A 144,179-nucleotide genomic window follows, 5' to 3' on the forward strand; every position below is an offset into this window, starting at 1 on the left:
GTGTCATCTTAGTATGGTGGACACATTGAGAGTAGAAAAAGATCAAAAGTCTTGCATAAGAAATCATTTTATTTGTACATTGGGAGTAGCATGACCAAAAGTGTAGCACACGTTTGGTAATCATTAGCCCCAAAAAAATTAGTTTGGTTATTGAAAAATAGTTTGGTTTCATGTTTATCTTGGCACGTGGTTATTGGTGATGTGGAATGCTTCTAATGCTTACACTTTTGTTTTTGACATTTACAGTAAGATAAAATTCAAAACTTATTATTTTTAATAATTTCAACAATATTACTGTGTTTTAATTTTTGAATTGTTGTAGAGATGTGTTCATAGTAAAGGCGATAATGGTGGTAGTGAAGATAAAAGAATAGAAGATGTGGTGATAATGATGGTGTTGTTGGTGGTCACTAGTGGTAATGGAAGTAAAGTGGTAGTGGTGGTGGTGGGGTAGCGATTGTGGTGGTAACGATAGTGTTGATGGTGGAATGGTGGTGTAGTGGAAGTAGATTGGTGGTGGTGGGGGTCGAAGTGAAGGGATAGCGGTTGTGGTGGTAACAATAGTGTTGATGGTGGAAGGGTGGTGTAGTGGAGAGGTAGAGTGGTGGGGTGGGGATGAAGGTGAAGTGATAGTGGTTGTAGTGGAAAGGATAGTGTTGTTGGTGGAAGGGTGGTGTAGTGGAGGTAGAGTAGTGGTAGTGGGGGTAGAGGTGGAGGGATAACAATTATAGTGGTAACGATAGTGTTGTTGGTGGAAGGGTAGTGTAGTGGACGTAAAGTGGTGGTGGTAGGGGGTGGAAGCGGAGGGATAGCGGTTGTAGTGGTAACGATAGTGTTGTTGGTGGAAAGGTGAGAGGTAGAGTAGTGGTGGTTGTGGCGGAAGGATAGTGGTTGTGGTCGTGATGATAGTGTTGGTGGTGGTAGAGTAGTGGTGCTGGCGGTGGTAAGACAGCGATTTTGATTTTTTATTTGTCTTTTTTGGACTTTTTTCAATTAAATATATTTTTTCAAATTTGTCTAGCCGAATGGAATATAAAAGTGTTGATTTTTTGAAAAAAAAAATTTAAAAAAATCATTTGCATATGAAAAAATTACTCCCAAAAATCCACTAAATTTGGATTGCTTAGGTGCAATTGTTTGGTTATCTAATGTTTTTCAGAAAAATGCGATATAATTCATTAGTGGGCATGAATAATTATTTGACCCCAGCAACTTTGACGCTATATATGATAATTTATGTACAAATGATAAAAATAATTTAACTTGATTTTTTATTTCATTAAAAAAAATGTATCATATGTGATGATATTTTAATGTAGTATAACAAAATAGTACTATAATTATAATTAAAACATATTCATATATAAATCATATAAAAAACACTACAATTTTTTTTGTGAATATAAATTATATTTTGAGAGTTTTATTTTAAAATGAATAGTAATCTTTCATCTTTTCTTTTCATCAAATTTGAGTAAAAAATTAGTTAAAAACTTGATTTGATATAAAATACTTCAATAATTAGAGACTACGCTCGTTTTTAATATAAATAAAAAAAATATATTGAAAAAACAAACACTCCATAATTATTTATTTAGATTTTAAAAAACACTCTTTTTTTATTTAGATTAAACATAATTATTCAATCACTCTCTCACTAAACATAATTATTTAATCTATCTCTCCCTCTTTCTCTCTCTTTTTCTACTGACTCTCTTTCTCTCTTGTCTCCTACTCATTCTCTCTCCATCTACCCCCACTCATTCTCTTTCTACCTAATATCTCTTCCCCATTTGTTGACTCTCTATATCTACATCTTCCCCACACACACTCTCTCTCTCTCTCTAACGTCTCTCTTTCTCATTTCCTTTTCTCATTCTCTCTCATCTCTGAACAAACACTACATCTCCTCTCAGAGCTCAAATAATAAACCCTTTATTTCCTTTGTTCGATCTTCCTCTTCAATGGTGGTGGATAGTCACGGAGCGAAGGCGGTGATGAGTCCCTTCTTTCTCATTCATGCTTTCTCTTATTTTTTTCACTCTATTTTCTTTGAAATTTGTGATTTGATTTTGATAAATCATAAGAAATCAACACCCATTTCAAAACTATAAAAAATCAACACTCATTTCCCATTAAGGAATTAAATCCATTTCAAAACCCATGTTATTTAGATATATATATATATATATATGTATATGTTATAAATAAAATGAAATATGAAAGAGCAGTAAAGAAGAGAGAGAAGAGAGAGAAAACGAGAGAGAGAGAGAGAGGCGAAGACCAAGAGACAAAGATCGAGAGATAGAGGAAACGAGAGAAAGATCGAGAGAGAGATGAAGAAGATCGATCGACAAAGAGAAGAAGATTGACAGATCGATAGAGACAAGAAGACAAATCAAGAGATTGATAGAGAAAAGAAGATAGATCGAGATGTCGATAACGATCATTTCCTTCTCCACCAGATTCACTTCCTTCTCTACTGTAAGTTTCTCATTCTGTATTTTTTGCTTTTCTTTTTGTATTTGTGATTAAGATCCATACCCAAAATCTGCTTCAGATCCATATTTTGAGTTTTATTTATTGCTTCTGAGTTGTTTTATTTCCAACAACGATCCCATCGTGGACAAGATTGCATTTCTCTCTCTACAAAAACGCAATTCTTACACGTTTCCTTCTAAGAAACACGGAATCACGTTTCTTACGAAGATTCATCACTTTGTTGCACGATTCCTACAACTAAGCTCAAAACCCTTCAGGTTGGGACAAATATATTTCTTCCTCCAAGCCACTATGTAAGATGGTCGTCTTTACATCGAGTTGAGCTAACTCGAGTTCTAACTGTGCAACCAATGCCAACAAGATACGAATTGAAAAATGCTTGACCACTGGTGAAAATGCTTTATTGTAGTTAATGCCCCATTTTTGAGCATATCCTTTAGCTACTCATCTTGCTTTGAATAGCTCTATATCCTTTGACATTAGATCATCCTTCTTGGTGAATACCCACTTGCAGCTGATTTCCTTCTTTCCTCTCAGAAACGGAACCAAGTCCCAAGTTTGATTTTTGTGAAGAGTCTAAATCTCTTCACCCATAGCTATCTTCCAATTTTTCCATTAAAGAGATTGCATGGTTGCCTTGTAGGTAGATAGGATATCATCCCCAATTATTGGAAGAGCATAAGTCACCATATCTGTTAATCTTGCCCCTTTTTAGTCTCTTTTTACTTTGCTTGTAGCAATAGACTCTGATTGCTGCGATTTTGCCAAGACTGGTGAGTCAACCTATACTCTATTGTCTTCTTCTCAATCAATATCAACTGAGTCTTCTTTCCAAATTGGTACATCAATCTCCACCTACTACGAATCACCAACGACTTTGCTATCATCATTAGAGTCTTTTTGCTTGAGTTGCTTAAGCATCTCAAACTCATTAAACATGACATCTTAACTAACTATGACCTTCTATGATTCTGAGCACCAAAGTCTATACCCTTTCATACCAAAACTAAAACCCAAGAAAACTGCTTTTATGGCTGTAGGATCAAGCTTAGTTTGTTGCACATGATAGCAAGTAGGACAACTAAATATATGCAATTGATCATAGTCTTTAGCATGAGTACTAGAGCATACCTCTATGAGTGTTTTACCATCATTCGCAATAGTCGACAAATGGTTGATAAGGTGGCTTGAATATATCACAAATTTAACCCAAAATTGTTTGCCCAAACCAGATTGAGCAAGCATACAACGCACATTTTCTAACAAAGTTTGATTCATCCGTTCTGCCACTCCATTCTGCTGTAGAATATAACTAATTGTGAAATGCCGCACTATACCCTTTTTTTGGCAGATTTCTTTGAATGAATCAACTCTGTGCTCTCCACCATTGTCTGATCTAAGCCTTCTAATTGTTCTGTCAATCTGAGTCTCAATCATCTTCTTCCAAAATTGAGAAGATGCTCAACACTTCACCCTTTTGTCTCGTAATGTACACCGAAACACAACGAGAATAATCATTAACAAAAGTAACAAACCAGTGCTTACCTCCTAAAGATGCACCTCTTGTAGTCCCTCACACATTGATATGCACATAATCAAGTGTTCCTCTCGTACGATGAATTGCTATCTCGAACTTGACTCTAGTTTGCTTTCCAAAGACACAATGCTCACAAAATAATAACTTACAAATTTTAGCCTCTTCTAGTAGACCTTGTTTTTTCAAGCCTTCCATAGCCTTCTAACCGGCATGTCCCAAGCTCATGTGCCAAAGCCTAGTGCAATTTATGTCAACCTCTTCAAGTTTTCCAGAACTAGTAGCTTCTCCACCTATAACTATACTTCCTTACAAAAAGTACAAATTATTCTTCTTGTTGCCTATTGTAGACACCCCATTTTTGACAGCCCATAAGACTTGGGCGTTACTGATGGTTTACTTGGTGATAAAAGGTGTGCAGGGCAAAGATCCAGTTTCTTCCGCAAGGAGAGAGACAAGTCTCAAATCCACACCCCGTTTTGGACCAAAGCTATTTTGGATGGTTTTTAGACCTTAAAACCCTCTCTTTCAAAACTTTTTTTGAAATAAAGTTTCTGCGTTGTTCCGAGGCTCGCATTTTGTCAAACGTTGCGCTTTTCGGTAAACCGAGTAGGGACGAAGTGGAAATGAATGAAAGAGAGATGAAATCTTTGAAAATATTTCAAAACACCTTGCTTAGGGGTTTGAAGTTGAAGAAAGGAGGGGAAGAGAGAAGAAACCAAGTTGGAGGAGAAGACAGGCATGAATCTGGGTAGAAGGGAGTCGAGCAGTCCTCGCTGAATCGGGCTTATTAATCTGCATACTTGGATTTTAGCTATGGGGCCACCACCATCGGAAATCTCACTTCCAGGGCTTCATTTTTCACTCAAGAATCTCTTAAAGCCAAGTCCGGGTGGGGGAGATATGATCAGTTGAAGTTGGGCATCATCCCGGTTGGATCGAATCTGCGCGGCTTCACCAAAAAGGGCATAACTTTTTTCACAGGAGGAATTTTAATGCAAGGTTTGCGCCATTGGAAAGCTAACTTCCGGGGCTTCAATCTAGACATCCACCGGCCACTTTTTGACCTTGGAAGCATCTGTCGACAATCTATTTATCCGACCGGAAATTTATTGTGCCGACCGGCCATTTATTTTAGCCGACCGACCATTTTTGCTGGCCGACGACCTTCCAGAGTATTCTACAGATTGAGTGGATGCCAGTTGTGCCAGCTGGAGGGCACAGACTGGATCCTCCATACACGTGTGTGGAGGATCTTTGATCTTGGTTTGAAGCTTCTAAGAGAAGCTTTAGTCTCTTGGCTCTTAAAAGGAAGCTCTCCTCTTCCTTAGACCAGGTTAGAAAACCAGCTGGAGCATTACATACAATCCTCTATATATCTATCTCATCAAAGCCTCCAAACCCTAAAATCCTTGCTCCATTTGCACTACACCCTATAGCACCACACTACCACTCCATTCCAGAAGCTTGGAGGGCCTTCTCAGAGCTTTGGAGGCACCTTTTCTCAAGCCAAAAGGCTGCTAAAGTTTGGTCTTCAAGGGTGAGCAACATTTCCTCTCTTTTAAGCTTATTTTTGTATCATTTCTAAGCCATACATTCTTGCATATTTGAGCTCCGACCCTAACTAAAACTAGGCTTATTTTGAGCTATTTTTCATGTTTGTTTAAGGGCCTCTCATTGTTTGAGGCCTCCTTGTTGCACTTGCTTCATTGCCTCTCTTGTATGCCATTTTCTTGTGTAGTATTTTTGGCCTATGTATAAATTGTTTTGAGGCATATCATAAACTCTAAAGTTTCTCATTTTAAGCCCTTCTTCAACATTGTTGAAGGGCTAATCACTGTTTGAGGCTTCCATTTGCCACTTGCCTTTATATCTCTCTTTTGGCTCCATTTTTGCATGATTTGTTAGCCTCTTATGCTTCTGTTTTTGAGCTTTGGTCCAAAATATAAATGGCCTTATTTTGACCCCCTATTCATGTTTCATTAAGGGTCTTTTACTATTTGAGGCATCCTTTTTGTACTTTGTGTTATAGCTCTCTTTTTGGCCTTGTTTTGCATAGTATTTTGAGCATACTTGTGCACTGTTTTGGGTTTGATAATAAACTGAAAAATGCCATGTTTTGGGTCCCTCTTGAACATTGTTGAAGGGCCCTCTCTTGTTTGGGGCCAGCAGCTGTGACTTGCTTCTTTATCTCACATTTAGGGCCATTTTTGCATATTGGTTTAGCCCTATTTGTGTTCGTTGTTTGGTCTTGCTTAAACTGAAAACATGCTTGTTTTGGGGCTTCCTTGAATCTGTCTTCATTCTTCATGTTCAAATAATGGATGCTTTGTATAGCTGTAGGCCATTGCGTGTGCCTAGTTTTGCATTTCGGGTCTCATTCCATGCATCGGGTGCCATGTTTCCGTGATTCGGGGCTGTTTTATATCACATTTCAGTGCTGAAATTACATGCTTGTATGCCATATTTCATGCCTCGCCATGCCTTGTTAGAGTTTCATACTATGCCTTAGGTTTGGTCCTCGGTTTGCGTGCACGCGTGCACGCGTTTCGAGAGTCTCATTTTCATCTAATGGCCACCGATTTTGGTATGCTTGCGAGCTATCCATGTTAGTTTAAGTCCATCATCGCATGTTGTTGCATGCCATGTTTACTTACATGTTTAGGTTGCGCGCCTAGTATACATTGCTCATTTGCATGTCCATGTTGCATACTTAGCCTCCATGCCTAGGTTGCATTTCATTGAGCATGCATCCCTTGCCTCTTAATCAATCATGATAGGGGTTGGGGCCCTTTGATGTGTTTTGTGCTTGCATTTCATTTGATATCAAAGTTGCAAAACTTGGCCTCTTAGGCCATCATGCGTAATTGATGGCCCGAGGGTCGAGGGGCATACTCCCTTGAGTCCATTACATGATTGGGAGAGTGGCCACGCATACACTTGCTTGAAATTCCATGCCATACACTGTCTGTTCTTGTTACTGTAAAAAACCAGATTCTGCAGGAACTTTCTGCCGACCGGCAGTATTCAGTGCCGACCGGCAATCCTTCCTGGGCCGGTAGCTTCACCAGCAGCCGATGGATATTTTCAATGGCCGGTGGACATTTCCTTCAGCCAATGGTGTTCCACAGTGTTCAGGGGACCTATCCCAGAACTTTGGCAATTTTCAGAGAAGCAGGGCAGTGTAAACCGAGGCGGCAGTGGTATGGTACGGACTTTCCGAGCGAGACGGGTTCGAGCATGCATCATTCGCGCATCCCGAGGCAGGGGCTGTGGCCACCTTTCCTTTTGCATTCATTCTGTTAATTAATTAGAAATTCTGTAATAATTAATGTGTTTATTATTCGGATTGTAATATTTATTTGGACCCTCCGAGTGAGGGCAATTATGTAATAAGTGTGGGTGAGTGTGTGTATGTCTTCCAACCCCACGTCTTTCTTCCATTTTATTTACCTGCTTATGATGGTAGACTAGGGCATATTTAAAATCAGCATATCTTATGCTATGCATGCGTGCATCCATACATTTGTCTTGCATGCACCGGGCTCGGTACATCATGCTAACTGCATTTGTACTTCAATTCCAAATTAAATACATGCTACTTGTGCATTTTCACATGTCATTCATAGGTTAGCCGAGCCTGTTCCAATTGCATTCTGTATGTGTTGCATTAGTCAATTTGACATGAACTAGGACCATGCATGTTGGCTAACTAGTTTATTGTTTTGGCACGGAGTACTCTATAAGTTCTTTTGCTTTAGCATCCTTGCATGCGTGTGAGTGTTGCCATGACAGCATGATTACCATGAGGCTAGCTGCTTATGTGATATAACTGCTTGAATGCCTGTGGATGGAGGTTGAGTTACCTAAATTGGAAAAAACGCATTAAAGCTGTGAATTTTAAGCCCACTAGATAGTAGCAAAATCACCTTTTCTAAAAGCCCACTTGAGGGTGGCAAAACCTGCATTTTAGCCTACTTGCGAGTAGCAAACCATTTTCAAAACAAACATGAAATTGTTTTTTTCCAATTTAGGCGATTTGGTTTATACTTGTTTGATGTGCGCATAACATAGTAATGCTAGGCTAATAATTGGTTTAAGAACATATGACGTTTTCAAAAATGGATATCATGGTTAGTAGAGGCCGATCTTCGGATCGGGCGAGAAGGGGTGCTCATAGCTGACCTTCCCCAATCGTACCCAAGTTCCCGAGCCGAGGCAACTTTGGTGATGACGGACACGTGGCCTTTGGCACCGAGTCAGGGTTTCCTAAATTCCCCAAAATAAAATATTTAGGTGGCGACTCTGTATCTGGCAAAGCAGTCCATGTTTGGCACTTCTTTTTCTAAAAATCTGTCTTCTCAAAACGATTTGCCAGATTTGGACTCTTTGGTTCAGATTAAGAACCGTGACATCAAATCGAGTCCGAACTGTAGCGGGGTCCCTCGCGGACGTGTTACACCTATCATCACGACCCATGCCCCTAATACCACTTTGAGAGCTCCACCTTCCATGGTAATTTTTAAACCCTTGTAATCTAAAGTGCCCAACAAGATAAGATTCTTTTTCAATTCTGGTACGTATCATACCTCTGTCAAGACTTGAACTATTTCATCATGCAACCTCAATCGAATGCTTCTGATCCTCATTGTCTTATAAGTGTTATCGTTGCCCATAAGAATTGCTCCACCTTCTAATTTTGCAAAGTTAGAAAACCAATCCCGATTAGAATACATATGAAGGTACACCCCGAATCTAAAATCCACTCGTCAGAATGGCAAACAAACGATGAACCAGTCTGTTAGGTTTTTGTTCTTGGCAATCCCATTTGACAAAACTCCTCTCAATTGTAATTTATTCGATCTTTTATTTAAGTGAGGCTATGAGTTTTTAGATGCTAATCCAACCTGAATTGTGTCTTGTAGAGATATTTCAAAAGATACTTCTTTCATGTTTGCCACTTTGCTAACTACGGTGTGGTTGAGGGGCAACGCCCGCAAAGAAAAATAAGAAAATGCATTCGAAGTTGCTTGTCTGCTCAAGCGGTCGTTTGTGCGTTCGAGCGGAGAATGTTTGGTTCCAGAAGTTTGACCTGTCTACAAAAGTACTGGAAGTTGGGATTTTATGCTTGAGCAAACTTTCCTACGCTCAAGCGAAGTTTGCTCGAACGTCCATTCCTTCCAGATCTTCTTCTTGGATATTAGGGTTTATATCTAGGGCTATTTTGCTTGGTTTCTTTGATGTTTAATTGAGTATTCAACTCATGGTTTAAGAAGTATACATCAAAGGATTGTTTGTTTATTCAATATAAAAAAGAGTGTTGTTCCTCGATGGATTCCGTAGAATTCGGGCCTAAAGCTTTGGTGGATTTTGGAGTGGCTCATCGTCGTGATTTGACATCGGCGTTGTGGATTCAACATTGGGAAAGACAATTCTGAGGTGAAGACAGGGCTGGAAGAGGCACATAGGGGTCAGTTCGATTCGAACATGGATTCGCTAGGTAATTGAAAGTTCATTTGTGTAATTCCTTTATGTCTTCTTAGTGGATTGTTTTATGGCTTTTGCCCATGGTTTTTTTTATCACAATTGGAGGCGCTCCAATTGTGATTTTTTCACATAAAATCCTTGTGTCGATTTGTCTTGATTGTTTGATTGGGATTGTTATTTACTACTTAAAATTGATACATAATCACAAATCAATATCTAGGGGATTTCTAAATTTTTCACATTCAAAGCAATATATGAATCATCATCATCTTAAGCAACATTGGCTTTAGAAGTCTTATTGTCCTTTTCCTTCTCTTGCAATTTTGGACAATCAATCTTCCAATGCCCTTTTTCATAACAAAAGGCACACTCATCTTTAGCAAGTCTTCCTTTGGTTGACGCTCCTCTTGACTTAGAGCGGGATTTGCCACATTCTTTCCCGGATTGCTTCTTTCCAATCTCCCCCTAATATGTAAGGCTTCACTAGATATGTCTTAATAGGTTTGTTTGTCATTCTTTCGATACTCATTGTTGATTAAAGTATTAGACATATCATCAAATTTAATCTCTTCCTTCCTATACAGCAGTGTAGTAATCAAGTGTTCATATGTATTGGCAACGAATTTAACAAAAGTAAAGCCTTATCCTCATCATCAATTTCGACATTCAAATTGAGTAGATCGACAAGAATTTTATTAAAATCATTCAAGTTTTTGGTCATTGAAATACATTCTCTATACTAGAATCGGAAGAGCTTCTTCTTCAAGTACAATCGATTTTCAATGCTTTTCATCATGTGCTTATCCTCCAACTTCTTCCATAGATCTTTAGCATTCGTATCCTTTATGTCAAAGTACTTCTAATCCTTTGCAAGACATAACTGGATAGTACCACATGCTTGCTAATTAATCTTGACCCAATCTTTGTCGGACATATCTTCAAGTTTATTCTCCAAAACAATATCCAAGTCTTGTTGGAAGAGCACATCTAAGACTTCTCACTACCACTTGCCAAAGTTGTTAGTCCCATTGAACTTCTCAACTTCGAACTTCGCGTTGGAGACCATGTTTAGTTGCGTCAATTTACCTGAAGAAACTTTATCTTTTGCCATCTTTCCTCCAATTTTCATAGACCACCAACCAAACGATTTTTACAGAAGCAAACAAATGCCTTAGGTTAAAACCTGGAGCTCTGGTATTAATTTTTTGTGCAGAGAGCGACTAGAACCCTCAACCACCTCAAAGGTTGATGATGACTATGAATATTGAGAACAAGAACAAATGTAGAGAATAAATATATATATATATATATATAGAGAGAGAGAGAGAGAGAATTAAGCATACAAGGCATCAAGAATTTACGTGACTCGTAAAAGCCTGCCTCCATGGACATTAGACAATCCCACAAATACTAGTTTTTTTAACAAACTAGAACAAATGCTCAAAGAGCTACAATGGCGTTTCTTTTAATCTCTCACCAAAGCTCATAATGTATTTCAATTATGAGAGAACCCACTTATATTTATAGTAGAGAAATTCTACCCAAAACCCAAATCCATAAAGATTAGGATTCTAGTTCCCAAATTAATTTGGTTTTCCTAATCTATAGAAAATAAAATTTTCAAGTCCAAACCAATTTGGAAATGGACAATGAGCCATAAACTAACAATAACTACCAACCAAATATTACAGGCTAAATTAAATTGGTGACAAGAACTAAGTTCTCAGAGGCTTAGCTGGACTGATTGAGGCAAACTCCATTTTGGATATTATTTGATGCATTGATGAATGCTAAGATCGACCTTGCCATATGCTCGAAGTTTGATGACGTCTTCATACACATGTTGGAAACTTACAAGCCCACCAAAAAACTATTATTGATGTGAATATTATAGTTTTCTCTGATACAAAATCCATGATTTTCGTACAAAATCAATGCATCCACTACTAATAGATGTGAACTTCACATCCTTTGCAATTTTGTAAAAAATATTCGAATACATATTGATTGAACAAAAGAACCATAATTAGTTATTTTGGTTGTGCCTAAGGTTCATTGGTATGTTGTCATAATGTTTGTTATTAAAAAGTCAATGTTAATATTCACATTGGTTTCTGTTGCTTTATAACTGTGTACACAACCATTAGTTTAATGTGATTAAACTAATTTATTTGATGTTTTATTCGTGATGTTAACACTCACATCAATAATTTGATTATGCGTAAACGTATACTTCATGTTTGTGTACACATCAAAAAAAAAAAAAAATTATGATTTCTGATTAATACAATGTTGATGTTATTATATTTTTAGAAATTATAAAATCATTGTGAGCATTCACATATTGTTGTCGATTGGTTTACAATTGTGAATACATAAGCATTTGCTTAATGTGGTTTGTGGGTGTGAAACCCTATATTTTTATATAATAAAAATAATATATTTTCTAAAATTTTTGTATAATTATTCGCATTATTTTGAATTTCATAGTCTATATATTTTTATACTAAAAATTATTTTTAAAAAATATTATTAACTTTATATTATTACTCGATATTAATTTCTAATCATTATAGTATTTTTATTATACTTTTCTCTACATTTTTCTTGGACTGAATTACACTAAAACATAATCTTTTTTGTATCAAAACCAACCCAACTTCTTTTCCACGTATGCTTGCTCTCCGCAATTTCTTACTTGGAATCCCCAACTTTGTCCCACTTCCGTATTCCCCCTCACCTATCTGCTCCCTAACTGTTTAGCTATCCATCTAGCTATATATATATACATATATATACATCTCTATATATGTACATCAACCATATGTCTCTCTCTCTCGATTCTCTTTCCTTCTGTCTGTCTCTCTCTTTCTCTCTCTCTCTCTCTCTATATATATATATCTATATAGATGCATATCATCTTTTCATCACCTTCATTAAGTTCATCAACACCACCGAACCACCAACTTCACCGCCACCATGTGCATCACTAGCACCATCACCACCCCTTTTCAACACCAAATACACCTCCTTCACTACCAAGTTCCATCACCACTACTATCAAATTTAACGACCACCATCACCGCAAGCTCCACTGCCATTGGTGGACCGTTGCCACCACTATTGCCAGCTCCATTACCATCTATAACCACGTTCCATAATGTATTATAAGTGAAAAAGAAGAAAAATGAGAAAGATGGAGGAGAAAAAAACAAAAGATAAAAGGTTTGGAATTTTAGAATTTGGTTTTTGGACCTTAGTTGCAGGAATCGTGCAACTAGTTGACGAATCTTCGTAAGAAACGCGATTTCGCATTTCTTAGAAAGAAACGTATGAGAATCGCGTTTCTATAAAGAGAGAAATGCGATCCTGTCCAAGATGGGATCGTTGGTGGAAATAAAACAACTCAGAAGTAATAAATAAAACTCAAAATATGAATCTAAAACAGATTTTGGGTATGGATCTTAAGCACAAATACAAAAAGAAAAGCAAAAATACAGAATAAGAAACTTATAGTAGAGAAGGAAACGATCGTGATCGCCATCTCGATCTATTTTCTTCTCTCTGTCAATATCTTGATCTGTCTTCTTCTCTCTGTCGATCTCTCAATCTTCTTCTCCCTGTCGATCGATCTTCTTCCTCTCTCTCTCTCTCTCTCTCGATCTTCCTCTCATTTCCTCTGTCTCTCAGTCTCTGTCTCTTGATCTTTGCCTCTCTCTTTCTTTCTCTCGTTTTCTCTCTCTTCTCTTCCTTATTTATTGTTTTCTGATATTTTATTTCATTTATAAAATATACACACACACACATACACACACATATATATATAATATGGGTTTTGAAATGGATTTAATTCTGTAATGGGAAATGAGGGTTGATTTTTTATAGTTTTGTAAAGCTTTTAAAATAGGTGTTGATTTCTTATGATTTACCAAAATCAAATCACAAATTTCAGAGAAAATTGAGTGAAAAAAAGTAAGAGAAAGCACGAACGAGAAAGAAGGGACTTATTGTTGCCTCTGCTTCGCGACTGTCCACCACTATTGAAGAGGAGATCAAACAAAGGAAATAAAGGGTTTGTCATTTGAACTCTAAGAGGAGATATAGTGTTTGTTTAGAGATGAGTGTCACGACCCAAACTCGCCCCCTATGGGTTTAGCACTGTAATCGGCCAGTAATCCGTGATTACTAAAGGCCTGCTTAACAGTAAAGACAGTAATACAGAGTACAGGGGTTGGCGGAAGCCAAAACAGTAATAAAAGGTGTCCAATGAGCTGTGATAGTCTGCATGCAAAAAGACTTTTTCGAACATATTCACATTCATAAGCAAAACATATATACATACAACATATACAGACATTCAGGTTATGGACCAAATCCCTACCATGACAGTACAGTACAAGTCTTAACATTCTATACAAAATAGAAGCAGAAAGGGGGAATCTAAAATACCCCAAAGCAGCCTTAGCTTGAGCACACTTGGAACCTCGTAGTGAGGCACATTGGTTGGCTAGACAAAAAGGGAGTTTAACCCAATGCCCCTAGCTCCGATCCGGTGCCTGAACACCTACATATAAATATAAACAGTAAGCTAAAGCCCAGTGAATAACAAATGCGTAAAGGAGTTAAGAATGAATGTCCTTTCAGTCATTAAGCAGTCATATCAATCACTTAGAAACCATAGCAGGTATATATGGTGTATCCAATAGCAAACAGTACAGTAGGTCTTAACAGACCGAACAGTTAGTTGATGGCCATCATAATAGTAAGCAGTAGTGGTTCCAAACATGGGAACCGACAGAGATCTCTGTGACAGTAGCAGTAACAGTACAGTAACAGTAAATTGCTATGGATACCACGAATACAGTTTACAAATAGGACAAACATTCATTTATTAAACAATAACGTTTTAGTAAACAGAACAGTTGATCATTCGGAAAATATTCATAATTGAACATATCTTTACAACATTGTTACTCACAGAGCACTGGGCTACAAAGAGGCTAGTGAGCGTCCTCGGATGCCAACCCTACACAGTTACAAAATGAACACACACTAGGTTACACACTTGGGAATCAATGACTTAGTCCCTATCTTGACTCGGTATGGTTCTACATCCATATCCTCATTAAGATGCCTTAAACATGGCCTAGGAATGCCTAGGATGGAATGAGAATGAAAAGATGCACTTTAAAACACTTTTCAAAATTTTCAGAAAACAGAGGTCTCGCTCAAGCGTGGCTTTCTACGCTCGAGCGGACATGCAGACAAAGGAGTTCCACTCGAGCGTGACTTCCTTCGCTCGAGTGGACTGTAAACTCATGAAAAGTACTGGATGCATGCAATTCACGCTCGATGGGCGCTCGACCTCCGCTTCAGCGTGAGACACAAGTCCTCACTCGAGCGTGCATTCCCTTGCTCGAGCCGATTATAAACATATGAAAAGTACTAGATACACGCATTTTATGCTCGAGCGTTACTTTTCCCGCTCGAGCGGGATGCATGTACTCAGAGTGTACGCTCGAGCGTAAAGTCTTACGCTCGAGCGTGGGTCCAAAATTTGAAATTTCCAGATTGAACCTCCAAGCTCAAATTCAACATTTAAAGCATCAAATTCGATTCTTTTGGGCCAATTTTCTGGAAAGCACTTTAAAACTCATAATATGACATGTTTCAAAGATCAATTTGCAAAATCAAAGCCCAAAGGTAGTTCAATTAAACACAAATCCAAACAAAACTTCATGAACATAATGTATATGTAACCTGCAAGTGTTCAATTGAAATCAAAGCTTCAAATACTTGATCAAATGAGTCAATTCACTCAAAAACATGATGAGTTCATGGACCATAGCTAGAATATAGACATGCATGTGAGGATTTCCATGAAATCAACCTCAAACTCAACAATGTGTACATGCATGCATGATTCAAGCTTCAATTCAACAATTTAAAACCAATTCTGGACTTAGATCACTAATGGTTCATGGACCATGCAAGATACAACTAGAATTCAAGTTCAAGAAGATGATTCTCCTACCTTAGGTCTTCAATTTCAAGTCTTAGAGCTCAAATATGCAATGAATTCCTCAAATCTTCTAAGTCTCCAAGCCAAGTTCTTGATGAGCTAAGTTTTCTCCTACTCTCTCACTCTCTCTCCCACGGCTATGGCCAAGAAGATGGAGAATGATGCAACAAAATGATACAAATTCAAGTCTCAAGAGGTCTAATGAAGTGGCCCACTAATGTGGCAAAAAGGTAAATAATGCAACTAATGTAATTCAACAATATCAATCATTCCTAATCAACTTTTAATTAAATTTACCATAAAATTGCATAAATCCTAATCAGCACATAACACTAATCAATTTCTGATTCGGCCGCCGATAAGGCCTTCAATTTGCAGTTTAAAACATAAAACATGAACAGATCATTTAGCAATCAAACAGATAGACTTGCATTTAAACTAATACACTTAATTAATCAGTTCCGAATTTCAGTCAGATCAGTTACTTAACATGCTTAACCATAGTTTAGCACTAATCAGTAGTATATCAGTAAACAGTGGCGAGGGTTGTCACAATGAGAGAGGATAAGAGAAGGAAATGAGAAAGAGAGACGTTAGAGGGAGAGAGAGAGAAAGAGAGAGAGAGAATGAGTGGGGAAGATGTAGAGATAGAGAGTCAGCAAGTGGAGAAGAGATAATAGGTAGAAAGAGAATGAGTGAGGGTAGATGGAGAGAGAATGAGTGTGAGACAAGAGAGAAAGAGAATCAGTAGAAAAAGAGAGAAAGAGAGAGAGATGGATTAAATAGTTATGTTTAGTGGGAGAGAGATCGAATAATTATGTTTAATCTAAATAAAAAAAAAGAGTGTTTTTTTTAATCTAAATAAATAATTATAGAGTGTTTGTTTTTTCAACATATTTTTTTATATCTATTAAAAATACGCATAGTCTTTAATTATTGAAGTATTTTATATCAAATCAAGTTTTTAACTAATTTTTTACACAAATTTGATGAAAAGAAAAGATGAAAGATTACTATTCATTTTAAAACAAAACTCGCAAAATATAATTTATATTTACAAAAAATTTGTAGTGTTTTTTATATGATATATATATGAATAATGTTTTAATTATAATTATAGTACTATTTTGTTATACTACATTAAAATATCATCGCATATGATACAATTTTTGTTAATAAAATAAAAACAAGTTAAATTATTTTTATCATTTGTACATAAATTATCATATATAGCGTCAAAGTTGTTGGGGTCAAATGATTATTCCAGGCCAGTAGTGAATAATATGGCATTTTTCTAAAAAAGATTAGATAACCAAACAATTGCACTTAAGCAATCCAAATTTAGTGGATATATGGGAGTAATTTTTTTATATGCAAATGATTTTTTTTAATTTTTCAAAAAATCAACACTTTTATATTCTACTTGACTAGACAAATTAGAAAATATATATATATATATATTTGAAAAAGGTCCAAAAAAGACAAATAAAAAATCAAAACCGTTATCTTATCACCGCCAGCACCACTACTCTATCACCACCAACATTATCATTACCACCACAATCGCTATCCATCTACCGCAACCCCCACTACTCTACCTCCCACCCTTTCACGAACAACACTATCGTTACCACTACAACCGTTATCCCTCTACCTCCACCCCCACCACCACCACTCTACCTACACTACACCACCCCTTTACCTCCACTACACCACCCTTCCACCAACAACACTATCGTTACCACTACAACTGTTATCCCTCTACCCCCACCACCACCACTCTACCTCCACTACACCACCCATTGACCTCCACTACACCACCCTTCCACCAACAACACGATCGTTACCACTATAACTGTTATCCCTCCACCCCCACCACCACCACTCTACCTCCACTACACCACCTCTTGACCTCCACTACACCACCCTTCCACCAACAACACGATCGTTACCACTACAACTGTTATCCCTCCACCCCCACCACCACCACTCTACCTCCACTACACCACCCCTTTACCTCCACTACACCACCCTTCCACCAACAACACTATCGTTACCACTACAACTGTTATCCCTCCATCTCCACCCCCACCACCACCACTCTACCTTTACTACACCACCCTTCCACCACCAACACTATCCTTATCACTACAATCGTTATCATTTCACCTTCACCCCTACCCCTACCACTCTACCTCTCCACTACACCACCCTTCCACCATCAACACTGTTGTTACCACTACAATCGTTATCCTTCCACCTCCACCAATCTATTTCCACTACACCACCATTCCATCATCAACACTATCATTACCACCACAACTGCTATCCCAGCACCACCACTACCACTCTACTTCCACTACCACCAGTGACCACCCCCAACACCATCATTATCACAATAATTGCTATACCTTCATATTTACCACCACCATTGTCGCCTTTACTATGAAAACATCTTTACAACTATATAAAAATTAAAACAAAATTAAAACACCGTAATATTGTTGAAATTATTAAATATAATAAATTTTGAATTTTATCTTACTGTAAATGTCAAAAAAAAAGTGTAAGCATTAGAAGCATTCCACATCACCAATAACCACGTGCCAAGATAAACATGAAACGAAACTATTTTTCAATAACAAAATATTTTTTCAAACCAAACTAATTTTTTTGGGCTAATGATTACCAAACTTGTGCTACACTTTTGGTCATGCTACTCCCAATGTACAAATAAAATGATTTCTTCTGCAAGACTTTTGATTTTCTTCTACTCTTAATGTATCCACCATACCAAGATGACACGCATGCACTAGCATTTAATGCATGACAAGCTATCGGCTGCATAGTGAAGCGACCTTTGGTATTTTTTATTATTATTTTGGTAGATGGTGTATTTTTCTATTCTCAATAACCTGTAGGTGTATCTCAAAAAAAAATTTCTCTGATCCTTACTCCCGCCAACTCTATCTAACTATCAATATCTATCTCATTCTTCAAAGTGAAATTAAACTTGTACAGACAAATATATAACCAGAGCTTGAAGAGTTCAAGCAAGTTGATTTTAGCTTCTAAGGCACACATCGTTTCATGTACATACATAATTTTCTCTATTGGTTTCCATTTCTATTTATTTTCTCTTAGTTATTTTTTCTAATCTGTTGTATACTTGAATGATTTCACATTACATATTTTGAATGGATTTAAGCCAATGCATTAACTCTCAAGAAGTTGTGGAAGATGAGAATGTTGACGAGCCAATTGCTACTCCACTTTGGAAATATGTCCCAAAAATTTCTAATGAAATGCCCAATTCCAAAGGTGGAGGTGGCTTTGCAAAATTTATATGCAATTCTGGTTGCAAATTGGAGGCTTATACTGGTTCTTATTCCCGAGTTCATGCACACTTAATAGGCAAATTACTAGCCAACGAGCTCAAGGTATACAACTATGTCTAAAGGTGAACAAGACTGAAAGGGAGTTGCTGAAACAAGAGGAACTAGATGCACAACAGCTGTTTCTGGGAAATGCCAAGGCTAGAAAATTTCCTAGGTTCACTTTAACATCACAAGTACAATCTCAAACTATTAGGTCCTCTAATGTGCCACGCTCAGTCAAAGTTTCAATTGACAACATGTTTCATGTAAAAAACAGAGAAGAAGTATACCAAATGATTGCTAGGTGTCATTATAGCAATGGCATTGCTTTTAATGTTGTGAGGTCTCTATGGTGGGCAAATATGGTTACTGCTATTAATGATGCTCCAAAAGGGTACAAGTCTCCTAATTATGAGAAGGTGAGGACTAACTTGTTGGACAAAGAACAACACAAGGTTAAACAATCCCTCAACCCTTTAATGCAAGATTGGAGCATACATGGAGTTTCCATTGTTTCTGATGGTTGGTCAAATTTAAAGAATCAAACTTTGATTAACATCATGGCTGTTTCTGGTGGTAAGGCCATTTATTAATGGACATGATGTTTCTTCAAAGGAGAAAAATGTAACAAATATTGCTGATTTTTTGTTTAAAGTAATTGAATTTGTTGGACCCTCCAATGCGATCCAAGCAGTTACTGACAATGCCACTAATTACAAGGCAGCTGGAGCAATAATTCAGCTCAAGTATTCTCATATATTTTGGTCAGGTTGCTTAGCCCATACTTTGAATCTCTTGATGAAAGACATAGTCAAATGTGAGGATCTAACTTTGTTATTTGTTGATAAATCATATAAGAGGGGTAAAGAAGTGGTAAAATACATAAAAAAATCATAGTTCTTGTTAATACTTGTTCAAACATTTTTTGGTCAAGATCTTCTCAAAGCAAAGAAGACTATGTTTGGGCACCATTACAACGTCTTGTTAAAGTTAGACATGCTTTGTTGTCCATGGCTTTAAGCAAACGATGGGAAAATTTGAGAAAAAGTACATCATCTCCTCATTAGCATGACATGGTCCACCAAACCATTATGAATGATGATTTTTGGAGAAAAGCAAAAAGAGTCCTCACCATCACAAAACACATTTATAAGATGCCATCACAAAACACATTTATAAGATGCTTAGATTTTCAGATTCTGATAAGGCTGTCATTGGAGAGGTTTATGTGTTAATGGATACTGTGTTAGGGAACATTAAGGATACTCTTTCAAATGATCCTATTTTTTATGATTTGATATATCAATTTGTGGTGGAAAGATGGGATAAGATGAACATTCCTTTGTATTGTCTAGCCTATATTCTTGTTCATAAGTACTACACAAATTCTTGGTTGTCAAAATCTGCCCCAGGTGGTGTAAGAAGGTTAAAACCTCATTTTGATGTTGAGGTGCAAAAGGGGTATCTTGAGGCAATTGAAACAATGATTTGTGATCAAACTAAAGCTGTTGTTATAAGAAAACAAATTAGTGATTTTGTTAGTTGCAAAAGAGTTTTTTCACAACCTCAAGCAGTAAATGACAGAGCAATCGTAGATGTACTATCATGGTGGCATTTGTATGGTAGGGCAGCACCTGAATTATACTCTTTAGCATTGAAAGTGCTGTCTCAAAATGTGAATACGTCTTGTGCAGAAAGGTGTTGGAGTACCTATTCCTACATTAATAATGTGAAAAGGAATAGGTTAAATGTTGATCGAGCTGAGAAGTTGGTTTTTGTGCACTATAATCATAGACTCTTGTCAAGGTACAGAGAGGACTATAAAATTTTAAAAATTGGGATGCACATCCAGAAGATGCCAACATTGAAGAGGATATTATGGCAATAGAAGAAAGAGATAATGTATCACTTTCAGACAGTGAAGATGATACCACTCTTGCAGCTTCAAATGTTCAACCATGTCTAACTCCAACACCATTGCCTACATCTTCATCATTTCCACCTCCTACTTCTCAAGAGCATTCAATGGAACAAGTAGTAGCACGAAGAAGACTTGAAAAAGCACGTCGCAAAAGACAGAAGAAGTGAAAAAAAGGGCAGAATAAGTGAAATATTTTGTTATGTGGAATTGTAATATTTTGTTTTTTACCTTGGTTTTTGACTTTCTTTTTGGTTGCTTACTTTTTGGAAACTATGAGAATTAGTGAACTCTTTTGGTTGTCAAATCTTTTTGTTTGAATAGATGATTAAGAATTAATGATATTTGTATTAGTGATGAATTTTCTAATGAAATTCTATTATATTTTTGTGTAGCAATGTAAGTCATCAAATTTAATATATTTAAATAAAGCCACTCCAAAAAATAAATACATGCTAAATTTTTGAATTAATTTATTTATATATACATAATATACACACATATATATATATAAGCTCTCCCCAAGGCACTTCCAACCTAAGAAACTTCTATCGGCTCATGCTCTCCCACTCCCGCCTTCGCCCCTGCTTCGTGCAACTAAGTTTTGGACAACTTTCGGTATATCAAAACCATTCATTATGCAAAGAAGTGAGAAATTGAGAAAATGTATGACAAATTATGAAGCGAGGAAAAGAGATTGGCAAAAGAATGGAGCAAAATCATTAAGAATCGAGAATGTTATGGAGTCCGAAAGATGGTTTGAAGAAAAGTCAAAAAGGGGAAGAAGAATCATATTTTTGGTCAATTTTAAGAGCTTCGATGACACACAAAAGATGTAAAATGAAACGTATGAAGGGTGTTACAAAATCTCAACGAAGGAGATAAAAATGTTTGAAGTGGTGGGTTTGAATATGAAAAGTCGTAAATTTGTTGGGTCTTTATTGTGCACTGGAGTAATTTTTGCATGCGAATAGGATATATGCCATGTGATACCTTGTACTATTGCTAGGGATGTAATCGGTTTGGTACAGTCGGTATTTAGGTAAAAAAATTCACCAAACTAATAATACCAGTTTTATTATTTTGAATACAGATACAGACTGCTTCTTCCATCAAACTACACTGAACCGAACCGATTGAGACGGTTCGATTTGGTGCGATTTAATCGGTCTAGGACCTTCCAAACTTGAGCCACTTTTAAAATAATCACTAATCTATATAAAAATATTAAGTTAGTTATTTGTCCACCATTTCAAACATATCTAATCCATCCATTTAATAAATACTTTTCAATTCCTAGATTAACGCACACAAAAAAAAAATACTAAGGTATTAAAAATAATGAGTTAGAGATAAGATTCTATATAGTAAGAGTTTACAAAACTAGGTTATAAAGATGATAATGTTAATTAATTAAGTTAAATAATTTATTATACTTATTAATATTATTATATTATTAGATTATATATAGATATATATTATAAATACAACATATGTTGAAGCGGTCGATTTCGGTTTAGTTTGGTGCACAAGGTGCTTGAATCGACACTGAACCAAAAATTAAAAAAACCAATCTAAAAAATCACACAGATCGATTCTTGTTTAAAAAAAAATCAAATATAGCCAGTTCAGTCTGGTTCAATCAGTTTTTGGTCAATTTTTTCAGTTTTTCTTACATCCCTAACTATTGTGATTAGCTTTTGTAACATGCCTGGAGGGCTACTCGTACACATTAAACAATTTGGACCCTCGATTTCTTCGATCTAGTCTCACAAGTGCGATGTGAAACATAGATGAGAGTCCAAATTTAACAACTTTTATAGAAATCCATTTTATTACAAATTCTTTGCCAAAAATGGATAACATCACCAGATCTTAGAGCCCCGCCTAATATTTTGAAAAAATTAGGAAACCTATGACTCGTGCCAAGGCCACTATTCGTCGTAACCATGGATGCTTGCCTCAGAACCTTAGGTATGAGAGAGGAAGGTCATTAATTGAGCACCCCTGCTCACCTGATCAAAGATTAGCCTCTACTAAGCCATGATATAAATTTTATTTAATTTATCTGTTTATATTCTGATTTAATTAATAAATCCTAAAAATTACTATGTAAAACAAACAAATATAGACTATGTCATTCATTTTGGAACAACTTGATTTCATGTATTTTAATATTATTCCAAATTGAACAACACAACCTCCATCCACTGGTATTCATAGAGATATGTCAAATAAGCAAATAGGCACATGGTATGATACTAAACAAGGTAAGAAAAACACACAAAAGTAATATGCTAAACCATAAAAACTCACAAATTTACTGGCATCCCACAAACAACTATAAAACAAAGTTAGCAAAATATGCATAATCCCATATACAAAATCCTAATACAATTCACCCATAGAATACAACTAAAGATCCGAATTCTAATATATGACATGTGAATCATCTCAAGACATAAGGTAGCACACAAAATCACATAGGAATTGATTAAACCCACAAATGAAAATGAGTCGAATCTAGATGCATGAAATATGAATATGATGAAAAAGAAAATATGATGCTATGTATAGATATGGGAAGTAATTAAATAAATGGGATAGAAAGAAATGGGATTGGAAGACATACATAGAAAGGGGTAGAAAGAAGTTGGAGTTGGGAATTATTACAACACTGAATAATTACAAAACCAAAAAAAAATACGTAGGATTGGGAGATTATTATAACAGAACCGAAACTAGCAAATCATATGAATAAGATAAAAAAATAAAAAATAAAAAAAGTTACTATTCATTCGGTGCAACACTATTCATCTGTTGAAAATTATTCTGTCTGTTGTTGACTGCTCTGTTTCGCCCGGAAAAACTTATTTTGCAGGAGAACTATTCATCTAGCAGACTATTATTCATCGCCCGTAGTACTATTTACCGCAGCAGGTACTATTCACCCTCCTTGGTCATTACTCATCTTATTGGACATTTTTTCATCCGTGGTCACTATTCATCACCAGAGATACTATTTATCATTGGGGTTACTATTCACCGTCAAAGGATACTATTCGCCACTAGAGATTACTATTCACCACCGGTCACTATTCATTCGGTAGGGTCACATTTTTAACAAATTAGGTGGTTTTGACAAACTATTTAAAACGATAAATTACAACAGTTTATTTAGGCGGTGTGGCACCGACCATTCAAAGCGGTAAATTACAACAGTTTATGTACAATAGTAAATATTACATATTTAAAATAATAAAGAAAATACAAGAAAATAAATGAGAAGATTGCAAAAATTCACCTTTGGAGAAAATGGTGAATCTTCTGATTATCAAACTTTCTTCTTTACACCCTCACGGTTATGGTGTATGCTTCAAAATCTCAGCCAGATGTTTCAAATTTTAGTTTTAATGGAGTTGTGGATGGTGTATATTAGTGAATAGGAAGGTTGATTAAAATAAATTTGAAATTTTGGAAATCAATTCATCTCCCCTAAAATTTATTGAAAACAAATTCTCTCTCTCTTTTTTTTTCTTTTCTTTTCTTTTCTTCTTCTTCTTCTTCTTCTTCTTCTTCTTTTTTTTTTTTTTTTTTTTTGAGCTCTCCCTTTTTCTCTTGATCCTTTTTCATTCCTCTCCCTTTGATTGCCTTATATAGGCAAAAACTAGGAAGAAAGAAACAAACAAAATATAATATAATTATGATGATCGAGAATGATTATTTGCTTAATTCTCCTTAGTTCCTCATTGGGTTGTAGTGTCCGGAAGTTTAGTCCTCAAAACAAAAACTTTGTTCTTGCCTTTCGGTGATTGATTTCCACTTGTTCCAGAGAGTACGGGGTCAGGTCTGGAGTGCCTGGGAACCGAACCGGAAAATTCTGAGCTGCTGGACCAGGGCCGCACATACAAGGCCCTTGGGCCGCACATGTAGGGTGGGGCCGCACGTGTGGGGAGGGTGAGGCTTGAGGGGCTTGCACACTACCTAAAAGGCAGGTGCGGAAGGTGGTGCGGGAAGGACCACCGCACGTGCGGGAGTGAGGGCCGCACGTGCGGGGAAGGCACTCCGCACGTGCAGGGAAGGGCGCCGCACGTGTGGGATTCTGGGCAGCCGAACCTCTGTGTTTTTTTTTTTTGCTCTTTTGGCCGAATTTGTATCACATTTGGGGCTTCTCTATCTCACTCTAAACCTCATATTTTCTCCTCATTCTCTCTAGAAACCTTCATCAAAACCCTAAAACTCTTTGATTCTTGTAATCCATTAGGTCCAAATCCATCATCATCCCTCTCAAGCTTTGGAGATCTAGAGCTAGGGCTCCTCTTGGTGTTGTGGAAAGTTGAAGAATCTTCCATCAAAGCTAGGGTTTCATCTCCATTTCTTCATCAAACATTGAGGTAGGGGATTTCCTTGAGCAATATATATGTTTATGTAAGTTTGTGATTGATTTGTGAGTTCTCCCTTGGTATTTCGAAAATGGGTTTTTGTTTCAAGAAATGGATGGTTTTGTAAGAGAAATCTATCCTTGTCATTTGTAAGTTCTAAATTTTGAAATGTGGAATCGTGATGTTGAGATTAATGTGTTTAGAGGGGTTTTTGAAATGAGATAAGGAAAGGTTAAGGTTTTTGGTGAAAAACATAGAAGCTTGGGGGTTTTGGGAATAATGGGGGAAATCAAGGGATTTTTCTTGAAATGAATAAAAGGGTGAGTGAGAATTTCATAATGTTGATATTATGTGATCAATTCTAGATGTATAAAGGTTGGAAACCTCACTTAATTTTTTTTATTGGTCACCTACATATACAAATGTGATTATAAATTGTACATTGTTGTGTTCCTTGATATATGAATATTGTTGTGAAAGGAAATTATTGTTCAAACATCGCTCTAGCTTTGGAAATATTTAGAATGTGAAAGTATATGAATTGTAGGTTCATTGTCGTATAAAGATCCATGATAGCAACTTTGTACCAATTTATGAAATAACATGGAGAAGGGAAAATTAGGAATGCAATTGTTGTGGTAATGTTGTTGGAATAACTTGGAATTGGAGAAATACTACGAGGCATGGATTATCATTGCATTTCATATTCTTTCAACTAATTATTATGCATCGTGTATCTAGATTGGAAACATTTACATTCAAGAAAGGAATATATATATATACATATATGGTAATGAAAACAGCGATAATGTGTATGGGGTAAATATGTTGGTGAGTCTGGTGAGGGGGTGTAGATGAATTGATAAGTTGGCCTGAGTGTCCGGGGTGAAAAACCGAAAACACGCGCGGAGGAGGTACCACTTCCCTTTCGATTAGCAACCGGTAAAGTGGGGTTATTGGTAGTGCTTGTTGAGCCTACTTGCAGACACCAACCTAGGGACTACTTGTGTCGTATTTACCGCCCATTATGGTTAAAATTGGAAATTGGAATTGATGAGATTGCAACAAAATTGTTATCGAAAACATGGTGATTTTCAAGAAAGATATGACATGATATGAGACCATCTTGAAAAGGCATTGCATGGCATTTGCACTTGCATTAAATATTAGATATCTTACATAAATGTATATATTTTGTTAGGGATTTCTCTATTGGGTTTTATGCTCACCCTTATTGGATTTTGGTGCAGGAAAAGACGTGGTGATCCCGCCAAGTTGAGGGCGTAGATAATTGTGAAGAGTACATAGCTCTATTTTATTGTGATTTAATTGCTAGCCAAGGGTTATTTTTGTGTGGTCCGAGAGGCCACTTTTGTGTAACCGGGCTTAAGCCTTGGAAGTTGTAGCCTATATGGGCATTTATTTGTTTTGAGAACTATATGCTTCACATGCTATAGATTCACGTGTTTTTCTTACCAATGAATGTATAATCTACATGTGAAACTTTTGTATAAACTCGTTTATTAACTATGCAAAGATGGAAGGATTATTGTCATTGTTTAGTGAACGTTAGTTGATATGGTTAGTTTATGTTAAATTATTTCAGAGCGTTACAATAATAATAATAATAATAATAATAATAATATATATATATATATATATGCAATTGAATCCAGCAGGCGGGGAGAGATTGGTACCGACCTCTCTCTTTTTTATAGCCAAACCCTCCCTACAAACAAACAAACTATATGCATATTATATAATATAATAAATATCTAATATATGTATATGCATTATTTGCTTGGATTTTTTATTTTTTTATTATTTTTCTTTTATAATATATATAATATAATATCTAAAATGTATAATTTATACCAATTTATATAGAAACACCAAAACTATGAACAAATACATAAAATTATGTACAATAACAAAATACTAAACTAATAAAATATATTTTAGTATTTTAAAACAATTTGACCAAAACGGGTGAAGGTTGAGATTAAAATTAAAATTTGATTTTTTTGCTGAGAAATTCACAAAATAGCATATTTCAATTTTCATCATTCGGTGGTCAGAAGAAAGCACCCAAGTTAGGGCTGGTTAAAGTAGGATGTCTACATCTTTGACAGTAGGGTCCACTACATTTATATTGGGTGTTTGGGAAACAATAGTGAGCATATACATTTGTGATTGATGGAAAGTAGTGCCACGTGATACCCTATTGGTATACAAAAATATCTCTACGCTCTGGAATGACAAGGAGATGAATAGGGATTTAATCGGTTCGGTACGGTCGACATTTAGGTAAAATTTTTCATCAAACCGATAATGTCGGTTTTATTATTTTGAGTATTGATACAAACTGTTTTTCCCATCAAAAGAACCAATTGAAACGGTTTGATTCGATGCGTTATAATCGATTTAGGACTTTTCAAACTCGAGTCACTTTTTAATATAGTCACTAATCTATGTAAAAATATTGAATTAGTTATTTGTCCACTATTTCAAATATATCCCATCCATCCATTTAATATATACTTTCAAATTTCTAGATTAACAAAAATACAAACAAACAAAAATAATAATAATAAATACTAAGATTTCAAGAATAATGAATTAAAGTTAAGATTATATATAATAAGAGTTTGCAAACTTAGATTGTAGAGATTATAAGGTTAATTAATTGAGATTAATAATTTATTATACTTATTAATATCATTATATACATATATATATATATATATATATTATAAATACAATACATGTTGAAACGGTCGATTTCGGTTTAGTTCGGTACACAAGGTGCTTGAACTTATATCGAAATGAAAATCGAAAAAAATCAAATTAAAAAACTACACAAACCGATTTTTGTTAAGAACAAAAAGACCAAACATAGTCGTTTCGGTCCGATTCAATCGATTTGGTCAGTTTTTTTTGTTTTTCTTACATCCCTAGAGATAAGGTGGGTTTTATCCTACGCTTTTCGGTCCTTGGTGTTATGGTGCATCCAAGTTGATTGAGTGGTTCAATGACTTCGATGATGACAACCCTAAGATTTTTCGATGTGTAGAATCCATTTTTGGAGTTAGATTGTGCAAATTTTGAATTAAGATGATGATTGACAACCGACAAATCTAAGAGAATCAAATGGAAGATCAAATCGTGTCCGATTGAGGTGAAATTTCAGTAGGATGATCATGGAGCTAGGACGGACATATCCAAAGACTAGAATCATAAATCCAATCACACAATAAACTGTTAACAATCTGACCATCATAAGAACTCCTTTAAATCCTTCATTTCTTCTCTTTTTGTTCTACCTTGTTTTGTTATTTTACTATGCTATGTAGATGATGATATATGTGATATTAAATATTGGTTAGATAGTATAATTATATAATGTATGAGATTGGTGATTATAACATGATTTCTTATTTATTCGGTAAGTTATCCCTATTATTTTAGAAATTGTTAAAATAACAAATAATTATGAAATCAAATTTAGTTTAAAAAGAACATTATTTGATGTATGTATAGCATGTGTGATTTTTAATAAAGTCTAAAAAGATATTTTTAATAGTCTAAATAATTCTTCAAAGTCTTTGACAAAAATATCTGAAATTATATGTAAAGTATTCTTAATTGTGGATTATCAAATCTATGCCATATCTCTTATATGTTTTAGTCTTGTGATATCATATATGCTTTATTTTATCATGCCTTAGTTGTCTCATGTTTAGCTTTGTTTAACGCTGTTGTAATTACACGTTGTTCTAACCTAAAGCATAATGAAATTAATGAAGGAGAAACCTAATCTGATGGTAATGGGTTTATGCTCACGTGCTATATTTTGAAACAAAGATTGTAATTTTTGATTCGGTAATAAGGATTTCGATAATGAAATAATGATAGGACGTGTTCCTTTTGAGTTAAATCTTGCACAAATGGTTGTCGCATCAACCCTAGGATGGAACGAACATATTCGAACCCTATGCAATGGTTTGATTTGGTGAGATAAGGTTGGATCTAGATGGGACATTCAGGAGGATAAAACATTTTTAGATAAAGTTGGGTTCAGGATGATAAAACTTTTTCTTATAGCCATCCCTTTTGAGGTCCACCAATGGCGTTGCACGATATATAATTGATCCAGGCATCTGTGGTAAGGTCTGCAAAGTAGCAAAAATGAGAGTTCCAAATAGTCCGGTATCTAGTTCTAGCGGTTGGAGGATATGTCTGTCACGCCCCCAAACCGCCCCTAGTAGTTTGGTGCCGTGATGGCCAGTAACCCGAGGTTACCGAAGGCCGTCTTACAAAAAAAAAATCACACACAATCAGAGTATAAAATATGGGGCTTACAAGTGCGGAAGCAATATATATACATATACAAAATCTAGATAGTCCATGAGAGCCGTGCATAAGTCCAGTAGAATGTCATACATCAAACATCTTTACAAGTCTTACAACTTAAATACAAGAATGAAATGAAATACAAAACACATCTTGACCAGAAGGCTTCTCAAGCCGACATATACAAGTGCAAATGAAAAATAAGCCGAGAAGCATGATCTTCAAGATGGTGCAAAAATGCCAATCCAAAACATGTCGGCAAGCACCCAAAACACATCGGCAATCACGTCTAGGCCTCAATGCCCTCTTGTTCATCACCTACATATATATAGAGAGGGTGAGCTTGGATACTCAGTGAATGATATTAGAAATAAAGGTTTTGCATGATTGATATCCAAGGTTTCTTACAAAACAATACAATAGTACACTTTACAATCAAGGGAAAAGTCAAGTTCATTTGCCGGCTTTCAAGTTCCTTGGATGTTAATAACATCTACTTATTTCAAGGGGTGATGACATATCAAGACAAGAGTGCAGTTGCATTATAGTCCCCTGCAACTAAGGACTTTCAAGACAAGCTGTGCTGCGAAAGTTTATAGTCCTCTAGCACTAAGGACTGTCAAGACAAGCTGTGCTGCGAAAGTTTATAGTCCTCTAGCACTAAGGACTGTCAAGACAAGCTGTGCTGCGAAAGTTTAGAGTCCTCTAGCACTAAGGACTGTCAAGACAAGCTGTGCTGCGAAAGTTTAGAGTCCTCTAGCACTAAGGACTGTCAAGACAAGAGTGCAGTTGCATTATAGTCCCCTGCAACTAAGGACTTTCAAGACGAGTCATCAAAACAAGATAGCATTTGATATACAAAATAGGGATAGTCATTCATGCTAGATCAAGTACTTTTCAAAACAAGGCAAGACGGGATTTATGAAAGCAAGTGTAACATAGCTTTATTAAAAATACCACTCACATCGTTTCTTCGCACGTCGGGGTCGAGACAAGCCCAAGTCCTACAACACATGGCAAAGCCTATTGAATGCGCTTTCAAACAAGTCTCTCATGTACACAAATGTTTTCGGAAAACATGCTGGGCACCAACCAGGTCTAGGCCGAGGTTCCACACCTCCTTGCCGAGGTGTGTTCCCGAGGGCCACATGCAAGGAAAAGAGGTCGGGAAACTCTGGGTTTCCCTCTGTTGATGAACATGAAGAACATGAGTGTGAAAACATGAAAAATACGAATGTTTGATCATAATCTGCCATCACGAATCTGGGATTTTCGTGCTATGAGTTTGAAAACATGGACCTGGGTACCCGTAGTTGAAAATCATGCAAGAACAAACACAAAACTTGAGTCTAGGCGAAAAGCTTTCGGATCAAAACAAGACTTTCTTGAAGAACACATGAATGTCATTTTCTCTTTCTAGAATCGAGCTTCAAAACGATGCATGGCTTACAAATCATTTTCAATCATGCAATGCAGTAACATAAACCTAAAGAACATCATGAGCGAATCAAGAATCTAACCTTAGAACACAGATCTAACGGTCCGATCTCTAGGAATCAAGCTTGAAGATCTACTTCTCTCTCAAGAACTCTTCTCCCTCTTCTAGAGCTTCTCTCTCTCTACAAGGCAAGTTTATGATACCAAATGATAGTTTTCTATACCCGGTTCTGGGGTTAACCCTCTGCTGAGACACGTGGCGGCGACTGGTTGGGTTTATCCTGAAAAGGTGGCTGACAGGCCAGACAAAGCATGGTGGAAGGGTGTTCATCAAGCAAAGCGGTATGGGCTTTCTGACAGACTATGACATCGACTAACAACAAGGCATATCTAACAAGCTACACGGAGTGGCACTCCGGCAAGGGGTGACATCGGCTAACAAAGACTTCGGCGACTAAGGTGACAATGACCTCGGCTAGGAAGGACAACACTTGACTAAGCTGTGCCACATCTTGGCCTAGATGCGCCACACCTCGGCCTAGGTCATACCACTTCCAGGACGAGATCACTTGTGTGCAAGGTAACATCTCGGCTAATGTGGTCAAGGCAAGGACTGAGGTCGACAAGGGGTTTCAAGATACTAATGCCAGACTAAGGATGACCTCGGCATTGGAATAACGTCGGCTAGCATAACTTAGGCAAGGCGTAACCTAAGTTTCACATCAAGGAAGGAATAAGACAAGCACACTACACTTAGACAAATCTCAAGGCTTCAAAACAAGGCATGGATCACATTAACTCAAACGAAACAAATCGCAACACACACATGCAAGCTAAACAAGTCATAATTACACAGATGCTCATGAACATGATGAGAACATGAAATGTGGGTCACTACAATGTCTCTTTAGGGGACTCTAGTGGCTTTGATCTCACTGTTATTACTAACTATTACGTGTTACTAATTGACTGTGACTTATTGTTGCTATGTATAATTGTCATTTATGGTTGTGTATTGTTGTAATTGTTCGCAATTCTCTATAATTTCTATGTACACAAATTATATGTTGTACTTCAACTTGTTCGTACTGTCTACGTAATGCTCCGAAATAATAACAATAACCCATCTCATAATATTCCTTACAATTCATCAATAACATCATATTTAATATTTCATTCATAATCCTTAATCATACAAAAGATGACATATGCGTGTATACATTTGTAAATTCTAGATCCTGAATCTATAGCATATGAGATGTATACATGAATTGAAATAAAAGGAGAATAAAGTAATTTTATGCCATAATGACTACATATTTCCAAGTCAATATTTGGGTGCAATAAAATGAGTTTAACTCAATACAATTAAAGCACAAAGCTTGTACAAAAATAATTACATCAAATAAATAAAATGAAGCCCTTGGCTCAAAGTCCTCTCTAGTTATGTCTTTGGTGGAGGCATATTTTCAATGCTTGAAAGTTATTTTCCACATAGAGTGAGTTAAAACCCAGTAGAGATACTTTAACACAATATATAAATCTTAACGAAATCAAAAGGTGGATGCATATGCATGCCAATTGTCAAATGTTTTATATTTCAATCTCAAACAATGTAATGCCATATTATGTATCAATTCATGAAAATTATCTTTTATATAAGAAAACAGGGTAGTGGATACAAAACACTGAAAATCTCTAGGTACGTGTCTGCTAGTAGGCTATACAAGCACTACCAAAGCCATTTTACCGGTACTAACTAGAAGGATCGACACCTAACCATGTAAGTTTCTCGATTTTTACCAAGGACACACAGGCCAACATAATAACCACAACCACACTCCCTAACCAGATTCACCAATGTATTCACCATTTTTTCTCAAAACAATACATTTTCAATGTTTAAGTATGAAACAATGTTTAATGCAAGATATATTAGTAATTAGTTTTAATTTACCTAATCCTCATGCAATTTCTACAACAATTAAAGTTATCCGTCACCGATAGCTCAAAACAAATATTTCTATTCAACAAATAATTTTCAACAAAAGATATAATTTCATCATTTTCAAAATAAGAGTGATATTACATATCCAACTCCACCATCATCATCAAATACACGTTCATTCTATTCTTTCAAAACCCAACATCATTTCCCTTTTCTTCCACAACGATTTTAGAACAAAAACCCCTTTATTTTCCAAAATCAAATTTAAGTAAAAAAAGCCACCATTTTAATATATCTCAACCATAAACACATCCCCACAACCTTTCTTTAGAACCTATTTGAAAACCCCTATTTACATTTCAAAATCAAATCCTAGGTTTAACCCAAAATCCCTTAATCACTAGATTCTTTTAATGGACAAATAACTAAGGTAAAAATCATACCAAAGGTTAAAGAAATCTCTACCTCAAGATTTAGAAGACGAAGAAAGCAAGGTTTGAAGTTTGGCTAAGTCAGAAATGAGATTTTCTTCGATTAGAACAAAGCTTTAGACGAGCTCTACCATTTTCTCCAAAGAGTTATGGTGGAGAAATCAATGGGTGGTGGTATATTTGAGGTTTTAAGTAAGAACTGTAGAGAGAGAAATTGAAGAACTAGGGTTTTGAAATGTTTTAGAGAGAGAGAGAGAGCAAATGAAAAGTGATTCAAAAATCATTTTTCCTAAGCTGATATATGCGCAGACCGCTCGAGTGACCAAAACACCGCTCGACTCGAGCGTCAAACACAATAAGTGACATCGCTCAAGTGACCAAAAACATTGTTCGAGCACACAATGACCCCCTCCTAGAAGCTCAGACCTATAAAAGACTGCTCGAGTGCAAGAAATACCACTCGAGCGAAGATACTCTACTTCTAGACGTTTTTTAGACTGTAAAAGACTGCTTGAGCACAAGAAAAACTGCTTGAGTGAACAAGAAGAAAATTGGACTGCAACTCTTTGAAAAATTAATCCCCAACCTGTTCCAAACGCAACAAGAACTCCTAAACAACCAAACTCAACTACCAGCAAGATGAAAATGAAATGAACAATAGTAAAATATATGGATTCCCGAATTCAAAGCAATAAATGGGTTGGGTATAAACCATAATCATTATAGTCTATACTTGTTTGTATATTTCAAGAGTGTAGAAAGTTAGGGTGTGTGTGTGTTCTTATTCGACATCACAACTTATGGTTATTTTCAGTGCCCTGACATTAATGCCAGATTTTGAAAGAATTCACTAGCGAAGAAGATGTTATGGAAAAGCTCAAAAAATTGCAATAGGCGTAGACCAATGTCGGGTTTTTCATTTTGCTATTGAAATTTTATTTTACTTATAATTTGTAAAATTAGGGCAGTGTCATTTGTAATATATTTAACTTTGATGTATTATTATTTATTTTTAGACTCGTAACCTTAGAAAAATCCTATATTTATTTGTTAATATATTATTTGATGTTCCTGATTTTTGGGGCATCACAGTGGGTAATGCAATTTTGATATGAACTTTAATATCACCATTTCATAATGGTAATTAAACTTTGAAACTATAGTGTCTTTATTTATATTCTAAAATTCATGTGAACCTTCACATTCATATGTTCTAGTGTGAACATTTACATCATGTATATATCCAAAATGAAAATTGAGGCTTGTGATTGTGTGATTTGATGTAATGCTGATGTAAATCTTAATATCACATTGTCACAGTGGTAATGAATACAGTGAAAACATACTCACCATTCAATCTTATATGAGTATGTGAATATTAACACCGATTGACAACAAGATGACAATTTTCCATTTCAAATTAATGTGAATATCAACACTGATTAATGATATGAACATTCACATCATATGTATATTAGATACATTACCAATCTCAAAAAATCATTGCTAAATTGAAATCCAACACCCAAAAACCAAAATCAATGGTAGCAATAAAATCAGAAATCTAAAAAATCTGAATCCCTTAAAAAAAAAAAAAATCACCCATATTCTCCTCTTCATTATCTTCATCGTCATCATTGTCACTATTATCAACAATTCCTGCAATTCCACTATTACACCAATCCAAATCAAATTAAACCCATCTCTCCTTTGTACAAAGAATGGCCTATTACTGTACTAGAGATCTCACTCCTCACAATCCTGATATTTCTCTCAAACTTTTACAGAAAAACTATCCACACAAAGTAGAACCAAAACTAGAAATAGAAACAGAAATGGAAACAAACCTCACCCAAGCTCATCATTGTCTCTATCTCCGCCGATTGCAATTATCTTGCCACCGTCGATTTCGACTGGATGAAACCTGATTCAACATCCGATGAAGAAATGAATACGATCTCAAAATCGTATCACACTAAATCCCCAGTAAACAATGATCACGCAAAACTGCCAAAACAGAAAGAGCAAAATATGAAAAACATGTTTATCTTATTTTGTGTGTAATACATATGAATAAAATAAAATAAGGATATAATAGTCTAACAAAAAATACAAATCAATACCTACTAGAATAAAAGTCTAAACGAATGACATTAGATAGGTTTGCAAGAAAACTTTATGGACTTATTAAGTTACAAGTCCTCTAAAAGGGATTTATAAATAAATCTTCTAAATAAAAAGTACGTATCATTTTTTTTGCTTTTACCTTTTTGAATGGAAAAATTAATTTTTAAAAATTTTAAAATATATTTTTTATATTTATTTTTTGTCAAACTAATTTTTATTTTTTCAAAAAGAATTTTTTTTTCCAAAAAATGAAATCAAACAACGCCAGTGTTTTAATTTTTTTGTCAATTTATTCTTAAAATGAATTTGTATTCAAAATTAGATAAAAATATCAAATTAATAATCACATGTAAAATTCATCATTAGAGATTGTTTAGCATATGCTAAAGTAGCATATTATCTTATTTGAATTACATTACATTTTATTTAGGTTACAACACTTCAATCCCAACTTATATTTAATATACATATATATATATATATATATATATATATATATTTATAAAAAGACAAAAAAAATACTAATTTAACACTTTATAAACAACCCTGTTTAATATAAATTTAATAATATATTTTTTTATATTAGATGATAGCCAACTTTCTAGGGTGGGGGGAAAAAATTGAAATACTGCAGTATTATTTTAAAAACTATAAAATATAAAATAGGGTTATAAATTTAATAATATATTTTTTTTATATTAGATGGTAGTCAACTTTCTAGGGTGGGGAAAAAAAATTGAAGTACTGCAGTGTAATACAATACAATACAGTACGCTCACTTTTCACCAGCGTGGGTGTTACCTCATTCTCACAGATATATCTGCAGCAGCGAAGTCTGAAATTGGAGAGCCATGTCGCGAGAGAGACCCAGAAGAGGAGTACTACCTCCTGCCCAAGAGGTATCATATGATCAACCTCAATCACTCACTCATAATCTTATTATCATTCTTGTTCTTGTTCTCCAGACTACCGTTTAGTCTATTGAATTTTCCCCTCTCGTTGAAATCACATGATAATCATCAATATTTCAATATATATATATATATATATATATATTTAGTTACCGATTTCTGAATTGCCGTTGTTTTCTGGTGTTAAATAATACAGAACATTGAAAAGCTGCAGAAAGTTGTGAATGATGGCAATTACTACGGAGCTCAACAGATGTACAAGTCTGTTACTGCAAGGTATATATATATATATGTATGTATGCACTTATATATTTACATTAGTTGTTATTCAACAAGTTTAATGTTCTATGCAGTTTTTGATTGATGCGATTGCCATATGATTTGGGGTCAGGGTAATGTTGTTTCTGAATACAATTTTGTGTTCTAATGAGAAATATGATATAATGCGGAAAATATTTTGTTAAATATTTTTTTGGCAATGTTTTAAGTAGGGGTGTTCATAGACTGGTTTGGTTTGGGAACCAAGAATCAAACTGATTCCTACATTTCTAGAATATTTTTAGGAACCAAACTGAACTGTGAAATCTTTGGATTGGACCAGAACCAAACTGCAAAAAATGGTTCGGTTCCAGTTTGGTCCTACAATCCAAAGTTGAAAAAATATGTTTATATCTTGACTATCCCGTTCAATAAAAATTGATTATATTTATAGAAGCATTCCAAAAAAAATTCACAAGCATACTTCAAGTTTCAAAATATAATCCAAACTAGTTTATTAAAATGTGTAAAGACACAACAAAATTGCCTAATTATAGAAATGCAAGTGTAAAAATCATATAAATAGTGAAAAATGTACATATGTATATTTTATGTATAGAGAAAGTATCTTATGAATAAGAAGTTGGAATGGGGTTGGGGTTTGTGGGAGCCGATAGCAAAACACCCCTACATATTAAATTTTTTTTAAGAAGGAAACAATTCGGTTGATGTCCATCCAGTTCTTTTGATTCTTCTTCAGTGAACTGAACATTAGATCATGGTTCTTAGTTACTTAGAACTGGAACTGAACCATTCCCTAAAATAGGGAACCAAACCAGACAATTTGGACTGGTTCGGACTGGTTTACCGGTTCGACCAATTTTTTTGAACATCTCTATGTTTAGGTCACTGGTTTTGATTGTAAGACATATGATTTATTAAATACTAAATACAAAATATACAATCTTAAAATGGCTTTGTATACAAAATTTTATGTTTTTTCAATTGAGATATAATGTTGAAAACTGGATATAAAGAGAAGTTTCTAAAAGCAATACCAAACAGGACAGTTGTTGTGAATATACCCTTTGCACCATTCTCATTCTTTCTTTCACCCTCTTGTGTAGGTCAGGGCGCAATTAATGATTAAAAATAAAATTTTAGAAAATAATAAAAATACAAATATGCTCAAATGTCTGCAATAGTGTTTATATTATTTTTGGGAGCCGCTATTCCCACTCCACTTTGCTCCAAATACACTCCATTCTTTGTCCTTTATTATACATGGTTACATTAATACCCTTTCACACAAAATATACTCCCTAAAAAAATCAAAATTCCAAGGGTATTAATATATTTGGAGCAAAGAAAGGAGTGCATTTGGAGCAAAGTGGAGTGGGAATAGTGGCTCCCTTATTTTTTGATTTGTGAAGTGATGAAAAATGCGTCTTTATTGTAGATACATATTGGCCGAGAGGTACTCTGAGGCCCTGGATATTCTCCAGTCAGGTGCTTGCATTCAATTGGAACATGGACAGGTGATACTCTTTGTAGTCAACATTCTTATGATCATACAATTTCATTGAAGTTACTTTTCAAATAATAATAAAAAAAATCATTGAAGTTAATGTCAAAGATGTGCTAAAATTATGTAGCAAATGTACTTTAATTTGTGTGTGTGTGGACATGTTATCATGCTGAAGTTAGTATTTATAATTAGGATTGCTAATGAATTAAAGGGGCACTAGGCATGCATGCAATTGTTTTTTCATCCCAAAGTTAATAATATATTTGTTTCCATCTTTCAAGTTGGAATAATAGGTGTGGATAATGGTGGGTGAGATGGCCACATGAGATATTTTGAAAAAATGACGGACATTGAGATGCCAAGGAACCACTGGAGATCTTAGGTGAGAGAGGAAGGTAGTGGAGAGGGCTTGCTCATTAGAGAAATTACTAAGGATAGCTAGATTGTCCAAATATATGCATGGAGATCCCTTATCTAGGAGGCTCAAACCAAGGGTTGAACTTTTCTCTCAACAAGTGGCTCATCCTCTTTGGTTAATATGGAGGTATCTCAACTACCACTGCATCCAATGAATAGACTTTGGGAGTAGCATCATGGGAGTTGCCGTAGTAGGTATGCTTTACTTCGGGAATTATGCAACAACAACAACAATGATGTTAAATTAGGTATGCTATGTTTTTTAGAGAGTCTTGTGCATTGGTTAAAGCCTCTCTCTCAGGTTGGTAGAGGAGCCACCACTAGGGAATGAGTTAAGCAACCTTGACAATCCTTCAACCCTAGCCTTCAAGCCACATATGCTTTGGTGATCTCGAGCAAAGACGCCTAGGTCATTATGGTAGTGATGGGGATACATCTGATTATTAGTGTTAAAATTCACCTACTACACACCTACCACTACCACCTACTACACACTCACCTACTTCACCTACTCTCCACCTACTCTCCACCTACTCCTCACCTACTCCATACCTACTACACACTCACCTATTCTCTTCCCACATCCTCTCTTCTATATATAGAAATTATTGTAATATATCAACATACAACAATCAATAATACATCTATTTTTTACATGGTATCAGAGCAATAGGTTAAAGATCTTGGTGTTCTTCGCCTTCCGGCGGGTGGCAACCTTGCCTTGACCGCCCGCCGGGTCTCAACCAATTCAAACCTCCCTCTCCCTCTCGGCACCTCACTGAAACACACCAACATTGCCACACACACACACACACACAAATATATATATATAGAGAGAGAGAGTGAGAAGATGTATAGGTGCAGTAGTTCACATTGTAACATGGTGGGATCATGTACATGTGGTGGTGTGTTTCACAGTCAAAGCAATTCCTTCTCAATGCTATTCAACCACCACAGGCCCTTTGATGAAGCTGAAATGTATTCATTCACACCATCCTCCTCTTCTTCTTGTTCTTCTGTGGATTGCACTCTCTCACTTGGAACTCCATCCACTAGACTCACCAACAACGACGAGACTGAAAAGCGAGTCCACCATGACCGTCGCTCTGGCTCTCGCATGTCCAACTTTTGTTGGGATATTTTACAACAATCCAAGCACACAGCTTCTCCGCCGCCAACTCACAAGGCCGGCCGTGGAAGCAATACCAACAACTCCGGCGGCGGTGGCGGCGATCCCCTCCTTGCTCGCCGCTGTGCTAACTGCGACACCACTTCTACTCCCCTCTGGAGAAACGGTCCCAGAGGCCCTAAGTCGCTTTGCAACGCTTGTGGAATTCGATTCAAGAAGGAAGAGAGAAGGGCAAGTGCAGCTACCGTCAGCACCACCACTTACGGCGGAGCTGGGTCAGGAGGAGGAGGAGGAATGGAGCCTCCTCAACACATGATGAACAATCCATGGGTCATCCACCAGATTTTGGGTCCTGTCTCCTTTGAACACAAGGATTCCGAAAGCTTCGCTTTCAGATCGAGGAGGACGTCCTCATTTTCTTCGCCGGTGGAGACGGCGACTTCTTGGAGCTTGACGATGGGGGCCACTTGTGCTCCTGTGTCTTCGTCTTCGGCTGTTGTTGCATGTGTTGCTTCCTCTTCTTCTTCTCATGCTTTGACTCAGTCTCACCTTTTGCACCATCCTCCGACAGAGCATGTTCCAAGGGTATTGCCAAAGGATGAGGACCCAAGCTTAGTTAATAGAAATAAAAGAATGCTCGGACAGCTTTTGGGGACATTGAAGAGAGAAATATATTATATAACCTTTTCTATTCTAAAATATCCTCCACTCAAAACCATCATCATATTTTCCACCGCCCAAACCCTTTTTATCTTATATATATATTTTTCTTTCCACCGCCCCACTTTTTAAACATATTATTATTATTATTATTATTATTATGGTGTCAAACATATTATTATTATTTTTTTCTTTTGTTTTTTCTTTTTCTTTCACTTTATTTTTTAATTTTTTTTTTATTCTTATTTCTGCTCTGTAAAAAAAAAATAAATAAAAAAAAAAAATAAATAAATAAATAAACAAAAACAAACCACACATCGTTTTATTCATGACAGGGAATTAACCCCGATCACATTTTTACAATAATAAAAAAAAAAAAAAAAAACCAACAACAACAAAAGATTTGTTTTCTTTTCTGCAGCGGCCACACATCGACCTCACTTCTTCTCTACTCTGCTGCCGGTCTTTTCTTTTTGCCTCCGTCCTGGGCGGCCTTTGATGATGCTGCCTCCGTGTTTTCCATGCCGCCGAGCACGTTCACTCCTCCATACTCATCCACTGCAGCATATGGCGGACCTCCAAATCGGAACATAACGGTGGCCTTCCGCTTCAGCTCCTTATTTTCTGCCTTTAGCACACTTATCTCTGCTCGCGCATCCTTATACATGCGCTGGAGCAGAGCCAGTTGGGCGTTTAAATGCTGCACCTCATTTGTCCTACTCTGCAGCCGGTGCGACAAGTTTGTGACCGCAGTCATGGTTTCCACACATGACTTCAAAGTATACTGATTGGCTTCAATATCCGTTTGCACTGCCATTTTTTGCTCCACCGACCGCATCGGAAAGTTCAACGGAGCAAAACCAGAGGTGTTTGGTTGAGGTTCACGGGCCACCGCACCAGTTATCTCTCCTGTTGACTCGTTGAGGTCGGGAAAGAGAGTGAGCAGACCACGGGAAGATGAGGCCATGTTCTGGGTAGCTAAACGGGAAGAAGAGGCCATGTTTTTTGGGTTGCTGAGTGTTTCCGAGAAGGGTTGGATACAGAGTATTTACAGATTGTTTCAGAATGACAAGTTCAGAGGTTTCAGTCTGGTTTGGTTTCCACCGCCTCCGCATTGGTTTATATTGACACTGACGACGCGGCCGACACGCCGCTCTATCGCTCACGTGCCTCGCCGCGTCTCCGGCTCACCTTTTGATGGCTCGACGCTTTCTGTCGGGCACGACTTTTGATGAAGTGGGCACGCCTTTTGAGGGCGCAACTTTTAATGGCACGCATTTTGATGGCATGCCTTTTTATGGATTGGGCACGCCTTTTGATGGCACGCTTTTTGAAAAATTGGGCACACCTTTTGAGGGTGCGACTTTTTAGGGGTCCGACAAGACTCTGTAAACTGTCCTGACACTGATTCCGGTTAGCTCCTTCAGGGGTCCGACAAGACTCTGTAAACTGTCCCGACATTGATTCCGGTTAGCTCCTTCAAGGGTCCGACAAGACTCAGTAAACTGTCCCGACATTGATTCCGGTTAGTTTCTACAAGGGTCCAGCAAGACTCTGTAAACTGTCACAACAACTGTCACAACATTGTCTGCTACAACGGTCCGACATGACCCCATAAACTGTCTTCTACATCGGTATGACACCACCATACAGTGTCCTCTACAACGTTATGACACCCCCATACAGTGTCCTCTACAACGTTATGACACCACCATCCAGTGTCTTCACCAATGGTCTGACACGACCATACAGTGTCTCCTATCCTCTTTTATTTTAAATGTATTTTCTTGTTTTGTTACTCTCTCCAAACTCAAGTTGGTTAGTTCCTATCCCCCTTGAGTTTGCGGGGCTGTTAAAATTCACCTACTACACACCTACCACTACCACCTACTACACACTCACCTACTTCACCTACTCTCCACCTACTCCTCACCTACTCCATACCTACTACACACTCACCTATTCTCTTCCCACATCCTCTCTTCTATATATAGGAATTATTGTAATATATCAACATACAACAATCAATAATACATCTATTTTTTACAATTAGATAGTCCATTAACAAGTAGAATGAGGTATAGGAGGATCAAATTAGTGAAGGCAAAAGGCGCATTGAGGTGCCAAGGTTTCTTGGGTCTTAGGTGCAAGGCGACTAGTCAATGAATGAAGAGGAGCAAAAGAAGAAAGAACAAGAACACATTTAAAGGCTGGAGAATTAGGCATATGAGGATCAATATTATTAAAGGCGAAAGGTGCAAAGAGGTGGCAGGGTCTCTTGGGACCTAGGTGCAAGGTGGTTGGTCGACGACGAAGACGACGAAGAAGAAGAAGAAGAAGGAACGAACGAACGAATGAACCTTGGAGATGATTGATGATGAACGAAGGCTGCAGTTTCTTCTTGACTTGAGGGAATTTTTTGCTATTGTCAAATTGGGACTGAATACACTATATTGGCAATATATAATTAAAGTGATGTAATCCCCTGTGGATATAGCTTTTGACAGAGTAAAATGGAAAAAAGGATTCGTGTAGTAAAATCCCACTTCTTCTTTCTTTTTTTTTTCCTTCTCATAAATAAAGTGAAACCCCACTTGCATGAGACATAAGGCTTAGTTTGGTTTGTTTTGGTAGTTCCTTGAGGGCACTGTATAATTAAAGGAATGTAATGCCTTGTGGATGTTCATAAGATGAGTCCATATATTAACCAAAATCAATGGTCAAACATCAACAAAAAACAATGCAAATCAAAATTGCAACCAAGTATGCTAGCAGATTGCTTCACATTCAACTTATTCATGTTGCCTCGCCTTGGCATGGCTTAGGCGCCCTTCATGCTTCTAGCTGCGACTTGCGCCTAGGTGCACCATTTTATAATGTTGAGGAGGATCATAGTTTGGTGAAGAACTCTTGTCTGAGCCAAGGGGTAGCAAGCCATGTTATTGCCAAGCAAAGAATGTTAACTTAGGGTGAAGGAGGCGCACACCTTTTATAATTTTGAGGAGGATCATGGTTTGGTGGAGAATCTCTTGGTTGAGCCAAGTGGTGATAAGCGATGTTATTGCTGAGTGAAAAATTCTCAATGTAGAGTAAGATGCCCTAGACCACGCTTGGTGGTGTCCCATGCCCTAGCCTATCTCATAGTACCATAGTTCGAAGCTAACTAATAAGCTACCATAATTGGTGGTTTATGTGCCACTACTTTGGGTCATAACTCCAACGCCCCCATGGTGAGGAAGTGAGGCTTTCTTAACTATTCTTTTTTGTCGAGGTGAAACTAGAGCCAAGCCAAGTAGTTGCACAAATTCTAGCACATGCCCACTATCTTCAGGAGGTTTTTTCTAGACGCCTTAGGCTTAATTTTCAGCTTTTGGAAAGAATTGATCTTCAAAAGGTTACCTAAGAGGACTTCAAGAATAGACAACCTTCAAAAGGATTTGTGACGAGTTACATTGTATGTGTGGCAAGGAGTTAGCTTGCGTATCAATTAACAAAAGGTGTCCCATTATCTAAGAGGATGACTTTGGGAATGCCTCAACAAATGATGCTTTCTCAAATGAAGTTAGCAACTGTTGCTCCTACGGCTCTTTTGAGAGAAACAGCTTCCACCAATATGGTATACAATTTTGTTGATGTGTCGATCCAAATATTGGCTCCTGAGGCTAGAGAGATGGGGCCAGCAGGGTCCATGGCCCAAGTATGGAAGGGCCAAGTGGTCTAGATAGCTCTAAGATCAACTGCCATATAGTGGATGAGGTCCCTATGGACTTGGTAGGCCTTGCAATGTTTGGCCTGGGGGGGGGGGGGGGGGGGGGTTGAATTGGATTTTTCAAATATTTAAGCAATAATGAAAACTAATGCAGTTTGAACTAACTCAGAAATAAAGCAGAGATATAAAATTAATTAATCAAACTATAATTGATGAATAGGCAATGCAAACAAGCACACAGGAAAATAAAAGCAGAGATAAGAGAAAGGAGAAGAGATATTAACGCCATAATTTATAATGGTTCAACTTAACCCAAGCCTGCATCAACTCTCCAAGACTACGCGGGAATTTCTCTACTATCTTCAAATAATGTTGCAACCCTTAGCTTCACAGGTGCTGGTGAACCTTTACAACAAGTGATCAACTCTTGATCTCCAGCTGACTAGTTTTGAATTCGGTGCCTAGTCACACCTAACCCAATTGATTTTATCCCAAAAATCACTCACAAAAAATCACTCTCACAAGAGTAAGCAGAAGGGGTGCAAACTCTTAACAAAATTCTCACTCAAAAGTGTATATCCCAATGAAGATCATAGTAGAGAGCTTGATGCAGAAAAGATCGCTAGAAAATATGAATATATATATATATATATATATTACAAAAGAAGAGGGAAACCAAATTAAAAAAACTAACATTATTATATGGCAAGATTCTACCCTAGAATTAGCCTAATAATGTTGTCAAAAGACAGACATTTCATGCTGAAATTGTAGCCACCAATAAAGTCCAATTTTCAGCATGTTAATGTTAAAAATTTAGCCACCAGTCACCAATAAAGTCCACACATATCTTTATTTTGAAAATCTCATTAATATGTGTCATTTACTTTGAATTTTGTATTTGTCTTTTATTATATTGAGGTGCCTATAAATATGTAAGCTCCCAATGTATTGAGGAGAACATGAATGAAATGAGAAAGCTTTCCTATATGTAAAGATGCGCGATACATCTGTCTTTGGGTTTGTGTGATGCAACCTTAACCCCTGGGTGTGGTTGCCCAAGAACCTAGGTGTGATTGCCTAGTTTTCTTTGTTTTATCTACTATTTTTTCTACTACATTTCTCTGCCCAAAATCCAGCTTACTTGTCCTGTCTCTGAACTCAAATTTAAGCTCTCCAAACTCTACCTTAGAACACCAAAACCTAGTCCCATTCAGTCCTAAACCTCCCATAAACATTCAGTCGACCTTCTCACTTTATTTAAACCTATTTTGGTGCTGAAGTTTAAAGATCCTGCATCAGTTTGGTATCAGAGTAGGTTCAGCACCATGTCTACTTGTACGGGAAGAACTTTCCGCGGAAGACTCACTGACAATCAAAGAGATGATCTACTTCTTCAGATTTTGGAGCAGATGCAAAACCTTCAGTCTCGTGTGGGTGACCTTGAAACAAGGTTTGCTCATACCGTGGCTAACCAGGCTGCAAACAATGGAGGAGAACCATCTGGAGGCATTGTTAATGACGAAGAGTTGGAGAAGCAAGCTGCTGGTCCAGAACCAGATTTGTTTTCAGATGAGAATAAGCTACTAGTTGAGTCTAATTTAGAGTCAGGAGAGTTGTTCCTGGAACCTACAGTTATGTCTGTTGTCCAAATAGATGACTTGGAGGCCACACAAGCTGTAGGGACTGAAGAATTACAGCAACTGGCTGCTGATATTGAAGCCCTAGATTTGGATCAGTTCAAGAATGTTTCAATTCCTTCTATTGAATTTGTCATTCCTGATAGTATCATGAAGGACAAGACCAATTTCTCAACATTTTTGTTCCTATCTACAACAAAGAAAAAACGGCAGCAACTTAAGGGTTTCAACATAAAGCCGTGGATGCAATTTCAAAACTTGTGGATTTTAATACTCCAACACTTTAAAACTCAAGAACGAATTTTTTTCCAACCAAGGGAGAATGATGCAGAAAAGATGGCTAGAAAATATGAATATATATATATATATATATTACAAAAAAAGAGGGAAACCAAATTCAAAAAAACTAACATTATTTTATGGCAAGATTCTACCCTAGAATTTGCCTAATAATAATGTCAAAAGACAGCCATTTTCAGCATGATAATGCTGAAAGTTTAGCCATCAATAAAGTCCAATTTTCAGTAGGTTAATGTTGACAATTTAGCCACCAACCATCAATAAAGTCCAAGCATATCTTTACTTTGAAAATCTCATTAATTTGTATCTTTTACTTTGAATTTGTATTTGTCTTCTATTATTGAGGTGCCTATAAACATGTAAGCTCCCAATGTATTGAGGAGAACATGAATGAAATGAGAAAGCTTTGCCATATGTAAAGATGTCTGATGCATCTCTCTTTGGATTTGTGTGATGCAACCCTAACCCTTGGGTGTGATTGCCCAAGAACCTAGGTGTGATTGCCTAGTTTTCTTTGTTTTATCAACCATTTTTTTCTACTACATTTCTCTGCCTAAAATCGAGCTTACTTGTCCTGTCTCTAAACTCAAATTTAAGTTCTCCAAACTCTACCTTAGAACACCAAAACCTATTCCCATTCAGTCCTAAAACTCCCATACACATTCAGCCTACCTTCTGACTTTATTTAACCCTATTTTGGTGCTGAAGTTTAAAGATCCTGCATCAAAGCTTTCTTAGTATAATAGAGAGCTTTTCTTGAATATCACCAATGTATCTATTTTGCTTCTAACTGAGGCTAGACTACTTCTTTTATAGCTTCAAAAATATGACTGCTGGAGCTTAAAAAAACTAGCTGTTAGAATTGAATTCCTTTGAATAAGGCATTCCAAAATCAATTCCTTTTGCTGTATCTTCCAAATTAAACCTTTCTATATGAGAGCATTTAGAATTTAGAATTTTTGTATTCTTTAATTAATCCCATAATTTATTCTTTCCTTTCTCATGCATATCTTCAGCTTAAAATCGCAGACCAGAGGAATCTCAAATTCAAATTCTGGCTCTTGGCTTCCTTTCTTGGATATTAGCACATTGCAATTTGACTTGGAAAAATTCTGGACAAATCCCTTTGATTCTGCAATTTTTCATTGTAGAGCAAATTTTCCTCATGTATCAAATCCAATCAAAATCTCATTTCAAATCCTTGAATATGTTTTGAATTCAAACTCTTCGTGCCTAATTTATGTTTGAACAATCTTCTTTGTTGAATACTTTGAGCTGTTTAATGACCGGGAAAATTAAAATTTTTATTAATGGAATGGAGGTCTGCTAAATTCACTTTATTTATAATAACGCCCCTAGAAACCTCATACTTAGGTTAATTAGTTTCCGCCTAATTAATCTTTGAAAATCAGGGCGTGACAAGCTGACCCTCTGTGTTGAGCTAACTCCCAAAATTCTGGGAATTGCCTTTGCAATCCAGTAACCTCTGAGCTGGCTCGATCTAGATTGAGTTGACTCCATCTTTGGATTAATTTTTTTTTCTTCATGTGCTAACTCGAATCTAGAAACTTGAGAATATTGTTCCAATAAATTCTACAATTTAGACAAACTTTAATCAGCTTTAAATTTATCAATAACTTATCATAAGCATAATCATCTATGCTTTGTTATTATCAAAATCAACTGTATAATCTTTTGAAAACCTTGGGGCTAACAATTAATGATAGATTAACTTTGCTCCACCTTGGTGTTCATCTTCATGGGCATGCTCTAGAACCCTACATATTTCTCCCTTGTGTTGCGGCACTACAGTGTTAGGTGTAATGCATAAGTTTGAGAGTTACATGTGTTGGTCAGTTCCTTCTAAGGTTGGTCAAGGTGGAGCCACCGTGAGGGGGCATCCAGTAACCTTTACAATCCTTTGGCCTCCAAACTACACAACCTTTGGTGATCCCTAGTGGAGACTCCTAGGCCTTGCTCCTAGCCAAGGTTGTTATGGTAGTGATAGAGATGCCTTGATTGTATAGAAGATAGTCCATTGGGGATGAGAACGAGGTATAAGAGGATCATGGTTTGGCAGAGAGGAGTGCCCGTTTTCAATTGACGCTTTTGTTCAATTCATTAGAGATCTATACATGCCTCTTGATTTATAGTTTTGCTTGATTTTGTATAGGGTTCGCCCCTTTGTGGTTTTTGGTCAATAATTATTTTACTTATCAAAAGAAGGTTTGACAAAGAATCCCTTGGCCAAGCTTAGTGGGTGTTGAGCCATGTTATTGTTGAGAAGAGATGGAGTGATTGAGCAGAGAATCCTTGGCTTAGAGTTAGTGATGCCCTAGGCCACATCCTTGGGTATCCCATGCTCCGGCTTGTTTCATGATACCATGGCTCAAAGCTAAGTTGCTAAGCATGTTAGCTGGCTAGGCTACCATACTAGCTGGTTAGATAGTGTGGTGCGTGGTTGGCTTGACATTCCGAGATCCTTTCTCTAATCCAGAGATGATGTGGTACCGATGAATCTTGCCACGTTGCAATAGCTATACTGATGCGCACATCAGGATTGTGCATAGACTGCATAGTATAATAAACCACCATTTTTTCTTTTTGGATTGGATAAATGTCAATCTTGGACCATTACTGTTTGCAATATGACATAAAAAAGATTTAGTTTGTTTAATCTTTGCCATTGAGCCATTCTTAGAGGTAGATTTACTCGCTCTCTCTCTCTCTATATATATATATACTAGCGTATGCCCGTACCTGAAGGCACGGTATAAATAATATTGGTACACATATTTTACAAAAATCAATTAATATAAATTATTAATATTGGTATCACATCCTTTACAAAAAAATCAATTCAAAATGATAACAATTTCACTATTATAGAAATCAATTATAATAAATCAGTTCAAAATATCGTAGAATGGCAGTTCGTTTAAGTTAAAATATAATTTATAAAATTCATTACTAAAAGTTTAAATTAAAATATTAATTTGTATTTGAAATTTTTATTAAACTTTTTATAGAATTTCAACATCTAAAAAAGTATAGTATTTAAAATACTCTCTCTCTCTGTGTGTAACGGCTCTCTTTCTCAGTTACACCATCATGAATTTGTGCCATAGTATTTAAATTAATCCATTTCATAAATCAAACTAAAAATAAAAATATATTTCTAAAATCAAAACCCATTTTATAAAGATCAACTATTATTTCAAACCTAAAACTTTTTAAAAAATTAAATCCAAATCCATAAGCTACATAAAAATAAAAAAAAATAAAAAAACAATTTAATGGTTAAAAACACAGAACCCACACCTTGTCCATCAATTCCCCACTCATTCTCTCTCCTCCATCTTCCACCACTCATTCTCTTTCATCTATGAGATACATTTGCCCTACGAATGAACATTTCAACATTAGTAGATTTTCTTTCAATTTTTATAAACTCAAAGCTCTTCAAATTGAAAATCATTTTTTTTTTCCTCTCCAATTTTCTGCTTCGTGTGCTCCAGATCTACTCTTTCATAAGATAAGTTCAAGTTTCTTAGTATTTCTATATGTGTGTATATCAGACTATTAAAATAAGGAACCCATTAAAATTTAGTGAATAAAAAATTAATCCGGAATTGAATAAAAAATTTAGTGAATAAAATTTAGAAATGCAAACGACTGCCTCCATGTGCAAATGCAAAACTTCAGCAGTAACACTTCATACACACACATTTGATATACTATTATACTATGTTTTGGGAAAATGCATGATCTATTGTTGTTCCAGTAGATTGTATACTATTATACAACAACAACAAAAATCAAGTAGATCCAGCAACTCAAATCAATGTTTTCAAATTTTCTACAACTCTTGCCACAACAAAGCAAGCCTGAGACAGAAAATAAGATCCAGAACATAAATAAGTCAATATACACAGAGATACATATATGTACGTATATAATTGAAATTTGTAAAAAAAACCCACACCTTGTCCATCAATCCCCCACTCATTGAAATCAGAAAATACCGATAGAGATAATCAGAAAATACCAGAGTGATCTTAAAGATATGTCATAGGACCTTGATTAATTTTGTAATCAATTTTTATGCATGTGTTTTTTTAAAGTAATGATGTATAAATTAAAAACACAAAAATTATACAAAATGATATGGTGTTAAATTTGTATTCATCCATTTTAAATTAAAAAACCAATCAAAATTTCTTATTATTTCCAAAGATAATACTATATAAATAGAATTTTCATACAAAACAATTTGTTTTTTGTATGGAGCTTTCATTTTAGGACAAAACCATGATCATTGTAGTTTTAAGGTGCAAAAAATTCACATCATTTTATATTGAAAAATTGATTCTATTGCTTTAAAACAAAAACAAAATCATTATGCTGTGTAGTTTTAAAAACGCTATTATCATAATATCATATCATTCTTGTCAAAAATATCAATATGAAAATTTTGTATAAAATCAAGTTTTTACATCATCATTTTAGTGGGCTTTTTTCTCTATAAAATTTTAGTTTTCAAATCATATTTTTTCTCCATCACAATTCTCCATGACAAACACATTACACAACTTTCAGTAATTAAACTTGATAGATAAAAAAAAGCACTATCTATTGAGTCTCTTGCACCTGCTTAAGGCTCCTTCTTCACCTGATCAACATTGCCACTGCCCATAACCCAGAGCTCCCATGCTGAGATCCTGATTCTCTCCGTCGACAATTCGCTTGTTTCGTAGATTCAATCCTAGAAAATCACAGCCATTGATTGGAGGAGATAACCCAAAGTTTTCTCCATTAACGCGCTTCTTCTGCAACAAATCCCAAAAAGATTAGGAAAAAAAATATAAAAAAAAAAATGGGTTTCGATTTTGAAACATTACCTTGTGGCAGAGACCACAGTGTTGATCATCAGAGTAATAATTATAAGACCTTAAGTTTGGGATTGAAGAGAGCTCTTCCACATTGAACCCACTCTGTAAACCCAGATTCAGACCTCCAAATCCATACGAATCAGCCCAGAGAAACCTCCATTTCGAATCGTCTAGCAATACTGAAATCGAAATTGAATCTGTTATTCTCAATACCATGGGTTATGATTTACTTAGTCTCAATTCAAAATACAGTTAATCATACACATCATATTAAAATTGTGAATAACTGAATTTTCTGATCGCAAGGTAGTATTCCCGAATCTGTGGTTGAAGGACAGAATTTATTCACTGAATTTTGATTCACTGATTCGGGAAATTCACTGAATTTTGATACTTAGTCTCAATTCAAAATTCACTGAAGGCACGTATCATATTAAAATAATAGAAATTGTTGAGTTCAGTTTACAACCTTATTCTGATTCTAAAGGGTGAGAAGAACAGTTGTGATAGAGATTGCCATACCTGAGCGGTTGAAGCACAGCTAGACGAACCAAATCTGTGGTTGAAGGAGATCAATTCAAAGTAAAGTGAAGTAAAGCAGTTTCGGGAAGAATTATACACATACCTGAGCGGTTGAGAAACAGAGGATCCAAGGTGTTCTGTGGTTGAAGGAGAGCAGTTTCGGGAAGAAGAAGAACAGGGAGAGAGAGAGAGAGAGATAAAGAGGGATGGAGGGGAGATGTGATTTGGCTGGAGATCAGAGAGATAAAAGATAGAAGGGAGATAAAGATAGAAGGGTGGGGGAGACGTGCGGGAAGATAGAGGGATGGAGGAGAGACGTGATTTGGTTGGAGAGCAGAGAAGTTGGGGGGAGACGTGGGTAGGGAGGAGGCTTAATGTTTGGGCGGGAAGATGTATATTTAGGATTGATATAAAATTAAGGGGTTTATCTGAGCCATCCATGTGAATATACAAATAAATCATGACCCTTGAAATGTCCTAGTAGGACAATTGTGTCTAACATATTTTCAAAATCCGTTCTGCTTTATTATATAGATATATTATTTTGATAATTCTCCATGTGAATATAGTGTGTGTGTGTGGTAATGAATATTGGTTCAATTGAAAATAGTCATTATCAGTCAATTGTTTATATGCTACATACATGTGGCATTTAAGTGCATTTGCTGCAGTCAGAGCTAAAAGTTTTACATAACTAGTTGTTTGGTGTCAAATGAGTGGGGCTTGGACTTGGGTTGTGTCAATTTATGACATCCCTATGGAATGAAAACATAGGCAGGTGGGAAGCATGATTTTAAATCAGTTCAGGTTGATCTATTGATAAGATGAAACTGAAGCTTTAAAATCGTATTGCATTTTTGTCTTTCTCTTCAATCCATTTCATTATTCTTTGTCAGGTTACTTGTGGGGCTGAGCTTGCTGTGCTGTTTGTGGAAACACTTGTTAAAGGGAAATTTCCATATAATGAAAATACTCTTGGTCAGTTCTTCTCTCGTATGTTGCATGTATATCTTGCATGGCTTTGTAGAATGCGCTTCATATATCTTAAATTTGCCAGATTATAGTAAGTTAGCATTGAAAATGCTTTATATCAGCAATGTGATTTTGCCTTCTGTGCTGGGATTCTGGGAACTGAAATTCTATTGAAAACAGAAGAAAGGATTCTATTTTGGTACCCAATTTATGTTTTATAGCTGGTGATATTTTGCTGCATTTTATTATTGCCATTCAGCGACCTGAAATTGAAATCCTTTTAGATGATGAAGAGATTGATTATTGGTTTAGTTGTAAATGAGATCAAAATCAGCTTGAAAATTATATTGGCAACAGATTTGGAAAGGAATTTGTCATTTATGTAAAGTTACTTTATGGTACTAATCGTTTAGAAAACTAGTAACCCGTAGTTATGCAAATAAAGAATATAGTGGGCTGAGTGTGCCACAGAGATTTATTGGCTAAAGTGCTTAAAATCGAGAATTGTTTTTACTTTATCGAAGAAGATTGTTGACGAAAACTAATGAAAAGTAAGTATAAAAGTGTCACAGTAAAGAGTGATTGAGATCCGTTGAGTGGAATTTCTTAGGGTGTTCGAATCCACCAGTACTTGCATAACACGAGGCAATTGTATCTGTTCTTGGGAGATTAATAAGTTGGATAATTGCGATCTATTATGAGCAAGTGTTTTAATATAATCGTCTAGAAAATTAATACATCGATACCCTAGGCATAGACCATCTTGGGTTAATATGGACCATTTTATGCTAAAACTACTGTAGTAGGAACTGTCTGTCTTCCCTAAGCATGATCTATCTTCGGATCCCAGTATAGGCACATATAAAACTATTGCGTTATCATGCATTTGAAATTACGGAAATCAAACACAAGTTAGATAAAACAATGCATGCACAAAAACCTTTAAATGTTGCACAATTATTATCCAACAGAATACAAGCCTATAATTTATTACAAAACCTCAAGTGTTTCTTGAGTAGGGCTTCATCTAAGCTCTAAGGATGAGAAGTTTAGGTGCACTTGATTGTGGAAGAGAGTTTGGAAAAGATCTTTCTCAATTTTCTGCAACTCTCCTTTCTTCTGTTTTGATCAGCCCCAACCTCTCTTATTTATAGAGAAGACACCTGTGGTTGAAAATGGAGGATTTGGGAAGCCAAATTTTGCAGCTAGTTGTTGGGTAGATTGAGTTATGTCTGCTCTTTTAATCATATCTGACTCTATATTTTGTATTTTGACATGAGGCTAGTTTCATCTTAAAGCAGGGTACTAGGGCTTCAATTTAGACACAAATTTTGCCTTATTTGGATCTGAAATAAATGAGATATGATCTTTCAAAGTTGGTACATGCAATCTGTCATGATTGCAGACTTTCAGATTCTGTGTCCTGAATGTTTTCTCATTTTTGACCCCCAACATGGCTGAATGGAGAAATTGTTGTGAGACAATGATTTGTAGGCCTTTAAGTTAGCTTTCTAATTACTTGAATCATGTCAATCCGATATTGTATGGAGGAGATATGCTTAAAATACCAACTGTTGTGCAGAGAAATTCTAACTCAAAATTTTGTTAAATTCAAGATTTTGTTCTTAGATTTGGTTGGATTCTTTTTTCTTCCATGTAAGCTTTTGAAAATCATCCTGCTCATGCCGTTTGATTGTAAGGACTTGGGAAACCTACAATGCATAAAACAACATAAAAGCATCTAATGAAGTGTATGAACAATGTGTATGAAGTGTATGGACTCATGAAGTGTATTTTGGAGGGTCTAAATGTGTAATATTTCGGCGCTTATCAGATACTAAATATGAACAATGTTTGCTATGCTTTATTTTTAAGCAGCCATAAGACCTATCATTGGTTTAGCAAAAAAAATTGTTGCTTGATTCTCTCTGAATTGTGAAATTTAATAGTTGATGTTAATAATTTTTAGTGTTTAAATAATTAAAAACATAAAAACATATTTTTGGGGTTACCATACATGCTTTCTTGTTTTTCCCATTTGTTTTCAAAACATCTGTGTATCAAATATGTTTTTTTTTTTTGGTGAAAGAAAATGAAATCATTTTTCCTGTTTTCTGTTGTCAAGAAATTGAAAATTGGCAATGTTACTGAATGCAACTTTAACAGTCGATTTCCACATACGATTTTTGTTGTTATCCAACTTTTCAAATATTGTCTCTATTTGTGGTTATGACAAAATATCAATGTTAGACCGTGTCAGGAAAATCTACGAGAAGTTTCCTAGAATTCCCCTGCCACAACACTTGGAGCTGGGGGATGATGATGATAGCATGGAAAAATTTTCTGAAGCTTTTGGAGCAGCAAAAACACGTGTGGAGGGCTGCTCAGCTTTTTTAAAATCTGCTATTAAGTGAGATTTTTTTTTTTCTTTTGTTGTTTCTTTGTTAAGGTCATGGTAATTTATATTCCTTAGCTGTTCAGCCTAATACTTTTAAGAGGACCTGGTCATGTTTTGAGGTACTCACTCCTGAAAAATCTTTTTGGTGGTGCACTCCACTTGATTGGGATATAAGGCATAATTTGGTTTGGTTTGGTTTGGTTTTGGTTTTGGTTTGAATGCTAGCCGCTCTAGGAACAATGTTGTCATATCACCATGACGTAATTTGTTGCACGTTGCATCGTTAACAGAATGCTTATTGTTATTTTATTCCTAGTTGATGATTGAAAGGGAATCTACAAGCATTGAACATTGGTATATATACCCTTAACTTCACTTATAAGTTATTGGCCCCGTTTGGTAGAGCTGTGGGAAAATGATTATAGCTTATATCTTAATAGCTTATAGCTTATAACTGTGAACATAAGCTGATTTTTGACTTATAAATTAAGCTTCTCCTCCCCAACTCAAAGAATAAGTTGATTTTTGACTTATAAAAAGCTATAAGCTGTATTGTTAAGCTGAACCAAACACATCAAAATAGCTTAAATTAAGCTAAAAGCTGAAGTAAGCTGGAAATAAGCCCTACCAAACAGGGCCATTGTGTGGGTTTGTAACTTAAACTTGAATTATGATGAAGCAGCATGGACACACGAATATGCAAATTTTCCAAAAATGTAAGACACAATACGCTAAGGACACATGCAAAACATATAATTATATGTATTTATTATATCATATTTTTAATATTATATATTTATTTTAGGGTAAATTACACCTACACCCCTTGAGATTTGTCTTTAATTCAAATACCACCCTGATATTTTGGAAATTACATTCCCCTTCCTAAAATTTATAGTCTCATTACACTTTTTCTCATCCGTTAAACGTTAGCTAACACCATTTGTTGATATCATCAATTAATTTGTTTGATGGATCGCGACAATGGCATCGACAACTTGGGTCCCTTCTTCAAAATCAACAATCTTGACATTGCATTTATCCTTTTTTTTTTTTCACCCTAACCTGTTTGTCATAGCTGCTTGCTCTTTTTAGTTTATATTGCTTGATTTTTTAGTAGAAGTGGTGGTGGAGTTTGGATTTTTTTGTCCCACTCATGTTTGATGAAATGCTTTAGAGAGTGTCAATCAAAGTTGTTAGTGGTGAAGGGGGAGAGATGGGCTGTGAAAAGAGGGTGGGGTGGACAAAAAGCTCCATGCCTAGTCCATCTCAAGGAGATGACAAACAAGGGCATTAAAGTTATTTTAATTTTTTTTGTTTACGGAGTTGACCGACAAGCTTTGACAATGAGGTCATTGTAATTTCTAGAACGTCAGGGAGGTATCTATATAAATGCCAATTTGTTATCAGAATCTTACGATTCACGATTTGATTTGCAATTTTTGCAAAATCGATATGGATCTATGGGTGAATCTTTTTTTTGAAGTGAATCTCTACTGAATCGCACGATTTATAATTGATTCACAATTTGTTTCACTTTTTATAATTCATGCAATTCTTGAAACTATCGTGTTCGACATATTTTCAACTCTTTCTCAGCTTTTGATACCAAAATAACCAATATATATACATGTTTTGTGTTATTTTAGTGAACATAGAGTTTTTAATAGGATCCAATCAGATTCAGTCAGACCCAACATGCTTTTAGCCGTTCTTCTCATTTTTTTCCTTTAAAAAATCATAATATATCTTTTGAAGATCTTTAAGACTAAAATAACTTATACCATGAATTATCTAGTACTATTTTATTAAATTAAATATAGCTAAATATTACATGAGTAAGTTTAGTTATACATTTTAAAATGTTTTATACTCTGAAATAAAAGATCCTAAAAATGCTTTCTTATTATTTGGTCATTGTTACTTAGAAAAGTATGTTTATTTATTGTTCAAATATCAATATTGTTATTAATTATTGTTATTTTGAAAATTGAGAGTTTGGCTTTGTTTACTGTCATTATTAAGAATGGTTGATAAAAAATATCTAAATAAGGGAAAAGGTAAGATGGTGATCTTTACAAAGGAACATTTGTTAACTTCACCTATTAAACTACATGACCTTCATTCAAAACATTTTTATTGATTTAAGTCTAAATATTTCATATTCATAAGATATATTTAACATCCAAGTATGTAGATATATTTTTCCAAGTAATTTATAAAAAGTGATCGAATCTTTACAAGTCATGATCTGATTCGATTCGCAATTCGGAATGAGGCCATTTCGATTTACGATTCGAATCCCGATTTGACAACTATGATGCCAAACCTCATGGGTTGTAGGTGTAATTTATCTTTTATTTTATGTCAAATATTTAATTTCATCAAATTCATCAACCTTGGGGTGTGTTATTCTTGTAAAAAAAAAATTGAAAAAAAAGGGACATAGCATGTACCAACGTGTCTGCGGTGTGTTCAACTCCCTCTAGGGTTTTTGACTTGTGTTCATGTCAGACACCGATATGTAACCTCTGGAGAGGTGTTCGTGTTTCATAGATGATGAGAATATATGAACCAACATCATAGTCATGCATGCACCTTAGTTCATTTTGGAACCTCTGATCTCTTTAACAGGGTGTAAAATGGCCGCAGAAAATTTATGACAACTGATAGGAAATTGTATGAAGAGAAGAATCAATGAGATTGGAGAATATTATAACACTAATTTGAGAACAAAATTAAACGGAGGAAAGAAATGGGATAATATGTATTGGCATATATAATTGTAGTTGTCAGTGCATAAACTGCTTATCCCTGCACTGGGGGGGGGGGGAGTAGAGAAAATACAATAAGCTTCACAAGTTTTGACATAATTATATTGAGCTCCCTTGAGCTTTTAATTCATATGACCCTTAGCCCCTTTTTTGATCAATAATGTTAGTTACATGGATGAAAAAATAACGACGTCATCTTTTTTTATTGGAAAATGTATATTTTACGTTGTTTATTTTCGTATCTTCACACGATCTGCACTATAAATATAAGGGTAAAATTACATTGACCTCCCTTGAGGTTTAGAAAAAATACACTAAGCCCCATAGTTTTAACATAATTACATTGAACTCGCTTTAGGTTTTAATTTTCATAACACTAAGCCCCTTTTATGATCAATAATTTGTTAGTTGTATGAATGAAAAAATATTTTTTCTACATGAAAATATATATTTTGCGTTGTTTATTTTTTGTGTTTTCACATCATCTGCATTAGTTCCGATCCAATTAACCTTACTAAAAGGGAGGTTAGTGTAATTATGTCAAAAATGTAAGGTTTATTGTATTTTTTCCAAACCTCAAGAGAGGTCAGTGTAATTTACCCTTAATATAAATATGATGGAATGAGGGAAAGAACCCTAAGTTACTCTCTTCTCTTGTGTCTCGCACTGGTATCTCCCTCTCAATATGATGTAAGTAAACATGTGTATGACGTGTGTTGTATTAATGTTAGTTGGTGTAGAGTTCCTTGTCTGTAAATAGGGAATTTTAAGTCCAATAACCAGCTTTTGATCATTTTGTAATAGATATTTTCAGAATTCTCAGAGATTCTTTCTCTGGATCTCAATAGAGATTTCTCTGTCTAGAATTTCTTCTTTCGTTGACTTTGGATTCAACACAATATCCTTGGGTTTATCCATACTTCTTCTCTCTAAATCTAAATTTATCCTACCTTACCAATGCTATAGTTGCTCAAGCATCCTATCCAAAAAGAAACTCAAGACAATTATATTGTAAAGATGTAATAAATTAGGAGGAATGCAAATCCTGTTCTTGTTCTACGTGCTCCCTACATATGGTGTTCATGTGTTAATTGAAATTGCATTCCTCTGAGGATGAGATTCACAAAAAGAGTAGTCATCTCATTTCCATTTGGGGGAGGTAATCCCATTCCCAACTTCTTCATAAATGAAGGCATAAATATATGGGGACATATGATGGATGTATTTTTTAGAAGCACTCGAAGATTGTCTAATAACAAATAAATTTACAAAATGTATTTAGGAGTATAAGCCTTGGTGAATGAGCCAAGCTTTTTAAATTCTACGCAATGGCTTCCATGTTGAGCTAGTACAACAGTTGTGTTGTTTGTTGAGGAACTAACAACAAATAAGCGAAGTTATTTCTCCTCCCAAGCCAGGTCATATCACTACTGAAATGAACATATTTTGGTAAATGCACCAAGCTACACATCTTCAAGCTTAGGCCCACCTTTACCTATTTTGTTAACCATCTCATTTGAAAGTGGCATGTAGCATGTATAAGAGCCAAAATAGGAGTGAGAGACAATCTTTGAAAGGAGCGAGATTGATTGATAAAGGTAGGTCACTTAGAAAGGAGAGCTTGACCAGGAAATGATTTCAAAGGCAAATGGTTTCCTAGGAAGGATAACGTGGTTGGTTGTTTTATACCTATGAAGCACTCACACTTCAATATAAGTGTCGTAGTTGTGTCGGACATGAGGATGCATATGGGGCATGCCACATGGCGCGTCTCTTTAGTGCTTTTGATGGATGTTTATTCATTTTTGCTTAGATTTAAATACTTCATAGATCATTCATAAAAAAGGTATAAACGATAAATGTTAATTTAAAAGTGATTTTTTTTCTTTCTTAAATATTGACTGTATTAGTTTTTGTTAATTTTGATTGTTTGTAGATGTAATATTAATCTATATAACAAATAAAAATATGTGAAAAAATATTTTATTGTCGTGTCCCGACTGTGTTCGTGTCTCTATTTTTTTTTAAATCACTCTGTCCCATGTCTGTATTCATATCCATGTCCGTGTTTGTGCTTCTTAATTTTATACAAAAATCATGGAATTATTAATTTTTTTTTTATTATTCAGAAGCTTGAATTGAATGATGCTAGAATGCCATTACTAGCTTCAAATGTCTGCACATCAAGGGAAACAATGATTTCCTCAAAAGTAGTTCCGGGAATCAAGGTGATTGCCGATGTTTTATCCAATAGATAAGCCTCTGAACCTCTTTGAGATCCATTTGAATTCCACTTGTAAGTAGCGAGCTTAATTGAAGATTTCTTGGTGAAGTGACCATATTCTCTACACTTCCTTCATCTGTCAAATGAGTTGCTAGTAAAATCCATTTTTTGGGCTTCTTGAAGTCCTTTACAGCAATGCTAGAATCATATTTTCAATGCGTTGTCTCCAGTCTAGGAAATAAGAGAGATGGTATTAGCACAATCTTTATTAATGAACCCAATCCCAGCTTGCCTTTATTTCTGAGGGAGCATCATGAAAAGAAAGTTAAGTGATGCAGGACGAATAGGGACAGCAGCAAATCTAGCCTTTTGGGGCTGATTTTAATTGGATTTAATGGCTGCAATTGCAATATGAATATAGGGAACAAGTAGGGTTTGTTTGGGCTAATAAATAGGTAAGAGTTTAAGCATGAATGATGGGATTTTAGCACTGTTTAGGGGCTGTATAAGGCTGTGAACAGTAACTCGTGAATAGTAAACTAAAATAGAAAAGAAGAAGAAAGAAGAGAAGAAGATAGGTTTAGGAATCACTCTTAGAATTCCTTAGGCATCACCTGGGGTTTGATTGTATTACACAATCCATAAAAAAGCTTCATTGAATTATAAGCATTACATGGCTTTATATAGAATTAAGAGACTTCCTAAACCAACTATAACAAAAAAAGGAAACTATTATAATATATTTGATTTATAAAACTAATTTAAGACTAAATAAGAAATATAAATAAAACCTAATTAAATAATTTGACCCACACAATGACTCATGGGCGACCCATACAACCCATGTTAGTAAATATAAAATTACTAAAATACCCCTTGCCTAAAAATCTTAGAAAGCATAAAAATAATCATCAAATAGAACTATAATAATATTAGAAACATGATTATGTATGGTTCCTATCGATCTCTCTTTGAAACCATTTAAATTTCCAAACATCGCCGCTTCTTTGAATTTACTCTTCCTCGAGCTTCGTATATTCTTCATCATTAAGCTTCAAACTTTTCTTAGGAAGGAAACCAAGATGTGATGTAACACCAAGGACAGAAGAAAGAATTTTAAATAAATGAAAGAAAATGGGCATCGCAATCTCAAATCAATATCTCAATAATTAATATTGGGCGAATTTCACTTTAGCCCCTTGTGGTTTGGCCCATGTGCAGATTGTCCCGTTATCATTTGGAAATAACCACATAACCTCTTCATGGTTTGTAGACTGAAGTGCATTGTCAGGCATTCTATCTAAGTTAATGGCAAGTGCGAAACACGTGTCAAAATGTAAGGGGGCTATGTGCTCATTTCCAAATATCAAGGGATATATTGCACATGGAATAAAGTACAGAGGGTTGAAGTCAATTTAACAGTCCAAAAAACTGACGATAATATCTGTTGTTTGCACAATGAGGTTACTTATATACAAGGGTATTTTAGTCTTTTTGCTTGTGCTATTAATGGGCCTAATAGTGCACTTTTGTTCACAAACCACAAGGGGTTTATATGCATATTTCCAAATGACAAGGGGTTATGTGCACATGGTTTAAACCGCAAGGGGAGTAAAGTGAAATTTGCCCATCAATATTTATATCAAGTCTAGTCTTTTAAAACTATTACATAAAGCCGTATATATACGCATCCTATTAACCTTTTTGAAGTTGCCAAAAATAAAACACTACACTAATATAATTCTGAATTAAAGTAAAACTTCGTAAATATTTTTTTTAAAAGTGTTCAATTATCTCTTTATCCATAGCCTTTTTGATCCCCATTACTAATAGTCTTGTTGCATCCTGTAATTCCCTTCATTGGGTTTCTTATGGTATGAAATTCTGAAGGGACGATATATTATCTTCCATCTCTTTTAAATTATAATCCTTATTATTGTTGTTTCCTTACTGTAAAGCATGTTTTCCCATTCACTTTAGATCAGATTGTAATTTTTTTTTTTAACCTCCTTATTATTTTGTTGTTGTTGCTTTTGTTGTTCGAAGTCTGTGGATACTTGTGTGGCTGTATAAATGCACACCTGCATTCCACCTATATTGATATTGACTGTGTTGTTTGCTGCAAATGCAAAGTAACTGTGTTGTTTTATTTGTAGGTGGTCTGCAGAATGTGGAGCATGTAGGAATGGATCCCCAGAACTATATGATATGCTAGCTGAATACATATTTTCTGAATCTCCTGAGGTGGTAGGTATCCCAGCAGAATTGTAGGCTCCAAGTATTGGGTTATTTCACTTTTCTTTTTCCTCCTATTTTACCGTGCAAACAAACTAGATTTGAAGTTGTACACATTATGACCAGTTTTTCCCTGATTCAGCGCAATGATTATTTTTGTAGTTCCAATCTTTAAGGTGAAGAGGAGTGCTAAAAATACTAAACTGCTAATAGAATTTGTGCTTAAAATGACTCACCACCCAGAATAAATGGATATTTAACTTACAAAAATGATACAATGCTTAGCACATGCTAAGATGTCTAATGGAATCTTTTCTTGCCGTTTCATGTACCATTTGAAAATGGTTGTCTTGCTGTTCTTTGTATATGAGGTGATTATTTCCTGATTCCTTGTAAGATCATGAGGAGATTGATCACTGGGTTCATGATGTGACATCTTGTAAATTTGAAAAAGAAAATCTGAAAAACTGATTTTTGATTCTTAGGGTTAAAATCTTTTTGTACCTTTTTGAAAAAAAGATTAAAATTTCATAACGCCCTGAACATTTCAAGGAAATAACCAACTTTTAAATACCTGCTGGCAAGGTTGAATTGGACTCTTTGTTGTGTTGTTTATTTTTGGGGTTCTATTTAAGGTGATAAATTTGTGCCTTAAAAAGGTTTGGAAATATAGATTTAGCGATTTTGTTTCATTGGCATTCATGACGTCCACTTGACAGACGACAGTATCTGGCTTTTATTTCGTTGCAATTTAGTTTGTGTCAAACCATATGTTCCAATTATTACGTTGCATTTTGTTGGCTCTTGTGATTTATTGGTACATCAATATCATAATACTGTTGCTTTTCAGGACATGACTAGAGTATCTTCTTATTTTGTTCGGGGGAAACAACCTAGGAAGTTTGCTTCAACACTAGTTAATTTTATGGGCAAGGTAAGGCTTCTTCTGATTTTTAATATATCTTTTTCTTGAAGTCAACCATGAAGATGCTAGAGGTCCGCAAACTTTACTCTTCAAACCTCCCCTTTGGAAACAAAATGCAATTTCTCTGTTATTCAGTTTTATTGAAATAAGGTTCTAGAATACCTTAACATCTAATCTCCACTGATATTGCTATTGGATACAAATTCTGGAATCAAAATGTCACATAGATATCTTACTGTTGTAATAGTCATGTAAAAGTGCCGAGTTTTCATTCTGTTTGTTCTCAAATATGATGCATGGTGTAACCTGTGTGAAATTCTAGATGTATGCAATACCACAGCTTATGTTGATTAATTGGACTGTTTTGCCAAATTTCATACCATCGTTTTCAATGTAATGTTTGATTGTTGTTAAATGCATTAAACTCATATACCTATTCAACTATGCAGTGTTGTCCAGGGGAAGATGATTTAGCCATTGCGAGGGCCATTTTGCTGTAAGTATATTTCACAATTAGATCGCAGCCTCCAGGTTTAAGATTACATAGTTGTTGAACACTATATCTTGATCATAATGCTTGGGTCCTCAATAAAACCGGGAATGTTGAAATCTAAGAAGCACGCATACTCCTAAGAAGGTAACATGTCATGTCCGACACGACACAACACTCGTCCCAACACTAGACACACAAGAAACACATTACAAGTTTGAATAAAATAAATTAAAATCTAATAACAGAACAATGTAAATTTATACCTATTCTTCTCATTTAGACTTTGAAAATTATTATTTTTGAGTGAAATATTCATATACGTGGCATATAAAAATTATTTAAATATATATATATATATAACATATAATAACTATATTAAATTATATATTTTGCACGTGTCCACCTATCGTGTCCTACATTTTTTAAAACATTTTGTGTTGGCGCGTCAGTATTGTGTCACATGTGTCTGTGTCAGTGCTTCTTAGGTTGAAATAACCAAGCCCCCACTCCCTCGCTTCCCATTTTGCCTGATGGAAACCTAGGAGAGTCAAAATAGTGGGAAACAATTGGTATCGGATGTTGCCTTAGAAACTTAACAGTCTATTTGGATGGGGTGATTTGGTGAGAAATGATGAGAAGGAGAACTCACTCATGCTTGGTTTATAAATTAGATGAAAAATGGTGAGAAAGAGAACTCTCCTGTTTTGCCTAGTTCATTTCTCACCGATAGTGGTGAGAAACAAGCTGATTTGTTATTAAAATTTCATAATTCAAAGATTGTCCATGTCACGACCCTATTCTGCCTCAAACCGGATAGTGACTATGACCAGCTAGTAGTGTCCAACTACCAAAGGCCTGAAACAAGACAAGACTGAACTACAACCTTGGGGCTTAAGCGGAATAACCTGTTCATTATATTATTCAAATCCATTCAGAGCAAGTGCATAAGTAGGACAAAGACAAAACAAGCATACATTTTATTTATTTACCTTGATACTTACATGTCCAAACAACAAAAGAAAAGGGTACAACATCAAAAGTCATCCTTACAAAAACCAAACCATAAAGACAAAACTCTAGTTTCAAGGTTATGACTCTCCAAAAGACAAAATAAAAGAAAAAGGGTTCTAGTGCGACTTTTCTCCGTGTCCTTGTTCCTCATCTTGACCTACATACATATAAGGGAGAGGGTGAGCCATTGCCTAGTGAATGGTAATAAAGTAAGGCGGCAGGTGAATAAACATTTAAAGCTTTAAATATTCTTTCAAAATAGCATATTCACTTGTACAAGACAAAGCATAGCTTGACTTGCAAACAACATACATAGTGATGAGCATTTCAGGGATTATAGGGTGCGTAACAGGCCCGGGTACCGGCTAAACATAACAAGATGAACTTGGCTATAATACATGATTGGATATTCCCCTAATTGTGGGGCATGATCCAAGAATGCGATCTAAGTACATGATATAAAAGTATAAAATGTTCATTCATAGTAAAACATAACAAGCTTGTAAACATAATCAAGTTTTGCATTGGAAACATAATTTGTTAAACATAGCGTTACTAAATTACTACTCAAAAATTGCTCGGCTAGACAAGGTGTTTCCCTCCAAGACTTGACCTACACAAAACAATAGCAAACATTGAAACATAGAAAACTCCCGAACTTCTTGTAGAAATTTATCAATTCTCTTTTCTAGTTAAACATGTTTCAAGTGGGTTTCAAATTATGTCACCCATGTGTCTAGGTCTAAAACATGCCTAAAAAATGTTCAAGGGAGAGAATTGAGCGAAATCAAGTTTGAAATTTTCCAAAACTGGCCAATCCGCTCAAGCGGTCTCTTCACTGTTCGAGCAGTGAATGAATATTTCCAGAAGTTTAGGTCTGCAAAAAAGTGATTCTGGGAGTGTCTAAAGTGTGCTTGAGCCACCCTTCAACCGCTCGAGCGGTTAACCGACTTAGACAGGTTCCTGGGCAGTCCGCTCGAGCGGTCTCTTCACCACTCGAGCAGTGATCTGCAGAACAGGTCCTGCAGTTCGCGAATTGCTCTGTTCTAGGCTGTTCTAGGGCTTCTTTACTCAATTTCAAGCTTTCAAATCCCAAATCTTGATCCATAACATCCTATTAATCATATATGTAATGAAAGAATAATAGAAACTTAGGATTATGCATAATTTTGAAGATTAAACAAGTAATAGATAGTTTAATTCAAGTTTCTCAACCCTTTTTTTTATTCAATGTTTTCAATTTTCAAAACCAAGTTCTAAAGCTTCTTAGTTACAAATAAAAGGTGTAGGTTCATAGCATAATACTTGGCTTGCTCAAATCTTGCATAAAACTAGTTCAAAGCATAGTTTTTCCATCATTTCTTCAAACTCTATCCTAGCTTCCAAACTTTATTATTTTCTTTCTATTTCAATATTCCAAAACTTATTCCTAATCAATTTTTGGTTATGTTTTGATATGAGAATATGGAAGAGGGTTGAGTTTCTTACCTCATAGTGATTTTCTGGGAATTTCTAGGCTTGAATCCGTAGCTCTTTTGAAATTTTTTTCCTTTTCTCTCTTTTCTCTCCTTTTTCTCCTTCTCTTCTTCCTCTTCTCCCCTGATTGTTCTTGAATTCCCAGCAAATACCTTATTTGTTTGGTTTGGAACGTGAGGTTTTATCGTATGTGGTAAGGGCAAAGGTAGAGTGGTGCTTGCTTGATTGCTTTTAACAAATCTAACTTATTTATCTTAATTAACTAAGGTTTGTACTAATTAATCTTTATTACTTAACTTAATTAATCCTAATTAGCAAAACATCAATTAGCATCTAACGAACAAGTTCATTAGACTAAAGCCTTTGAGCTCCTCAATTAAGGCATAGGGGCATCGTATGGTTCTCAAATTCCAATCTAAACCATCCCCTAACTTCAAGCATGAAACAAGCAATATTTTCCAAGCTTAGGTTTCTAAACTAACTTCTCCTTCTCCTTCTCCTTCTCCTATACTCCTACCAAGTTCTAGTTCAAGCAAATAAACACTAACATGAGATTGACATGCATGAATGTCATGATATGCATATGCATGAAGTGTCAGGTGTCACAGTCCATTAAAATTCAAATGGAAAAAAAGAAGAAGAAGAAGAAATCTCCCTCATATCCTCTCACATTCTTTGCTTTCTTGTCCATCTAAACATGATAGTGAAAAAAACATAATCATTTCTTTTCTTTTCTCATCCAGATGAGAAACCACAATAATTTCTTTTCTTTTCTTAGATGAGAAACCACAATCGTTTCTTTTCTTTTGTCACCCGTAATACCAAACAGAAGCTAAGTGATATTCCTCGTAATTGAAGGGTTCTAGGCTATCTGGATTACTTGATGGTAGTTGATGAAACCAAATATTTGCTGGGTGTTTTTTTGCTACTTTAGCTTTCAAACTTCAATTAGGTTCATTGATTGTTTCTTTTTCCCTGGTAGGTATTTATCTCTTGGCAATCTGAGAGATGCTAATTGTCTTCTGGATGAGGTAAAAAAACAAGTAAAAGCTAATAAGCAGCTTGAGTTCCCTAGCTCAGATTTGATCCAGTTCATCAGTTATCTTTTGCAGACGTAAGTTATATTTAAATTGTTTACATTTATGTCTATTAGATACAAATGAATCGCTTCTGCTGAGAAAGGATGTTTACCCACTATATGGGAGTCCGCATGAATGCTCGGATTTTAGAGTTTGCTGATCATGCTGCTTTTTAATTTATAGATGGGCTGCATCCTGATTATTTTTTTTTTAATGTGATCCTTGGCCTTGTTTGCTAACACTTCTGTTTCCTGTTTTCTTTTTTCATTTTTTTGTAAACTAGAAATGAAAACTTGTTGGGTATGTGTTTTCGTTTTCAAGAAAGTGAAATTGATTTTAAAATTTTAAAATTTTTTGGAAATGAATGAAAGTGTTCCACTTATTTTCGAAACAAGTTTTCACTCTCTCTGGCTACCACCCGTCGCCAGTACTGCCAGCTAGCTCCAACAAGCTCCAGCCGCCATCCAAAGACTGACTGGTCACTGCTTGTGACCTCTGGCTGCGACACTCCGGCCACCAACTTCGGCAGCCACGTCCACCACCAGTCACCACATCTGTCCACCCTCCACTACCTCCGGCAATTCACCAAACAAGTTTTTGTTTCAAAATTATATCTTCTATACTATATATAAAGCAAAGGCTGGAGTCGGTGTCTTGAAGCCTTTGCTTCTCTATTTGCCAAGTGGATTTTCTTATTTTTCTATTTAAAAAAGAAAATTATATAGAGAGGACAATGAAACTTGAAACCAATACCGTAAGTCTGGTAGAGAATGCCCTTACCACTTGAGTAACACACATTATGTAGTTAATATTTTGTTTTGTTTTTACTTATTTGAATTACACACGCGTTGCGTGTGCCAACCACTAGGATATATATATATATATATAGAAAGGAGGAAACTGACAACATTATCAAACAATAGAGCCAATTGACAAAGTTTCAATTGGCCTCAACTTTCTCTATAAAAAAGGAAAAGAAACAAAAAAAGAATAAAAATACATCACTACTTTCTTATTTCATTTATTCAGATTTGTATTGGCAACTACTTATTTTAGAATGACAAAAATTGCAGAAGAAAGGGTGCAATTGGTCCATCAAAATTATTATTATATTTTGATCGGCGAAAGCAGTTATTAGTTGTTAGATTAGATTAGCTCTTGGGGGGAATTGAACCCCCAACCTCTCCTTTGCAAGCATCTAAGTGCTACCTCCATGCCACTAGGCCATAAGGCCATGGATAATTTGTACATCATTTTTACTAGCTCCCTACTGATCAACAAATGTTTTGGTTTTTGTTGATTTTGTGGAGGATTTGATTAGTTAGTTTTTCTTTTTGTTTTTTTAGTCTTTTTTTAAGCTTTGTTTGGGCTTTGTTGTATTCTCTGCGTTGTCTTGATGCTTTTTAATAAAGTTTTACTTATTTATCAAAAAAAAAAAAAAATTGTATTGAAAGGTTAGATTTCTGGTGGCCACTATCATCGACACGATGACATAATGTATATGTTTAGAGCTTTAGATATTGCCCACTTCTGCTCTAATTGTTTTTGTTTTTCAAGTCTGAAGCCTCATTTTAGTTTAGTCTTCCTAAACTTGGTCATCTTAGTTAGAATGTATAATGAAGAAGAAGAAGAAGAAGAAAGAGCAATTTTTATATATATTTGGAATGATTGTTCACTCTACATCAGCAAAAATATATATACAAACCCTAACATACTGAAATGACCATCATATCCTTAACTTAAGTAAATATTAATAGAAGAACAATAAAACTATTCTAACACTCCCTCTCAAGCTGGAGCATAGAGGTCAAACATGCCCAACTTGACAGATAAACGATGAAACGAAGACTGAGCCAAAGGTTTAGTGAGAATATCACCCAATTGATCTTCAAAACGAACATAAGGAGTCACAAGTTGCTTGTGTAGTAAGGGATCACGAATAAAATGACAATTAACTGCGATATGTTTGGTTCGTTCATGAAATATGGGATTATTGGTAATGAAGATAACAACCTGATTATCACAAGACATACTCATAGGAGTGGAAACAGAAAAATCAAAATCCCAAAGAAGATACTGAACTCAAAGCATCTCAGAAGCAGTATAAGTCATGGCACGGTATCCAGCCTTGGCACTAGAACGAGCAACAACAGGTTGTTTCTTGCTATGCCCAAGTAACAAGATTACCATCAACAAAGGTACAATAGCCTGAGGTGGACGGTCAGTCCTATTACCAGCCTAATCAGCATCACTGAAGCCAGTGATAAATAACGAGGAAGATAGGCGATATAGCATACCCTGACTAGGGGCACTCTTTAAGAACTGCAAAATGCGACACACATTAGTAAAATGGGGTTGGCGGGGAGCATGTATAAACTAACTAACGACATCCACTGCATACGTAATATCAGGACGAGTGATGGTGGGATAGATTAACTTCCCAACCAAACAACGATAATGACAAATATCAAGAAACAAGTCCCAGTTTCACCATCAAGTTTGACACTAGAATCCATGGGAGTATCACTAGAGCGAGCGCCTAAGAGACCAGTCTCAGTGAAGAGATCAAGAACATACTTCTGTTAGGAGAAAAACAATCCCTGAGAAGAGCGAGCAACTTCAATTCCAAGAAAATATTGAAGATGACCCAAGTCTTTGATGTGAAATTATTGGCTCAAATACTGCTTCAAGTCAGCAATACCAGTGGAGTCACTCCCAGAAATGATGATGTCATCGACATAGACAACAAGAACAATACTCCCAGTAGACGACTGCCGAACAAAGACAGAGTGATCAGAAGTGGAACGGTGAAAACCATAGGTAAGCACAATAGCACTGAAACAATCAAACCAGGCATGAGGGGATTGCTTGAGACCATACAAGGCCTTTCGCAATTGACAAATAAGATGCTTATGATCGGGAACAACATAGCCAGGGGGTTGATCCATATAGACCTCCTCTTGGAGATCGCCATGAAGAAAGGCATTTTTGATGTCCAGCTGATACAAAGGCCAAGATTGACTAACTGCAACGGAGATAAGGATCTGAACAGAATTAAGATGTGCCACAGGAGAGAAAGTCTCCAAGTAATCAACACGATAGGTTTGTGTGTAGCCTTTGGCTACCAGGCAAGCCTTAAGCCACTCAACAGTCCCATCAAAAAGATACTTAACAGTATAAACCCAACGACAACCCACACTAGATTTGCCAGAATGTAGAGGGGTAAGTTCCCACGTGTGATTCTTATGAAGGGCATGCATTTCCTCGTCCATTGCATGCTTCCAAGCAGAGATGGACATAGCTTGCTGATAGGAGTGGGGAATGGTAATGCTAGACAAGCTACAAGCAAATGAGTGAAGACCAAGAGAAATATGATCATAAGAAACAAAATTAGCAATAGGATGTTGAGTGTAAGTATGTTTTACCTTTGCAGAGGGCAATAGGAAGGTCATCAGAAGGCACATCAACAGATGGAGCAGGGGAGTCAGGAACCTCAGACGAATGAGATGAGCTGGTTGGGCCATAAGATACAATGCGACAAGCTTGAGACTGCTGATAAACCTGCAAATGAGGGATAAAGGGGAGATTAGAGGGAGAGGATATTGAAGAAGAGGAGGAGGGAACACAAGACGAAAAGTTGGGGTGAGAGAAGCGGGTCTCACGACAAGAGAGAAGATCAGTGGATAACTGTTGCCTAGAGGAGGAGAAAAAAGAAGTGGACTCAAAAATGGTAATATCAACACTGACAAAGTATCGACGTAACTTAGGATGATAACATCGATACCTTTTCTGAGTACGAGAGTAGCCTAAGAACACACACTTGCAAGCACGAGAGATAACTTATTTATGCTAGGGTCAAGAACATGAACCAAAACCACACAACCAAAAACATGAGGTGACAAGGAAAAAGGAGACGATGTGGGGTATAACTAAGAAGAGGGAGACGTGTGAACAATACTAGAAGGCATGCGATTAATAAGAAAACAAGCAGTGAGAACCACATCACCCTAAAACTATTTGGGAACATGCATAATAAACATTAGTGTGTGAGCAACATCTAACAAATGACAGTGTTTGTGCTCTGCAACACCATTTTGAGGTGATGTATGAGAACAACTAGTTTGATGAATAATACCACAAGCATCACAAAAGTTAGTCACAATAGACTGCGCATACTAAGGTATTATCAAAATGAAATATCTTAATACATTTCCCAAATTGAGTGAAGATTTCATTGTAAGACTTAGAGATAATAAATGGCAAATTAGATCTTTGTTTCATTAAAAACAACTAAGTCATCTGAGAGCAATCATCTACAAAAATAACAAAATAAAAAAAAAATCATTAACAATGGGAGTTCTAGACGGACCCCAGATATCTGTATGGACAAGAGCAAAAGACTCAGACACACGACTAACTCTCATACTAGGAAAAGAACTACAGTGATGCTTTTCAAATTGACAAGCTTCACACTCAATCGGAGCAACTCAAACCAGGAACAACTAACTTGAGCTTGGCCAAAGAAGGATGACCTAAGCAGAAATGCCACTGAAGAGAAGAGACAATAGCACTCAACCCAGTAGATGGAGGATGAGGAGGAATCTCTGTGTCCAAAAAGTATAAGCCATCCTTCTCATGAGCTGAACCAATCATCCTCTTCGTTTGGAGGTCCTGTAAAACACATGAAGTGGGAGAAAAGGTAACAGAATAGTGGAGAGCTTGAGTTAATTGGCTAACAAAAAGCAAATTAAATGGAAACTTAGGAACATAGAGACCAGAGGGTAAGGAAAGGGATGGAGTGGGGTGAAGAGGACCTTGACCACTAACAGATCGAGAAAATCCATCAACAAGTATAATAGTATGCTCAACAGGTCTCAGATTATCAAAAAGAGAGGAATTATCAGAGATATAGGAACTAGCACTAGAGTCTAGGAGCCAAGGCTGAGTAGACTTAGCTATACATGCAATATTACTTGAACTGGCCAAATTAGCAGTAGAGGATGAAGGTATACTAGGCCGGAGAGATTGGACAAGAGCAGTAAGCTCATTAATCTGAGTAGTGTCTCATGAGAATCAACTGGAGAAGCAATAGAACCAGTGGAAAACAAGGAGGATTGCGAGGATGGGGCATCCATAACCTGATACACATGGTCAGGTTTGTTATACTTCTACCAATGCCTAGGTTCAGTATGACCTTGGGAACCACAATGAGTACACTTGCAATCACCATGTGTACGAGAGCTAGGTCCACTACTACCCCCACCACGGAAACCACCACCACGAGAACCTCATGAACCGTAAGAAGAGCCCAGAGGGCCAGATGGGCCATGAAAACCCCCTTGAGTAGGTCCACGATCTCTACTACTAGAGACCATTGTAGAGGATGACAAAGTAGAGGACCCAGTGGTAGGTTGTGCATGACCTAACAACCTAGAGTAGGCATTAGCAGCAGAAAGTAGAATCTCACTAGTAAGAATATGATCCTTAAACCCCTGCAATTTAGGATCTAAGTCCAAGAGTAAAGAAGTAGTAAAGAAGTCATCATAAACTCCTCCCAATGTTACTTTTGTTTGTTCACATCAGTAGTAAAGGATTGATACTGCAATAACTAATCCCACAAGATCTTACGACTACTATAATACTCGGGAAGGGATCGGCCAGATTAGCGCATAGCAAAGATCTGCCCATATAACTCATAGACCCGAAAGACATTACTCTGGTTTGAAAAAGATTAAGCAAGGGAGTCCTATATTTCCTTAGAGGTATCACAAAATTCCACGGTAGTGGCGACATGTGGTTCCAAACTGTGCCAAATTCAACCCATAACACAAGAATCCTCACTACACCAATCATCATATGCTTTATCATCAATGGCAGGAGGGAGTTTGCTAAGGAAGCGAGACTTCTTCTTGCCACGCAATAAAATTTTGATTGCATGAGCCCAAGCCAAATAGTTGGCACCATTCAATTTCTTTGTAGTGATAGATTTAGGCATGTCATCATCTTTACCCACAACCATAGACTTAGCCCCAATCTCTGCCATGATGATCAATCACACAGAATACGCAACAAACGAGAACAAATGTAGCAAAATACTTGTAAATCGTCACTTAGCAACTAGTACCCACAACAACCAATATAGGTAACAGAACTAGCTCAACAAATAGGAATCCATGATAAATCAGGCAGAAGTGGGGAAGACACAAATCTACCAAACAGATTCAAACCCAAATTGAACCAAGACAACACCTCACTAGCAGAAATTAACACTGAAGATCAATTATCCCTTTCTAGAAGGATTGCAGCCCCTATATAGTCAATTTCAACAGGTAGAAATGGGAAAAAAGGAGCCTACTGAACAGATAGAAACAGATAGGAGCACAAATTTGAACCAAATTCTCAAAATCTGTAGAACACTTCCTAATGAATGATAGATTGCTCTGATACCAAGTTATAATGTATAATGAAAAAATTTACTGTTAGGGTTTATACGGTTTAAGAGAGAGAAGTGAGGGTGAGTAATTTTTATATATATCTGGAATGATTGTTCACTCTACATCAGCAAAAATATATATACAAACCCTAACATAATGAAATGACCATCATACCCTCAACTTAATTAAATATTAACAGAAGAAAATAAAACAGAGAAAATAACTATTCTATCAATCTTTCATTTACTCGTCAAACTCATATATTTTTGACATTCTAAGTAGAACATAATTGCTTGACTTGGCCATTCATTTTTCTGTTTATGCATTAACCTTTGACAAGGAGATGGGCTTACTCTTGGTTATTAAAAAAAAAAGAAAAAAAAAGAAAGAGAGACAAGAGAGAGATTGAATTTTTCAATGTTCTTTCCAATGCAGGTTACAGAGGGATGCTTTGCCCTTGTTTAATATGTTGAGAAAGACTTACAAGTCTAGCATTGATATAGAACCTGTATTGAATGAGGTGTGTGGTTTTTGGTCCAAAATAGTATATTCAAGTTCTCTATGAATGTGTATTGAGCAACCTTTTCTCTTTTTTGATACATAAAACAAATGTATCTGCCACAACAGTGTATTTCTTATTCTTTTGCTGCTGGCTTGATATCTCTAGTTCATTTCCTTAACTGACATATCTTACTGTTTAGTTGCTCGATGGAATTGCGGAGAAGTTTTATGGAGTACGGCGCAGAAATCCCCTGCAAGGGATTTTTGGAGATTTCTTCAAGGTAATTATGGTGTTATTTTCCTTCACCATAGTTAGGACTGGTGAAATCCCATCAATGGATGTGGCTCATAAATATCAAACTAAGCTTTGTGTTTCGATCAGATGTGGTTGGATAAATGAATCTTTTTCGGTCATTTCTTTTCTCTCTATCAAAAAAAGCTATATCCTTAGTTAAATCAAATAAATTCAATTTTTTTAGTACCAATCTCATTTTAGTTTTGATCTTTTTCTCCCCCGTCTTCATTATACGTGACTAAAATAGAATGCCTAAAAACGTGGTACCAATAAATTTTTTTCGCTTCAAGTTTGGGGTATTATTATCATTGTAATGCTTATTTATCGTTTCTCAAACTAATATGGAAAAGTTAAAAAAAACAAAATTATCCAAAAGAATTGAAGCAATAATTCTTGCTAGTGAAATTATTACTTGAAATATTCACTCTTCTATTTTGCAGATGATGGGTGGTGATGGCATGTAACATACTATTGCAGTCTTTTGCTACTCTGAATAATGATCCAACATTGTTATTCCATTGTGCTGTTACATCAGTTGACGTGTTTGACCCTTTTGGAAGCAGTTTTCTGAAAGCTCTGAATGTTGTCTGTCATTTTGTTTTTTATTTTGTGGTTTTGTTTTGTTGTTTTTTTTCTGTTTTAGGGTGTGTGGAAAAAAACTGTATAATTGTTGACAGTAGAAAATGTTTGATTTGCGCTTGTACCATTAGGAAGTGTTCTATTTAATATATCAAATCCAGCAGTAAATCAGCACAATAGGCTTGAAAAGTAATAACTATTAGTATTGTATAAAACAGGTACTTTTATTGTGTTATTAATATAAGGAAAAGTTAAATTTCAAGAGTAATTGTGAACATTTAATTTGTTTTGCAAGAATATATTGAAATTGAAGTGATACAAAATTATTGTGAAAACTATAATAGAAATTATATTGCAATAGATGTTAAGGAAAAATTTTATTCATGAATATTTACTACTATTTTAAAAAAAATTTAACATCATTTTCAATTTTGGGAGTTTTGGTCTCTTGAACAGTCAATCGTCCTATAAACCCATCCCACACAATAAGCTGACAACCAAAGCACAAATCCCATCTCTTCACCGAAGTACTTTCTCTGCCCTTCCCTCGTGTACTCCCTTTGCTCTTTACCCTCATTCTTTGCAAAATGCTTGCGGATTTGACATAGCCACCCATGGCCACACCATCTCCTATTGCCCATGCTTAGCTTGCAACCCTTTCCCTTTGCAACCTTGGCCTTGTGTCACACACCGGCTATGCGGAAGCCTTGTCAAGAGATGCAAGTGTGGCACTAGTTGACTCTTGTCACTAGCCGACCAATAAAGCTCAAACGGTTTGCAAGGACAAGCGAACACGATATTAGTTAGTTTATGAGTCACCAGGTTGGAGACAAGTCACAAATTAGCAAGCAACAAGTTAAAATTAAAACGAACAATATTAGAAAAGCTTTGTACAATTTAAAGGCAAAATGAATTTTTCATTGATCAAAAGTAGGCATTACATGAGTTAATCAATGCACCAAAAGTGCTACAAAAGTTGCTTTACTATTGGCTAGGTTGGGGTACTTTAAAGGTGCAAGTGGTCTGGTTCAATACTTGGGTATTCCCTCCTTAATATAGCTTGTTAAGCCTTTTCCTAACCGCTAAGAGGAAACATCCTCTATGTTTGAGGAGTCATAATGAATTTCTAAAAATTTTACAAAACGAGAAAAATTACAGAACTTGGTCTCAAAACACATTTAATACTAAGGTATTTACATAAAAATTTTCAAGGCAAAAAGACTACATTTGACCTTCTAAAATGTGGCCAAAAGTTACTGCTGCACAAGCAAGGCTAAGGCCTGCTGTGGTTGGGACCACGACTTGTTGTGGCTTGGCGCTATTGCTGGGCTGCGGCCTGGGCCGCTGCTGGCTGTTGCTGGTTGCGGCTAGGGATGGCAATTTGAAGTCGGCCTGACGGGGACTTGATCCCCCGACCTCGATTAGAACGGGTTTTCCTCGAAAATTATCTCCATAGGGCCGGGAATAGTATTGAAAATTAAATCCCTATCAGTTTTCGGGCCGCGGACGGGGATAAGTTTTTCCCATCCCGGCCCCGTATAATCCTTGAATAATTCCCCGAATATTCCCCGAATATTCTCCATATATATATATATATGTTTAGGTTGAGTCTGCCCCTCTTCCTCCCACTCACTCACACTCACTGCTCTTTCTTCTCTCCTCTCAGTCTCTCTTTATCTCTCTCTCACTCTGCTGCAGCCTGCAGGTGCTCCTCACAGCGGTGGCTCCTCCGTTATCCTCTCCTTCCTCCGATCTCATTAATCTTGCCGATCTTTCCGATCTCGCCGATCTCCCTCCTCCGATCTCGCCGATCTTTCCGATCTTACCGTCTCTCTGATTTTTCTTTTTTTAATCTGTGAAGTGATCATAAAAGACTCTGAGTCTATCATGCTATATGAACTCTCTAAGCTTCAAAATCGGTTGAAATCTCTTCTACTTAAACATGCTATGTTGCTGGACACTTTAAGACAATTAGAGGTATTCATCTTTGTAAATTTCTTTAGACCTGAACATTTTACTTATATAAACAAGTTTTAATATTTGTAGCCATTAATAATATGAAATAGTTATGTGATGTTAACTTGCTTCCTTTTTACAACAGTTCATTGTTTCATCTTGCAATTTTATCTGGAGTCATCGTACTTGTTGTATTACTGTTTTTATCTGCTGCATTATTGGATCTTCTTTATTATTATTATTATTATTATTATTATTATTATTATTATTGGACCGGGGAAATTTCAGTGTCAAGGAAACCGATCCCCGTTAGAGGCGGGGGCGGGGGCGGGGGCGGGGGCGGGGACAGTGATAAGTTACCCGTCGGGGATCGGGGCCGGGGCTGGGAGAATTTTCACCATCGGGGATCGGGGACGGGAAGTGTGATCCCCGGCCCCGCCTGCCCCGTTGCCATTCCTAGTTGCGGCGTGAGCTGTTGCTAGTTGCGACTTGGCACTTGTTATCTCATGGCATGCCGTGGGTTGTCTTGCACTATGTCTTAGACCTTTGCTTGCACTTCCACCAACAACTTCTTAAGCATGTCTTTGGCTCTCTAAAGGAAACAAATGTGTGTGGCATCAAGGTGTTGGCCCTTGGATGGGCACACCTTGACAATCTCTCCCACTTGAACAGTTGACACCCTCGACTACTTTGCCCAATAAGCATCAATCTTCTCTTGAAAAGCCGACAAGTCCATCTCCCTTTCCCAGCTGATTTCTTCATCTCCAAGGCCTTTCCATTTCACCAAGTATTGCCTTTGTTTCTTCTTGGAAACCATTTTCACCCAATCGGCCAAGATAGATTCAACAGACTTTTTCCCTGCTTTAGCTGTGTTGGTTTGGCATTTCAGCTCATTTCGGGTTGGATCTTCCTTGTTTGGATAGTAAGGCTTCAAATAACTCACATGGAAAATCGGGTGCACTTTGAGCCAAGATGGAACATCTATCTTGTAAGCACACTTGTCAATTCTCTTCAGAATGGTTACCGGTCCTTCATACTTGCGCACTAGCCTTTTGTCTCTTCCCCTCATGATCTTGCGTTGCTCAAGATTGCGTTTGACAAGAACTTGATCCCCAACTCTAAACTCAAGTGGCTTCCTCTTTTCATCAACTCATTTCTTTATTTTACTTGTTGCTTTTTCGAGATAGGCACAAGTAATGTCATGGTTTCTCTTTTATTCCTTAGCAAATTGGTAAGCCCCGAGTGACTTTCTTTCATAAGGTCCATCCACTGTGTGGGGCAACAGTGGTTGTTGTCCATTTACTATCTCAAAAGCACTCTTGCCCGTAGAGCTACTCTTTTGAGAGTTGAAGCATAACTATGCTACATCAATAAGTTACACCTAATTTCGTTGATTAGCATTGACAAAGTGGCGCAAATACTCCTCGAGCATACAGTTAAAGCGTTCGGTTTGCACATCCATTTCCGGATGGTAGCTTGATGAAGTATTGAGTTATGAACCAAGAAGCTTGAATAACTCCGTCCAGAAGTTGTCAACAAAACCCGAATCTTAGTCACTAACAATACTTTTAGGCACACCCTAATATTTAACAATGTACTTAAAGAAGAGTTGGGCAGTCTCCTTTACTGAAACATACTTTGGGTCAGCTACGAAAGTGGCATACTTGGAGAACCGGTCCACAATAGTCAAGATAGTCCCGATGTCTCCCACTTTAGGCAGTCTAGTGATAAAGTCAAGCGATACACTTTCCTACGGACGTTTAGGCATGGGCAAAAGTTCAAGTAAGCCTGCTTTCTTCTTATGTTCAACTTTGTTTTGCTGGCAAGAGAGACAAGTACGGACATATTCTTTCATATCATCACGCATCTGGGGCCAATAATATCCTTGTTTCACCAAGGCCAATGTTCGCTCCTAACCCGGATGTCCTACCCAAAGAGTATCATGGCAATCCCTAAAAAGTGTCTTCCTTAAATCACCGGCCCTGGGTATAAAGATGCGGTTGCCAGTTGTCATCAGTAGTCCATCTTACACCAAAAATTGGCGAGTTTTGCCCATTTTGACAAGGTTCATAAGATTCTCTGTCATTGTCACGACCCATAATCACCCCTAAAAGTTTTGGGCATGACCACTTCAGAAACAGACATAAAACCAATATACTTAACGTATGGGGCCTGAACGGAAGCACCTGATAACCAAAAATCTATTCCATTGAGCTATCACTATTATGCCAGGATCACACACATTACGTAAGGTAGATGAACATACAGTAAATATACACCTGAACATCAGTAATAGACATACACATATATAGACCCGACCCCATGATTGGGCATATAACAAAAGCATTAGCGAGGAAGAGGTAATACACCTCTCAATATACAAAGCCCAAAAGCTGGGCGAAACCACACAACACACACGAGCTTCACTTAAGTGCCTGGACATACTGAGGTTGATAGAGCAGAGACGAGCATCAGGGTCAGGATTGACTCCAGGTTGATTACCTACAGCAGCAGACAAAATACAGAGTGAGCTAGGCTCAGTGAATAGTAGTACTTCAACAATTTCATGTTCAACTTAAATTATAATACATATCAATGCGTATGTGAACGTAGAAATCATGTGGTTAATATGATTCTGTACAGATTTTCAGAACGGTCTTGTTGGTTTACAAATTCACAAATTGGCCCTTGGCCTGGTGGGTTCACATATCCACAAATTAGCCTTTAGCTTTATAGATTCATAACTTCACAACTTGGCCCTTGGCCTTTTGGATTCATAGTTTCACACGTTGCCCCTCGGCCTCATGGATTCATAAGTTCACAAGTTGGCCCTCGGCCTCATAAGTTCATAAGTTCACAAGTTCACAAGGGTATGGACTCAAGAGGTGGCTCGTACGGATTCTAGAGGTAACTGCATTAGTTCCGTACAACACTTTGTTCCATACCAGAAATCATCATAACAGATTAACTTCAGAATCATACAGAAAATACATACATTCTTCCCATTATTCACATGAATTAACATAGATAATATAAGTTTAACAGAACGTTACTGATAATTGTTAGCAAAAGGTAAACACATTTCACAGATTTAACATTTCCAGAGATACGTAGATACGATAGTTCCATAATGCATATACATCCCATTTGCTTAACATATTTCAGTACCACTAGTTAGCAGATAACAGAATGCTAACATTAATTATCAATAGCAAACAAAACATATGGTACAATGATGCGCTTAGATTTCTTCATGGTTCTTTGTAAGTCGACATACTTGTCTCGTAATTAGCAGAACCTTAACATTAACAATAATCCGAAGGTAAGGGTACCATTACATCAACAGGTCAGGACCATTCATATCATAACATGAGTCACATAACAATGTTGTTGATACACAATTCCTTCCTATTAACCAACTTCACAGTGTTAATAGTTTGTATGCAATTTTTGTACGAAATCACAGGTAATTCTTAGGATGGTACATTAACATTAATCTTTAGCCATAACCAAAACACGGGGTAGGTTCAGAGTCATACCGATGTACACCAAATCTTTTCAACGTTCCCACTGATTTCCAATCAACATAATATCAACATAGCTACTTGTGAAGAGCAGAGCGTTAATAAACATAATTATTAACGGAATTCAAATGTGTGACTACAGTACTATTACTCACAGTGCTATAACAAAGCGCTTGTCCTTCCCGGGTTATGCCCTACACACGTACACAACTTATACATTAATTCCTTTTTCTTTCTTAATTCATTCCCTGCTTCATTTTACTTCGAATGAATTTACAGGCATCTTAAGGGCATCAAACACAAATTCTAAAAATACCAGAGGGTTAAGCACGTAAAACAGAGTAAACAACATTTTGCAACACGAGCCGCACCAAGGACTACACATGAAGTTTTCAAACCTTTTCCTTCAACTCAATATATATTGCAAAACACATTATGGAGTTTATAATTAATCACTTCGATTTTAAGATAGAAAGGAATTGTATGGACATCTTCCACATTTTTTTAAAAATCCCTGAATGTCTAGGGTTTTCACCAAAAACCAAACATTTCCAATCCCCATAAAGAAACCTCATTAAATCATTCTCTTGATTTAATAACTAAGCAAGCCCACAAGTATTTAGTAAAATGATTTGGGATTAAACCCATTTTTGAAAGCTCCACATTTTAGGTCACAAAAATCAAAATCAACATAGTCAATAACATCCCACATAATTACCACAATTCAACATAAGCAACATGATTCAACTCAACATCATTAAATAAAATTCGACATAATTCAAGAGGGATTCTTAAATCCCATTTCAACATTCCATAACCGAGTTTATGCCATCTATATCATTAATAAATCATTTCCCCCAATTTCCTTTCTCATTACAACATGATTTACAATGCACTTAACAAAGTTTATTTGCAAATTTTAAACATAATTTTCAAACATAACCAAATTCCAATTAGACTTGTACATATATAATTCAACATACCAATTTCATGATTGAACTTTCAATTTGGGCCAAATCATTGATTATCATCAAAAATCAACCTAGGGTTTAAAGAAAAAATCTAGAAATTCCAAGAAAAATCCAAATTTCTTAACCCATTACTTTGTTTCAAATCTTCCAATTTATTATGCACCCTAGGTCCATAATCCATAAACCATAATCTAAACCCCATAATAGAACCCCAACATTTCAAACCCTAACCTCAAAATTTCATAATTTACACTATATGTTCAAAATGTAGATTTTGCATTTATATACTCCCAAAATACCACAAATCTAACTATCAATGTAAGCATTGAAGGGGAACTAGGACTCATACCTCAAGATTCAAGCAAGAAAAGCAAGCTTTGATGAGATTCCTCCAAAATTTCGAAATTCCAATCGGTTGAAAAAAAAAAGTTGATCTTCTCTTGTTCTCCATCCTTGATGCAAGATTCATGGTGGATTTGTTGATAAAAGTGGAGGAAATCAAGGTTTGGGGAGCTAGGGTTTCGGACATGGAGGAGGGGAGAAGAAGAGAGGAAAAGAAAATGTAAGAAATGGTCCAAAAATCACGTTTTTGAGCTGCTGTCCCGCACAGTCCCGCACGTGCGCCGCTATTCCCCGCACGTGCGGATCTGCTTCCAGCACAGATGTGAAAACTTCAAACGGGTATAACTCTCTCATCGGGACTCCGTTCTAGGTCGTTCTTGTGTCCAAATTGAAGCCCCGGAAACAAGCTTTCCAATGGTTCTAACCTCACATTCAAATTCTAAGTATGGAAGGAGAAAAGATCAAAAGAGTGACGGCTGGTCAAAAACTCAAACTCAAACTTGGGACTTTTTATCTAATCTTACCTATATATCTTGTCAAGGCTTCAATCAAGGTTCCAAACATCATCCAAGGGTCCTCAATTATAATATTTAAAGTTCACTTGCCAACACATCAATATCAAGAGTCCAACAACCATACAAATTTTAAGGTGACAGGCACCACTATACATCAATCCGATGTGAATTTAAAATCCGAGTCATTATAGCCATAGCATCCTTGTCTAGATGAGCCTTGATTTTCTCCTTGATGCTGGTTGAAATGGAAGTAAGTGAACATACTTGTTGGCATATGGCAAGCTCCGCCTTCCTATTTAGTGCATCAGCAACATGGTTGGTGGCACCAGCCTTGTATTCTAAGGCAAAATCAAACTCTACTAACTTCTCTTGCCACCGTGCTTGTTGTGTGCTTAGCTTGGGCTGTGTCAAGAAATGGCTAACCGCCGTGTTATTAGTCTTTACAACAAACCGTGAGCCCAAAATGTAGTCCCTCTAAGTCCTCAAACATGCATTACTGCAAGCAACTCTTTCTCATAGATAGAATATCTCCGCTCGGCATCATTGAGCTTCATACTCTCATAAGCAATGGGGTGACCATCTTGCAAAAGAACACCATCCAAAGCAAAATCAGATGCATCAGTTTGTATCTCAAAAGCTTTACTCCAGTTAGGTAGAGCAAGAACAAGATCTTTAGGCATAGCTTTTTTTAAGGCCTGAAAGGCTTATTGACACTCTTCTGCCTAATCATATGGCTTGCCTTTGTTTAGCAACTCTGTCAATGGAAAAACTTGCCTTGAGTAGCCTTCAACAAACTTGCGATAATAATTCACCAACCCAAGGAATGATTGCAACTCCGAGACGTTAGTGGGTCTGCCACTCTTAAATAGCCTTGACCTTCTCTTGGTCCATTTTGATGCATCCATGCTCAACAATGTGCCCTAGGAACTTAATCCTCTCTTGGGCAAAAGAACACTTCTCTAGCTTAACATAAAACTTGTGCTCTAAGGTGGAGCTATAAATTACAATGCCGTCCAAGTATACTACCACTAGTTGGTCTAAGTACTCTTGAAAAACTTCATTCATCGTGGTGTAAAATGTTGCTGGCGCATTAGTCAAGCCAAAAGGCATGACTAGAAACTCATAGGAACCATAACGAGTGACACAACTAGTTTTGGGCTCATCTCCCTCGGCAATTCTTACTTGATAGTACCCTGATCGAAGATCTAGCTTTGTGAAATACCTCGTTTTGCTTAATTGATCAAATGAATCTGCAATTAAGGGAAAGGGATACTTGTTCTTGATGGTCAGCTTGTTAGGTGCCCGATAATCCACACATAAACGAAGACTACCATCATGCTTCTTTTGGAACAAGACAAGTGCACAGAATGGGGCCTTATATAGCCTAATGAAATTTGCTTCCAATAACTCTGTAAGTTGCTTCCTTAATTCGTTCAACTTGGAAATAGCTATTATGTAGAGTGCACGAGCTGGTGGCTTTGCCCCTAGCACTAACTCAATAGCATGGTCCACACCTCGGTGTGGAGGCAACTCCTTAGGCAACTGTTCAGGCATAACATCCGCAAATTACCTTAACACCTTCTTGACTGCTACTGGGACAAGAGTAGATTCAAGAGCTTCATTCAACTTCAATACGGCAACACAAGTTTGCTCACCATGCCTAACACCCCTCTTGAGTTGCATAGCTGAGACAACCCGGTCATTGTTGTTGGTGGCCATATGTAACAACCCTCACCACTGTTCACTGATAAACTACTGATTACTGCTAAACTGAGACTGATTATGAAAAGTAATTGAACTGATTGAAATACTGAACTGACCGACTGAAATCTGAAACTGATTGATTGACTGTATCTGTTTAAATGCATTATCTATCTGTTTGACTGTTTGATTATCTGTTTATGTTTTTATGTTTAAACTGCAAATTGAAGGCCTTATCGGCGGCCGAACCAGAAATTGATTAGTGTTTCATGATCAGTAGAATTTATGTAATTTTATAGCATATTTATCTGAAATGTGTTTTGGTATGATTAAATTAGTTGAAGTAAAGCTAATTAAAGAGTTAGGCTTATCTACAACTTTGCCATTGTGAGTGGGCCATTTCATGAACTATATTTGAGCCTTATTATACACTTAGGCAAAAATTTCATCAGCTCATCTCCCTTGCCTTAGCCGACCAAGAGAGAGAGAAGGGGAGGAATTGAATTGTCCTTGTTGCTTTGTTTAGAAACTTGAAGGAATTGAAGGTTAATTTCAAAATTGTGCTTCCATTCTTGAACTACAAGACCTAAGGTAGTGTAACTACCCTCTTGTTTGTGAATTTAATTGATTCTTGCATGGTTTTAGAGCAAGTTGAAGTCTAGAGCCAAGTTATGGCTCTTAATTGTTGAATTATAGCTTAATTCATGCATGCATGTTTGTATTGTTGCATTTTAAGTTGTTTTCATGGCAAAATATTACATGCCTGTTCACATTATGTTTAAGTCCATGATTTCATCTTGTTTTGAAAAGAATTGGCTCTTTAGAGCAAGTGTTTAAATCTTGAAAATGATTTAAGTTCATGCATGTTACATGTTCATCTTGTTCATGAAAATTGGTTTGAAATTGGATTTATTTGAACTACCTTTGGGCTTTGATTTTTACAATTGAGTTTTGAATCATGTTAAGCTATGAGTTTTGAGGAGTTTTCTGGAAAATTAGCCCAAGGGGATTGGTTTTGATACATTTGAACTCGATTTTGAGCTTGAGGTTCGAATCTGGGAATTCCAGATTTTGAACTCACGCTCGAGCGGGGTGACTGGCGCTCGAGCGTGGAAATCGTGCTCCTAGTATTTTGTTTTGTTTTTGAGTCAGCTCGAGCGGGGTAATTTACGCTCGAGCGGGACCTTGCGTTTACGCTCGAGCGGGTGTCAAGCGCCCAATCAAGCGTGAATTTCACCTATCCAGCACTTTTGACTATTTTGAAGTACGCTCGAGCGGTTTAGTCTGTGCTCGAGCGGAAACCTTTGTCTGCATGTCCACTCGAGCGGATTAACCTACGCTCGAGCGGGACCCCTGTTTTCTGAAAATGCTTTTAAAGTGCATCTTTGCATCCTCATTTCATCCTAGGCATTCTTAGGCCTAGTTTAAGGCATCTTAATGAGGATATAGATGTAGAACCACACCGAGTCAAGATAGGGATTAAGTTATTATCTTTCCCAACTGTGTAGCTTAGTGTGTGTTCAATCTGTAAACTGTGTAGGGTTGGCGAATGGGGACGCGCTCTAGCCTAACTGTAGTCCAGAACTCTGTGAGTAACAACTGTGTAAAGATATGTTCAACAATGATTATCTTCTGAACAATTGAACTGTACTGTTTCTGAATCGATACTGTTAATAGAATGAATGTATGTCCTCTATTCTAAACTGTATTGTGACATCCTTAGCAACTACTGTTACTGACTGTTACTGTTACAGAGATCTCTGTCGGTTCCCTTATTAGAACCACTACTGTTTACTGATTGATGGCCATCATTGTCTGTTCGGTCTTTCTAGACCTACTGTTTACTGTACTGTTATGCTAATGGATGTACCACATATGACTGTACTAACTGAACGACTGAAATACTGATTTAATGAACTGTTTTAATTACTGTAAGGACATTCATTCTAAACCTCTTTACGCATTATGTTATTCACCGGGCTTTAGCTCACTGCTCATATATATATGTAGGTGTACAGGCACCAGACCGCAGCTAGTAGCGTCGGGGTAAGCCCCAGTTTTGTCAAGCCAACCACTGTGCCTCACTGCGAGGTTCCGAGCTTATCAAGCTATGGCTTAGGGGTGTTTTAATTTTCCCCGTCTGTCTTTGTAACTGTTTTGTAGACTGTATAGACTGTTACTGTACTGTTTCATAGGGATTAGGTCCCTGGTTTGGATGATTATAAATGTTGTTCATACTGTTCTGCACTGTACATATATATATATGAAAAGTCTTTTTGGCATACAGACTGTCACAGCTCATTGGACATTGTTTATTTACTACATTGGCTTCCGCCAGGCCCCTATACTCTGTTTTACTGTCTTACTGTTAAGCAGGCCTTCGGTAATCTCGGATTACTGGCCGGTTACGGTGCTAAACCCATAGGGGCGGGTTTGGGTCGTGACACCATAGCAGGAATAAGACATGGCTTATCCCCCATAACACACATACTATTAGAATAAGGCATTGCTGTCATCTTTTTGCTTCTCAAGAAATCCAACCCAAGGATGGCTTGGAAGTCATCCATGGGTACTGCGGTGAAATCTACTTTTCTTTTCCAAGTGATGACTTTCAAGTGTACAGATTTTGCAACCCCACAGATGGGCTGCACTACCGAGTTAACCACCTTGATGTGGCTGCCATCTTTCTCTAAAGATAGCCCAAGTCTTTCAACTTCTGTGCCAGCAACAAAATTATGGGTGGCTCCTGTGTCAATCAATGCACTGAGGGGTTTCCCATTGAGCTTTACATCCACAAACATCAAGCCCTTGTTGGATGACTTGCTCTTGTTCAACTTGCCTGATGATTCTCCGCTATGCATTAGTTTCTTCCCCTTGCCTTCATCTTTGGACTCCACAAATTGTTTAGGATCTGAATGCTTGCCCATTTTTCCACTCTTGGTATTCTTCTTAGGCCTCCTTGTAGAAGCCTTCTTCTCCATGGCATTCATCATATGAAAGGCTCCCACCCTAGAGCTAGCTGCCTTAGAACCCTTGCCACTTTGCCTAGATTGTATGTCCTCTTCTTCGCTATCATCGTCACTTGGTTGGGAGACATGGTCAGGCATTGTAGCTAGAGCATTCAAGGCATGCTTTTGGGGGCATTCAGATAACCAATGAGGCCCATTGCATAAGAAACAAGAGATAGGACCTTTTGCTTTGCTCGTAGAGTATTGTTGAAGGGCTTTTGCCTTGTCACTGTAGCTCTTCTACTGCCATTGTCCTCCACCAGAATGGGTTTTGGATGTATAAGTATTGGCTCTGCCACTCTTAGGTTTGCTATGGCCTTGTGACTTTCCACCTCCACTACTCTTGCTTGGGGAACTACTGTCCCGTTGTTTAGGTTTGGCGTAGTCCGCAAGGCACTTAGCTGCTACTTGTGCATGGGCTAAATCTTGCACTCTTTGCCTTTGGAGTTCAACTCTGGCCCATGGCTTCAATCCCTCAAGAAAAAAGAAAAGCTTGTGTTTCTCTGACATGTCTTTGATGTCTAGCATAAGCCTAGATAATTGTTTCACATAATCTCTTACAGTGTCGATGTGTTTGAGATCTCGCAAAGCACACCAGGCATTATACTCAACATTTTCAGGGAAGAACTGGAGCTTAAGTTCATACTTAAGTTGCTCCCAAGTCTTAATTGTGCATAAGCCGCGTTACATGTCATCATGTTTAGTCCGCCACCATAACTTGGCATCACTAGACAAATACATTGTGGCCATAGAAATCCTTGTCTCATTAGCTTCGGCTTTCACAGCTTTGAAATACTGCTCCATATCGAAGAAAAAGTTGTCTGACTCCTTGGCATCTCGGGCGCTATAATAAGCACGGGGCTCGAGCACATGCACCCTAGGGAATTCCATGCCACCACCAGGTGCGTTGCCAAAGGCACGAGTAAGAACACCAACCCGGCCACTAAGATCTTCAATCCCTAGCTTGAGTTCAGTGATAACATCCTCCCAATCTTGCCCTTGAGTAGGGCCATGAGTTTGCTCAAGATCATGAACCTGTTGCTCAAGGTTGGCTAATAAAGCTGCCATGGCCTCCATATTCTCCATACGCTACTCCAAGAGCTCAATTTTCTCCCTTTGTGTGGGTTGACGGTTGTCAGGAACATCAATTTAGACAGCCAAGAATAGAGAAAGCCAAGTGAACTGGGCTCTGATACCAATTGTCACACACTGGCTGTGCGGAAGCCTTGTCAAGAGATATGCAAGTGTGTGTGGTGCTAGTTGACTCTCTTCATTAGCCCGCCAATAAAGCTCAAAGGGTTTGCCAAGACAAGCAAACACAATATTAGTTAGTTTGTGAGCCACCAGGTTGGAGACAAGCCATAAATTAGCAAGCAATAAACTAAAATTAAAGCAAGCAACACTAGAAAAGCTTTGCACAATTTAAAGGTGAAATGAACTTTTCATTGATCAAAAGTAGGCATTACATGAGTTGAACAATGCACCAAAAGTGCTACAAAAGTTGTCTTACCATTGGCAAGGTTAGGGTACTTTAAAGGCACAGGCGGTCTGGTTCAACACTTGGGTACCCCCTCCTTAATATAACTTATTAAACCTTTTCCTAGTTGGCAAGAGGAAACATCCTCTATGTTTGAGGAGTCATAATGAATTTCTAAAAATTCTACAAAAAGAGAAAAATTACAAAACTTGGTCCCAAAACACCTTTATTACTAAGGTATTTACATACAAATTTATAAGGCAAAAACACTACATTTGACCCTCTAAAATGTGGCCAAAAGTTACTGCTACACAGGTGTAGACACCCCATTTTTGACCGTCCTCAAGACTTGGACGTCACCGCTTGAACACTCGGTGATCATCCATGTTTGTGTTCGTCTTGAGTTCCTGGAGGTCTCGGCTACGCGCCTTGCCTCAGGACCTCTCAACTCGACTGTTTTGTGTCTGGTTTTGCACCAAGCACTTGTGCTTTGCCTTGGAGGGGCAGGGAATGGCTTGTGGGCCATCCCCACACATCACCGGCCAGGGCTTGAGGCCACCAGCTGTGTTTTGCTTCCACCGGCCAAATGTTTGGCCGGCCGGCACTATAGATGGCCGGCCGGCTATCTTTTTTTGGTCAATTGTATTTTTGGCCGGCCGATTACTGTGCATCAACTTTTGTAGATATTTTTGTGCAACTGGCATACACTTTCACCCCCTCCATACGCGTGTATGGAGGGATTTCCCTCTTGTTAGCTTCCTTTGGAAGCTTTACAAGACCATTTTGTCTACAAAAGAGAGGGTCTTCTCTCTTGTTGAGGGGTTAGACAAAATTAGACAAGTTAGGCATTATTTTTCAGAGCTTTGAGTTCTAGGGTTAGGGTTTGTATATATCCTATCTCTATATCTCTCTTTCTTGGTGTATTTGTGTGTGTTTTAGGCCTTAGTATTGCACACAAACACCTACTACTACACCTTTCTCTTGGAACTGAGGTTCTAGAGGGTTGTTTTGGAAGTTTTGAAGTTGGTTTGGACCTAAGGAGACTGCTGGTCCACCATTTGTGAAGAGGGTCTACAAGGGTAACACTTTTGTCCCTTTTTACCCCATTTTTGCATAGCTTATTTACCTATCTTGCATCTATTTTTGAGCATAGTGTATAACATATAAAAGTTGTGTTTTTATTTTCTCTAAGTAGTTGCTTAAGGGTGTTTCAAGCTTTGGGATTGTTTGACCCCTCTTAAGCCTTGAAAGGTTCCATTTTGTGTCATTTTGTTGAGCTCCGGGATCATTGTGTTTGGGCCTCCTCACCACTGAAATCTTGAGGGATTTCAGAGGTGAGGATGGTGCCTTGAGGTCCCAAGAAGGAGAGGGCCACCCCCTCTCATTGTTGTCCTTGAAAAGGGCCATTTTTAGCCTCTTGAGGGAGCATATAGTTTGAGTATGTATTGACCATGCTTTGACTGATTTTCAAGCTTATTATGTCATAATATAGCATTGTTGTATGTTGGTTTTGGTACACCATGCTTGCTTAGCATACATGCCTTGTAATGCCATTTTGTTGCCTTAACATGCCTTAGGTTGTAAGCCATTGTTCTAGCATGTTTTAGGCTTGGCTTTGTGAAGCTTTCATGTTTATTTTGCCATGTTTAAGGTCTATCCTTAGTTGTTTGGGTCGACTTTAGCATGCATTGCATAGCCCCTTTGCATTTTAGCTTGTAGGCTTCAAGTATGTGAGTGTATAGCATGCATTACTTGCTTTGATTTAGTGAGTTGGGACTATTTTCCATGTCATTTCAGTCCACTTAGCATGCTTGTATACTTGCATTTCACGGCTCTTTGATGTTTCGAGAGTTTGTGTTTCATGCTCCTTGAAAGTACATTTGTGCATGCTTCCATGTGTAAGTCATTTAGATGTCATCTAAGTGGTTTTGGGGGTTCATTTTGACATGCTAAAACCCTGATTTTAGTTGCTTAAATCATGCCATGTTTGGTCTTGATAAGTGTAGTCCAATGCCTCTTTGGTGAGCCTTAGGCGTTGGGCTTGGTTGCATGATATGCTTGCTTTGTTTAGTTGGTTTGGCACCTCCTATAGCACGATTTTCAGAGCTTCATTTGCATGTTAATTGTCCATGCTATGCCTCTTTTAAAGTGCGCTTAAAAGTTGCCTTTATGTGCTTAAATGTTGGTCCATGTTGTCATGTATGCTTGCATGTGCATTTGGCCTCATTTCTTTGGTTGATGGCCACTGTTTTGGGCTTCCTTAAGGGCTGCCCAAACGAGCTTAAGTCCATCATTTGCTTGTTTGCATGCTTACATTCCATGTTTGCTTGCATACTTGCATAAATGCATTGTATGCCCATGTTGCATGCTAGTTCACATGCCTAGGTTGCACTCCATCTAGCATGCATGCCTTGTTCCTTGACTTAGTGATGGGAGTTGGGCCTTTGTTTGTTGGTTTGCATTGCATTTGAAATCAACATGCATAATTTGGTCTCTTGGGCCATCACGCATTGAAATACGTGATTGATGGTCCGAGAACCAAGGACCATGTCCCTTTGAGTCATAAACATGATAAGGGATATGGTTGGTGCATACATTGCTTGAATTGCATTGCCATGCAAAGCTCTGTCCTCTACTGCTGTCAAACAGATTCTGCAGGAACTTTTTGCTGATCGACTGCACAGAGTGCCAACCGGCAATCCATCGGTGGCCGATGGATTCATCTTTAGCCGATGACCACCAAATCACAGCCGGTGATGATCTCCTTTGGCCGGTGGCATTCCCCAACATCCAGTGAGAATATCCTGAGACTTTGACAGTTTTCAGAGTATAGCAAGGAAAACAGAGGCAGCTTGTGCATGGCAGTGGACTTCCGAGCAAGACCGAGCATGCATTACATTGGGCTCTTTTCCCGAGGCCGCTTATCGCTTTCTTAGATTAGTTGATTTGCTTAACTAATTTAGTTGGTCTGTAATAATTAATTAGCTAGGATAGTTGGTTCGTTGTTCAGACTGTATTATTCTTTCAAACCCACCGAGCGAGGGCAATTATGTAATAAGTGTGGATGCGTGTGTGCATGTCTTCCAACCCCCGCTTCTTTCTCCCTTTTACTTACCTGCTTTGATGGCTAGTATTAGGACATGTTTACTTTAGCATACCTTATGCTATGCATGCGTGCATCATTCATCAGTATTGCATGCACCGAGCTCGGCGCATCATGCTAACTGCATCGTATTTCAAATCTGACTTGAATACATGCTACTTGCCGCACTTTACATGCCATTCTAGGATTAGCCAAGCCTATCCTAATTGCATTCTGTATGCGTTGCATTAGCCACTTTAACATGAACTAGGATCACGCATGCTTACTAACTAGTTTATTGTTTTGGCACGGAGTACATTGTAAGTATTTATGCTTTAGCATACCGCATGCGTGTGAGTGTTGCCATAACAGCATGATTACCATGAGGCTAGCTGCTTAGGTGATATAACTGCTTGAATGCCTGTGGATGGAGGTTGAATTACCTAATTTGGAATAATGCCTTAAAACTGTGAGTTTTAAGCCCACTAGATAGTGGCAAAACTATCTTTTCTAAAAGCCCACTCGAGAGTGGCAAAACCTGCATTTTAGCCTACTTACGAGTAGCAAACCATCTTCAAAACGAACATGCAATGTTTTGTTCCAATTTAGGCGATTTGGTTTATACTTGTTTGCTGCGCGCATAACATAGTAATTCTAGGCTAACAATGGATTAAGAACGCATAACGTTTTCAAAAATGGATATCACGGTTAGTAGAGGCCGATCTTCGGATCGAGCACGAGGGGGTGCTCATAGCTGACCTTCCCTAATCGTACCCTAGCTCCCGAGCCGAGGCAACCTTGGTGATGACGGACACGTGGCCTTTGGCACCGAGTCAGGGTTTCCTAAATTCCCTCATAAAAAAAATATTTAGGTGGCGACTCTGTATCTGGCAAAGCAGTCCATGTTTGGCACTTCTTTTCAAAAAATCTGTTTTCTCAAAATGATTTGCCGGATTTGGACTCTTTGGTTCAGATTAAGAACTGTGACACAAATTGAGTCCGAACTGTAGCACGAAGGCCTCACGCGGGCGCTCTACAGTTTTGGGCGACTCTGCTGGGGAGTTTAGAGAGCTTGACTCGAACTCGTGATATCCTGTTTTGATTTCATTTATGTGTCTCTTTGCATTTGCATGTGCATTGGTGCGCCTAAGACACCGTGTTTGCCATCTGCCATTCCTGAACGGTTTGCCGGAGGCTTGACTTTGTCAAAGCATGCCATAAGGCTGACCGGTTGTGGGCTCTGACAGCATGGGAACACAAACCCTGGTTTTATCGGGGCACCCTTTTCGACCATTCGACCTAGTGCATATCGAAATCCATAGTGACCATTCCAAATTAGGACAGGTTGCTTACCCGATGTTAGGTTGTTTGAAAACTGCTGCGTGCATAGTGAAACCCTAGCTCCTGACAAAATAGGACAGGGAAACCCTACCCCTCCATAGGGGTGTTTTGGCTCTCTTTACTTGCTATGTGTTTTAGAGTGTATCTATACAGGGGAACACACATATCAGTTCGCAAGTTTGAGTATCAGACCTGAGGGCATCAGTGTCAGTTTATGAGAATCAGTTATATCTGTGGGTATTCGATTCAGTATTTTGGGGGTAGTGATTTCGGGCAAAAGTGATCAGTAGTAGAGTACAGTTATTCAGCTATACTAGCGTCCGTTCTGATTGGTCCGAAATGCTGCAAGTTTTCTCTTTCAGTTCAGAGAGTTGATACAGAATAGCTAGTATTCCTCCTTGCTGAGACAAGACGGATATCTGATTCGTCAGTCACCGTTCAGTACAACGAACTTATCATGACGCAGAATTCAGAGGAGATTGTGGTTATGACGGCCGCATCATATCAAGGAATCACTCTGCAAAGCGAGACCAATGTCGATGTACCGCATCCACCCAGGTCGCCTGCCGCGCACCTAGTCTGGACCCCCCAATTGTATCAGGCTCGTGAGCCCGCCACATTTGAATTGATGGGAATGATAGGCGACCTCCAGGGATCCGTGGCCGATCTGGCCTATGGAATGTTGGCTTCGCCGCCAGTGGCACAGTATGCCAGGAATTTCATACCACAGGAGCCCCCGCTACTGGGGCGGATTGTGATAGAGCTCAGCCAACCAGAGGTTGCCTCCAGCTACAGCAACGACGTGTCAGCAACAATCGGGCTTCACTCTGATGTAGTAACCCAAACCCCCGATCAGGCTGAGGTCAGAGGCAAGAACAAAATGAAGGCAGATGCCGATCCCATTGAACAACTGTTGTGGGCAGTCGAGGCTTTGAAAGCTGGGGGGATGAACAAGCAACAGATATCCGTAGTTATGGCAAAAACTGTGGAGGATGCTTTCCCCACTCCACCTGAGGGTAGTTCAAGTTAATCAGAAAATCGGGATAGGCCCCGTCATACTAGAACAGTTCCTCCTATTGCCGACCCTACACCTGGGAAAGATCAGAAAACCAAGGCAGTGCCCGCCGACCCTTTTGCTAGTGCATCTAATAAGAATACTCAGACTTCAAAGTACCTGTCCCGAGGGCGCAGGATCTTTCATGCTCTCTACATGCCTCTGTCTAAGGCACTTTAGATTCTTGCCGAAAGGGGGCACCTCAAACCCCTTGAACCTCGGCCTCTCCCGAAGAATCTCCCTCTCACACATGATACTGCTTTGTACTACGCGTACCACCAACAGATCGGTCACGCCACCGACAACTGTTTTCGCCTTCGCCATGAAGTGCAGGATCTGATCGATAATGAGGTCATTCTTCCACCTACCTCAACGAAGTCTGTTACCACCGAGCTGTTGGACTTTGAGGATACTGCAAGTATGTGATCAGGGGTTGGACCACCTGCGGGCGGCCCTCAGTGTACTTCAGATGTGGCGTCTGGCACGCACTTTTTGAGCATTTGTAAATGCAGTTTTGTAGCTTCTGGCTTGGGTTTTGAGTCAGTTCTCTGTTTTGTTTTTGAGTCAGTCTTTTTGTTTTTGGGTCTGTCTTGTGGTACCGAGTCAGTCCCGTTGTATAGGATGTCAGGTGATTCTAGGGTTGTTGCCTCGGACACCGTTTTGGTTTTGTAAATACCCTTTTGTTTTGAGTCTGTCTCTATCGTGGAGCCAGTTATAATCAGGGAATTTGAATGAAGCAGCTGCGGCTATCATGTTTCCATGTTTATTGCAAATTTGAGCTAGTTGTACCAAAGGATTTGAATTGAACGGCCGTGCATTCCACCTACTCTCTTGTGCCCTGAAAATCATTGCATTGACTTATGTTTTTCAAAACCTCTTTAACATTGCGGTAAAAACGAAGAGGAAGGAATTCCTCGAGTTTTGCAAAACTTTGATCAATTTGAGAAAAAGAGAGGCATGCTAAGCCTTTGGTAAATGAAACCATGTTTGTTAGCGTGAGTACTCAGAAGGACCCTGGCTTGATCCAGATTGGTTCCACACTACCTTCGACGCGAGCGATTTGTCGCTTTCTTAAAAACTTTCAAAAACAAATGTTTTGCGCGGCCCTGTGAAGACCTGTGTGGAATCGCTCTTGAGATTGTGCAGCCTAGGATCGCTCTCACCCTCAAGATTCAACCCGTTCGTTTTCAAACCTTGAACCCGTTCAGAACGTTCAACGGTCAACCGCCATGTAAGGTCTGTGTGGCTAAATTAGAAGCAGCCCTCGAACAAGAGGCACCAAAATCAGATCAAGAAGATCAGATCTCACAGGAAGAAGCGTGTGAAGCAACCGTGATGGATCCTTCTGCAAATCAACGCAACAGCCATTCTCCTGGATTCAGATGACTTCGGTATCTCAAAACCATTTGGCATGGACTTGTTACACTTTTACCCTTTGAGAGGCTCGCTGGGTCGAAAACCCGGAAGGGCGACCCAGGCAAAAGTTAGAGCAAGAGAAAAATACAAAAAAAAGAAAAAGAAAAATACAAAAAAAAGAAAAAAATATATATACAAGAAAAATACAAAAAAAGAAAAAATATATATATAAAAAAAAAAGCACACAAGGTCGAAAACCCGCAACGGGCGCCTTGGTAAAAGTTAGAGCCTAAAAAGTGAAGGTTAAAATACCCGAGTGTACCTTAACCGGAACTACGTAAGGCTTGATTCCCATGTTTGGGATACGTAGGCAACTTCATCCTGAAGTCCAGCCCTCAACGCTTTCATAGCGCCTCAGTCCATGTAATGGTTTTGATTATTCTTGCCCTTCTCGAATCCGATAGTTCGGTTGTGACAACCGGATACATAGGCGACTTCGTCCTGAAGTCCAGCCCTCAACACCTTCAAAGTGACTGTATCCATATATTGGTTTTGACCATCTTCGTCTTCTCTATATCCGAGAAAGTTTGGTCGTGATCATCACTGGTAAGGACTGTTTACAATATGCTGCGGCATCATCCAGACAAGGGGTAACTTTCCGTTGCCATGAGTCGTCATTCAAACCAGGGGCAACTTTCCGTTGCCGTGCAGTGTCCTTCAAACAAGGGGCAATTTTCCATTGCCTCCGATCTGAGGTTGTGCATCTCGAGAATGAGTTCCGCGCTCGTTGGGCGGCGGCCGTTTGCCAAAAAAATAGTTTTTGAGAATTTTTACTGAGGTTGACCATTTTCTCGAAAATTATTTCATTTTCCAAAACTGGACCATTTTCTTGGACCCAAAAAGGAAAATTTTCAGTACTCATAGCCTGACTTGCATGATTTTCAAACCAAAAATCACACAAGCATGTTAATCTAACTCTCATATTGGTCAAAATTGTTTTCGTAGAAACCAAAACAAAAAATGGTCAAAATGATGAACTATGGGCACGATTGAGTCAGGCTTCCTGTCTTTCCCCCATCGCCAGCATACTTGCCAAGAAGGGCACAATTCAAGCTGTCATTAAAGGGCTGAAAGCTCTCTCAACCTCCGAGCAACGAGGTATCGAACCAAGTGCGAAGCACGGATCGGGATGGATCAAGACACTCCATTCCCTCATCCAGGGCATCGACCAGACATCCCTGGAGGAAATAGCCGCGAGCTAACAGTGTTGGGCGTGAACCCATAACTTCCTATTCATCCATTAAAAAATCCTGAGGAGGGAAAAAATGAGAGAATAAAGAATAGAGAGGTATAAGTTGAGAGAAATAGTGAGCAAAAAGGGGTTTTGAGAGAAAAACTGAGCTTGAGTGCCAGAGTGATGTGAGAGTCATAAATGAGGAAAGGGTGGGAAACAATACCCAGAGAAACTGGCTCCTCGTGATTTAAAGTCTATTTTTTATGCACGTCGGTATGTCGTGTCTTTTATTTTGTTTACTTCAACCTTTTGTTTTGAGTCTTTTCCGAGTGTGTCTCGTTGTGTTCAGGTAGTTTACCTTTTGATTTTCGCTGTTGAGTCTTTCTCGCTGAGTTAGTTGTGGGCTCAATACCCCGGTTTGAAAAAAAAAAAACCTTCTTCAATTTCAAAAATTAATCATTTCGTGCTCAGAATGCTGTGCCATTCTCCACATTTGTGCAAAAACATGATTTGGTTCTTTCATACAACTGCAGAGTCCATCCCCGATAAGTGTGAACAGAAAAAACATGGGCCTCTTCGAAGCTTCTGGGTTTCAGATCGCATCTGAGTGTGCTTCAACTTCAGTAGATTCAACCTTCATAGTCCGTCTTTTTAGATTTGGGCTGTTTGTTCAGGATCCGCTGTGTGCAAAATGAATCAAGCGCTGTGTTATGGGTTGTATGCAGATTAATCCCCAGTAGAGTATGAGCCAAATGTTCAGAATGTGCAGTGGTTGGTATGGGTTGTTTTGCTGTTGACTGGTTCGATATCTGATTATTACAATGTAAGTGTTCAATTTTCAGACAACAGATCAATTTTCATTTACATTGAGGTGCAACATGATGCAATGCGATGCAATACATAAAATGTACAAATACAACACTTTTTTTTAGACAAAAGGTTTGTTTCATTTCATCATCTTTTTCAAGTACATAGTTTTGGAAATAAAAATCTGTCTGCGGCAGTACAAGGTACTCTAACTACCAGTAAAAAGTACAAAAGAAAAAGAAAAAAGAAAAACCAGCAAAAGTCTGGATCAATGACAAAAGGCCGTGGGTCTAGGGGTCCGTCCTCGTCCTCTTCCTGGACGAAGGTCCAGGAACATCATCAGCGCTATCATCTGAGTCCGAGTCCGAGCCGTCTCCGGTCTCCGACGACGACGACTCTGCCTCCGCCTCCGCCTCCGCCTCCACCTCCGACCCCTCATCATCATCATCAGGGACGGGTGCCCGTGAGCTACTCCCAACGTGAGTGCGCCCCGCCTTGGTGCGGGGGTATGCTCTGCCATCTCCTCCGGTAGGAATAGAAGGTCCAGCTGGAACACCTCCCACAGTGAGAATCTGGAAAGGAGGCTGAAAAGTATAAGAGGAAAACGCATCAGTATGCCGTGAGCAGTTTATCAGTGCATAATGCAATGTATGCAGTACAATGTGCGAGTGCCGTGAGCAGTTTATCAGTGCAGAATGCAGTACAGTGTGCGAGTGTCGTGAGCAGTTTATTAGTACAGAATGCAGTGTATGAGTACAGTGTGTAAATGCTGTGAGCAGTTTATCAGTGCATAATGCAGTGTATGAGTACAGTGTATGAATGACGTGAGCAGCTTATCAAGTGTTATGTTGTGCACCAGATTATGTGAAGCAGCTTATGAGTATGGTTTGAGGCCGTGATCAGAAGAACATACCGGAATGCTGTAGAGGGCCAGGAGGTCGAAAGTCCGCTGCAACATCCCCATCATGGAGGCATTCAGCTCCAAGGACTGCCGGGTATACTCGGAAGAAGCCTGCAAAAGTATCAAAGGCATCAGTATTCTGCGGAATATCAAAATAAACTGAAATAAAATGACAATGCAAGATGCAAGATGAAGTAGTACATACCGGAGGTAAGTCATAGAACCCGACCAACTCATGGTCAGCCGGAGAAGGAGTAAAGGGGATCTGGTACGTCGCCCCACCCTACCCTCGGCATGTCATCATCGTGGGTAGCGCTGGCCAGCTAACCCCCTGACCCCTCCAAGCTCCGCTCCTGCCACGGACATGAGCTGTCCTCGACGTCCCTACCCCAGCTCCTGCTCCAGCTGCCGGCACCACCGGTCTCCCTCTCTCAGCTCGACGGCCACTGCTCAGAGGCCGCATAATGTAGGTCTGGACGTACTCTCTGAAGTCGCCCTCGCCCCTGAAGTCCTCTGTATCCCAGCCGATCGTGTAATTGGCCATCTCCTGGGCAGTGAACCTCTCAGTATCTCTCATGTGGGCAGGAGGTGGACCCGAGACTATCTGCTCTGGTAACCCCAGGGTCTGGCGTAGGAAACGCTCACCCAGGTACCAAGCCCGACAGACCGGGCCCTCCAGCAAGATCCGGAAGCGTGCAGTCTCCTCTGCCCCGGCAAACCGATCTCGGGTCACGGCTGGCAACGGAGCCCAAGGCTCCAGGTGATCTGAAAATGAAATACAGTTTGTTATCTACTGTTATTGGAAACATACAGTGAAAAGCGAAGCTCAAATAAACCCTAAAGTCGAACATACCTCCGCGGGGATGATGGTGTCAAAATAGCGACGAAAAAAGGTAAATGTCTCCCGGGGCCTCCGCACGTACCTCCCGTCAAAGCGGCGTGAGAACGGGACGACGAGAGGGGTCTCCGCGTCGGGTACTGGGGCTAACCTCGGAAAGTAAGCGTAGACCCACAACTGCAAACCAAATACCAATATGATCATCAAACAAAGCAGGACGCAGAATAAAACAGAAATAGCAGAGCCGTGTGCAATGTGTTGAGCAGAATGTACAGTGTGAGCAGTGTACAGTCGGTGTAAAGCAGAGTATGTGTGTGCCATGTGTACAGTATACAGTCAGTATAAAGCAGACCATAGTGTGTGCAGTGTACAGAGTACAGTACAAAGTATAGATGATAGAAAGCAGAACTGAAATGTGAAGAAGAAAAAGGAAATGTACCTCCCAAGCGCGCCAATAGCCCCCGAGCAACTTTCCACTACCGCGGGAAGCTGAGCTCATGTACCCGTAGAGGGTGGCCAGAGCGGCACCACCCCAGTCATAGTGCAAAATCTGCCTGACATCCACCAGTGCACTGAGCAGACAAAGGGGCACGGTGTTCGCCCGGTCGGCGAAAATGGTAGTCCCCAGCAGAAAAATCAGAAAGCCGCGGGCGTACTGCTCCACTGCCTCCTGGGTCATCAGAGCCTCCTCGGTCAAAGCCGACTGGACCCTGAACTAGACCTCGAACCACGAATATCGGACGAAGCTGGGACGCGCAAGAGGCGGCACCTCGCCGAGCAGATGGATCTGAGCAGCCGTCCACTCGTCCATATCAGTATCAAAGGGGATCGGATCACCCCCTACCCCGATGCCTGTGAGCATCGAGAAATCATATGAAGTCATCGTCATGTCTCCCATCACAGAAAGATGAAACGAGTCGGTGGTGTCCCACCACCTCTCCGCTAGAGCAGCGAGGAGAGGCCTGCTCGTAGTAAGTTTGGACAGCCCTCTGCAGAATGCACCAAAACCGGCCTGGTCCACGATGTGGCGGACCGCATCAGGTAGCTCTGCGTACCAATCACGAGCAGCGATGTTCCCATACCCCCGGACGGTATGGGAATCTCCCTGTTTTCGAACAGACAATTGCTAAGCAATGATAAATATATCAGTTTTGAAAGGCATTCAGAACTCAGGCAAATACAGCATGTGTGCAAGTCTTTCAGATTCAAACAGATACCGGGTGCCGGTGTGCTTACAGTGAACTGTAACGTGTGATGTGTCGGCGTGTTTGAGTGGTTCAGTGCAAGTGTAGCATGTGTACATATTTTCAAATTCGAACAGATATCGGGTGCCGGTGTGCTCGTAGTGAACTACAGTGACTGGTGTGTCAGTTTGTTTGAGTGGTTCAGGGCAAGTGCAGTGTGTGTGCGCGCGTTCAGATTCGAACAGATGACAGTTGCAAGTGTGTTCACGGTCGATTACAGTGTACAGTGCCTCAGTGCATTTGGACTATGCAGTTAAAGAGCATAATCAGTTATGGTAACTAGGTGTTCTACATTGCGGAAAGTAAAGCAGAGGGAAGAATGTTACCTCGGAAGCGCCGAAGGACAAATGAGATGTAGGCTCGCGCAAGAGAAGCTCTGGAGGCACGCCCCCTCTCGAAACTCCTGAACTGGCGCAGTCCATCAGGAGGCATGATGTGAATCGCCGGCCGGTAGGTCGCCGGGTCGAACGGGCGGACGCTCAAGGGGAGGAGCTCAGCCCCGGGGTCCATCTCGTGATCCGGGGGAGTCCCGCCCTGTGGGATATCATCCGCCATGTCAATGGTCGTGAGAAAATGGCCGGAAAAGTGAAATCCAGGCTGGAATGTGAAAGGTCAACGAAAAGTCAACCCCCGAGAGGGCGAAAAATGGCCGGAAAAGTCGGGAAGTGAAAAAGGTATAGGAATCGAGAGGAAAATGAGGGGAACAAACCCCAAAAAGTGGAAATGGCAAAGGAAGCACCGAAACAAAGAAATGTTCGGTTCAAAATGTTCGAAACGCGAAGAACTTCGCGAGCCCAACGATGAAACGGGCGTGAAACGCAAGAAAACGGAGAAAGGAAGAGGGGAAAATGCTCTAGAGAGAGAGGGGATGAAATTTCGGCTAGAGGGAAGTAAGAAAATAGGGTTTGAAACCCTATTTTAAAAGACCCAAGGTGAAAAGTCAAAACTGCCCCGATTCAGGCATTTTTGGCCGGTCGGCTACATTTTTGGCCGGTGATGTGTTTTGATGGCCGGTGGACAGCCGGTGACTCCCCCTTCCGGCCGGTGAGCTCCCTCCAACCTTGTTTGGGTTAGATCTATAGTTTGCAGCCTTTATTGCTCAAGATAGTACATGAAAAGGCATTTCCGAAGCTCAATCAGCCTCCGTTTTGGCCTCGGACCATGTCTTCTGTGCGTGGCACTCGAATATGTGCGAGGAGTATCCTTTTTGTATCCTTTTGTCCCTTACAAGATGTGAAAGTTGCCTTACTTGCATTGCATTACGACGTTTTGTCGTGAACGCGCGCTGGTTATGCGTTATCTAGTTCGCATTGTTGCGCACATATCTTGTAAGTATCATACACATGCCAATCGCACTGTCTTGTGCATTTCAAATCATCGCACTGTGTTGTGCACTCGTGTTGTCTAACGCATCGCGCTGTTTTGCGCATCTCATTTCATTTTGCATGCATTCCATCGCGCTATCTTGCGCATCGCACTGTCTTGTGCACTCGCGTTGTCTAACGCATCGCGCTGTTTTGCGCATCTCATTGCATTTTTCATGCATTCCATCGCACTATCTTGCGCATCGCACTGTCTTGTGCACTCGCGTTGTCTAATGCATCGCGCTGTTTTGCACATCTCATTGCATTTTGCATGCATTCCATCGCGCTATCTTGCGCATTGCACTGTCTTGTGCACTCGCGTTGTCTAACGCATCGCGCTGTTTTGCGCATCTCATTGCATTTTGCATGCATTCCATCGCGCTATCTTGCGCATCGCACTGTCTTGTGCACTCGCATTGTCTAACGCATCGCGCTGTTTTGCGCATCTCATTGCATTTTGCATGCATTCCATCGCGCTATCTTGCGCATCGCACTGTCTTGTGCACTCGCATTGTCTAACGCATCGCGCTGTTTTGCGCATCTCATTGCATTTTGCATGCATTCCATCGCGCTATCTTGCGCATCGCACTGTCTTGTGCACTCGCGTTGTCTAACCCATCGCGCTGTTTTGCGCATCTTATTGCATTTTGCATGCATTCCATCGCGCTATCTTACACATCGCACTGTCTTGTGCACTCGCGTTGTCTAAACATCGCACTGTTTTGTGCATCTCATTGCATTTTGCATGCATTTGATCGCGCTATTTTGCGCATCTTATTGCATTTTGCATGCATTCAATCGCGCTATCTTGCGCATCCCCTTGCATTTTGCATGCATGCCGTCGCGCTATTTTGCACATTACACCGTCCTGTACATACGACGGTCTAGGAGACCCTAAATCCTCTGAAGGTGCAAGTCCTTCAGTGTTTGTCGTGCCCGAACGACTTTTGATAAGTTGCATTATACATGTATTTCAAGCGACTTGTGTCGTTGCATGTTCAAGTTCACGTGTATCTCAAAAGCCGCGCGTTGTCGCGCACTTCAAAATCATGCATCATCATGCATTTGCATTTCAAAAACAAAAACAAAAAAAACATGCATATGTCATGCATCATTGTAAATAGTGCATATGTCATGCATCATTGTAGATAGTGCATATGTCATGCATCATTGTATATAGTGCATATGTCATGCATTTCCGCTGTAAATATCCATTCCATTGCATATTTGTAAATAGTGCATTGTAGTTTGCATACATTCACCGCATCACTTCCATCTAGGGCTTGCGCCTTTCCATGTTGAGCTTGGTCTGGTATGTGCCCATACCTTTTACGTCTATACACTCATAGTTCTGTATGACCGTTCTATGTTAGACGTGGTTTGTGTGTGTCCATACATTTCCTCGGCAAGATTTGGTTTGGCTGCTTGCCATATCCATTATATATATATATTACATTGTAGTGTAATTTTTGCATCCAGCATTAGGATCATTGGTCTTTCGTTAGCGGGTTGTTTCCCCACTTATGTCATTCCACCCAATTACCTGTTCTTGTGTCCGTCTACATCACTCATAGTTCTGCATATGTACGCGCCTATTCCACGTTGGTATGTTGGTTTGAGGGTTGCGGCACCTTTTCTATGGTAGACGGACTTGTTACTTCCATCAATCTATTTGACATTTGTGTGGTTTTGAACCGCTCATGATTTGATTGTGATTCAATTGCATTGCATTTTCATCTACATTACTATACATAGTTTTGTATATCGCATATTATTTTGCATTCATTTTGCATTCATTTTGCATGTTGCTAGCAATATCTGTACCTGTTAAGCTTTCTTTCTTTCAGGCACAATATTGTATGTACGGTTCATTTGAAGCTGGTGCAACCAGACGAACCACGCAAGTATTGTATTCTCCGAGTGAGACGTATCGAGAATTACATAATTCTCTTACATCCTTTCTGCATTGTAGTGTAGTTTGGTGTATGCTAGCTTAAAACTGTCGCATGTTATGCTTCGTTACAGCTTTCTTTGCATGATCATAAGTTATGTTCGGCTTTGTGCATTGTCTTGCATTTTGCCCCTGCCTTCGGGCGCATATCTTGTTTGTCTTGCATGTTTGTATAAGTCTTCGGCCTTGTGAAAAATGGGTCGTCTCTGGGTTCTGACATTCACTCCCATCATTGTTATGACTTTAGAGTTCTGTCAAAGAGGGCAACTGTAGACACCCCATTTTTGACCGTCCTCAAGACTTGGACGTCACCGCTTGAACACTCGGTGATCATCTATGTTTGTGTTCGTCTTGAGTTCTTGGAGGTCTCGGCTACGCGCCTTGCCTCAGGACCTCTCGACTCGACTGTTTTGTGTCTGGTTTTGCACCAAGCACTTGTGCTTTGCCTTGGAGGGGCAAGGAATGGCTTGTGGGCCATCCTCACACATCACCGGCCAGGGCTTGAGGCCACCGGCTGTGTTTTGCTTCCACCGGCGAAATGTTTGGCCGGCCGGCACTATAGATGGCCGGCCGGCTATCTTTTTTGGTCAATTGTATTTTTGGCCGGCCGATTACTGTGCATCTACTTTTACAGATATTTTTGTGCAGCTGGCATACACTTTCACCCCCTCCATACACGTGTATGGAGGGATTGCCCTCTTATTAGCTTCCTTTGGAAGCTTTACAAGACCATTTTGTTTACAAAAGAGAGGGTCTTCTCTCTTGTTAAGGGATTAGACAAAATTAGACAAGTTAGGCATTATTTTTCAGAGCTTTGAGTTCTAGGGTTAGGGTTTGTATATATCCTATCTCTATATCTCTCTTTCTTGGTGTATTTATGTGTGTTTTAGGCCTTAGTATTGCACACAAACACCTACTACTACACCTTTCTCTTGGAACTGAGGTTCTAGAGGGTTGTTTTGGAAGTTTTGAAGCTGGTTTGGACCTAAGAAGACTGCTGGTCCACCATTTGTGAAGAGGGTCTACAAGGGTAAGACTTTTGTCTATTTTTACCCCATTTTTGCATAGCTTATTTACCTATCTAGCATCTATTTTTGAGCTTAGTGTATAACATATAAAAGTTGTGTTTTTACTTGCTCTAAGTAGTTGCTTAAGGGTGTTTCAAGATTTGGGGTTGTTTGACCCCTCTTAAGCCTTGAAAGGCTCCATTTTGTGTCATTTTGGTTGAGCTCCGGGATAATTGTGTTTGGGCCTCCTCACCACCGAAATCTTAAGGGATTTCAGAGGTGAGGATGGTGCCTTGAGGTCTCAAGAAGGAGAGGGCCACCCCCTCTCCTTGTTGTCCTTGAAAATGGCCATTTTTAGCCTCTTGAGGGAGCATATAGTTTGAGTATGTATTGACCATGCTTTGACTGATTTTCAAGCTTATTATGTCATAATATAGCATTGTTGTATGTTGGTTTTGGTACACCATGCTTGCTTAGCATACATGCCTTGTAATGCCATTTTGTTGCCTTAACATGCCTTAGGTTGTAAGCCATTGTTCTAGCATGTTTTAGGCTTGGCTTTGTGAAGCTTTCATGTTTATTTTGCCATGTTTAAGGTCTATCCTTAGTTGTTTGGGTCGACTTTAGCATGCATTGCATAGCCCCTTTGCATTTTAGCTTGTAGGCTTCAAGTATGTGAGTGTATAGCATGCATTACTTGCTTTGATTTAGTGAGTTGGGACTATTTTCCATGTCATTTCAGTCCACTTAGCATGCTTGTATACTTGCATTTCACGGCTCTTTGATGTTTCAAGAGTTTGTGTTTCATGCTCCTTGAAAGTGCATTTGTGCATGCTTCCATGTGTAAGTCATTTAGATGTCATCTAAGTGGTTTTGGGGGTTCATTTTGACATGCTAAAACCCTGATTTTAGTTGCTTAAATCATGCCATGTTTGGTCTTGATAAGTGTAATCCAATGCCTCTTTGGTGAGCCTTAGGCGTTGGGCTTGGTTGCATGATATGCTTGCTTTGTTTAGTTGGTTTGGCATCTCCTATAGCATGATTTTCAGAGCTTCGTTTGCATGTTAATTGTCCATGCTATGCCTCTTTTAAAGTGCGCTTAAAAGTTGCCTTTATATGCTTAAATGTTGGTCCATGTTGTCATGTATGCTTGCATGTGCATTTGGCCTCATTTCCTTGGTTGATGGCCACTGTTTTAGGCTTCCTTAAGGGCTGCCCAAACGAGCTTAAGTCCATCATTTGCTTGTTTGCATGCTTACATTGCATGTTTGCTTGCATACTTGCATAAATGCATTGTATGCCCATGTTGCATGCTAGTTCACATGCCTAGGTTGCACTCCATCTAGCATGCATGTCTTGTTCCTTGACTTAGTGATGGGAGTTGGGCCTTTGTTTGTTGGTTTGCATTGCATTTGAAATCAACATGCATAATTTGGTCTCTTGGGCCATCACGCATTGAAATGCGCGATTGATGGTCCGAGAACCAAGGACCATGTCCCTTTGAGTCATAAATATGATAAGGGATATGGTTAGTGCACACATTGCTTGAATTGCATTGCCATGCAAAGCTCTGTCCTCTACTGCTGTCAAACAGATTCTGCAAGAACTTTTTGCCGATCGACTGCATAGAGTGCCGACCGGCAATCCATCGGTGGCCGATGGATTCATCTTTAGCCGATGACCACCAAATCACAGCCAGTGATGATCTCCTTTGGCCGGTGGCATTCCCCAGCATCCAGTGAGAATATCCTGAGACTTTGACAGTTTTCAGAGGAGTATAGCAGGGAAAACAGAGGCAGCTTGTGCATGGCAGTGGACTTCCGAGCAAGACCGAGCATGCATTACATTGGGCTCTTTTCCCGAGGCCACTTATCGCTTTCTTAGATTAGTTGATTTGCTTAACTAATTTAGTTGGTCTGTAATAATTAATTAGCTAGGATAGTTGGTTCGTTATTCAGACTGTATTATTCTTTCGGACCCACCGAGCGAGGGCAATTATGTAATAAGTGTGGGTACGTGTGTGCATGTCTTCCAACCCCCGCTTCTTTCTCCCTTTTACTTACCTGCTTTGATGGCTAGTATTAGGACATGTTTACTTTAGCATACCTTATGCTATGCATGCGTGAATCATTCATCAGTATTGCATGCACCGGGCTCGGCGCATCATGCTAACTGCATCATATTTCAAATCTGACTTGAATACATGCTACTTGCCGCACTTTACATGCCATTCTAGGATTAGCCGAGCCTATCCTAATTGCATTCTGTATGCGTTGCATTAGCGACTTTAACATGAACTAGGATCACGCATGCTTGCTAACTAGTTTATTGTTTTGGCACGGAGTACATTGTAAGTATTTATGCTTTAGCATACCGCATGCGTGTGAGTGTTGCCATAACAGCATGATTACCATGAGGCTAGCTGCTTAGGTGATATAACTGCTTGAATGCCTGTGGATGGAGGTTGAATTACCTAAATTGGAATAATGCCTTAAAACTGTGAGTTTTAAGCCCACTAGATAGTGGCAACATCATCTTTTCTAAAAGCCCACTCGAGGGTGGCAAAACCTGCATTTTAGCCTACTTACAAGTAGCAAACCATTTTCAAAACGAACATGCAATGTTTTGTTCTAATTTAGGCGATTTGGTCTATACTTGTTTGCGGCACGCATAACATAGTAATTCTAGGCTAATAAATGGATTAAGAACGCATAACGTTTTCAAAAACGGATATTACGGTTTGTAGAGACCGATCTTCGGATCGGGCGAGAAGGGGTGCTCATAGCTGACCTTCCCCAATCGTACCCTAGCTCCCGAGCCGAGGCAACTTTGGTGATGACGGACACGTGGCCTTTGGCACCGAGTCAGGGTTTCCTAAATTCCCCCATAAAAAAAATATTTAAGTGGCGACTCTGTATCTGGCAAAGTAGTCCATGTTTGGCACTTCTTTTCAAAAAATCTGTTTTCTCAAAACGATTTGCCGGATTTGGACTCTTTGGTTCAGATTAAGAATCGTGACACAAATTGAGTCCGAACTGTACCACGAAGGCCTGGCGCTGTGGCCTGGCGCTGCTGCTGGGCTACTGGCAAGGCTGCGGCTTAACACGTGCTATCTCATGGCATGCCGTGGGTTATCTTGCACTATGCCTTGGGCCTTTGCTTGCACTTGCACTAACAACTTCTTGGACATGTCTTTGGCTCTCCAAAGGGCACAAATGTGTGTGGCATTAAGGTGTTGGCCCTTGGATGGGCGCATCTTAACAGCAACACTAGAAAAGCTTTGCACAATTTAAAGGCGAAATGAATTTTTCATTGATCAAAAGTAGGCATTACATGAGTTGAACAATACACCAAAAGTGCTACAAAAATTGCCTTACCATTGGCTAGCTTGGGATACTTTAAAGGCGCAAGTGGTCTGGTTCAATACTTGGGTACCCCCCTCCTTAATATAGCTTGTTGCTTGTTAATTTGTGGCTTGTCACTAACCTGGTGGCTCAAAAACTAACTAATATCATGTTTGCTTGTCTTTGCAAACCCTTTGAGCTTTATTTGTGGGCTAGTAAAGTGAGTCAATTAGCGCCACACACACTTGCATATCTCTGGCTTCCGCACAGCCGATGTGTGACACCTTGCCACCTCTACCGCTCCACTATTCCAACCTTGAAAACTCCACTCTTTAACTGCTCATTTACACTGTTGCCCGCCACCTTCAACCACTGCTTAGCCACTATTTATTTACAAACTTTTATTAGACTTTCTTTGAATTTCAACTTCTTATCTCAAGGGAATTTTTTTTCTAAATCCTAGCTATCGAGAAATGCCCACATCACTGTGACCTCCTCTTTCAAAAAAATCCCTTTTTCCTCAATGATGGAAGCAAGATAAGGGTGGTAAATTACGAACTGCCAATTAATAAAGAGAGATTAAGAGGGAATGGATGGGTGGCATTGGAAGGGTGGGGTAGGATATGGGTGGACAATAGGAAAGGTGGTTGAAAGAGGAAAGAGAGACAGAGAGATGCGGAATGGGGTAGTGGCATTTTCACCATTTCAAGGGTGGACATTTTCTTTTTATAATTACCCCCACAAGAACATTATCAGTTCGATACTCTTCTTTCCGACATACACACAAAAGAAAAAAAAAACATAAATAATTGTTAAAGTATATCACTAATTTTATTTTAGTTCTAATGTTTAATTTGCATCAAATGCATCGCTAAACTTCACATATTAATCCAATTTATTCCTAACTATTGTTGGAATAATAGAAGAAACATTACCATTCAGTCCCTTTTCCCTTTGCTCTCAATCCTTCTCCCGTACTATTGTGGGTGTTCTTCTTCTACTTCCACTTTGGTTTCTGCCGGTGTCCGAAGTACAGGGATGGTGGTGGTAGAGTTGGGCAGCAGCGACGGAAACGACGTTAATGGCGACAACGTGTTTTGATATAGATGTTGGATGGTTTGATGTAGATTTACCTTTTAAACCACATATATGAGAAGATCAGTGGTTTTCCATGGATCAGAGTTGGATTTTTTTGGTGAATTTGTTTGTTTGTTTGTTTTTTTTTTTGTAGTTCTTATTTTGTTGTTTGGTTGTTTGTTTGACCCTTTAGAATCTTATTGTTTTTCTTTTTTTGATCTTTACGTTGTTTACTTTTATTTTAATATAACTGTTTTATATGTTCTAACTAAAAAAAAAATAGATGAAACACTACCTTCATATCATGCATTTAAGGAGGTAAAGGAAATCTAACAAATCTATTTAAGCCAAATATTAAGGAGTTTCTATTTTCATACACCATCTCAATGCACATATACTAAATAAATTTGAAATTTGATATTTTGATCAATACCCAACATATCATGTATGAAATACTCCTACCTTTTTCAACCTTCAAACCTTAAATACCACCTGGCACCACTTCCAAATCCTAATCCTAAACATATTGCAACCATTATTCCGTCGTAGCTCCTCTCCAACCTCTTGTTCTCCTATGACCCCATTTCCTTAGCCTTCTACTATTGTAAGCTAGCCTTCTCTATCCACCCTTGCACCAGTACCTTGAAACCCTAGATCTAGGAAAAAGTCTTCATTCCCGTTTCACCTTGAAACCCTAGATCCAAGAAGAAGAAGAAGAAGAATGGGATTGGGTTAGGGAGAGGGTAGCAGAGGAAAAAAGAAGTTGGGGGAAAAGGCAACGGAATGAGAAGAATGGGAGTGAGTAGCGGACAAGGGGAAATGGCTACCTGTAATAGCAAAGAAAGAAGATTAGGGTTTGGGATGAAGCAGACAATGATATTATGATAGTTTTATTTTTCGCACATTCTTAGTATTCATTTAGGCAAGAAATAGGATTAATTACATACATTACCCTTCAAATGTGAAATTTAGAAATACAATGGTTATGAATCAAAAACCAAAATAAAATAGGGTTTGGATTATTTCAAGTTGGCTATCAAACTTGAGGTAACAATTTGGGCTTGGTGGGACTATTTTGGAGCCGATTTCGTCAGTCTGAATCGTTTATTTTTTAAATTTTATTAAATAAAATATTCATATAAAAATTAAAATGATTAGATATTGATACTTATATATTTAAATTACATTTATTAAAAAAAATTGATAATTATTTTTAAAATTATATTTACCGTCTATTTTTAAAAAAAGCGAATATGATTTAAACATTTAACTACCGATATCCAATCATTTTGCTTGGTTTGTTTTGAGTTTTCAAAAATTATTTTAGATGAATTTTTATTTGTCTTTACTAAACTTTTTTTATACTTTAGTCATTTTTTAAACTTTTTAGGTACATCAAGATTAGATGCATCTAAAAAGTAATAATAATAATAATAATAATAATAAATAAATAAATAATTAAAATTAAAATATGGAAAAAAATTCATTAAAAATAAATGAAAATCCAAACAAAAATGCACATCGATTTTTGTTCGAATTTTCATTTGTTTTTAGTAATTTTCTAATATTTTAGTCAATTTATTTTACTTTTTTTTTTGTTTGAATTTTCATTTATTTTTAGTAATGTTTTAATATTTTAGTCAAATTTTACTTTTTAGATGCATATTGATTAGGCGCATCTAAAAAATCTAAAAAATTAATTAAAATACAAAAAAAAATACTAAAAATAAACAAAAAACTCATCTAAAAATAGTTTTTGAAAAATCAAATTAAATCAAACCTGCAATTATACACGAATATTCCACCCGACGAGTTTTAAAAAATAAACGGTTTAAATTACCAAAGTCAACCTCAAAATATGCTTTAATTACTCTCTCAAGTTGGATAGCCAACTTAACGTTGTGTTTGGAACTAGGTAAAATATATGTGTATTTTATTCACATTTCACTTATATTTTTTTTTTCTCTTTTCAAATCCCTTTTCAAATCCCCCAACCAAATACAATGTAAGAGAATTCAAACCTAATAAAGTAAGATGTACACTTTAAAGACTATTTGTGTAATGAGTTTATTATAATACCTAAAATATGAATTATGTGTTTTTTTTTTAAAAATAAAAAAAAATAATAATAAAAATGTCAATTTTTAACGTACATTCCAAAACAGACCGTCTCTTCTACAAGAGTTAGACTTGGACCCTACACAGCAAATCATTTTGGTGTGTAACAGTAATTTTATCATCTCTGTCAATATAATTTTCACTTTACCAAGAGTTAGATTTGGATGGAAAAATGACCTTATCACTGAAACGTGTTTCTTTTATTTATTTATTCTTACATTACCTGTTTTAAATTTAGTTTCTTTAGCTTTATTAGAACAACTACAATTATATTTTTATTTTTATTTTTATTTTTCACTAGGTAAAATATTATAAAAAAAAAAAAGTTCTTTGTTTTACTTAATTCCTTTTTATATCTATGTATTTCAATGCTATTATTTCTTTAACTATCTATGCACACAAACTATTTAAAGAGTATTCCAAAACTTTTTAAATATCGCTAGTTTTGAAGAAATTTGTTAATATATCTATTGTGATAAATAGCCTATTGAAGTAACTAAAATATACTGATACTAGCTACAATAGCTAACATGGCCTCGTTTGGGGACTTAAGATTTTAGTTAAAAAAATTAAAAAGTCACTATAAATTGTCGCATCACTCTCTGTACACATCTTTTCATAAAAAAATAAAAAAATCAACTAAAAGATATAATTTCCAAACGATGTGTTTTTAGAAGAGAAGTAAGTGTAATTATGTAAAAAGTATAAGACGTATTGTATTTTTTTGAAAAAAATAAGCCAAGGATAGTGTAATTTATAAAAAAAAAAAAAAAGAAGAAGAGAGAAGTGAGAAGTGTAGTAGTGAATTGGTCTCGTTTGGGAATATGTTATTTTAGTTGGTAATTTGACTTTTTGATTATTTTAGTTTGACTAAAAAAGTTGTGTTTAGGATAATAGTTTTTTTTTTTTTTTTTTTTTTTTGTGTAGTTGATGGATGGTTGTCAGAGAAAAAGTAAAATGATTATGGATTAGATGTGATATTTTATCTTATTAACTATTTTAACTTATTTGGTCTTTATTTACGTGATTGAAATTGTGACAAATTAAAAATTGATACATAAATTGTGATAAAATTGTGAAACTTAAATTGTAGGTTTCGATATATTTTTGTTTTCATAATTCACATACAAAAATCTAACTATATATATTATGGGTAAATTAAGGCTGATACCTCCTGAGATTTCTATTTGATACAGATCCTCCTTCACATTTAAAAAATTACACTTACCATTTTTCAGATTAAAATAACATATTTGCCTCTTAACCTTCATACATATAAGATAATAAAATAATACAGATATTTTGTTCATGTTATTTCAAGAGAAATAATACACTTTGTGTTTGATTTCAATTTTCTGAATTAAGTTTTTTGAAAATTGAGTTTTGTATTTTTCGTGTTTTTTTATTTTTAGTGAATATTTTTAAAATTCTAAGTATTGTTTTTACATTTTTAGATGTACCTCACTTAGATGTATCTAAAAAATAAAATATTTGTGAAAAAATATTTTAAAAAATTAATAAATACACAAAAATACGAAAAATATACTGAATTTTTATTTTTATTTTTTTTTGTATTTTTGGTATTTAGTGTATTTATGTTAGGTGTGTCTAAAAATTAAAAAAAATTTATTTGAAATATTAAAAAAATTAGTAAAAAAAAATACGAAAAATAAGAAAGTAGAATTTTCTGAAAAGTGTTTTCAAAAAACTAAAACCAAACAAAGTGAATCATCTTTTTTGGTTTAACTCACACAAAAAAATAGAGTTTTTCTTTTGTGTTTTTGTTTTTTAATTTTTGCTGATTTTTAAAATATATATATATATATATATATATATTTGTAGTATTTTTTTTATTTCTTAGATACACCTAATCTAGATATACTTAAAAGTATAATATTTTGTGAATTTTTTTTAAATTCACCAAATACAAAAAAAAAAAAAACCAAAAAAAAAATTTAATACATTATTTTATTTTGTTGTATTCAATAGATTTTTTTGTACAAATTTTATACTTTTAAAATATATCTAGATTAAATTGATCTAATTTGAATATAATGGTGGAAATAAAAATAAAAAATTATATTAATATATAAAAATTTATATAAAAAATATCATAAAAATATTGTGATTGGGATACTGTTGTAAATATAAATTAAGTGAAATGTCACAATTAAGTAATATCATTATATTTGAAAGTTTTATATAAAATTTATGTTTATATATTATTACTCAATAAAAATATATTCAGGTATAATTTAATGATGGAAAGTTGTAAAATGTAGTCATAATGATAGAAAGAAGAAATGGTAAGGAACAGTGCAAAATAGTCATTTAGAAAATTTTAGGAAATGACATCAGCAATCTAGAGAGCAATTTGTAATGAGATTATAAATCTTAGGAAATGGAATGTAATTTTTCAAATATGAAGGTGTAAACATCTCATTTTTCACGGCCCTTACGACTTAGACGTCCTCGCATGCATACTCGATGATGAGTTTATATGCTCGCCAAGTGCTCGAAGTCCTCAGCGGAATGCCACAACTTTGAGCCTTTCACACCCTGTATCCTTGTTGTCTCATTTTTGGACCAGGCCTTGGTCCTTCAAGCCTACAGTTTCTGGTGGTTTGCCGACCACCTTTTGAGGTTGCCGGCCATCACTTTTGGGCTACCAGCCACCAGTGTATTTTGCAGATATTTTATGCCAACTATGCCAATTGTTTGCACAGATGCATGTATCTATCCCCACGTTAAGGGTTGGATCTCCTTGAGGGAATTTCATGTTTTCTGTATATGGGAGGCCTCTCTCTCATGTTTTAAGGTTGGAAAATTTTGAGCTTAAAAATTTTCCCTTCTCTCTACCAAATCTTTACACTTTTGCTTACAAATCTTCAACATTTGCCTATGCACCCTTAATCAAATTTCACCATCTTTGAGCTGAGATAGTTTTGAGCTTGGTTTGAGCTCTAGAGGGTGTGTTTACTTGGTTTTGTTGCTTGGTATTGCTTCTTTTCTACAAGAGGTATAAGACTTTACTCGTAGCTTTGTTTTAATTGTCATTATTCTTACTATTTTTCCATTGTTTTGGGCTGTCAAAACTCTGTATTTTTTGGGTTGAAGCTTGGGTTTAAGGCCATTAAAGGTTGAGGGGTTGATAGCCCTTCTTTATACCTTGTTCTGGAGGCCTTTGCCCTTGTGTTTCCCACCATTTTACTATCTTTTTCCAAACTTTTAAACATTGATTTTTAGAGCTTTTTTAGTGGCCAAAATCATGTTTTGAAGTCCAAATTTGGAGGGGTTAATCTCCCCTGCTTGTGTCTTGCTTACTAACCTAGTTGGTGCCATGTTTTAGCATTTTAATCTAGTTATTTCTAGCTCAATTCCAGCATATTTTAAGACTTATTTTAGACTGTTTTGGGCTGTTGTTTGCATTTGAGCTTTGTTTTGCATACTTCTAGTGTAATAGTCCTCATAAGCTTGAAGTTTTAGATCTTAGACATCACTTATTTGAGTTGATAGCACTCAGTTTGGGCTTTTCATACATCATTTCGGCACTAATAATCTCTGCAACCTCCCTCAATTCTTGGCTTTTTATTTTTCTTTGAAAATGGTTTCAAGTCACTTGTTTGCCCAAGTATGAAATTGAGGTTTCATATTTAATGGTTTAATCTCTTAAGGGGTTCATTACCAACGGTATGATACTTCTTTCATACCTAAAGCAACTTGTGTTTTGAGTCTTCTTTTCATTAGAGGACTTTAATTCACCACTGGACTTAATTGAATTAAAGAATGGTTGGTAAAATAAAATGGAGTAACTTGGAATTAAAAGTGAGCAAGATAATAATTTGATTGTGTTCAATCGGACGTTAATTGAACACATAGAAACTTAAACCATTTCATACTCATTGGTGATGAAATGATTCAAGGTTTCAAGGTCACCACTTTCCTTGATCATTCATGAAAGAGAGGAGGTTTATGTCTTGTTTTGTATTAATTGAACTTGCACACTTGGTTTCACAAGCCATCATGTAATGAAATTGCATCCATTGATGGTTTGTGAACCAAACTTGCTACTTTTTTTATTTGCTCATGAAAAGGAGAGGTGAGTTGTACAAATAACTCTTGAAAATACCCTGTATATGCTCTGTTTGTCCTCTGTTGCAGCAACATGAACTTGTGCATCAGTGGCCGACAGGCCACTTTCATGGCCGGCAGGTGGCTGGCAACCTTCATCACTGGCCGGCCGGTCACTGATGCAAATTTCAGCAGCATCTTTGTAAGGCAGAGCAGAGTGAACAATAGTGTTGGTGTTCAACTGTGCAAACAGAGGCATTTAGAAGCAAAACAGTGGCTTTTCGGGTGGAAATCGAGCATATGCATGAATATTCCTCGTTTCCCGAGGCGTAGTAATTAGTTGTTTAGTTTAATTTACTCATTTTAATTGCACTTATGTTGTAATTATTTAATTTGTTAGTTAATTCAAGTGTTATAATAACTAGTTAAGTAATTTAGCTAGTCATTTATTCGGTTTTGTAATAATTAGCTTAATTAGCTTAGCTTTAATTAGTTAGTTAATTAGCTTAGTTTTTTCATCCGGACTCTCCTTCGTGAGAGCGTAATATAATAATGTGTATGTCTTCAAACCCCACGTCTTTCTCCCTTTTATTTGCTAACTTATGATGGTTAGTTTAGGGACATCACGTTTCAATTAGCATTCTTCATGTTTGCATCCACTTGTATTACATGCACCGAGGCTCGGTTCATCATTCTAACTACATTGTTAGTTCGATACTTTTTTTCGAATACATGCTTAGACCGCATGCTATTAGATTGTTTCAAATGCCATGTTAAGTAGTCGAGCCTATTTAGTTGCATATCGCATATGTTGCATTAGTCATATTGCATAAGTTAGGAATCATGCATTTTTCTAACTCATCTCTCTTTTGGCTTGGAGTACTAGGTGAGCCTTTATTTGCTTTAGCATATTGCATGAGTGTGAGTATTGTCATGTTTAGTATGCTTGCCATGAGGCTAAATGCTTAATTAATAAACTGCTTGAATATCTGTGAATGAAGGCTATTTGCTTGAATTGGAATAATTTGAGTAGTGTTTATATGCGATCACTTTTTCAAGTGGTACATATTTCAAAACAATTTTCAAAACAAACATGACTCGAAATGTTCTAATTCTTGCAAGGTAGTCTATACTTGTGTGTTTGCGCATCATATAGTAATGCTAGTCTAATAAATCGGAACACGAGCATATAATGTTGATAAAAATCATATCATGATTAGTAGTGGCCAATCTTTGATCGGGCGAGCGGGGGTGCTCAAATGTATTCATGACCTTCCTTTCTCATACCTAAGTTCCCGAGCAGAGACAATCTTGGTGATGATGAACACGTGGCCTTTGGTATGAGTCATGGGTTTTCTAAATTTCTCAAAATATTTAGGTGGCGACTCTGTATCTGGCAAAGCAGTCCATTTTTGGCATTTTTCATTCAAAATCAATTTTTCAAAAGATTTGCCGGATTTGGACTCTTTGGTGTTTATCAATTTCACATTGCACTTGTGAGAGTAGATTCAAAACAGTGAGAGTCCGAACTATAGAGCTTATTTCGACCTCTCCGAAAGGGAGGTGCGAAAAAGGCGAGCTACAGAAGGACGAATCAGTATTAAACAGAAATCTCAGGGGTGTCGATGTAATTTGCCCTTATATTATTTTATATAAACATATTTTATTAATTTTTTCACATCCCATGCATAGCACCGGTTTTCACTAGTTTATTATAAATAAAAAAAAAGAGAGAGAGAAGAAGAAGAAGAAGGAAGAAGAAGAAGAAGAGGGAAGTAAGAAGTGTAGTAGTAAACTGGTCTCGTTTGGGAATAGATTATTTTAGCTGGCAATTTGACTTTTTGAATATTTTAGTCTGACTAAAAAATTTGGGTTTAGGATAATAGTTAATTTTTTTTTAGTTAATTAGATGGTTGTTAGAGAAAAAGTAGATTAATTATAGATTAGATGTAACATTTTATTTTATTAATTATTTTTATTTATTATTTTAGCCAAGTAACCTCTAACCAAACAACCCGAGAGAGAAACTGTTGGGCTACCTCTGAGGTTTGGATTTCTCACTATCTGGGGGCAACCCATTCATCTCTACTATGTACTTGCTTGAAACTGTGTTTCAGCTTCATCACCAGCTCCAATACATAAAATATAGGGCAAGCTTTACTTTATTCTCATGTAGTTTGGGTCATGTGTAATTTATCTTTTTACTATTTAGAAATAACTATATAATTTTCATGTGATTTGTAGATTGAAATACATTGTTAATATTTTGTCTAATTTAACAGTAAGTGTAAAACACGTGGTAAATATAACGGATTAAATACTCATTTTCAAATTTTAAAGGAGGTAAATCACACATAAAATAAAGTACAAGGAGTTAAAATGCACTTTACCTTCCAAACAAATGACAAATATAGAAGGGTATTTTATTTTATTTTTATTTATTAAATCATTAACGAGTTTAACGGTGTACTTTAATTCACAAACTACAAGAGAATTAAGTGATCATTTTCAAATGTTAGGGTTGACCGCATATGACCCAAATAACAGGCTAAAATAAAACCATACTTATATATACTAGTTTAAAACAGCTCGTACAAGACACAGACTATTATTACAGTATGTTTAAGTTTTGTATTTTGATAATTTTTTTAAAATTAGAATATTGTTTTGTGAAATTGAATAGAATAAGTTATTAGCTATATGATAGAATTATGATATATATCATTTTTGGATTTGTTATACACTTAATGATGTAGACTCCAATTCTATTATCATATCATTTGGGGTGAATTTATGAGTATTTAAAATTTCTTCCGAATTTAAAGAAAAAAGTTATGGTGTGTAACTTTTCTCAATAGATAAATATAAAACAAATAGTAAGATAATTCTCCTATTTAAAAAATTACTAAGATAATTCACTAAACTAATAAATAGACAAAAGAAAATACATACATATATATATATATATATATATATATATACAAATGACTAATTTTATTAATATATAAATCATACTCGCATAAAAAATGACTAATTTTATTAATAATTAAATCATTAAATAAATTAACAATTTTTAATGATATGAAAAATATTTTTTATTTAATCATTTTGTTAATAAATAAAATCATTAAATCAATTAACAGTTTTTAATGATATGAGAAATATTTTTTAATAAATAATTTTGATGATTTAGTATTGCATAGAAGAATAGTTTTTTTTGTCTTTTCCCCTAAGTATTGTGTTAAATTAAAATTTGTAACAAACGATAGTTGTAATTTCTAGTATTATAGGGCCGATTCATATTTTAAACAAACTTTATGGGTGTATTTGTAAGAATACTGCTATTAGTACCCCATTAATTATTTTGGACCCTCTATTTTTTAGCCTTTTTTTATTACAGTAATAATCTCAAATGAAATTACTAAAAATAACATCAATAATTTTAGGACACCCCATCTCACAATTAAGCTCAAATCCCTACTATATTATGAATTAGGGTTTATGAAGCATCCACTTCCATCACTGCCCATCTATCTTCTCAAATCCCACCTTCAAAACCTACTGTAGACGTCCCTGAACGCTCCCGGGAGGGTGAGCTCCCGTTCTGTTCATTTTGGGGTCACTACAGCTCAGGACTCTCAAATTGTCACGGTTCTAAATCTGAACCAAAGAGTCCAAATCCGACAAATCGTTTTGAGAAAACAGATTTTGAAAGAAGTGCCAAACATGGACTGCTTTGCCAGATACAGAGTCGCCACCTAAATATTTTATTTTAGGAAATTTAGGAAACCCTGACTCGTTGCCTATGGCCACGTGTCCGTCATCACCAAAGTTGCCTCGGCTCGGGAACTTGGGTACGATTGGGGAAGGTCACTTCGTGAGCACCCCCGCTCGCCCGGTCAGAGACCGGCCTCTACTAATCATGATATCCTTTTTTGAAAACATTGTGTGTTCTTATTCCGGTTATTAGCCTAGGTTACTATGTGATGCGCACAGCATACAATTATAGACTGGATCGCCTGAATTGGAACAAAACATTTCATGTTTGTTTATTTGAAAGATGGTTTGCTACTCGCAAGTAGGCTTAAAATGCAGATTTTGCCACCCTCGGGTGGGCTTAGAAAAGATGGTTTTGCCACTATCTAGTGGGCTTAAAACAAACAATTGATGATTTATTCCAATCCAAGTAACCCAACCTTCACCCACAGGCATTCAGGCAGTTATATCACATAAGCAAATATCCTCATGGTAAGCAGGCTATTCATGGCAGTCACTCACACGCATGCAAGGATGCTAAAGCATAAAACTTACCGAGTACTCCAAGCTAAAAAAGAAGTTTATTAGAAATCCATGCATGATCCTAATTATACAGAAATGCCTAATGCAACACATGCAAAAATGCAAACTATAGCAGGCTCGGCTATTCTAAACATGGCATATGGAATGCTACAGCTAACATGTATTCAATTTGGAATTGAAAATACAATGCAGTTAGTATGGTGCGCCGAGCCCGGTGCATGCAAAACAGATGAATGAATGCAAACATGCTATCATACTGTATGCTAATTGAAACATACCCTAATCTAACCATCATAAGCGGATAAATAAAAGGGAAGAAAGACGTGGGGTTGGAAGACATACAACATACTCACGCACACTTATTACAGTTGTGCCCTCGCGCAAAGGGTCCGAATAAATATACAGTCCTGAATAAATGATTACAGTCCCTAATAAAAGAATAGTACAGTCCAAATATTACAGTCCAAATAATGTACAAATTCCTAATTAATTAACAAATTAACTGAGAAAGCTGTAAAACTGGCGTGCAAGCCAGGGACTGCCTTGACTCTGATGAATGATGTATGTTTGGGCTGCCTTGCGCGGAAATCCACTGGGATGCCCCAATTAGCCTTTGTTTGCACCTGTTCTTGAAATGCGTGCCGAGCCTCGGAAGACCGCTGATTCTTGATTTGCTGTAACAGAGAGCAGGAAAAGGGCATAGCAATGTATTTTCACAGATGTATGCATGCCTCGATCCTCGTGCCACCAATCACGCATCTCGATGCATGATGGCCGAGGAGTCGAATTATGTAACTCAATATGAAATGAATGCACATGAAAACACAACAAGACCTAACTCCATCATGGATGATCCGGAGTGTCGGTGACTAGGGAATTGAGGCACGTTCCGTCACTCGGAGTACGAAATGCACCTCGTTTCCCGTGCCCGGGCTAACTCCTATCCCGAACACGATGCAATATGCATGGCATGCATGAAATGGCATGCATGAAATGCAACTAAGATACAATCCTAACATACACAATGTTATGGAATGGCATACACGTTACATGAGGTAATATACAACCGGGCATACACAACGCTATGGATGAAATGGCATACGCAATGCAATAATGGGCTTACACCAACATGAGAGAGCCTCAGCCACACTCACATAGGAGGCCATCAGATGAAAACAAGACAACTCGAAATGCGTGCACGCGTGCACGCGTGCACGCAAACCGAGGACCGACCCTCGGGCACCGAAATGCCACTCTAATGAGACATGGCAAAAACATGGAATATGATATGCAAGCATGCAATTTTCAGAGGCAAAATGAGATGCAAAATAGCCCCGAATCATGGCAAAATGATACCCGATGCATGGAATTTCTCCCGAAATGCAAAACAAGGTACATGAAATGGCTTACAGCTATACAAAGCATGCAAAATTGGTACATGGAATGAAAATACAGAATCAAGGCAGCCCCAAAATAAGCATTTTTACAGTTCAAAGCATGGCCAAACAGCAAACAGAAATAGGGCAAAACTAGCATGCAAAAATGGCCCTAAATGCGAGATAATGAAGCAACTCACAGCTGCTGTCTCCAAACAGATTAAGGCCCTTCAACAAAGTTGAAGAGGGGCCCAAAAAATGATCTTTTACAATTTATGGAAAACCACAAAAACCAGCACAGGTATGGATAAACTCTCATGCAAGAAATGGGCCAAAAAGTGGACAAAGAAGCAAGTGGTGGTTTCTGGCCTTAAACACAAAGGGGCCCTTCAACAACATTGAAGAGGGGCCAAAAATAATTCATTTTACAGTTGATAGCCGGACCCAAAACAGTATGCATACAAGCCAAAAATATCATGCAAAATATGGCCAAAAAAGAGAGATATAACACAAAGTATATAGAGGATGTCTCAAATAGTGAAATACCCTCAATGAAACATGAAGAGAAGGCCAAAATAAGACTATTTTCAGTTCTGCAAAACGCCCAAAAATAGAAGCACAATAGGCTAATAAATCATGCAAAAATGGGGACCAAAAAGGGGTATAATGACAAGTGGCACATGGAGGTCCCAAACAGTGATGAGCCCTTCTTAAATGTTGAAGAGGGGCTCAAAATAAGCCTATCTACAGTTTACATCATGCTCCAAAATAGATCACATATAGGCCAAAAATACTATGCAAGATAATGGCATACAAGATGGATAATGAAGAAAGTGCAAGATGGGGACCTCAAACAGTGAGAGGCCCTTAAGAAAAAGTGAAAAAGAGCTCAAAAGAAGGCCACTTTCAGTTAGGACCGGAGCTCAAAACAGTAAGCATATATGGCTTACAAATGATGCAAAAAATGGACCAAAAAGGGGGAAATGCTACTCACCCTTGAAGACAAGTCTTTGGTTGCTTCTTAGCTTGAGAAGTGATGCCTCCTAGCTGCTGGAAAGCTCCTCAAGCTGCTGGAAATGGAGTAGTGGTGGTGATGCTTGGTGGTGATGAAGAAATGGGGGTAGAACTTGGATGCTTTTGCTTGAAAGAGATAGATGGAGGGTGATATGTGTATACAAGCTTGAAGGCAATTTTTCCCAACCCTTATGACCAAAGATGGAGGTTGGTTATATGGACCAAGGAGAGGGGGAGCATGGAGGGAAAGAGTGGGGGAAAAGGAGCCAAGTTTTCCCCCAAAAGCTGTCCCCCGGATACAGATATTTTTGGGGGAAAACAGCTATACAACTGTAAAGTACACACTACAAGGAGAGAGGCCGGCCACTTTTTAGAGTTGCAGGTGGCCGGCTAGCCACCTCCCATGGCCGGCCGGCTAGGGGTCAAAAAGGTCAAGAAGATTTAGTGGCCGGCCACCACAGATAGGTGTCCTCCCAGGTGCCCTCAATACAACCCTGTGGTTCAAAATTGGCAACAGTGAAACAGGAGAGAAAACAAGCCATTTTTAGGAAGGGTTCAAAAGGTTCAGGTGGAATTACTGGCCGGCCACCAACTTTTGGTGTCCTCCCATGTGTGTACAACACAAATACGTGGTTTTGGGTGCAAGAAAGTGGCCCTAGGGTGGTCAACATTGGCTTGGAAGTGAGAAAAACGGGCGTCGGAGGGCGTCGGAGGAATATAACTGGTTGCTGAAACAATTGCTGGCCTCCCACCCTTCTACGGCCTTCCTGGTGATGAAACAGAGGTACCTGCCAAAAATGAATGAAAACCGAAGCAAAATGAATGTTCGGGGGCCAGAACACGCAATTCGGGGCCCCGAAAACTGCCTGTTAAGCATCGAAAGTGGCATTCGACCACGAAGTGGGTCTTTCAGACCTCAGTGTCCCTCAAAAGGGAGCAAATAAGAAGTATGCCAAAAACCAAAGCAAATGGAGGTGGTTAAGCGGTCCCAAACCGAGGCACACGACCAACGGCTCCGAAAAACCGAAAACCGGACTCCAAACGGGCAAAATGGCCTACGACCACAAAACGTAGCCTACGGCCACTGAGAGATGATTTACAAGACCTCTCCCTCCCTTCGCGAAGAGAAAACAGAGAAAACAGAGCCTGGTTCGCAAACCGAGGCAAAGCACAGAAGAGGGTTCGGAAATCCGGAGGCAGGGCTCACGGCCGTGACTCTGAGACTTCTGAACGAGCACAATATGCAGTATCACCGAGCGCTCAACTGGTGACGTCTGAGTCTCAAGATCGGTCAAAAATGGGGTGTCTACACCTACCCACTCTCAAAACCGTCAAAACCCTTTGGCCGCAATATTCCAGTGGCAACCATTTGATTACATACACTTCTCCAGCAATGACAATGAGTAGAATTTTTTTGACAACCACAACTCTATTATAGCGATTCTGGTTTTGACCCAACCCTTGTTGTATCCCGGACTTGGGTTTGATGGTTTCACATTGTTGTTTACAGCTTGTTTCCCTTATATTTCCTTAAGTTTGACTTTTGGGTTATAGTGGTTGTATTTGGAATAGATTGGTTGCTTAGTTTTCAAACCTTTGTTGCCTAGAATTTTGCTTCTCCGCTTGAGCGGCACTTCTTGCGCTCGAGCGAGCTTTGTGAACTCTCAGTACTTTTATAGGTATGCAAAACTACTGGAAAGATGTATTCTGTGCTTGAGCAGCGTTTCCTACGCTTGAGCGGGTGGACGCTCGAGCTGCCATTTCTTGCATTCGAGTATTGCTCTATTGTCTACAAAACTACTGGATGTGTGTATTCTGCGCTCAAGCGTCACTTCTTGCGCTCAAGCGGTAATGCCCTTTTGTTTTGTGTCTTGGCGCTCGAGCGTCACTTCTTGCACTCAAGCGGACTGTGTGTATATTAGTTCACGAAAATGACTTGTTACACACTTTTTCAGATCTATTTCTCTCCAAACCCTAAAGTTGAGACTCTGCATCTCTAAAACTTACCTTCTTTCTACTTTTTCATCTAGATCTAGTGATTTCTCCACCCTTGTACCTTTGTTAAAAAGGTAGAGCACATCAATAGCTACATTTTGATCCAAATCAATCTTGGTTTCAGCGTCTTTGGAGTTTCTCCATTTCTCCTTCGGTCTTCTAAGCTTGAGGTAGGGACTCTCTATACTCTTCTATGAGTTTTAACTTTGTTATTTGTTGTTGTGTAAGAAATATTGGGATTTGAGGTAGTTTTGAACAAACCTAGGGTTTTGGTTTAAAATCACAAGAGGGATTTTTGAATGAATGTAGTCGAAATGGTTATGGGAGTAAATGTAAGCTTGTGTTGTGCTAAAATGGTTGATTTTGGTGTGTGGAATAAAAAAGGAAAAAATGGAGTTTTGCCTTAAAATGATTCCAATGATTATTTTGTATAAATAATGGAATTGGTAGTGAAAACGGGAAACTGGGAGGTTGTTTATATGAATGGTGGAGTTAGATATGTATTATCTCGCACCTATGAGAATTTGAATAATTTATCTATTGTAAAGATTGCATATCTGTTAGAAATATCTGTTTTGGGCTATTGGTGGAAGATAGCCATAATTGTTGTAGAAATTACATGAGGATTCGGGGAATTGAAACTAATCTCTTATTTGTTGTCATTGAATATGACTGTGTTGTAATACATTGTATATGTATGATATTTGGGAGGAGAAAGGAGATATACTCTACGTGTGGGAGGAGAAAGGGGATGGACTCTATTGAATTAAGTTGGCCTGTGTGTTCTAGGTGCAAATCTCGAAAACCACGCATATACATGGATGTCGATTCTCGTAGACGAAATTTTCGTAGAATGGCAAATTGAAGTGTTGTGTATTGATTATGTATGTTTAAGAACCACCGGTTGTCTGGATAATAATGAATATGACTCATGAATTGAGGTGAAATGAATTGACATAAATGAAATTAAGATAAAACAGACTGAAATAAAGGAATTTGATATATTATGTTCTTGTAGGATATGATTGGTATTAGACATGCACTTCATACTTATACCTTTGTTAAGATTCATATATTATGTTAGATTGTTCTATTGGGCTTTGGCTCACCTTATTTGGGAAACCATTTTCAAGTGCTGGTGACATGCCTCCGCCAAGGACCTAGCTTGGGAGGATTGTAGAGCAGAGAGCTCACTTTTGTTTATTTTGTATTTATTTTTATACAAGCCTAGGGCTTTATTTGTATTGAGCTTTTGACTCATTTTGTTGTAACCAAGCATCATCTTGGAAAGTTGTAAGCCCGTAAGACATTTATTTCGTTGATAATTTAATTTGGAGCCACATGCTATAAATTCAGGGTAGAGCTTATGAATGTGTAATGCATGTGCCACTTTTGTAAATTGACTCTGATTAATGAAAGCCTAATGCTCTATTTATGTCATTTTGTATCAGTCTTTACTGTCGAATTATTATTATATATATATATATATATATTTTTTTTGGGCATTACATCTATGAGACGAGATGAGTACAACAATAAAAACTTAGAAGAGGTTCATAGCTTTAATGGTGTTCTTAACTCAGAGGAGATTGGCCTTGTAACGGTAAGTTTATTGAAAAAAATGACAAAGATAATAAAAACTATTCATCATTTTTTCGGGACTAAACTCCCGAATATATGACTGAAATTCGGGAACACAGGTCCAAACGTTGTTTATTTGTTCAGGAATAGGTAATCGAACATTTCTTATTTGTTTGGGAACAGATAACTGAAGTAGCAGCAATAGTAGACAAACAAAGAAAGTCGGACCACCCTTGGGTGGTTGACTAGGCGGTTGATCGGTGGGTGAAATCCTGCACAATTTTGCTCACATAGAGAGGATACAAGTAAAGTGAGGCCATGGATAAATGACAGAAAATCAACCAAAGAATTATAAAAGTGGATTGTGTTGTGTATGTGAAAAAAGGAAATAAAAAAAAAACTCAAACAGATTGACAAATCTCATAATGAAGTAGAGAAAAACTTCTTAATCACCACAAATTTTTTCCACTGATTTTGGGAGGTTCCACCGTCATGGGTTTTGTTAGGATTTTGAGAGAGAGGCTTTTTGAGGTGTCAGGGGTGTGGGGTGTGCATTTGAATGAGTAGAATGTTTATACAAGGATAATTTTGATATTATTTGGGGAGAGAAAATAAATTTTAAAGGTTTTATAATTTATAAGTAGGGCTCCAAACAAATAGAGGGTCCAAAATAATTGATGGGGTGCTAATAACAATACTCATTTGTAATTTGGTAAAAATATAAAAGATTTATATTTCATAATTGACCAAGAATATTTGCGTAATACAAAAATATATATTTCATAATTGGCCAAGAATATTTACATAATTACGAAAAAAAAACCTATTACATAAGTAACCAAGAATATTTGTGTAATTACGAAAAAACATTCACTCAATATATAAGCCACCATTAGTAAATTATTCAAAATGAAAGGAAAAAATCAGGAAAAAAAAAAAACGAACCTCAAGTAGTTGGGTGGCTCTATTTGCCCACCACCACTCATCTCAAGGCACACCACTACTCAAGGCACATCTTTAATAAATTGATAAATAAGCAATTTGCTCAATACACACCACAACTTTCCATCTTTACCCTTACTCACACACCTCACACACAATCTTCCATTTTTACTGATTGATTGTCACCCCCTCCACCCACGATCCATCTCCCCCTCCTTTCTCTGATTGATTGTCACCCCCACATACCTGTGAGCAAAACCAGTGATGAAGACTCCTTAAGACACCGGTGAGCAGAACCAGTGGTGAAGACTCCTCGAGATGTCAGTGAAAATTTCAGTTTACAAACCATTCGACTCTGGACTTTCGAACCTTAACAATTTGTTCGGACTATTGCTGTCGAACCTTAACCACTTGTCCGGAGTGTTTCTTTCGAACATTAACCATTTGCTCGACATTTTAGTGTCGAACTCGATTACAAAAGGTGTGTTATAACCCTTTGTCCTTTGTGGTCATTTTACATAAGGTTAATATTGTAATAAAAAAATAAATCAATTAATGGTTTGCCTTGAGATGAAATATGGTGTGCAAATAGAGGCACCCCAAGCAGTTAAGCGGTCCTTATATATATACTAGTTTAAAAAGGTCTGTGTAAGGCACATACTATTATTACATTATGTTTATGTTTTGTATTTTGATAATTTTTAAAAATTAGAATATTGTTCTATGAAATTGAATAAAATAAATCATAAGATATATGATAGAATTATGTAGTATGATATGTATCATTTTTTGATTTGTTATACACCTAATGATGTAGACTACAATTCTATTACCATATTATTTGGGGTGAATTTATGAGTTTTTAACATTTCTTCCAAATTTATATAAAAAAAATTATGGTGTATAACTTTTCTCAACAGATAAATATAAAATAAACACTAAGATAATTCTTCCATTTAAAAAAAATTGTTAAGATAATTCACTTAACTAATAAAGAAACAGAAGAAATTACATATATATACAATGAATAATTTTATTAATAATAAATGATCAATTTTATTAATAAGTAAATCAACAATTTTTAATGATATGAAAAATATTTTTCAGTTAACCATTTTGTTAATAAATAAATCATTAAATCAATTAACAGTTTTTAATGATATGGAAAATATTTTTCAATAAACAATTTTGATAATATATTATTGCACAGGAGAATAATTTTTTTTCCTCTGAATATTGTATTAAATTAAAATTTATAACAAAGGACAGTTATAATTTCTAGTATTATAGGACAAATTTATATTTTAAACAAACCTTATGAGTGTATTTGTAATTTGTTAAAAAATAAAGAGTGATTCGACTTACACCATTACCTTACCTCTTTACACCCTCCATTTTATTACACCACTAAAAAAAAAATGTGATTCTTTACACCTATTATATTACCAAAACTAACTCTAAAATAAGACTCTTCAAAACCCTTTCATCTTCTTACACCAATAGCTTTTGGAGATAAAATAAGGGAACATAAAAAGATACAGCAAGGGGAAAGAGAAAGACGTAAGGAAGACAATGAGTCGAGCCTACAACGAAGTGCTTGTTCGGTCACACAGTGCTAAGCCATTTACATTCCTCTGGTGTATCTTGCCAAAAAAAATAAATTTCTCTAGCGTTTTTTGCTATATATTTATGGAACCACTTTTTTTTTCCAAACAATGATTTTTAAATTTATGTCAGGTTTATTTGGTAATACAATGCTAATGAATTTGAATTAATCTAGTACCATGTTACTAGACAAACTTTTTTTTTTCCCAATGATATGTTGTCGTTCCTAAAAAAATTATATTCATAAAAAAACTTAACAAACCTTGTCTGTAATGAATTTATGATTAGAGTTCACTAATAATGCAGTACTTGCATTGTTGTAATGAGTAGAAGTATAATCCTTTCAAGAAAAAAGTATAAAAAAAGGAAACTGGAAATACATGGTAATAAGTAGTCGAATAAATTAAAAAAATTCAACATTGGGTTACCGTGAATGTATCTTTTATTTGGCAGTTGGTTACTAGACATATATTTTTTGTTCAGAAATGTGATGCCAGACTGTTTTATTTTGTTCGATTTTGAAATATCGAACAAAAGTCGAACAATAATCTAGAAAAATAAAACAAAAACCTACCAAACAAATAAAAAAATTCACCGTTTCACTTTTTTGATGGTTCTTCACCACCGTTTTTTCATCAATTACTTTCTTTTATGATCAAAATACTATGATTCTCACTTTTTAAAAAGAGATGTGTAAGAGAGAAGAAAATTTGAGAAAGGAACAAGAGGAGTAGAAATTGAAGACTAAGGGATATATGGAGATAATAAAATATATTTAATTTTAGTATTTTGTCCTTAAATGTAATTTCATACATGGGTAAAATTGGGAAAAAAAAAAAAGAACATCTCATATGGAGGGTGTAAAGAGGTAAAGTAGTGGTGTAAGTAGAATCACTCAAAATAAAAGATTTATGTTTCATAATTGACCAAGAATGTTTGTATAGTTATGAAAAAACCTATTGCATAATTGACCAAGAATGTTTGTGTAATTACGATTTTTTTTTTCACTCAACATATAGGCTACCATTAGTAAATTATGCAAAATGAAAGAGCAAAATTAGAAAAAAAAAAGATAAATCTCAAACAACTAAGTAATTTTTATATGGGTGGTGGTATTAGCACCCCATGAATTATTTTGGACCTCCCATTTCTTTGGGCCCCCACTTATAAATTTTGAATCCTCAAAATTTCTTTTCCTCCCCTAAATAATACCAAAGTTGTCCTTGTGAAAATATTCCACCCATTAAATGCATATCCCCCACACTCCCACACCCAAAAAAACCTCTCTTCCAAAAAACCCCAACAAAACCCACCAAGAAGAAGAAGAGCCAATGTGATTACTGTCTTTGCTGCCTCATCCACCATTGTCACAGTTGGTATGCTCTCTCTCTCTCTCTATATATATATATATATACATAATTTCTTAATTTTCTCGTAATAATTTATTCTTTTGTAGGAAAAAAATTATAATAATTGGTTTGGTTGGCTTTTTTGGTAGATATTATAACATTGTGAGTTTAGTAGAGAACTACGCAGCAAGATTGTCAAAGCTACGCGATGAAGGAATAACTTTTAAACCTGATGATGGATTTGGGTTGCTTCCGATAACTTCTGTAAGTGTTAAAAATTTTGACCATTTAATGTGTTAAGAAATTTTCATGTTCGGACTTGCATTCCCGAACATTACTTATTTGTTCGGGAATGCCTTTCCCAATGAATAAGTAATGTTCGGGCTTGTATTCCCGAACTTGAAAAAATAAAAACTTCTGCAAGCGTTAACAATTTTGACTGGTCAACGTGTTAAGAAATTTTCATGTTCGGACCTACATTCTCAAACAAATAATAAATGTTCGGTTACTGGTTCCTGAACAAATAAATAATGTTCGGGCTTGTGTTCTCGAATTTTGGTCATATGTTCGGGAGTTCAGTCTCGAAAAAATGACGAACAAATTTTATTATTTTTGCCATTTTTTTTTTCAAGAAACTTACTCTTATAAGGTCAATTTCCTCTAAGCTAAGAACAACATCAAAGTTATGAACCTCCTTTAAACTTTTATTGTTGTACTCCTCTCATCTTATGCAGTTATGGTTACTAGAAAAACTTTCACTCATTGTCATTGCCAGAGAAGTGTAGGCAGTCAAATGGTTACCACTGTTACCGCCGGAATATTGCCGCCAAAGGATTTTCACGATTTTGAGGGTGGGTAGGTTTTGACGGTGGGATTTGAAGAAGATGGATGAGTGGTTATGGAGGTGGATGTTCTCATAAACCCTAATTTATGGGTGTGTAGGTTTAATTGTAAAATGGAGTGTTCCAAAATTAATGATGTTCTTTTTAATAATTTTATTTGAGATTATTATTGTAATTAAAAAAAAGATTAAAAATTAGAGGGTCCAAAATAATTTATGAGGTGCTAATAGAAACCCTCTTTATATATATATATATATATATATATATATTAATAATTGACACATGCAATTTATCTGCAAATTAAATATTTATTATATATTATATACAACTTAAATAATAAAAACCTTATTTATCAAATTTGTGTCTTAATTCAAGTCACACCTCTTTTTTATTTCTATTTTATGTTTTATAAATAAAAAATTAGACAATTGATATAAAAAGAAAGAAAATTTCAAGACACAAAATAGGCGCTCAAATATAAATAACTGTATGGATTTTATCGATCTGGTTTTGGGAAACTAGTTTCTCTCTCATTGAGCTGATGTCAAAACCCTAGAAAACCAGAGACGATGGAACCACCGCCACCGCCACCAGCAGCACCGCCACTCTCCCAAAACCCGCCATTATCGCCGCCGCAAATCATCGAAACAATCACCGCTGTGCTCACCTCCGACAAAGCTTCTTCTTCGTCGCTGAAGTCACTCACCCCATTCATCTCCTACCTCACCCCTCCTCTAATCCTCTCCCTGCTCTCCTCCAAAACCCTAGCCTGTCGCCCCAACAACCTCCTCTCCTTCTTCATTTGGTCCCAGAAGCACATCCCAACTTTCTCTCTCAACACCCACTCCCTCCCTTCTCTCCTCACCGTCCTCTCCTCCCTCTTCGCCCACAACAAGTTCTCCGACGCCAAATCGCTTCTCCTCAACTTCATCTCTGCCGATCGCCGCCACGATCTCCACCGCTCTCTCCTCCACCCTACTCGCTCCCTCCCCAGACCCTCCAAGGCCCTTCTTGACACTGCAATTGGGGCTTATGTTCAATTAGGCCACCCTCATCTTGGTCTCCAAATTTTTAAGAAGATGAAACGGCTTCGATTGCAGCCCAATCTCCTCACTTGCAATACACTCCTCAATTCTTTGGTAAAGTACCCGTCCTCCCATCCGGTTTTGCTTTGTAGAGAAATATTCAATGATGTGATTAAACTTGGTGTTTTGCCAAATGCTAACATGTTTAATATATTGATAAATGGGTATTGCTTGGAAAATAAGTTTAAGGATGCTCTGGATTTGTTGAACCTAATGGATGAATATGATTGTTCTCCTGATAATGTGACTTATAATACCATATTGGATGCACTTTGTAAGAAGGGTCGCTTGAATGAGGTTCGGGATTTGTTAACGGATATGAAAAATAGAGGGTTGTTGCCTAATAGGAACACATATAATATTCTGGTTTATGGGTATTGTAAAATGGGGTGGTTGAAGGAAGCTGCTACGGTGATCGAGTTGATGACGCAAAACAATTTGTTGCCTGATGTTTGGACTTATAATATGCTGATTAATGGTTTGTGTAACGAAGGAAGGATTAAAGAGGCTTTTCGGCTTCGGGATGAGATGGAGAACTTGAAGTTGTTACCTAATGTGGTTACTTACAACACATTGATAAATGGGTGTCTTGAGTGGAAAAGTAGTTCAGAAGCATTCAAGCTGCTGGATGAAATGAAGGAAAAAGGAGTGGAACTGAATGCAGTCACGCATAATATAATTGTTAAGTGGCATTGTAAAGAAGGGAAGATGGATAAAGCAAGTGATACTGTTTGGCAGATGCAAGAAAGTGGGTTTTCCCCGGATTGTGTTACATACAACACTTTGATAAATGGGTATTGTAGAGCCGGGAACTTAGGTGCAGCCTTAAAGACGATGCATGACATGGGTGGAAAAGGTTTGAAGATGGATAATGTAACCCTTAATACCATTCTTCACACTCTCTGCAGGGAAAGGAAGATTGATGAGGCCTATGAGTTACTTACTAGTGGGAGCAAGCGAGGTTATATTGTTGATGAAGTAAGCTATGGCACTTTGATTGTGGGATACTTCAAGGATGAAAATGTGGATAAAGCCATGAAGCTTTGGAGCGAGATGAAGGATAAGGATATCATTCCTAGTATCGTCACGTACAACTCTATTATTGGGGGGCTTTGCAAATTGGGCAAAATGGAGCAAGCAATAACTAAGCTGAACGAACTTTTAGAGAATGGGTTAGTTCCCGATGAAACCACATACAACTCAATTATTCATGGGTACTGCTGGGAGGGTAATGTTGAGAAAGCATTCCAGTTTCACAATAAAATGGTCGAGAATTCATTTAAGCCTGATATCTTTACATGTAATATTCTTCTTTGCGGGCTTTGCAGAGAAGGGATGCTCGAAAAAGCTCTTAAGCTCTTCAACACATGGATCTCAAAAGGGAAATCAATTGATGCAGTGACCTATAACACATTGATAATGGCCCTATGCAAAGAAGGGAGGCTTGAAGATGCTTTGGAACTTGTTGCAGAGATGGAAGTGAAGAAACTAGGGCCTGATCATTATACATATAATGCAATTCTTGGTGTGCTTACTGATGCCGGGAGGATCGAGGAAGCAGAGGAGTTGATGGCAAAAATGATTGAGACAGGTAACTCATGTGACCTTTTCTTACAAATGGATAAGGGGCAAGATGTAGTTACCATTGGAACTACCGACAAGTTAGATTTAAGCTCTATAGCTTATTCAGAACAGATTGATAAGCTGTGTACTGAAGGGAGATACAAGGATGCAATGCGTATTTTTGGTGAATTGACGCAGAAGGGTATTGCTGTAAATAAATCTACCTATATTACTTTAATGAATGGACTCGTCAAGAGGAGAAAACCAATATCAAAGGGAGCATGATTATAGGAACTGCATCCTTCGGTACTCTCCTTGATAGTGTCGAGTGGGTGGCTTCATTGCATGTGTCACATGGACCTAAAAGCAAATCAACCAATCAGGGAATCCGGGTATGAATTTTCCCCCTCATCTTAAAAATAGAAAGATAGATAGCTTATGAACATAATTTAGGCTAAGTTTGGCATAACACAAAAAAGCCAAAAAGTCAAAAAATCACTTTCCTATTTAAGCCACATCATCTTATTTAAATCACATCACCTCTCTACCACATCACTTCAAATCCAACCCATATTTCATAAAAAGTAAAAAAGTGCACTTATTTAGATCATCCCAAACAACCCCTTAGTGTATAAAATTTATTCATTTATTGGAAGCTGTAGTTTGGGTAGTGCTATCATCTTCTTTCTTCACAAAAAATGCTTTGTAGCCTATTATTTATAGGTTTTTAGTAAGATTAGTCAAAATGAATATGGAAGTAAAAACTATACAACATATCGACGCTATTTTCATATATACATCCTACTTGCCTTCATAACATATGTATATTTGCTTATATTAAAATTTGAACACTGAAATGGGTTTTTTGGTCTTAGAGACTCAAGTAGTGCTTTGTTGAATAGACCGGCACTTCTTTATATTTCATTGAGGATCTATTAAGATGACAAAAAATAAAATTACAGTCAAGCACAGATAGTACTAGATGAGCGCTCATGGTTGTTTTGCGCATTTCAACTCTCTTCATTTTGTCTTATAGATATGGAGAAATTTTGAGGTCACATTCTCAGTTTTGCATGCTGAAGGAATGTACATTTCTTGTGGGAGTTGATTAAATACTTTGATGGAGGAGATTGTGCTTCTTGGGATGGAGACTTTTGATCTTGAAGACCTTGTTTTCTGTGTTTAAAACTATGATGGAGATGAGAAACCCCCCCGTTCGGACATGACTTGATGCCTAGTTCGATAGTTCATATAGGTGATTCATTCTTGTCATGGCCAGGATGATTCTTACCAATGGGTTGCTGGAGTCGTTTTTGTGCTGTTGAAAACATGAGGAAGGTGATGAAAAGAGTGAAGGATTGCTACAAGAGAATTGAGACTTGGCTACACAAGTAAGCTTCTTTGTCTTTTTCATTATTTTGGGTAGTTTTTAAATGTGCTTTTTGCTTATGATATGAAGTTTTTGAAGTCAAATTATGGACTCATAGCTGTAATTAGGTATAACGGAAGAAGATGAAAGCCTTCTTGACATTCTGTTGTTTCAATGTTAACCCCCCATGTACTTCTATGTTTTGACCTAGATAAGATTTGTAATAAAAACCAAACCAAACTAAGCCATGTGTTCCAAAGTGGGGTATGTCAGTGCTGATAAATGTACCTATCTTTACAAATTTTACCAAAGGCACTGACGTGGCTAATCGTTAGCCACAAATTTCCGAAGTCAACAAAATTTTGACATGCACTGACGCACTGATGTACCTATCAGTATGTGTCTAGAAGGTACAAGTCAAAATTTTAATGTTTAATATAATATTTTATTATACATTTTTTGTAAAAAGTCAAAAAGTTATTCTAAACATATATCTTTTTTCTCATTATTTTTTTAGCCAAAAAGTTAAAAAGTGCACTTATATAGATCATCCGAAACAACCCCTTTGGCTTTGATACCAAAATGATGAAGCCAAATTAAGAAAGAGATTTCAGTAGAGAGAGAAAATCCCAAAATGAGATACAAGAGCACTTTGCTCTGAAAAATTTGTTGGAATGTGTTGCACATCACCTGGAGTTACCCCAACTTATAAAGCTCCAGTTTTCCTTTCCGTAATACCTGAGTTTTAAGGAAAAGTGTGGGTTGGGCTTTTCAACTTGGTATCAAAGCTTGGTTGGGCCTTTGATTGGTGTGCCGTTTGTTCGTTCGGCTAATGTATGTTATGGTCCAGGAGGGTGTGTTGGAATGTGTCTCACATCGCTTGTAGTTGCCCCATTTATGCTAATTATAGGGTTTTAGTTTTCTTCTCTTTAATACCTGAGTTTTAAGGAGAAGTGTGAGCTGCGTTTTTCAACTACATTCAATATCAAAATATCATCAAACTATCTTTCCAAAACTAACTATTTATATATAGGCCAAGAGACCAGTGTTTTAAAAAGCGCGCCTAGGCGAGCGCCTAAGCTCAAGGCGAGGCGAGGCGAGCCGTGCCGTAGCTCTGCGCCTCATGTATGGCGAGGCGAAGCGACATAAAAGAGGCGCAGACGAGGCGACGAGGCGCGCGCTTTATGATGAAGCTCGAGGCATGCGCTTCGCATTTCTTCCACTCCAACAGCCCATCTGTTTTCTGTGTGGATACCCACATGGGATGACATCTCATTTACATTATAAAATGATCCAAACGTGGGTCAAAAGAGCAGAAACATTAAAAAAAGCCCTAGTGGAGAAGAAGAAGAAGAAGAAGACAAAGGCGCGACGTCACGAAGAGTACACAACACGCCAATATACGCAGGTTCTCTTCTCTTCTCTGCCTCTGTTCTACTCCGTTTTTTTTTTTTTTTTGCTTCAGTCTTCTCTTCTGGTTCGACTGTTCTTCTCTTCTCCTCTTCTCTGGCTCTCTTCTCTGCCCCTGTTCGACTCTATTTTTTTTTTTGCTTCATTCTTCTCTTCTGGTTCGCTCATGATTGCTCTCTCTCTCTCGCCTTCTCGCTCGTGATCGCGATCTCTCTCTCTGTTGCTTCTATCTCTCTCTTTATCTTCTTGATTTTCATATATATGTAATATATATTATATAATACCTATTATATAATGTATAATATATAATATACTTATAGATAATAAAATATAATCGATTCACATATATATATATAATATTATATAATACCTATGATACCTATTATATAATATATAATATATAATATACTTATAGATAATAAATAAAATATAATATATACTTATACATAGTAATAAAAAAAATAAATATATGTATGTAAAATAAAATAAAAAAATTAATTGAAACACTTTATTTAAAAAATATAATAAATAAATAAAATAATATATATTAAAAAATAAATTATTTTTTTCATCTTCTCTTATTAAAAAAATTAATAAAATACATATTAAATATTTGTTTATGTTGAAAATTGTGCTATATTAATATTTTGCTTAACTTCTATAACTTGCGCCTCGCCTCGCGCCTCGGCGCAAGTGGGCACCTCAATTTCCCCACGTGGGTAAACCATATCACACACAAGTAACAATTCAAAAAAATTAAATTTCATCTCAACACAAGGGATCTCAAACACATAACCAATTTACCCATTAATTCCTCTCCCATTACCCACCAAGATCTATGAGCAACAATTTAACTTTCATAAGAAATTTAGGGCTTTTCTTTCCATTCCTTAGTTTTCCAAGATTATTGATGTACACATTATTTTTAACTAAGAAATAACCTAATCTCTCATAAATCTTAGAACAAAATTTGCTATCACCATTAGTGTTTACATATATATATATATCACCCATTCCATATCACATCTTCATATCATGAGATTAATACATATTCAAACCAAAATATAGATATACATGGGTAAAAATGTTCACACTTCCAAAGGTTATGAGAGAAGAGACGAAGACCCGAGGAGTGAGCTTGCCAAATAACACGATCCAATCGGTTCAATGTGTAGCTTATGGTAAGATTAACAACTTTGATAAAAGGACAATGATGGATTCTTGGTGAAAAATAGATGAAATCAAGGTTTGGAGGTCTAGGGTTTCGGGTATGGAGGAGAAAGAGGAGAGAGGAAGAAAAAATGAGAAGTTTGGGGCAAAAAAAGTGACTTTAAAGTGCCTGATTTCAAACAGACTGCTCGAGCAGTCAAAACTTGACTCGAGCGGTGAAAGAAAGCTTCCAGAATCTCTGTAACTCGCATAGACAACTCAAGTGGTCAAAAGTTTGCTTGAGCGGACTTGCTTCTAGCATAGATACTCAAATTTCAAACGGGCATAACTCCCTCATTTAGATTCTGTTTTGGGTTGTTCTTGTGTCTAAATCGAAGTCTTTAGAAAAAAGCTTTCCAATGGTGTTAGCCTCACATCCAAATTCAAAGTGTGGAAAGAGAAAAAGGTAAAAGAGTGGAGACTGCTCATAGGACAATTATCAATTAATGTTTTTGGTTCAATTCTACTTTACCATTATGATACCCACCTCAATCAATATTCTAAAATGAATCAAAGAGGCTCTAAGTACAATAATAAGACTGTTAAGCGCAATCCCACTAGTTCAAGGAATACACTCTCCCCACCTTAAGAAATTTCGTCCTTGAAATTAGACACTTCAAGAATTAAAGTTTGGACAAACCGAAACAAAAGAGATTGTGGAATTAACACTCCTACTAATTAATCACAAACGACCTCTACTCAACAATGAGTTTCTAGAAGATTCTCCCAACGTGAAAGATTTCATGTGATATGAAAAAGAAATAATTCCCACGAAAGAAGATAAAGAAACCCAATGATATAAGGGGTAGAATAATTTCCAATAGAATTACAATCGCTACTCCAAAATCTAATTCGAAATCTAAAAGAAACTTTCATATTTCAGTCCCACACTGGTATTTTGACAACACCTCAAATGATGTGAACAACAATTCGAAATTGGTGTGTCTCTCTTTCAACTCATTTGCAAGAATTACCTCTACGAGCCACAAGAAGAGTCCATCGATCCTACAAAACAAAAGTCAAGCAAAAGGTGTCACTAATATACCCTACAGTCGCGTCTCAAACGGACTCAACCTCAAGGGAATAAATCTTTTTTCTAACAACCTAAAATCTTAGAATGATAAGATTTCACATCACATTCACACCCAAGAAACAACTACCATTGACTTTCAAAACTAAAGGAGCCCATGATCACAAAACTAAGTAAAAGTTCAACAATTACATTACAATTTCAAAATATCATTGACTTTTTAAACAAGAGAGTTGGGCAACTTCTTCTTCATTGGGGTGGTTGCGGTTCACCAAGTCCTGAAATTTGTTTGATAGGAATGATCAATTGCTCAATATAGAATATATTTAACCACGTATATAAACATTTGATTTAAATTATGCATAACCTTGTTCCTTTACTTATGGACATTAATTTTGCAACCTCATGACCTAATACACATCATTCCACTTAACTCCACATTTCTTCATCTTCACATGGATGGCGAGTGGGCACCTCAAACCTTCTACATATATTGTCCTCACACGATCGGGCATGTGGACACGTAACATTTTCACATTTGTTGTACTCACACGACTGGGCAAGTGGGTACCTCAATATCTCCGCGCGGGTAAACCATATCACACAAGTAACAATTTAAAAAAATCAAATTTCATCTTAACACAAGGGATCTCAACACATAACCAATTTACCCATTAATTCCTCTCCCATTACCCACCAAGATCTATGAGCAACAATTTAAATTTCACAAGAAATTTAGGGCTTTTCTTTCCATTCCTTAGTGTTCCCAGATTATTGATATACACATTATTTTTAACTAAGAAATAACCAAATCTCCCACATATCTTAGAACAAAACTTGCTATCACCATTAGTGTTTACACACACATATATATATATACATACATATATCACCCATTCCTAATCACACATTCATGTCATGAGATTAATACATATTCAAACCAAAATATAGATATACATGGGTAAAAATATTTCTACCTCAAAGGTTATGAGTGAAGAGACGAAGACCCAAGGAGTGAGCTTGTGAAATAAGATGATCCAATCGGTTCAATGTGTAGCTTATGGCAAGATTAACAACTTTGATAAAAGGACAATGATGGATTCTTGGTGAAAAATAGATGAATTCAAGGTTTAGAGGTAGGGTTTCGGGTATGGAGGAGAGAGAGGAGGGAGCAAGAAAAAATGAAAAGTTTGGGCAAAAAAAGTGACTTTAAAGTGCCTGATTTCGAACAGACCGCTCGAGCGGTGAAAGAAAGCTTCCTGAATCTCTGTAACTTGCACAGACCGCTCGAGCAGACTTGCTTTCAGCACAAATACTCAAATTTCAAACGGGCACACCTGCCTCATCCGGAATTTGTTTTGGGTCATTCTCATGTCTAAATTGAAGCCCCGGAAACGAGCTTTGCAATGCATTAGTCTCACATCCAAATTCAAAGTGTGGAAAGAGGAAAAGGTAAAAGAGTGAAGACTACTCGTAGGACAATTATCCATATCAATGTTTTTGGTTCAATCCTATTTTACCATTATAATGCCACTTCAATCAATATTCTAAAATGAATCAAAGAGGCTCCAAGTACAATAATAAGAGTGTCAAGAGCAATTCCACTTGTCCAAAGAATACGAAGTGTTATAGTCTGATTCGTTTAGTTTCCATGCCCAAGGATGGTAGAACATGACTAGATTTCATATTTTGTATAATGGTATTTCCAAACTGACAGAGCGTTTTACGAACAAAATAAGAGTTTTATGCATAGTTATATAATGAACATGACATGACTACTTGAGGCATACCAAAGAGTGCATGTTCAACAAGGCATGCCGCCTAATACATACCGTTGCTCAAAGTATTGAGTGTTTGACACAGGTACTTCACAAATTTAAAAGAGTTCATGTAACATAGGCCCATAGCAGTCAAATTGCCATTGATGTTGTTGAATTTGTGAATTAGATGGGTCAACCATGATTTTGCACGGAGCCCTGAAATTTGAGAATTAGAGGGGAGTCCATTTCTCAATATAATAAGTTGGGGTACTTTAGATTATGAAAGCTGACTCAGTTTTGAGATTGTGGGTTTGAACATGAAGGCAATCACTTTGTTCAAATTATGCCACAGGTCAAATCTGTACCCAATCTATCCTCCCACACCCACATCTAATGGAGACTAAATTGGGTTTCCTTTTTTTGAAAGCTGACTCAAGAGAAAACCATGAAGCTTATGCTTTGTGTAATGTATTGTGAACCGTACCATTATTTCCTACTTCTTCTTCTTCTTCTTCTTCTTCTTTTTTTTTTTTTTTTTTTTTTTTTTCTGGATTAGTAAATTGTTTTAGAAAGGCTCCAAAAAGCAAGGGTGCAAACGTTATACACAAGCAGTATGCATCGGAAGCTATCTCTACAGGAATATACAGTTATGAAAACTGTAAAAAACAATCAAAAGCAAAAGCAAAAGGGAAAGAATCCATATATATTCAAAAAAAAAAAAAAAAAAGAATCCTTGTATGTAGAATTTAAATTAATTGCTATGTATTTTTTTTTTGGGTACTGTTTATTATGTATTTTTTTGAAGTATAATTTGTCCAATCAAGCACATGAGACCTTGCTCATTAGAAGGAATGTAGATGTCTTGATCATGTTTTTTCGGATACCATTTAAACTCAAGGCTGCTCCTTTGGATTCTATATCTACTCCGTGTCAAACTCTAGTAATATGATTTGGTTTACTTATATGAACTGTTCTGACATTTTTTCCCCTTGTGATTTGTATTCAGTGTCCAGGGCTCAAAGTTCGACTCCACCCGGATTTTCAGTGCCATCCAGACAACCACCTCCTGGGTTTTCTACATGTGAGAGAACAAACCAGGTTGTTAATGCCACCTCTGGTATGCCTTTCCCTCTCTTTCACACTCTCTCCGCGGATTACACATGTTGGCTTGTCTTTGTTTGAACAACTAAGCTTCTCTTCTTTCTATTCCTCCTTTGTATTTCAGGGATTCATTTGGTTAAGATGACTTCTTTGCCAAACAATCAATATTGTGCACCGTCAACAGAAAATATTAACACTTGCGATTTTGATTTTATTGATCCTGCCATATTGGCTGTTCGAGGGGATAAAGCAACATATGGGTTGGATAACTCAGGCTTAGAAATGAGGCCAACTTCTACACCACAGCTGACCTATGAAGATGAGGCAAGGCTTTGGATCTTGATGCAACAATCTGCATCTGCACATCAGGACCCAAAATTTTCTTCGATCTTCATGCAAGACCGCTCATTCGCGCATCAAGAACTGAGATTTTCTGGTCACATGGGTTTTCTCCCATGGGTGATACTTACAGTATTTCTTCTAGGCTTATGGATCAACACCAGACCTATGATCCATCTCCTTTGACGCAGTTGTCACAGCAGAAATATGGAAACGGACAACTTTCAAATTGCTATTGGTCTGGTCTGGATGCGTTCAGACTTGGGAGTGAAGTGAGCATGACAGAAATTCAGAGAAATGAGATATTAGGATTGAACAAGTTATTCCCTGGGTATGGGGATTTAATGTCGCAGACGCCCAGCTCAGGTGATGTATACAATAAGGTATATAGGCTGTAACTCTTATATTCTCGTGTAAAAAATGAAACTCTGCCTTGTCAGCTTTCGTGGCATCCTAGTTTCAACAAGGGCTGAAATATTTCTGGCTATCAAGACCCCTCTGGTGTTGTAGGATTGGTCTCTAAACCATTTTATTGCAAAGGAGGTGAAGGATCTTATTACACTGCTTAATCTTGTGGTGGTCCAGTTGAAGCTGGCTGGCGGCAAACTTTCTGTCCATTCTGTTTTCGGGATTTGTTCAACTCTGGTAAAAATGATTACAAATCTTCAGCAAAAGATTCTGATTGTAGACTTTGATGGACCTTGTTGAGGATCATTCTGCAATATTGCACTATATCTCTGAATTCTTGCAGGGCAGGAGTGATTATACCAGAAGCCTGACTTCTAATATTAGAATCTGATTGTGAATGCCTATGGCTGCTTTAGGGCATTTTCACATGCCTCATTATAGGATCGGAAGTCTTGGTTGGGTAATTACTACTGTTTGATGCTCCGGTTGGTGGGTGCTTTTTGGTTGAGATACAGGTTTTGCCCCTCTTGTTAAAAAGATTTTAGGTCCATGGAATTTGAAATACACTGTACTTAATTCTACACATAGTAGTGTAGGTCTTTCATCACGGGTAAGAAAAGTGAATGGTTTGAGCTGCAAAAGAAGGTCTTTCATCACGGGTAAGAAAAGTGAATGGTTTGAGCTGCAAAAGAACTACGAAAAAAATTGTTCTTTCTTATGGTAATGAAATTAGCCATTGTTTGGAATCATATTATTCTAGTGAGTCCTGTGTCAGTTATGTTGTGGAAATTGTAATATAATGGCATGTTTGATTGGAAGGATTAGAGCATGGTATTGGGATTATTAATTCGCAGGTCTAATTATCCTATGTTTGTTTTGACATTTTGTTTTAGGATTATCAATCCAATGGATAATTAATCCAATAAATTTGTAGGATTATTAGTAATGGGGTAGGGGTACTAATTTGATTGGATTATTAATACCTCACTATTAGTCTTGTGGAATCAAACATGGCATAACAGTACTGTTTAAGGCACAGCTGGGAGGACAGCAGCAAGAGTTGCAACAGTGACCCTGCATCCATAAAGTTTTTCATGAATTTGAAAATATTTTATGACGGTACCGGTGATTTGTAATTCTCTATTTATTATATTTGTCAGTAAGAAAAATTTGTAAATTTTGTTAGTTTGTTTAGCATTTTACTACACTAATTCTGTATTCATGAGTTTAGTCCGTCTAAAGTAGTGTTTGGTTTATTATAATGAAGATAGGCTGGAATGATTATTTCACTAGAATATTTATTGTCATATTTGGTTTACTAAAAGATTATGAAAAATGTATTGTAGATAGAATCATTATCTACTATTATAAGAGTATAATAATTTCATATAGAAACTAATTTGAAATGTCTTCCACTCAACATGAGAGAAATCTAACTCTTTAGAGTTGTAAGGATGTTTGTTCCATAAACTCACTGAAAACTAGAACTGGGATTGGTGAACCGCTTTACTTTTCATCTGTATGAGTGGTAATCAAGATGGGAAATGATTTTTTTTTTTCTCAGGAAAATTAACTTTTTCACCCACCTATATGTTAAAATCTTTTTTTTTTTTGTTTTTTTTGGTCGTCATTGGTTGTTGTAAAGTAGTGGTGGATCTTTTCAAAACAATAGATATCGGCCAAAAGGGTTAGTGAAAATGGTGGATAATGTTCACGTACTCATCAGGTGAGTGAACAAAATCAATATTCTTAGAAATAGGTAAGCCACTAGAAGGCTAGGGCTAATGTCCCGGGTCGGTTAATTGATTCTTGAAAAATGCCTAAGATCCCAGTGGGGTCACTGGGAGTCGTGCGTGTAGAGACACCATTGGCCAAAAGAAAAAAATTGTTTTTTTTTTGTTTGTTTTTGTTTTTGTTTCAGCGAATGAGGGTCCGTCACGTCACTGGGGGTCGACCCCCACTGGGGGTATTTAGCAGCGCTGTTGATTCTTGTTTACACATAATATGTGTATTTTAAAAAGGCAAATACTAACAATTTTTTTTTTTTTATATGCGCTGTTTAATGTTGAAAATGTGTAAAAAGGGTTTTGAAAATGATAAAAAAATGTGTAAAATAAGTAGAAGGTGTTATGAAATTAATTGGGTTCAGAACTCTAATTTTTTTTTTTATTAATCTTTTTCTTGTGTGCTTAGGGCACTTGTTATTAAGACTTTAAAAAATAAAAAATTAAAATTAAAAACAGATATTAAATGATTGAAATTTTGTGGGGGATCACTCCACACTGCACCTTCATGTCTATTCTGTGACTTCTTTTATTTTTATTTTTATTGTTAATTAATTTTATCTTTGAAGTCTAATGTTTTAGGTGAATGCTTAGTCATGATATGTTTTCTAATAAAATGGCCACTGAAGTATATCCAACTTCAATAAGAACTTATTATTACATAATGATATACCAATCGTACAATCTTTTTGTGAGCCTTTTAATTAGCCTGTATTATATGTTATTATATGATCTCCACAAAAACAAAAGATCTAACTAAGGTCACGTTTGATAACTACATATTTTAGTTAAAAAATTAAAAAATTATTATAAATTGTCATATCATTTTTTTTTCCTTTTTTTTTTCCCACATCTTCCTGTAAAAATTCAAAAAATTACTAAAACAACTTATTCCAAAACAAGGCCCTTGATATAGTATAGTAGTGGAAAAGGGCAATCATTCTAAAGAGCAAGT

The 144,179-nt window shown here is 37.2% G+C and overlaps 5 protein-coding genes and 1 long non-coding RNA gene across 12 annotated transcripts; 3 read left to right on the top strand and 3 right to left on the bottom strand.

Annotated features, from left to right (window-relative positions):
• The first annotated feature begins 36,238 nt into the window (after positions 1 to 36,238).
• LOC114305812 (protein GET4) lies at positions 36,239 to 75,142 on the top strand. Of its 2 annotated transcripts, XM_082883022.1 has the most exons (13): positions 36,277 to 36,417; positions 36,626 to 36,705; positions 36,783 to 36,821; positions 38,147 to 38,225; positions 52,381 to 52,462; positions 54,707 to 54,866; positions 62,009 to 62,099; positions 62,938 to 63,021; positions 63,462 to 63,508; positions 66,975 to 67,106; positions 73,941 to 74,025; positions 74,207 to 74,287; positions 74,742 to 75,142. In XM_082883022.1, exons 3-13 carry the CDS (start codon positions 36,793 to 36,795, stop codon positions 74,763 to 74,765), a joined length of 894 nt encoding a protein of 297 aa, XP_082739148.1. In that variant the 5' UTR covers positions 36,277 to 36,417; positions 36,626 to 36,705; positions 36,783 to 36,792; the 3' UTR covers positions 74,766 to 75,142. The 2 variants fall into 2 exon arrangements, with proteins under 2 accessions (XP_082739147.1, XP_082739148.1); XM_082883021.1 differs by lacking the exon at positions 36,783 to 36,821 and having other exon boundaries at positions 36,239 to 36,417.
• On the top strand, positions 39,082 to 40,817 carry LOC145797015 (uncharacterized). Its single transcript, XM_082883020.1, has one exon. It carries the CDS (start codon positions 39,483 to 39,485, stop codon positions 40,551 to 40,553), a length of 1,071 nt encoding a protein of 356 aa, XP_082739146.1. The 5' UTR covers positions 39,082 to 39,482; the 3' UTR covers positions 40,554 to 40,817.
• On the bottom strand, positions 49,354 to 51,310 carry LOC145797016 (uncharacterized). 2 transcript variants are annotated; one of them, XM_082883024.1, is made up of 3 exons: positions 50,972 to 51,310; positions 50,721 to 50,899; positions 49,354 to 49,471 (listed from the first exon to the last, which is right to left on the bottom strand). In XM_082883024.1, the coding sequence occupies exons 1-2, from the start codon at positions 51,176 to 51,178 to the stop codon at positions 50,747 to 50,749; spliced, it is 360 nt and encodes a 119-aa protein (XP_082739150.1). In that variant the 5' UTR covers positions 51,179 to 51,310; the 3' UTR covers positions 49,354 to 49,471; positions 50,721 to 50,746. The 2 variants fall into 2 exon arrangements, with proteins under 2 accessions (XP_082739150.1, XP_082739149.1); XM_082883023.1 differs by lacking the exon at positions 49,354 to 49,471 and having other exon boundaries at positions 50,604 to 50,899.
• A 2,379-nt stretch (positions 75,143 to 77,521) lies between the features above and the next one.
• LOC145797881 (uncharacterized) lies at positions 77,522 to 77,905 on the bottom strand. The gene has a single exon (XM_082885314.1). The coding sequence runs from the start codon at positions 77,903 to 77,905 to the stop codon at positions 77,522 to 77,524; it is 384 nt and encodes a 127-aa protein (XP_082741440.1).
• Positions 77,906 to 79,122: 1,217 nt separating this feature from the next.
• On the bottom strand, positions 79,123 to 81,893 carry LOC145796628 (uncharacterized). Its single transcript, XR_014337108.1, has 2 exons — positions 81,681 to 81,893; positions 79,123 to 80,554 (listed from the first exon to the last, which is right to left on the bottom strand). It is a non-coding gene; the product is annotated as an uncharacterized LOC145796628 (long non-coding RNA).
• A 48,708-nt stretch (positions 81,894 to 130,601) lies between these two features.
• On the top strand, positions 130,602 to 142,189 carry LOC114305811 (Pentatricopeptide repeat (PPR) superfamily protein). Of its 5 annotated transcripts, XM_082883027.1 has the most exons (6): positions 130,632 to 133,206; positions 133,851 to 134,205; positions 135,217 to 135,591; positions 140,599 to 140,709; positions 140,818 to 142,036; positions 142,086 to 142,189. In XM_082883027.1, the coding sequence occupies exon 1, from the start codon at positions 130,736 to 130,738 to the stop codon at positions 133,097 to 133,099; it is 2,364 nt and encodes a 787-aa protein (XP_082739153.1). In that variant the 5' UTR covers positions 130,632 to 130,735; the 3' UTR covers positions 133,100 to 133,206; positions 133,851 to 134,205; positions 135,217 to 135,591; positions 140,599 to 140,709; positions 140,818 to 142,036; positions 142,086 to 142,189. The 5 variants fall into 5 exon arrangements, with proteins under 5 accessions (XP_082739151.1, XP_082739153.1, XP_028106738.2 ...); XM_082883025.1 differs by lacking the exon at positions 135,217 to 135,591 and having other exon boundaries at positions 130,602 to 133,206; XM_028250937.2 differs by having other exon boundaries at positions 140,818 to 142,189.
• Positions 142,190 to 144,179: the final 1,990 nt, after the last annotated feature.

The sequence above is a fragment of the Camellia sinensis genome, chromosome 8, assembly GCF_055761805.1.
Source record: "Camellia sinensis isolate YWXY chromosome 8, ASM5576180v1, whole genome shotgun sequence".
NCBI lineage: Eukaryota > Viridiplantae > Streptophyta > Magnoliopsida > Ericales > Theaceae > Camellia > Camellia sinensis.

What these genes read in the sequence shown, in the direction of transcription:
- LOC114305812 (XM_082883021.1), top strand. Translation starts at nt 36,370, where the DNA reads ATGTCGCGAGAGAGACCCAGAAGAGGAGTACTACCTCCTGCCCAAGAG. An exon ending in TACTACCTCCTGCCCAAGAG is followed by an intron (nt 36,418 to 36,625) that starts GTATCATATGAT and finishes TAAATAATACAG; the next exon opens with AACATTGAAAAGCTGCAGAA. An exon ending in ATTGCGAGGGCCATTTTGCT is followed by an intron (nt 63,509 to 66,974) that starts GTAAGTATATTT and finishes TTTCCCTGGTAG; the next exon opens with GTATTTATCTCTTGGCAATC.
- LOC145797015 (XM_082883020.1), top strand. Translation starts at nt 39,483, where the DNA reads ATGTATAGGTGCAGTAGTTCACATTGTAACATGGTGGGATCATGTACA.
- LOC145797016 (XM_082883024.1), bottom strand. Translation starts at nt 51,178, where the DNA reads ATGGTATTGAGAATAACAGATTCAATTTCGATTTCAGTATTGCTAGAC. An exon ending in ACTGTGGTCTCTGCCACAAG is followed by an intron (nt 50,900 to 50,971) that starts GTAATGTTTCAA and finishes GATTTGTTGCAG; the next exon opens with AAGAAGCGCGTTAATGGAGA.
- LOC145797881 (XM_082885314.1), bottom strand. Translation starts at nt 77,905, where the DNA reads ATGAGGGGAAGAGACAAAAGGCTAGTGCGCAAGTATGAAGGACCGGTA.
- LOC114305811 (XM_082883025.1), top strand. Translation starts at nt 130,736, where the DNA reads ATGGAACCACCGCCACCGCCACCAGCAGCACCGCCACTCTCCCAAAAC.